Here is a 119,591-nt window from a genome sequence, read left to right as displayed (position 1 = left end):
AATCGCCACTTGCTCTCTGAGCTTAGGAGAACTTCAAAAGTTGGCCAAGGCGTCTGTGTGTTCATCCTAATTCATAACATTTGGGCTCTTCCAGTAACAGCGATAGATGGCAAAGTCTGAACCGCTGCAAAGGAATATCAGTTAACGTAGGGATTGGCTAACCCAGGGCTGGCTGGAGCTGGCATCCGAAATGGAATTCTTAAGGGGAAAAAAAAATAGATTGGCACGAACCGCCTGCTCCAAAGTTTGTGAAAAATCAGCGGAACAAACGGCACGTACATAATTGAAGCCAGTGTGCTGCAGCTGCCAAAAAAGCCAACACAGTGCTAGGCTGCATTAACAGAAGGATAGAATCAAGATCACGTGAAGTGTTAATACCACTTTACAAGGTCTTGGTAAGGCCACACTTGCAGTATGGCATCCAGTTTTGGTCACCACGATGTAAAAAAGATGTTGAGAATCTGGAAAGAGTGCAGAGAAGAGCAACAAAGATGATTAGGGGACTGGAGGTTAAAACATATAAGGAACGGTTGCTAGAATTGGGTATTTCTAGTTTAATGAAGAGAAGGACAAGGGGGGACATGATAGCAGCCTACCAATATCTCAGGGGTTGCCACAAAGAAGAGGGAGTCAAGCTATTCTCCAAAGCACCTGAAGGCAGGACAAGAATCAACGGGTGGAAACTCATCCAGGAGAAAAGCAACCTAGAACTAAGGAGAAATTTCCTGACAGTTAGAACAATTAACCAGTGGAACAAGCTGCCTCCAGAAGCGGTGAATGCTCCAACACTGGAAGTTTTTAAGAAGAGACTGGACAACCATTTGTGTGAAATGATATAGGGTTTCCTGCCTGAGCAGGGGGTTGGACTAGATGACCTCCAAGGTCCCTTCCAACTTTATTATTATTATTATTTTTATTACTGATCATCGCACAGTCAGCCAGATGTTCAGACTGGATTTGGCATTTTGTCTACCTATCGAGTCCTTACCCAGGACCTGGGATAGGCAGATGTGGATGTTTGATGGTATTACAGATATCGTCGCAGGATGGAAGCAGTTCCTAATAAGGCCGCCTTTTGCAATTGACTAATAGCGAATTTGTCACTGCCAATGGTGTTCAAGTGGTGCTCCAGTTGTTTTGGGATTGCACCCAAGGCGCCTATGACTATTGGTACTACCCTTGCTTGCTTTTGCCACAGTCTTTCTATTTCTATTTGTAGGTCTTTGTATTTTGTTATCTTCTCCAGTTCTTTCTCTTCTATTTTGCTGCTGTTGCTGTTGTTGTTGTTATTATTATTTAATAAAGAGCAAAAATCTTGTGAGGAGATCTGAGTCCAGTTCTGACAAGATTCTGGTATGCCTATCTGAAATAGGGGGTGGAAATAGGTCAGAATCTACCGCCTAGAGTTACTTTGGCAATCCAAGTGGCCTGCATACGGATAAATAAATAAGATTTCATAATTGGTCCACTTTAGGAGATTGGGACATACGTCTCTCTCTCTCTCTTATTCTGGCATTCACATCAAAGACAATCTGCACAAGCAACAAGCAGAGCTCGTGACAAACATGCGAAGCGGTCTCCGTTTGGAATAATCTGATCCCAGAAAACGGGATAGGCTGACGCCCTACAGAATGGGAAGGTTAGGACTGAATGCCAGTTTGAATTCTCCTTTCGTTCCAGTTGGTCACATAGAAGGCAAACAGTCGTGCCGAAGTCCAGATTTTTTACAAAAGTCAAATAACCTCATCCGCCTCGCCCGAACGGCCTTGCGGGCCTAAAGATTTCAACCAAACAGTGTGAAACGGATGAATGTAAGACGGATAAGTCCTCGACTTACGACCGCAATTGCTAAGTGTTGCTAAGTGTGACTGTTATGAAGTGAATTTGGTCCCATTTTATGACCCTTCCTTGCCACCGTGGTTATCACTGCAGTTGTTAAGTTAGTGACATGGTTGTTAAATGAATCTTGGCTCCCTCACGGACTTTGCTTGTCAGAAGCTGGAAAAGGGGGAACGTGTGACCTCTGGGATACTGCGATGTCATAGGTATGAGTCAGTTTCCAGGTGTCTGAATTCTGAACACAGGACCCCGGGAGACTGCAACCATCATAAATACGAATCAGTTGCCAAGCGTCCGAATTTTGCTCGTGAATGTGGAGATACTGCAACAGTTGTTAAGTGTGAAAATTGGTCGTAAATCAGTTTATTCGGTACCCTTGTAACTTTGAACGGTCACTAAACGAAAGGTTGAAAGCCAAGGACTGCCTTTATAAGCTTCCAACTGTTGCTGTTGTTCAGTCACTAACTCGTGTTCGACTCTTTATGACCCCATGGACCCACAGCACACCAGGCTCCCCGTTCTCCACTGTCTCCCGGAGGTGGCCCAAATTCATGTTCTTTGTGTCAATTATCTATCTATCTATCTATCTATCTATCCATCTATCAGCTATCTATCCATCTATCTTTCTTTCTATCTATCTATCTATCTATCATCTATTTATCTATCTCTATTATATCTATTTCTACCTAGCTATCATTATCTATCATATCTACAGTATCTACTGATCTATCTATCTATCTATCTATCTATCTATCTATCTATCTATCTATCTATCTATCTATCTATCTATCTATCTATCTATCTATCTACCTGAGCTGGAAGGGACCTTCTAGGTCATCTAGTCCAACCCCCTGCTCATGCAGGAGAACCTATACTATTTCAGACAAGTGACTGTTGTCTCTTCTTAAAAACCTCCAGCGAAGAAGCACCCACAATCTAACCATCTCCCCCTCTGCCGTCCCCTTCTCCTTTTGACTTCCATCTTTCCCAACATCTGGGTCTTTTCCAAAGCGTCTTCTTTTCTCATTAGCTGTCCAAAGTCTTCGAGCTTCACCTTCAGTATCTGTCCTTCAAAAAACAGGGCTGATTTCTTTTAGCAAAGCTCCCAATAGAGTAGAGTAGAGTAGATTATAGAGTAGAGTAGAGTAGAGTAGAATAGAATAGAATAGAATAGAATAGAATAGAATAGAATAGAATAGAATAGAATAGAATAGATATTGGAATATAGAATGGAATGGAATGGAATGTAGAAGAGAAGAGAAGAGAAGAGAAGAGAAGAGAAGAGAAGAGAAGAGAAGAGAGAAGAGAATCTGGAAGGGACCTTGGAGGTCTTCTAGTACAGCCCCCTGCTCAAGCAGGAGAACCTATACCATCTCAGACAGGCGAATGTGCAGTCTCTTCTTAAACACCTCCAGTGTTGGAGCACTGATTTCTGGTGGCAAGCTGTTCCATTAGTTAATTGTCCTCACTGCCAGGAAGTTTCTCCTTAATTCCAGGTCGCTTCTCTCCTTGATCAGTTTCCAACCATTGTTTCTCGTCCTTCCCTCTGTTGCTCTGGTGAACAACCTGCCCCCCCCCTCTGCCTTGTGGCAGCCCCCCCCCCCAGATACTGGAACACTCCTATCATCTCTCCCCTATTTTTTCTTTTCCTCAGACTAGACAGGCCCAAGTCCCACAGCCGTTCTTCGTACGTTTTAGTCTCCAGGCCTTACTTACTAAAACATCGGGGTCCGTGGCCAAAGCTTTCTTGCCCACGTTAACTACCCTCTTTTCAACAATTAGGAGTACGGAAACAATAATGGGAGGTAGATACGAAAGGAACGAAGCGAAAGGAGCAGATACAGCTGACATCCGTTCGCGTCGTTGCTCCTGAACATAGCTTGTCACGTGCTGACAAACTGGAAAAACCGACTCCTCACCACACCTCTTACGACATAGAATAGCTGGATCAGATGGACCAATTCATTATATGCTGGGCTAACTGCCACACCAAAATACACCACATCATTTGGCCACAAGTCCCTGGCTTCGGTCATTCTCTTACGTTTGCACGGAGAGTGTGGTAGTAAGATATTCTCTTATATTTATGGAGTCAGTGAACCTTTGAGAACCTAGCCTGATTAAGCTACACATCTTCAACGGAAGCCGGTCCAAGCTCAGAAACGCGGCATGCGCTTTCGACATTGCCGGCAAGTCCTCAACTTACGACTGCAATTTGGAGTCCTGAATGTCTGTTGCTAAGTGAGACAGTTGCCAAGTGTCCAAATTTTGATCACATGACCACAGGGATGCTGCAACGGTTGTTAAGTGTGAAAAATGGTCAAAAATCCCTTTTTTTCGGCGCCGTTGTTAACTTTGAACTAAACAAATTGTTGTGAGGACTATCCGTCTGGCAATCAAGACTGGGTCCTAAAATACTCAGACGGTGTTTAAAATGCCACATGACATCACTAAATAAAATTAGACATTAGGTTATTCAGTTATCTATCTAGCTACCTACCTATCTCCCTCTATCATCTATCTATCTATCTATCTATCTATCTATCTATCTATCTATCTATCTATCTATCTATCTCTATTATTATCTATCTCCCTCTATCATTATCTATCAGTATCTATCTATCTATCTATCTATCTATCTATCTATCTACCAATCTCTCTATCTATCTCTATCATTATCTATGTCTATCATCATTATCTATCTATCTATCTATCTATCTATCTATCTATCTATCTATCTATATCTATCTATCTCTTTGAACTCCTTTGATTTTTGTGGACCTCAAACTGTTAAAATGGTACGAATTTTTATTTTTTTTAAATAGTTTTTTTTTTATTTTATTCAGAGAGTTAAGGTAAAATGCAAAATGCGAGAGAGAGAAATTTTATAAAAACAAAGCAAAGATAGACAAAGCAATAAAAACAAAACAAACACCACCATCCCCCATGCATTAGATCCTTTGAAGCATTTTTTTTCACCTGTTTCCTAAATATTTTGAAATCATGATGCAGGTAAGTGCAAATGTTTATATTCTCAGGAAAAAAAACTTAGTAACTATGAAACAGGACACTTGTGGGTTTCTTGATACAAGCAAGGCCTTAGCCTCAATAGGATAGCTGGGACCATCATTTCCCACGTCAAAGGTATTCTTTATCCCTCTTCCATATAGGCTACGGTCATTGCGGAACCCCCAAACATCCTTGGACTCGGTCCTGGGTGCAAGGGACCCTCCCCTCTCTTCCCTATAGGCTACGCTCATTGCCGAACCCCTCAAAGACCCTTGGCCTCGGTCCTGGGTGCAAGGGACCCTCCCCCCTCTTCCTTATAGGTTACACTCATTGCCGAACCCCCAAAGACCCTTGGCTTCAGTCCTGGGTGCAAGGGACCTTCTTCCCTGTGGACAGCTCTCATTGCCAACCCCCCCCCACCCTTGGCCTCGGTCCTGGGTGCAAGGGACCCTCCCCCCTCTTCCCTATAGGCTACGCTCATTGCCGAACCCCCAAAGACCCTTGGCCTCAGTCCTGGGTGCAAGGGACCTTCTTCCCTGTGGACAGCTCTCATTGCCAACCCCCCCCCCAGACCCTTGGCCTCGGTCCTGGGTGCAAGGGACCCTCCCCCCCTCTTCCTATAGGCTACGCTCATTGCCGAACCCCCAAAGACCCTTGGCCTCGGTCCTGGGTGCAAGGGACCCTCCCCCCCTCTTCCTATAGGCTACGCTCATTGCCGAACCCCCAAAGACCCTTGGCCTCGGTCCTGGGTGCAAGGGACCCTCTTCCCTGTGGCCAGCTCTCATTGCCAACCCCCCCCCCAAGACCCGTGGCCTCGGTCCTGGGTGCAGGGGACCTACCCCCCTCTTCTCCCCATGGCCGATCCGATCGGGGTGGCTCCGGCTGCTGCCTTGGTGGCGCGGGCTTGGCCCGGGGCCGGCCGCTTCCACCCTACCGGGCCACCCCTCCCTTCCTGCCCCCGGGCCTTTAGCTTGCGGGGGGGGGGGAAGAGGTTGGCAGGGCGGCTGCTGCTGCTGCTGTTTTGCGCCGCTGCAGTTTGCCTTGCAGGGCGGGCGTGTGCTTACCTCTCCTCCCCCCCCTCCACCCCGTCTCTCCGGGTGTGTGTGTGTGTGTTTGTGTGTCTCATTCCGAGGCGGGTGCCAGGTGCTGAGGAGCCGCGGGCGGGGGGAGGCCGGCCGGCCGGCCAGCCAGCCGGGAGGGAGGCGGGGAAGGGAAGGCGGGCGCGCAGCAGCCGCCGCCAAACTCGCCCTTCCAGCTGCTGCTGCTGCTGCAAGGCGGGGGAGAGAGAGACCCAAGCCGCCGGCTGGGGCAGGAGGAGCCGCCCCCGCCGCAGCCGGCCCGGCTCTAGCCCGGCGGGGGAAAAGCGGGGCCGGCTGCAGCGCCCCGCCCGCCCGCCTTTGCCCGCGCGGGAGGCGCCCAGCCCGGGCGGGACTCCAGCCGCGCCCCGAGCCCTGGCGGGGCGCGGAAGCCTCGCCCCGGCCCGGCAGCCCAGCCGAGCCGACGCCCTGCCTGCTCAGCCGGCTGAGTGATCGGCGCGCCCCTCCCTGACCCTGCCCGCCTCTCCCCTCCCTTCCCTTCCCCGCCGGCCCTCCGCCCTGCCCGCCCTCTTAGTTACCCCCGCCGGCCCAGGGAGCCTGGCACAGCCAGCCAGCCAGCCAGCCGCGCCGGCGTCATGTGACAGCGCTGCCTAGTGCCAGGAGCCCCGGCGGGGGGGAAAGCCAGCGCGGGAGGAGGCCAGCCAGCCAGCCAGAGGCGGCCCGGCCCCACCGAGGTGGCCCGCCCGCTCGCTCGCTCCAGTGCAGAGCCGAAGGGAAGGAGGCGGCAGCCCCCCTGCCCAGCCAACCAAGCCGGCCCCGGGGAGGGGGTTGGCCGCTTTGACAAGTCCAAAGTAAGTCCAAAGGAGGAGGAGGAGAAGGAGGAAGAAGAAGAAGAAAAGGGGAGGGGGTCGCTCCGGGTAAGGCGCAACGTGTCTCTTGCGAGGAGAAAGCGGGAGGGGGGAGGCTTGGGAGGAGGAGGAAGAGGAAGGAGAAGAAGGGGGGGGACTGCTGCGAGGAAGGCCGGATCGCAAGGAGAAAGGGGTCTTGGGGTGCTGGGGAGGAAGAGGAAGGAGGAGAAGGGGGGGATCGCTGTGAAGAAGGCCAGATCGCAAGGAGAAAGGGGTCTTGGGGTGCTTGGAAGGAGGAGAAAGGGGGGGACTGCTGCGAGGAAGGCCGGATGGCAAGGAGAAAGGGGTCTTGGGGTGCTTGGAAGGAGAAAGGGGGGGTCGCTGCGAGGAAGGCCGGATCGCAAGTGAGAAAGGGGTTTTGGGGTGCTCCGGAGGAAGAGGAAGGAGAAGAAAGGGGGGGGTCTCTGCGAGGAAGGCCGGATCGCAAGGAGAAAGGGGTCTTGGGGTGCTTGGAAGGAGAAAGGGGGGGGTCGCTGCGAGGAAGGCCGGATCGCAAGTGAGAAAGGGGTCTTGGGGTGCTCTGGAGGGAGAGGAAGGAGAAGAAAAGGGGGTCGCTACGAGTAAGGCCGGATCGCAAGGAGAAAGGGGTCTTGGGGTGCTTGGAAGGAGAAAGGGGGGGTCGCTGCGAGGAAGGCTCAACACGTCTATAGCGAGGAGAAAAGGGGGAGCGCTTAGGAGGAGGAAGACGAAAGGGGGGGGTTGCTGCGAGCAAGGCTCAACCTGCCTATTGCCAGGAGGAAGGGGGAGCGCTTAAGAGGAGGAGGAGGAAGAGGAAGAAAGGCGCGGGGGGGTTTATTGCGAGGAAGGCTCAACGTGTCCATTGCCAGGCGAAAAGGGCTCTTGGAGCGCGCGGGCGGCGCGGCGGAGCAAGCGGAGCGGTCCGAGAAGGGCCCCGTGGTGGCTCCGCGGTGGAGAGAGAGAAAGGGGGGGGGGAAGCGCGCGGCTCTTTTATCGACGTGGCGGGCCGGGACAAAAGTGACTCTCGGTGAAAAATCTTGGCAGTTGCAAAAAAGAGAGAGAGAAATGGGGGGGGGGTTAGCTCAAGGCGGTGATCTCTCTCTTCCCCCCCCCAGCCGGTGGAAACTGGGGGGGGGGGCTTAGTGGGAGGACTGGGGGAGCCAGCAGCCTTGCCCCCCACTTTCCCAGGGATCTCCTAATCTGCGTTTTGCTGGGGGGGGGGAGAAATGTTTTTAGTTGGGTTAGCTGGGGGGGGGGGAGGAAAGGGAAGGCCTTGAAACAAAAGCCCCCCCAGTGGTTGGAGAGAGCTTTTTTGCAACCACAACCACAATCACTGGACTATTCCCCCCCCCATTCTTGGGAAAGAACCTTTGTGAGCCCCCCACATGGGTGACCTGATTTCTTGACCCCCCCCCAATGTGACCCTTTCAATTCCCAATCTGGGAGAAATCCACTTAAATCAGTTCCTGCTTTTTTGTGTCCCTTTAACCATGCTCAGTCCTGTTCTCTGGACTTCGTACATCCGCCAAAAGATGGGAACACCGGTGGTGGGTTGTGATTATTTTGAATTGGCGGAGGGTCGCTCTTAGATCCCTAAATAAACTTGGCTGCCGATAGGGAAGGTGGGTCAATCTGAACGTTGATTTGTTTTTTTATTTACTTAGAAAATGTGTCGGCCGCCCGTCTGACTTGGACAAAATTAACACGCTCTTAAAAAGAGTTTGGTAGAATACGAGTCCGTGTGTTTTCATGCACACACACAAACAAACAAAGATTGGATCTAACTTCAGAACACATACGTTTTGACATGGAGGTACTATATTGCGGTGTGACTATATTGCTCCTGGTTTTTAAAGCGCACACACTATGCGTGTGTGCATACGCACACCTGTATTTATGACATCTGTATTGATTTGTGTTAAAATGGCAGTCACGTTTATATAACACCCCTAGAAATGGCAGAATGATGGGTAAATAGTAGAATATTTAAACCTAATTGGAAAAGACATCAATATTTGACTTCCCCCCACCCCCAAATATTGCTTTGTGGTTGTTTAAGAAAAGTGTAAACTGCTTATTTGGAAGGCTTGTGAGATGCAGAGTTTGTACTTATCCTTCGAATGTGATTCTTGAATAAATTAAAAACTTCTGACATACTTTGAATGTGCTCCCTTTTTGATACAGAAATTGCTGTCAAGAGGGGAAAATTCACCCTCTTCTAAATTATTGTTATCAGTGGGTAATTAATTGTCATTTAAGTTCTTTTTTCATAGTTGCAAATGTCATAGTTTACACCAGGTTCAGGTGGGTTTTTTTTTTTTTTAGTTTCTGGGAAAATGTAAACTTTGACGTGAAGTCAAAGGCAGATAGTTGACGTGAAGTCATTAGCACATAGAGTCACAGTTTTTAACTTATAGACTTTTCTTCTGTTGTCACAAAGATTGCTTTTTGGCATCCCAGGGTAGTTTTCAAGTGTTTGACCAATTGTTCACCACAGACTTGATCAAAACAAGGTTCTGTCAATCTAACATTACCCCTGTATTTAGGCGCAAGGTAGTTTTATGTATTTTGTGTGTGCTTGTGTGGCACTAATGCTTCATCTGACAGCATGAGTGCCACACAGGCATACAGTACACAAAGTGTATAATCACCCTAGCACTTGCCAAAATGAACCAACAAGTCCAGATTTCTAACTTTTGCTTTTTCTGAATTTTATACTGATAAAGAAACTTGACATTGAAAATAAACTCAGAGAATAAGAGTGATTAATAAAGAAAGCTGATTCTTTGAACCTTACGCCTTTCTTCTTTTTTTTTTTTTTTACAAGTAGTCAGAACTAACACTGTGACCTGTTGTGTAGAGAGGAAAGTCTGTTTTCTTTTCCTGTGTAAGATATTCTGCTGCAGATCCCACCCTTCTAGTTATAATAGCTGGGCCTCTGTTGTTCAGGTTAGTATATAGATAGTGCAATCTACAGGGCAACAGGTTAGAAAAAACTGGAATATTTCTTTGAAAAAAAAAGGAGGCAAACATATTAATCAAAGGTTACAGCACTGGGTATATATTTACTTTGGGGGTAAGCTGCCTTTAACTCATTTTTGAGTTCATTCCAAATAAGCCTGGACTGTATGTGAGATTGCTTGATGCACAACATTTCTCTTTATTATTAATTAAGAGTTGGATTCCCCCTAATCCAGGGGTCTTCAAACTTGGCCCTTTGATGACTTGTGGACTTCAACTCCCAGAATTCTTCAGCCAGCCATGTGTGGCTGGCTGAGGAATTCTGGGAGTTGAAGTCCACAAGCCATCAAAGGGCCAAGTTTGAAGACCCCTGCCCTACTAAGATGAGTAACTGAAAAAGTGTGGATTTCACTAGTAGTCTGTGGCAGTGGAGATTGGGGATTGAAAACTTTTGCTTCAGTTGCCTGGGCTAATGCAAAGTGACGAAAGGGTTTATGTGCAGTTCTGCTTAAGGGTGTGATTGTTAAACATCAGCATTATAAAAAAAAACAATGCAAAGTGTAGGCACCACTTTTCAAAAAGAGCTCCAATATCACGGTAGACATGGTGATCTATCGTGAAGCGTACTGAAGGTCAAGTGAATTTAGAAATCGTGTTTGCTCCTAAAGAGTGGTTAATCCTTATTATGCTTTGTTTGAACAGAACCAGCTTCGCAACTGGTACATGTAATCTTCCCTTTACACTAGTTCATTTTAGTGACCATTCAAAGCCTCAACATCGCTGGAAAAAGGGACGACTGTTTTTCACAGTTGCAGAGAAAGGTCGTAAAATGGGGCAAAATTCACTTAGCAAATGTCTCGCTTAACGACATACATTTTGGGCTCAGTTGCAGTCGTAAAGTCAAGGACTAGCTGTGTCTCTGAGTTACGGCATAGTTCAGACAAACAATTTAAGAGGAGGCATCGTTTTATTGCTCAGTCACAAACCTCAGTGAATAAAAACCAGATCACTGTGTAGATATCACTAAATCCTGTGGCTCATTTACGTTCTAAACAAAAGCTTAGCTTAATGTTTCAGGATTTGTTGCTGGTGTGTGTGTGGGTTTTTTTTTTTTTCTTCTAAAAAGTATCTTGGCTAGAGATAGCAATGTAAGTTTCCAGCACTTTGCTGCCTTTGGACTGACCCCCACAAACTAAGCATCATCTCATCTGGTTAATACACCGTAAGATCCCAGATCTATAAAACTAGATCGGAAGTCAGAAAACATCCAGAAGTTGGCAGTGTGGTAAACTGTTGTTGTCTTGCAGCTAAGAAAATTACACGGGCATGTTTTGATAGTCACCGAGCTGAGGGTGGCATTGCCTATTTACTCCATAATACCGTGGCATTCTCAACAGAGATTCTTGTGCGGAACTGATCTGCATGAATAGATGTTACCAAGGTAGACAGAGACAGGACAGCCGTTTGTCTGAAATGATATAGGGTACTCCTATTTGGGCAGGGGGGTTGGGCCGTCGCTTTCTTAGCCTAAAACGGTGCTCTAATTTTATTCTTATTTTTGCAAACGGAATCAAACTCTGCGTTCCAGCATCCTTAGGGTTCTCATTCGTTATTTTAGATCTTACGTTAAAAGTCGTTTCAATAATTTTGAGCAGCTTGGGGTGGAGAAGGACATCGGCGGTGGTGGCGGCATTGCCTTATGGGAGATCCTAACCCGTTTTCTTAGGGATAGAGGCTGTTGTTTTGATTCCTCTGACTGCGTTTGTGGGTTTGTCGGTGGCAGAATCCGTCCGCCCCTTCTCCGTCTGACATGAGCCGGAGGGTCAGGAAAGGTCACTTAGATGTTTCTCTGGCCTTCTTTCTTTCCAGCCAAGAGAGAGAGAGAGAGAGAAAGAAAGAAAGAGAGAGAGAGAGAGAGAACCACCAGCCCTGTTTCCTGTTCTTTGTTTCAAGGCTGGGCTTTGCGTCACACATTCCAAGTAGCGTATGTGTGTTCTTTCCTGTTTCAGGCTGTTTTCTGGTAGATCAGTAGCCCAGACCTGTCCCCTAGTCACTGCCCCAACAACGTGTAGTCTCCACCCAGCGAATTATCATGTCTCTGCACACTCCGGATTGCCTAAAAAAAACCACGCCTGTGTTATGTCACTGCCAAAGAGTCGGTCTTAACCCTTTTAACTCCCTTGGACGGCAGTCTTGCTTATTTAGAGTATCCAACAGAGGAAAGATTCTTTTCTGGGTTGGATTGCATTTTTATTTATTTATTTACTTTAATTTTGGAAGAAAAGACATAGAGGTGGTGCTTTTTTATTTTTTTTAATGGAGTGGTGACGTATTTGGGAAATAAGAAGGAAAGCCCTTTGCTAGTTTATATGAATGCATACGTTCTACAGGAATGTCAGCCCTGAGTCAACGGCACATAATAATAATAATAATAATAATAATAATAATAATAATAATAATAATAATAATAACTGGAGAAGATAACAAAATACAAAGACCTACAAATAGAAATAGAAAGACTGTGGCAAAAGCAAGCAAGGGTAGTACCAATAGTAATAGGCTCCTTGGGTGCAATCCCAAAACAACTGGAGCACCACTTGAACACCATTGGCATTGACAAATTCGCTATTAGTCAATTGCAAAAGGCGGCCTTACTAGGAACTGCTTCCATCCTGCGACGATACCTGTAATACCATCAAACATCCACATCTGCCTATCCCAGGTCCTGGGTAAGGACTCGATAGGTAGACAAAATGCCAAATCCAGTCTGAACATCTGGCTGACTGTGCAATGATCCATAATAAAGTTGGAAGGGACCTTGGAGGTCATCTAATCCAACCCCCTGCTCAGGCAGGAAACCCTACACCACTTCAGACAAATGGCAGTCCAGTCTCTTCTTAAAAACTTCCAGTGTTGGAGCATTCACTACAGCTTTTTATCAGCCCCACCTGTTAAATAATAAAACATAAGTTTGCGCCTCTAAAAATGTAGGAGAAGGTTGTGTTAAGCTTTCACTCACAAATAGTTGCAAATGGTTTTTGTCCTTAGGGGGAGGTTTTTCTGGGGTTCATGTTATTGTTTGTTTGTTTATTGGTCAGTGAGATTGACCAGACCAGGGCTAGGCAACCTTGGCTCTTTTATGACTGGTGGACTTCAACTCCCAGAATTCCTGAGCCAGCCATGCTGAGGGGAAAGGGAGAGGTTTCCAAGCTGAGCCATGCTGGCTCAGGAATTCTGGGAGTTGAAGTCCACAAGTCATAAAAGAGCCAAGGTTGCCTACCCCTGGACTAGACAGACAGACAGAACTTTATTCTTTATTCCTAATAACAGAAAATTATGTTTAGGCTATTTGATCAGAAACATTCCTTGTTGAAACAGCGTGGCCTATCAGATGAGAAACGGGACACAATCAACAATGTGAGCAAGTAGGCACAAAACGCTGACGGGGAAGTTTCAAGTGAGAACTTTAAACATCTCCATTATTCTGCTCGGGTAAATGAGCTAAGGATGCATTTTGCAGACACCACGTCTTCCTGAGGACTCCATGACTATTTATAAATAAGGGAGCCGAGAAAGACACTTTTTGGCTGAGACAACGTCCCCAGTCAGCTGTAATTCCGTACTGTTAAAATATTAATTTCCTCACCCAGCTATGTATGAATTCCCCCCCCCAAAAAAGGCAAAACATAACGAAAATTAAACAGGCCCACTCTGGTGTGTTTGCTTCCAGAAGAAAAGCTTGCAATTCTTTGCATTTTGTCCATATCGAAAAATAACTTATCCAAGGAAACTACATTGTTCCATTATTGGACAAGGAACAGCTGAAAGTATTTCAATAAACAAACAGCTTACATTCTCTCACCTTGCTTTTTTTCTTTCATGTAGTAAAATTTCACTACAGATAGTCCTTGATTTACATTTAGGGACCACTCAAAAGTTAACTGCGCTGAAAAAAGTGATTTATGATCATTTTTCCACACCACCCTTACAGCATCCCCATGGACAGGTGATCAAAATTGGGACATTTGGCAGTGGACTCACATTTATGACTCACATTTATGACTCACAATGTGGACTCACATTTAGTGTCCGACAGTCATGTGATCCGCTTTTGTGACCTTCTGACCAGCTAAGTCCTTGGGGAAGCCATTTTCACTTAATGACTGTGTTCCTAATAATAATAATAATAACAATAACAATAATAATAAAGTTGGAAGGGAGCTTGGAGGTCATCTAGTCCAACCCTCTGCTCAGGCAGGAAACCCTATACCATTTCGGGCAAATGGCTGTCCAGTCTCTTCTTAAAAACATCCAGTGTTGGAGCATTCACAGCTTGTGGAGGCAGGTTGTTCCACTGGTTAATTGTTCTAACTAACTTAACCGCTGCAGTGATTCGCTTAATATGTGTGGACAGAAAGGTCGTAAAATGGGGCAAAAACTCACTTAAATGCCTCACTTAGCAACCGAAATTTGACTCAGTTGCGGTTGTAAGCCGAGGGATTACCTGTATTACCTTTTACGTTGTGCTGTCTCCGTCAAGAGTAAGAAGTTTAGGCGGAGTAGCAGATGTCTATATTTGCAGGACTTTGAGCAGGTTATAAATAATGGGTATGCCACCCAATTGCACCGCCATCTGGATTCTTTTGACACACAAAGAGGTAATATATATATATATATATATTCTGTGTGACATCCTTCTCTTGAGTCACAGCTAAAGGATGCAACTGAAGGCAGATGAAGTTGTGCATGTTGTCTAAGGGAGACTGATTCACACACGTGCCGCCATCTCTGGTAGCTTGCTTTCTGTCACATGAAGTTCTGCCGGTGATCAGAACTGGATGCAACATTGACCACAGTGGAATGTTTGTTAACCTAATTGATTTGGAGCTGGGGATTGCCATATTTTCCTGCTAAAGCTTTGTGGTGCAGTTAGCTGGATTTTTTGGCCATTTACACAATACACGAAACCTGGGGTACCCAACAAAGAAGAGCAACAAAGACGATCAAGGGACTGGAGGCTAAAACATATGAAGAGCGGTGGCAGGAATTGGGTATGTCTAATTTGATGAAAAGATGGACTTGGAGGGATATGATAACTGTGCTCCAGTATCTCAGGGGCTGCCCCAAAGAAGAGGGAGTCAAGTTATTCTCCAAAGTGCCTGAAGGCAGGACAAGAAGCAACGGATGGAAACTAATCAAGGAGAGAAGCAACCTAAAACTAAATTTCTTGACAGTTAGAACAATTAATCGGTGGGACAGCTTGCCTCCAAACGTTGTAGGTGCTCCAACACGGGATGTTTTTAAGAAGAGATTGGACAACCATTTGTCTGAAATGGTATAGGGTTTCCTGCCTAAGCAGGGGGTTGGACTAGAAGACCTCCAAGGTCCCTTCCAACTCTGTTATTCTATTCTATTCTATTCTATTCTATTCTATTCTATTCTATTCTATTCTATTCTATGTTTTCTATTCTATTCCTATTCTATTCTATTCTATTCTATTCTATTCTATTCTATATTTTCTGTTCTATTCTTATTCTATTCTTTTCTAATTTCTATTCTATTCTATATTCTATTCTATTCTTGGCAACGTCAAGACTTGTGGACTTCAATTCCCGGAATTCTGGGAGTTGAAATCCACCCGTCTTAAACATTGCCAAGGTTGGACACTCCCGTGCTAAACCACGATTTGGGGAGCAGAATAAATTTTGCTTCATGTCACGTTAACAGCATTTTGAGTCCTACTGACTGGCGAATTGCAAGCAAATAAACAATATTTAGCTTAAGAGGACTTTGAGCCTAAGCTGGCTTCTTTAATCTAACTCCAGCTAACCATAACTACAGTCCAAAAACGGGATGACACCACATGGAAGTAACCCCCAAAAGAAGCAAAATTATTCTTTTTCTGATCTATATACAAAAGAAAGTCGGGAGCCTACGAGGCTTGTTACAGCTTGTTGCTCTTTGTGCTTGTGTCATTCTAAGCAGGGTTTTGCAGAGGGATAGGCAGAATAAAAATATCTAGAGCTGATCTTGGAGAAAGTAAAAAAGGGAGGGAGGAAGGGAGGAGAGGAATGGATGGAAGGAGGGAAGGAAGGAAGGAAAGAAAGGAAGGCATAGGAGAAAGAAGGAATGAGGGAGTGAAGGAAGGAAGGAAGGCGTAATGGGAAAAGGAGGAATGAGGGAGGGAAGGAAGAAAGGTAGGTTAAGAAGAATTCATGACTAGAAAATGCGACTATATTGTCAACTTAGAACAGCGGTTCTCAACCTATGGGTCGCGACCCCATTTGGGGGTCGATCGACCATTTCTCGGGGGTCGCCAAACAAGGCGATCCGCCATTTTTCCCCCTCAGGGGGCGGCGCCGCGCATGCGCGGCACGTTTGTGTGACGGGGGTCGCCGTCACACAAACGTTGAGAAGCACTGACTTAGAAGGTGAAAAAAACTGAAAATAACTCTTAACTTGATTTTTTTTTTTTTTTTAGTAGAAGATGAGACAGACAAAAACCTAGCCATACAGTCCATATTGCATTAATTTACCTTTCAACAATAAACTAGCATTTCTGGAATCCCTACAATATCCGTTTCTCCCTCTGGGCTACTTTGAAGGGCTGGGGCATCGTGGGAAGACCAAGCCAAACGAGCAGGTTAAGAGGGTGTAGACTTGACCAGCATAACATCCTCTTTCCCCGAACGTGGAATGCTTGCCAATTCCAGTTAACCTGAAGTAGAGCAGAAACCATCTTTCTCTTTCTGTTTACATGGGAGACAGGCGGTCCGGTTCACCAGCCAGAGTTGGACTTTGCCTGTTACGCATGTGCGCTCTTGAAAATGTTGGGCCAGCCCTTTTGCAGAACTGCAGTTAAGTTGCAAAAAGCTTTTTCTCGTGTAAAGGAGTAGGCTTTGCATCTCAAACAGGGTTAGTTTGCCTAATCCTGGTTGATTGAATCGACATTAATTGCCTAGATTTGCAAAACTTAAGCCACACGATTGGGTTTGCAGAAGTGGTCCTCAAGCGGGCCACGTTTCATGACCCATCTGGAGAAAGTCATCAGTGCTAGAAGGCTGAAGCAAACCCCCACTCCCTACTAGCACTGATGATGTTCCCTAGTTGGGTCATGAGAGGTCTGCAAGAAAAACTCGGAGAGCATCAAAAGCCCTTCGGAGAGAAGACAGGCAGACGTTGGCGAACGAGAGAGGACGGGACACAGAATTTCTCCTATTCAAAGCTCAGCTGAGCGGGAGATGGGCAAGGATCCACTGCCCCAAATTGTCTATTCTGAGAAGTCCTTCCTTTCCCAGAGAGGACATTTTGGAACTTATTTTCAAGAATATATTAATATGAATCTGTCCCTCTTGCTCGCTCTCCCCACACCTCTTAAACATCAACCGATCGTTGGGCAGAGAAAGTTTTGGATCCTCTTGCAAACAGGACGGTGGGGTAAATAAAACGTGGAGCCTCCCTTCGTAGGAGTAACATGCACCTGAATAGAAATACATACTATTTCCACAGCAAGGAAGATAAAACAGGAATATATATTTTGAGGATATATTTTGAGTTACTTTTTTCATTTGGATACCGTTTTTGGATTTTGTGCTTGCGACAAAAAAAAAAAAAGACGAAGCTTTGGTTTTGTCGATTAGGTAGATTTGTCATTATAGAAATGGCTAGCTCTACATCAGTGGTTCTCAACCTGTGGGTCGGGACCCCATTTGGGGTCGAGCAACCATTTCACGGGGGTCGCCAAACAACGCAGTCCGCCATTTTTTTCCCCTTTTCCTTAGCTGTGCTACTCCCTTTTATTCTATTGGCTTTTGAAAGCCAATAGAATAGACTCTCTTGAATAGAGTCTAATTCTATTGGCTTTCCAAAGCCAATAGGAATTGTCCAGGCTGTCTCTGCCCTGCTGAGCCCGCCAAAAGTCCCATTCTGCAAACGGTGCTGCACCAGTTGAGTAGTCCTCGACTTACGACCGGTTGAGTAGTCCTCGACTTACGACCGGTTGGGGGTCGCGGCATTAAAAAGGTTGAGAACCACTGCTCTCCATTAATGTGAAAAAAGCAAAAAGTTGAGACTGGAGTGTTGTTATCTTGTACTGAAAAGTGTTGGAAATCAACGCCATTTCCCCCCCCCTTTGCCCCCCCTTGTACCTAGCACCTTCTTTGCCCGTCTCCTTCTTCTTCCCCCATCTCCTATTTCTATTTCTCTTTGTATTTTATATATTAAATAAAATTTAATAATAATTTTAAAAAAGGAGTAACATGGGCTAAGCATTCCTTTTTTCTCCCTCATTATACATTCCAATCAACTTCAGTCAGGATGGCAATACATTTTATTTAATTGCACAGAGGGAAATTGCTTAATTGAGCGCTTAAGCATTGATTGCCCATGTGTGTGTGTGTGTGTGTGTGTGTGTAGGGCACCGTTTTGCCAACTCCATGCTTAACTATGGACAAATCTGACCCAAGCAAGACATTGCTTTGGTGAGTCTTAAGATCATGGCAGACTGTCTTTATAATTTAGTTTGTTTTTTTAAAAACTATGGGTGCAAACTTTCAAAAACGCCTCACTGGAAATTTACACTGCAATAAAATATAATTAAAGAAATACACCGTTGGCAAAAATGTATGGAATTTTACATGGCAATGATTGGGTGATATAAGCTGCCTCTTGAGAGAGAACTGTCAAAGATTCTTTTTTTTTCCCCTTCCTGGCATCAGGATGAGAAGGAAATAGAGACGAAACAGATTTAAAAGCATTATAGAAATATAGTGTCTGCAGTCATCAAAGAACCCAGACCTCATGTTTCTCTGTATCAGAGAATGAAAAGTTTTTTTGAAAGAGGCCTCCAGACCTCTTTGGTTTGAAAATGTGTGTCTTTGACAGTACAGGATCCAGAATTTAACTAAAAAAACTTCAAAAACCTCATTGCATTCATTTTTATGGGTTCTTTGAACTGTGGATGTGTTCCTAAAATTTTTTTTGTCCCCATTCAGGTGGACCTTACTAATCCTTTTCCAATAATGTTACGAAAAGCAGTCCACAAATTAAAAAGGATATGGCAGTTGCATTCTTAAACTTACATATAGTCCTCAACATACAACCGTTCATTTAGTGACTGTTCAAAGTTACAACAGCACTGAAAAAAATTGAATTATGAACCGTTTTTCACCCTTAACGAGCTTTGCAGCATTCCCCAATGGTCACGTGATCAAAATTCAGACGCTTGGCAACTGACTCGTCTTTACAATGGTTGCAGTGTCCCAGGGGGGTCACGCGATTCCCCCTTTTGTGACCTGTTAATGGAGGACGCCAGGTTCACTTCATAACCGTGTTAGTAGCTTAACAGCTGCGGTGATTCATTTAAGAAAGATTGTAAAACAGGGCAAAACTCTCTTAACAATTGTCTCAGTTGTAGCCACAGACATTTTGGGCTGAGTTGTGCTCATAAGTGTAATTTCCGACAGGATGGAGGCTGCCCATCATGTCTGTAAGTCATGATAGTCGTTAATCGGATCACCCAAGTGACGGATCCAATTTTACAACGTTTTTGCAGCGGTCATTAAGCAAACCAATGATTTGCTGTGGCTGGGTTGGGCTAAAAACTGGAAGTAAGTATCAGTTTGTTTATTTATTTATTTTATTTAGGAGACTTATATACCGCTTATCAGTTATCGGCAAAGTCGTCGTAAAAGCCCGTCACATGACCACAGGCCTCTGCAAACGGTCATAAAGCGGATCACATAAGCACAGGGGCAAGTGGCCATCGGACGATCAGAATCAGCTCTTAAGTATCCCCAGGAATGTCTGTTGTAACGTCGGCCTCTAAGCGGCTGGTTATAAATTGAGGCGTGCCCACATGCCAGTATGAAATGTTATTTCTTTGACGCCTCTGAAATTTGTCGTGTCATTGTAGACCCTCCGATGGCTTTTTTTTTTCAAGATCGTGCGGATTTTGTCTGTTTTACTGAGGGTGACCCGTATTTGAAGCTTTCTCGTTTTTCATTAAAAAGATGTATCGTTTTCGCGATTTAAACTAATGTGTGTGTTTAAATTCAAAAATTTGAAATAAGAATAACAGCAACAACAACAATAATAATAAAGTTGGAAGGGATCTTGGAGGTCATCTAGTCCAACCCCCTACTCAGGCAGGAAACCCTATACCATTTCAGACAAATGGGTATCTAGTCTCTTCTTAAAAACCTCCAGTGTTGGAGCATTCACCGCTTCTGGAGGCAGGTTGTTCCACTGGCTAATTGTTCTAACTGTCAGGAAGTTTCTCCTTAGTTCCAAGTTGCTTCTCTCCTAGATTAGCTTCCATCCATTGCTTCTTGTCCTGCCTTCAGGCGCTTTGGAGAATAGCTTGACTCCCTCTTCTTTGGGGCAGCCCCTGAGATACTGGCACACTGCTATCATGTCCCCCCTCATCCTTCTCTTCGTTAAACTAGACATCCCCAATTCCAGCAGCCTTTCCTTATATGTTTTAGCCTCCAGTCCCCTAATCATCTTTGTTGCTCTTCTCTGTACTCTTTCTAGAGTCTCAACATCTTTTTTACATCATGGTGACCAAAACTGGATTGATCATTCAGACTGATCATTATTATATGATTAATCCCCCTCGGCGGACCTCAAGTATAAAGGACAAAAATTTTATTTAGGCTTCCCCCTCAAATAAAACCTAGACGTCTGTGGCTTTGAAAATAGACAAGGCGATTTTCATTAATACATTTAGTAATAGTAATAGTAGTAAAGTTGGAAGGGATCTTGGAGGTCATCTAGTCCAACCCCCTGCTCAGGCAGGAAACCCTACACCATTTCGTACAAATGGCTGTCCAGTCTCTTCTTAAAAACTTCCCGTGTTGGTCCTAGGCTTACGGCTACAATTGAGCCCAACATTTCTGTCGCTAAGTGAGACATTTGTGAAGTGAATTTTACCTCAGTTTATGATCTTTCTTCCCGTCGTTAAGTGAATCCCTGCAGTTGACAATAACACGGTTGTTAAGTGAATCTGGCTTCCCCATTGATCACGTGACCACAGGACATGAGGCAGTTGTCAAGCATCTGAATTTTGAACGCGGGATGCCACCACAGTCGTAAGTGTGAAACACCGTCGTAAGTCACTTTTTTTGGTGCCGTTATAACTTCGAACGGTCACTAAATAAACTCTCGTAAGTCCAGGACGACCTGTATTGTATAAACCTATGTCACATGGATAAATGATGGACGCTACATAAATGTATGTAAAGTAAGTGAATTTTATGACAATTAAGTACATTTGAATTTCACAGAGATTTGGCTACGTCTGATACCTGTTGCCTTCCAGTTGAGGCCGAACAGTGTTTAATCCCAGTGAACGTGAAAAGATTGTGATTTCTGTTAACCATCGTGGTTGGATTTAGCAATAAATCAGTGTTTTATTGTAACTTTAATGCTCTTAGTCATAGGAAGTGCTTTATAACGAGAGAGATTCTCTGCAGCCAACACGGAAGTTTTTTTTTTTTTTTCATTCCAAAGACTAGTTGATTCCAGCCCATAATTTGATATTTGGCAGGAATAGGTTTACATCTTCTTTATGCTAAGGTTTCATCCAGGGCCAGACCTTCCTTATAGGATTTGTAATAGCCATTGTTTATATGATCCAAGAGGATCCAGCGCAACAGGGAGAGGAACAAAACACACAGCTACTGCTAGGGGACTATAAATTCAAACATTAGTCATAAGTAAGGCTTACAAAAACTGATGTTTATTATGAGCAGCTTAATAGTTTAAGCCTTCTAGTCTCTTTTTTTTGGGGGGGGGGAATATCCCGAGTTCATTTCACCATTTTTTTAAAAAAATTCTTCATCTTTTCTAGTCTCTGGTTTTTCTTGTTTTTTTATTGTCGGCCTGTTGCCTCTTTTTGGATTTTCCCATCTTACTCATATCGAGAGCATGAATTTTTTATCTGACTTTAGGGGAACTTTGTTCCATCCATCAGCGCGCATGAATTGGAGCCTCTCTTAAACCCCCCCCCCCTCTGCTTAGCAGTCGTGTGGAGCTTTAGCAAGACCCGCGGTCGGCATAAATCGGGAATTAACGAAATCCCCAGGAATGTAGCCGCCTTTCAGCCACCGTTGCCTGATCAACTTTGAAGGTGGCTAGCATAAAAACGAAACTGCATTGGAAGGATGCGGCTGGCCGCAAGGAAGCAAAAAGGAGTCGGTCTCACTTCTGTCCCTTGTCATCAACCCCCCCCTCTTTTGTGTAAGTGTGTTTCATGCACAACCCACCTAACAGAAGGACAGGCTTCAGTGTGGCACAAATGGCAGCTGCCATCTTGGGTTGTTGTTGCTGTTGGCCTCCCCTCCCCGGATGTCTCTGCTCCTGGCATTTTCTGCAGTGGTCTATTTACATTAGCTTCAAATGTGTATATTTTAATTAAAGTGACGGATTAATGTGAATGATTGCCCTTCTAACACAGAGCACCAGGGACGGGTTCCGTGGAAAGAGGTTTTTCCGCGGACCGGAGGGTGCGTGGTTTTGTGTGTTGCCTGCATCCCATAGATGGGGCTTTGCTGGTTTGTGCGGACCGGTTGCTGGCATGCCGTGGCCCGTTACTGGTCCACAGACCGGTGGTTGGGGACCCCTGATCTAAGAAATACAAATGTGTAATTTTGTAATACTTCTTGGACGATTGCCGTTTTATCGTTCAGCTTGCATTTGAACTACTCGGTTCTGCTGAAGTTATATTACCCTAAAATGTGAATACAGCGGTTCATTTAATTGAAAGTTACAATGGCACTGAAAAAAATGGACTTGGGGCTGTTTTTCCCACTTACGTAGCATTCCCCAGGGTCACCTGATCAGAGTTCAGAGGCTTGGCAACTGACTTGTACCTATGACGGTTGTAGTGTCCCAGAGCCACGTAATCCCCTTTTGCGAGCTTCTAAGACCAGCAAAATCAATGAGGAATCCAGATTCACTTAACAACCTCGACGTACGACCACAGTCCAGCCCAAACTTTCCGTGGCTAAGTGAGACATGTGATAAGTGAATTTTGCCCCGTTTTTACGACCTTTCTCGCCCCAAGCGTGTTAAGTGAATCGTCGCAGCTATTAAGTTAATCCACTTCACAACATAAAAGAGGGCAAAATTGACTTGAATACCTCACTTAGCCACAGAAAGTTTGGGCTCAGCTGTGGTCGTAAGTCAAAGACTCTTTGTACGTCTCATATTGACATTTCAGGATCCTGTTCAAATATTGGCAGGATTTTATGAGAGGGAGCCTCTGCGCCCTTCCTCAGCTCTGCGTGTTGAAAAGTCTGCAAATATGAGGTGTGGCTTCCATGTAGGGCAGTGGTTCTCAACCTTTTTAATGCCGCGACCCCCAACCGGTCGTAAGTCGAGGACTACTCAACCGGTCGTAAGTTGAGGACTACTCAACTGGTGCAGCACCGTTTGCAGAAGGGGACTTTTGGTGGGCTCAGCAGGGCAGAGACAGCCTGGACAATTCTTATTGGCTTTTGAAAGCCAATAGAATTAGACTCTATTCAAGAGAGTCTATTCTATTGGCTTTCAAAAGCCAAGAAAATAAAAGGGAGTAGCACAGCTAAGGAAAAGGGGGAAAAAATGGCGGACTGCGTTGTTTGGCGACCCCCGTGAAATGGCCGTTCGACCCCAAATGGGGTCCCGACCCACAGGTTGAGAACCACTGATGTAGGGAGTCTTAACAGAAGCCATGAAGGTGTCATGTGCACCATGACATCATCACATGAGTGATGCCACTTTTGTGATTGGCGTGGGTCACATTGGGACAATTGATGATGACGATAATTCCCACAGTCCCACTTCTCCCACTCCCCTCACAGTGGACAGCCGGGTCCTTCTAAGTTCTCTCCATTTGAGCAGCTAACTCTCTAATTACTCCAGACTTGGGACTTTATTTCCCCCCAAATGCTAGGCTCGTACATCAGTAATTTATTCCGATGTTCGAAGACGGCCATGTTTTTGTTTTTATTTATTTATTTATTTATTTTTTGCGTTGCTGTGGTAGAAAAACCACTGATAAGATCCCATGAATCTTATTCCAACTTGGAAAAACTCTACACAGAGATTGCAGTTTTATGCAAGGTACGCAGAGGAGAGAAATTTTTTGTTTGGGTTCAAATATCTCCAATTCAGCCTGGGTGAAAAGATAAAGATAAAGGTATCTTAGTAGGAAGATAAGAGCTGGTAAGACTTTCCTCAGAAAAAAACTGAGGAATTTTGAGTTTTATTGGGTTCAGTGCCAGAGTTAACAAGATCCTTTAACAGGGAATTGTGTTGCTTGGCAGAATTTGTCCCTTCCAGCTTCTGTTCTGTTCTGTTCTGTTCTATTCTATTCTGTTCTATTTATTCCATATTCTATTCTATTTATTCCATATTCTATTTTGTATTTCTATTCTATTCTATTTATTCCATATTCTCTTCTGTATTTCTATTCTATTCTATTCTATTCTATTTATTCCATATTCTATTTTGTATTTCTATTCTATTCATTCCATATTCTATTCTGTATTTCTATTCTATTCATTCCATATTCTATTCTGTATTTCTATTCTATTCTATTTATTCTATATTCTCTTCTGTATTTCTATTCTATTATATTCAATTCTATTTATTCCATATTCTATTTTGTATTTCTATTCTATTCATTTCACATTTTATTATATATTTCTATTCTATTCTATTCTATTTATTCCATATTCTAATCTGTATTTCTGTTCTATTCTATTCTATTGCTAGGAACGTTGGGGTTTTTTTCCTAAAGGGTTTATTTTTACCTTAATTGTACAGAGTGGTATTTCTTTTCCATTTTTTCTTTTAACAAAAGTATTGGCTACCACATCTGTCTTCAGCCTTCCAGCTGTTTCACATGACTCCCAGAGACAAAATACCTGTAAAACGGGGGTCTTCAAACCTGGCCCTTTTATGACTTGTGGATTTCAATTCCCCAAATTCCTCAGCCAGGCATGAAGTCCACAAGTCATAAAAGGGCCAGGTTTGAAGACCCCTGCTCTAAAACATAATGCTGAATGTTAGCTACATCTCCAGGGATGCGGTCTTCCCTAACACAACAGGATCACCTCTTGAAATTGGAATGAGTTTTATTGTTTATAAATATATGAGGTGTGAGGTATTTCGAGCCCAAAATGTTGTTGTTAAGCGACACGTTTCTTAAGTGAATTTTGACCCGTTTTACGACCTTTCCTGCCGCAGTTGTTAAGTGAATTGCTGCAGTTCTTAAGTTAGTAATACGGTTGTTAAGTGAATCTGTCTTCCCCCCCCCCCCGTTGACCTTGCTTGTCGGAAGGGGAATACGTGACTCCAGGACACTGCAACCGTCATAAATATGAGTCAGTTGCCAAGCGTCTGAACTTTGACCCTGGGGGAATGTTGCGAAGGTTGTAAGTGTGAAAAATGGTCCTCAGTCACATTTTTTCACTGCCATTGTAACTCCAGATGGTCATTAAATGAACTGTTGTAAGTTGAGGACTAGTTGCACTTCACTTGCTTTTAAATGTCTGCTTTGTTATCTTCTTCTGTTTTGTGGCTGTGTTTTTCTCTCTCTGGAAGCTGAAGCTTAACACAGGAAGCCCAATAACTTTTTGTTCCGATAAGGAATTCATTGTCTCTCGGAACTGGCTAGACGATTTTAAACTCGGAAGATCTTTGTTTGCTTACTTAGTAACTTGATTTATGAGCTGTTCTAGGCTAAAATGACTCCGAGAGGCTTAGATCCCCATCTTTCGGTGGGAAAGTTAAAAGAGGAAAAAGGGGGAACAATATTAACCACATTAAGAGCTACTGTTGGAATAATACAGTGTTTGTGTATTTTATACAACTACAGCGGTATTCAGTAGAGAGATTCTTCAACCAGTAGATGGCAGTGTTTATAAGTTTGTAGTTGCTATGGCTTCTCTCTGACTAAAGTTTCCTGCTTCCTTCTGGCAGTTAAGCAGGAAATCACATGTGGACTGTGCACTGTCTATTCTGTAGGGCTATATACATTATTCCAGGGATAGGCAACCTTGGCTCTTTTATGACTCGTGGACTTCAACTCCCAGAATTCCTGAGGCAGCCATGCTGAGGGAAAAGGGAGAGGTTTCCAGGCTGAGCCAAGCTGGCTCAGGAATTCTGGGAGTTGAAGTCCACGAGTCATAAAAGAGCCAAGGTTGCCTACCCCTGCATTAGTCAAATAGATAATCAGAGAGGCACATAGATACTAGCACATTGTTGTTGCTGTTGTTAATTGCGAAGTCGTGTCCGACCCATCGCGACCCCATGGACAACGTTCCTCCAGATTTTCCTGTCCTCTACCATCTTCTGGAGTCCATTTAAGTTCACACCTACTGCTTCAGTGACTCCATCCAGCCATCACATACCAAACCAAAATACTACCTAATATCAATCATAGAGAAGGTTTTTCATGGAAATTGCAAAATCAGGTAACAATATGTTTCCCATGAAAGAAAGATAAGGCCAGTTTTCTGTAATGGTATGTGAGAATGTCTAGGAAGCCTGTCAAATAAGCTGGATCACAGGTAAAGCAAAGAGGTTCACCAAAGACTCAAATTTCTTGGGTTGTGAAGAGAATTCATCTTTCGGACTTGCAAAATTTTGTTTAATGTAACCTTACAATCAAGTAGAATTAGTTCATCTGGGCAGTTTCCTGTCTCGTCTGCTTTGTAAGGCCAACACTTTTTCCTAGCTACTAATAGGTATATATCAGTAGAAACATTATATTTATAATTCATTAACCTGCTTTAAGTTGAAACTTAATGACATTAATCCGAAGAGCAGTCTTGTTGCTATCTTCAATGAACATTTCTTCGACTTGTCAGAAATAGCTTTATTGTTTTATTTCCCCAGAATATAGAAAAAAAAAACTCTTTTCTGCTAACTCCTAAGCCCCCTGGATTCATCCATAATTTATATGATTGTTCCATTTATATAACATGTTATTTTAAATGATCATTTATACAATATTTCAGTGTTGAGTGGCCATTTGTTATTTATTCACAGGTTATCTTTTTACTTTTCATGCAGCTAAAAAAATGATATATATTGACGTTTCAATAAAGGACAAATACAGTTAAACTGAGTTTAGTGACCACTGGAGAGAGAGAGAGAAAAAAAATGTTCATTCCTAATGTCAATTAAATCAGAAATTTTATGATTTGTATCCGTTTGCATCAGAATAAGGTCAAGGGAAATTGACATCCAAATGTCAATTGCATTGTATTGTTTTTAGAATAGAAATAGAGAGTAGAATAGAATAGAATAGAATAGAATAGAATAGAATAGAATAGAATAGAATAGAATAGAATAGAATAGAATAGAATAACAGAGTTGGAAGGGACCTTGGAGGTCATCTAGTCCAACTCCCTGCTCAGGCAGGAAACCCTATACCATTTCAGACAAATGGCTGTCCAGTCTCTTCTTAAAAACTTCCAGTGTTGGGGCATTCGCAGTTTCTGGAGGCAGGTTGTTCCACTGATTAATTGTTCTAACTGTCAAGAAATTTCTCCTTAGTTCTAGGTTGCTTCTCTCCTTGATTAGTTTCCATCCGTTGCTTCTTGTCCTGCCTTCAGGTGCTTTGGAGAATAGCTTGACTCCCTCTTCTTTGTGGCACCCCCTCAGATATTGGAAGACTGCTATCCTGTCCCCCCTCGTCCTTCTCTCCATTAAACTAGACAGACCCAATTCCAGCAACGGTTCCTTATATATTTTAGTCTCCAGTCCCCTGATCATCTTTGTTGCTCTTCTCTGCACTCTTTCTAGAGTCTCAACATCTTTTTTACATTATGGTGACTAAAACTGGATGCAGGATTCCAAGTGTGGCCTTACCAAGGCAGTATAAAATGGCAATAATAGCATCAACAACAACCACAATAATAATAATGTTAATAATAATAATAATAGTAGTAGTAGTAGTAGTAGTAGTAGTAGTAGTAGTAGTAATAGAGGTGGAAGGGACCTTGGAGGTCTTCTAGTCCAACCCCCCGCTCCAGTATTAGCACGTGATCTTGATTCTACCCCTCTGTTAATTTTATTTTCCTCAATTTCTTCATGCTGATTCAGAGTTCCCCAATCTTTTTGGCTTTGTGGACTGGCGAGGAGGGGATGGTTCCATTCCCCTGTGCTAATAGATCTTTTCTTCTCACAAAACTAATAGTACAAATGGGAAGGATCTACTTAGATCACAAAGCCACAATGGAAGCATAGCATGCACAAACAAGTGCATCCTTTGTTTCATTTGTTCAGCTGCACTCGAGATCTGTTGAGGAATTTTGACTCCAATCCCTAACTGTGTAATTTCTCAGGTTAAAGAATGTTTTCGTTCTTCCGAAATAAGACGTGCATGGAATAGATAGCTTAGTGGATGGACTAGTTCTTCTTTAAAGTTAACTTATATTGCTTGCTCTGGGTGGTAAGAGTTTAAAAAATGTCAAATCTGTGATTTTTTAACACAATTCATTGTTACAGTAATTCCATTATGTTTAACACAGGCAGAACATCAAAAAGTTGACTCAGAAAGAGAGACTTAAAATATTAACTCAGTCTCTTCACAGTAGACCAAGCATTGAATTGTAGAGTTTGGAACAAGCCAACATCTTTCTTTGAATTTTTAGGCACCATGTTTCAGATTTTCAAGTTGGGATTGCATCCTGGCTAAGGGTTTAAAGAGAAGCCGGGATCTTTTCTTTGATGAACATCAGCTATCCCAAAAAAATACATTTTTCAGCTGGTCATTCTTTTTCTCCTTAAAAACTTGGGGGGGGGGGTTCCCCTTAAAACAAAGCAAAAACAGAACAAATTGTGGGGAAATAAAGAAGGTTACCATTGCAATATGGCAACAGCTGTATCCTTCATATACAGTATATTGTAAAATAAACAGTGTGATCAAAGCTTTATCTGAAGGTGTGTTCAGTTCATTCACTTAAATCATTCGTCTACTTCCAGCAATTTTCTCTCCCTCCAGATAAATACGATTGGATTTCTTTTATGGGTCTGAACAATAGAATTATCTTAAGACTTTTAGAAAAGGCATAGTTTTAATATGTGCCGTTCACTTGTTGGCAAAAAAGCAACTGGTTTTTGTTTTCATTTTAGTAGCATGTTTTTAAAACTATTTTCTCTTAAGTTGCACAAACCTGTGTCCTTGCTTCTATTTTAGGCTCCATTTAAAGATTGGTGCCAAAACACTTAAAGGGCACTTTGTTAAAACTAAGGGAACTTTGTTAAAAGTATTTTGTTGGACTAATGAAAGAAAAGTAAATCTTTTCTTTTGATGGCAGCCAAAATTCCTAAGCTTTAGGGAATTTTGAGAGCAATAAATGAGTGAATTTCACAACGCCATTAGAAGGAGTTCCTTCTTCCTTCCTTCCTCATGTGAAAATGGGAATTAAGGAAAATGTATTTACAGGAACATACGGGATCTATAGAAGCAAGCAAGAGAGTGATTGAGATTGTGGCCTGGATGGTAAACAACAAAATGAAATTCAGTGATGTTGCTCGCTCCTTTCCCCTTTCACTGTATCCACATTCCTTCTTCTCTACCTTCTTTCTCCCTTTCTTCTCTTCCCTACTTCCCTCTTCTTCCTCTCCTCTTCTCTTTCCTTCACCACTTCTCCCCTCCTTTATTCTTTTCTCTCTCCTCTCCTTTCTTCCCTTTCATCCCTCTTCAGATATAGTTCAGGGGTAACGTCCCAGCAACTCCTCTCTCCAAATTTCCCTAGCTGTATTATATACAATAAGATTAATTTTCTCTTACATTAATACTTCTATTTATCTAACCTTCTTGGTATATACTTCTATAAATATTTATACAACCTCCAGTTATTCAATACTGTGTCACCTGGATCTCCCTCCTTATCTGCTCCTCCTTCTTCCATCTAACCCAGTGTTTCTCAACCTTGACAATTTTAAGGCATGTGGACTTCAACTCCCAGAATTCCACAGCCTTAAAATTGTCAAGGTTGAGAAACACGGATCTAAATTGATGTTAACTATCTTTTAACCGTATTCTCTTTCCAGTAAAAAGTTCCCCAGATTTCATAGTAGTCTGACTCTGTCTTATCTTTAATTGTCATTGTTAGTCTATTCATTTCTGCACATTCCAGTATTTTCCCAATCACCTCTCCCTCTGGGGGGGGGGCTTTCAGTGCTTTCCAATATTTCTGATAAATATCACAGTATATGTATGGGGGGGAGTCTGGAAAAATAAAAAAATATTTTAAAAAAATGAAATTCAGTGGTGAGAAAAGGAAGGTTCTACATTTAGGCAAGAAAAATCAAATATGCAGGTGCATTATAGGTGGTACCTGGCTTAATAGTAGTAACTATTGAGAGAGGGTAAATATGTAGTAGTAGTAGTAAATATGAGCTAGCAGCTGCTAAAAAAGCCAATACAATCTAGGCTGCATTAACAGAGGGATAGAATCAAGATCATGTGAAGTGTTGGTACCGCTTTATAATATCTTGGTAAGTCCACACTTGGAATATTGCACGCAGTTTTGGTCACCACAATGTAAAAACGATACAGAGACTCTAGAAAAAGTGCAGAGAAGAGCAACAAAGATGACTGGAAACTAAAACATATGAAGAATGGTTGCAGGAACTGGGAATGTTTAGGGGGGGGAAAGGAGTAGGGGGGACATGATGCAGTGTTCCAATATCTCAGGGGCTGCCCCAAAGAAGAGGGAGTCAAGCCATTCTCCAAAGCGCCTGAAGGCAGGACAAGAAGCAACGGATGGAAACTAACCAAAGAGAGAAGCAACTTGGAACTAAGGAGAAAGTTCCTGACAGTTAGAACAAATAACCAGTGGAACAGCTTGCCACCAGAAATCATGGGCATTCCGTCACTGGAAGTTTTTAAGAAGAGATTGGACAGCCACTAGTCTGAAATGATATAGGATCTCCAGCTTGAAGAGGGGGGTGGACTAGACGATCTTCAAGGTCCCTTCCAATTCTATTTTGATTGACTTATTTATCAAATCTGCCAATCTCACCGAAAGTGACTGGACTTGTGTCAGGTCCTCCCTTTTATGACCAATGCAGCGTCCCCACTGTCAAGTAATCCGAGTTCGGGCACTGTACTGTGTTTGTGTGTTTATGACAGTTGCAGTGTCCCGGGGCCACGCAATCACCATTTTGTAACCTCTCCTCCAGCTTCCCACAAACCAGAGAGAATACGTCCATTCCATTCACTTGCCACACATAAATTCGCTTTGTGACCATATGGTTCAGTTAACACACACCCCTATGATTCATCGAACCACTGTGGCAAAAGTAAAATGGAGTGCAACTCCCTCAACCACGGCCTTGCTGAGCGGCGGCTCAATTGTGGTCGTAAGTTGAAGACTCCCTGTAGATAGGATACATCTACAAAGAAACCAAATAAATTCTCTTTCCTCTCGTCTTGCTTCCCCTGGTTGTGGTTCTCTCTCTCTTTCGGCAGAGAAATTGTAGAACAGAAAAGAAATTGAATTTGTGCATTCTTCTGGTTATCAGACCTATGGCTTACATCTTGTTCGCTTCTCACCTTTATACCTGGCCTTATTTGCATACAAACCCCCATTTCTTCACTTAGCACAAGGCGTGAGCGAAATCTTATCAAAACCGTGTCCTGTTTGGACAAGTTGCCTTGCCTTGGCACCGATCCCTAGGGTGGAGCAACAGGGAGGAGACGGGAAAAACTACACTGTGCAGGGGTTTGTGTGTGTGTGTGTGTGTGTGTGTGTGTTTAACACAAGGGACAAGACTGTTTTTTTTCTTAAGGGAACAGAAGAGTTTGTTCTTCGATTTCTTTTGAATACTGCCTACAATTCTACGTTTATAAAATGTAGGATACCCAGGACTTCATCTTTGAACTCGGCCTACTTATTTAACTTTTAAGAAAGCTGCCAAGTCTTCACGTCACTGAGTCGGTTTGGGGGGGCTGAAAAAACATAACTCCCGATTGCCCCCCCCAAAAAAATTGGAATTAGAAATTTTTAAAAATCCATTGAGGGAAAAGTGAGTTTTGGAAAACGCAGGAGAGGCAAGCTGTTCAGTTTTTACCTTTTTGAAAAAAATTCTTCCATTCTCAAAGGTTTTCTGGATTAGTCCTTACGGTTTACTCAGCGAGTTTTTTTTTTTTTCAGAAGTGGTTTGCCACCGTCTCCTTCATAAGGCTGCGAAAAAGGGATTGTGCTTCGTGCACAAAGCAGGACTAGAACTCACAGCCGCCTGTTGTTTAAAAAGCTCTCCTTTTGTCTTAAAATTTGGCAAAACTCTGAAACGCACCAAGTGATTGGCTTGTGGATCAGCAAGTGTGAATTTGAAAGTATTTCACTCTATCAATTCCAGGTTTTTCTAATCAGGGAGTATTTAATTTGAGGTTTGAATTATTCTTGCCTGATTCTTCGCCTATTGTGAAAATAATAAATATTTGTGAAAAATCGTGCGTAAAAATATTGAAAGCGATCTCCTTCATTTGTTAGGCATTATGGACAAAGTAAGTTTATAAAGCCAGATGGGAACATATAATGAGCCAGAATTCGGAAGATCATTGGCATAAATTCAGTTTTCCATTCGTCTTCCACAGCTTGAATTAATCTAGCAAAGTCAAATCGATTCCAGGTCCGCTTGTTGTATAAAAGGCACGTGCCTTGCGATTAATCCTTTGTGTTATACTTAGGAACTTCTGAACTTGCAGTTTTAATACCAAAAATACCCAGTTGGAAATGATTCTCCTTAGTCTGTTGGTTAACATCCCAAAGAGTTGTTCAAAAATTGGTATCCAATTTGTACCAATAGGATTGGTTTTTATGCATTTCTAGCGCCACCTATGGATGCAAATAGAGTATTTCGTGTTAACAGTTGAATATCGTTCATTTAGTTCAGTGGTTCTTAACCTTTTTGAACGAATTGCCCCCTTGAGCCAATGAGGAAGTTGTCATCGCCCCCCTCCCCCAACATAACCTCTCAATCACAACATAGGAAATAATTATTCAATTTATGCAAACACTTTTTTTGTTTTCTTTAAAATTGTCATCAGGACATTGATGCAAATAATTTATTTCCAGTCTTTTTCCCATATCTCCCATATTCTGGCCAATGGCGCGCCACTGTATGAGTAGAGGCTGCTGTGCAACGTGCATAACGATAAGCGATGCGTATTCACATATGTACGGCATTCTGTACTGAAGCTAGCTGGAGGAACATTTGAAAACACAATTCAATCCACTAATAGCGAGCGATCTGATGTTTTTGGATGACAGATAGACAGCCATTCAATGTACAAAAAAGTCTCAAAAGTGTCCCCAAAACTTCTCGCTCCATCGCCCCCATATCTCCCCCTTTTCGTTTCTTCGCCCCCACGTCGCCCCTTTTCGCTCCATCGCCCCCCTGAAAAATGAAATCGCCCCCAGGGGGGCAATATCGCCCAGGTTAAGAACCACTGATTTAGTTCATTCATCGCTCAAAGTTACACCAGGACTGGAAAAAAGTGACTTGAGACCGTTTTTCCACACTTAAATGACCGCTGCAGCATCTTCGTGGTCACGTGATCGAATTTCAGATGCTTAGCAACTGACTCGTACTTTTGACGGTTGCAGTGTCCCTGGATCATGTGATATTAACTGAATGACTGTGTTATTAACTTAACAACTGTTGCAGGAAAGGTCATAAAATGGGGCCACATTCACTTAACAAATGTTCCACGTAGCAACAGAAATTTTGGGTTCAACTGTGGCCATAAACTGGTACTGAATAACAGTGTGATATATTGCAAAATACAATCTCAGCTAGGGCTCCAGGTTAATTGATGCACTTTTTTACCTTGTAAAATTTCTGCCAACTCTTGAAATCTTCCATCCTTTACCATGTTTTCTAAGGCTCCTGACTCTTCAAAACATTGTCTTAAAATGTGCGTCCTTATTCCAAAATGTCGTGTTGAAATCATGCTGCTTTTAAAGGATCTTGAGAGTTTGGAATTTGAACAGGTTGTACATGGTAAACGCAGAAAATACAAAGAAAACTTTTTAGATTTTGAAAATGCCTTTAATCTGATTTTTTTTTTTTTTTTTTTTGGTAATGGTTTGTGGATTGCTGTAATCCACAATTGAAATACGCTTTGTTAATGCTAAGTTCCGTACTTAAGTGGTGTAAAATAAAAATTACAGCTGTCCTGCTTTTTTTTCCCCCCTGTTTTTTTAGAATCCCGGGTATTTATCTCAAGAAAAAATGCTAATGTTTGACCCAGTCCCTATCAAACAGGAAGCCATGGAGCCCATTCCAGTGGTCAGTATTTAAAAATAGCATATATGTTAATATTTATTCTCGTTGCATGGTAATAAGGCTGTTTGTAATAACCATCCACAATTTTTTTCGGTTCTGAAAGATGCAAGATGACAAAATAGGGCACAGGTGGGTGAAAGACTCATTCTGAGCCTTTGTAACAAATAAACTGATTTACATAAAAACTTACTGCAGGTATCAAAAAGCGTTACCTGTTTGCAGACACGGTTGCTTCAGCAGAGACATAGATTTGAAATGTAGTATTTGGATCGAGAGACACCGACCAATGGAAAACGTCTCTGGATGTGGCCAAGAACAGAAGCCAGTTTGGTGTAGGGATTAAGGTGCTGCTGGCCTAGAAACAGGAGACTTTGGGAGTTCCAGTTCCGCCTTAGGCATGAAACCTGGCTAGTTGACTCTGAGCCAATCACCAGGAAACTGGGAGTTCTAGTTCCACCTTACACATGAAAGCCAGCTGGGTGATTTTGGGCCAATCACCAGGAGATGGTGAGTTCTAGTCCCACCTTAGGCATGAAACCTGGCTAGTTGACTCTGAGCCAATCACCAGGAAACTGGGAGTTCTAGTTCCATCTTAGGCATAAAAGCTAGCTGGGTGATTTTGAGTCAATCACCAGGAGATGGTGAGTTCTAGTCCTGCCTTAGGCATAAAAGCTGGCTAGTTCACTCTGAGCCAATCACCAGGAAACTGGGAGTTCTAGTTCCATCTTAGGCATAAAAGCTAGCTGGGTGATTTTGAGTCAATCACCAGGAGATGGTGAGTTCTAGTCCTGCCTTAGGCATAAAAGCTGGCTAGTTGACTCTGAGCCAATCACCAGGAAACTGGGAGTTCTAGTTCCATCTTAGGCATAAGAGTCAATCACCAGGAGATGGTGAGTTCTAGTCCTGCCTTAGCCTTAGGCACGAAAGCCAGCTGGGTGATTTTGGGCCACTCTCTCTCTCTCTCTCTCTCTCTCTCTCTCTCTCTCTCTCTCTCTCTCTCTCTCTCTCTCTCTCTCTCTCCCTCTCTCTCTGCGTAGCATTGTCATTTGTAGTGTGGTTTTCAACAAAGGTTTCTCTATATTCAGTGAACTTTAATTTGAAGTCTAGCAGAACTCAAGTCAGAGCATGACAGAAACGAGCCACAAGTAGAGCCTATTCTCCAATACGTATTTTTTTTTCTCTCTTTCTCTTTTCTGCCACCCGTTTTCATTCATTCATTCATTCCTTTCTTCCCTCTTCTCTTCGGTAGTCCTTCAACTCGACGTACATGGACCACATGAAGTCCAACAAGTACGGCGTCATCTACTCTACACCCAATATGATGTCCAATAAGTTCTACCAGATTCCAGACGGACTGTGCAACGGGGTTCAAATGGAGCCAGTCGACCTTACGGTCAATAAACGGAGCTCACCCCCATCAGCTGGACACTGTCCTTCTCCTTTAAAATTCCAGACTCTATCCCAAAGAGCTTCCCCTGGGTTAAATCTTCCTTCACCCAGCCCTCCCATGAAGAAACTGGGTCCACCAGGAATGCAACCTTTTACTATGCCCTTAACTATCCCTCCAGTGATGGCGGCACTTTCACGCCATGGACTCAGGAGCCCCGGAATACTTCCTGTCATTCAGCCCCTCGTCGTTCAGCCTGTCCCTTTTATGTACGCCCCACACCTTCAACAGCCTATCATGGTGTCCACCGTTCTTTCGGAAGAGTTGGAAAACCCCAGCAGCGTGCCAGGTAAACATCTGTCTTCCTGTTTGTTTTTGTTTCTTTATGGACTTGGTTTTTTTTATGAAGTCAGCCTAAAGAATCCATTCATCTTTTACTTTAAATTAAGCAATAGCCCTTAGACTTATATACCACTTCACAGTCCTTTACAGCACTCTCTAAGGCAGGGGTAGGCCACCTTGGCTCTTTTATGACTCCTGGACTTCAACTCCCAGAATTCCTGAGCCAGCATGGCTCAGCTTGGAAACCTCTCCCATTCCCCTCAGTGTGGCTGGCTCAGGAATTCTAGGAGTTGAAGTCCACGAATCGTCAAAGAGCCAAGTTTGCCTACCCCTGCTCTAAACTAATAAAGTCTACATTAATTACATTAATTATGCTTTCATATGTTCCTCTAGGACAGGGGTAGGCAACCTTGGCTTTTTTATGACTCCTGGACTTCAATTCCCAGAATTCCTGAGCCAGCATGGCTCAGCTTGGAAACCTCTCCCTTTCCCCTCAGCATGGCTAGCTCAGGAATTCTGGGAGTTGAAGTCCACGAGTCATCAAAGAGCCAAGGTTGCCTACCCTTGCTCTAAACTAATAAAGTCTACATTAATTAACATTAATTATGCTTTCATATGTTCCTCTAGGTCGGGGGTAGGCAACCTTGGCTCTTTTATGACTTGTGGACTTCAACTCCCAGAATTCCTGAGCCAGCCTGGCTCAGCTTGGAAACCTCTCCCTTTCCCCTCAGCATGGCTGGCTCAGGAATTCTGGGAGTTGAAGTCCACGAGTCATAAAAGAGCCAAGGTGGCCTACCCCTAGTTTAAGCTATCCCATTGTCGTAGTTGCTGTTGTGATAAATGGAAGGGCAGAAAGAAACTTGCAGACTGACTTTCCATTTCTTGGAGGAATGCAATTTCTAAAACATAGCTAAAGTGTTTCAAATATACTTGCTGAACGTGCTAAATTGTGATTGCTACTATTCTATTAAGCACTGAGTGTTCCTAGAGGAAGCAAAGCAATATAATGGAAGCCACTGTAGATTTGTCTATAAGGTTAAAAGGTTCATTACAGAACAGCATTTTTGTTCAAGTTATGTAGATTAATTCAAACGGAAGAGTCTAGTCGCATTTGCAGTCTACATTTTTAAGAACGATGTAGTAAGAACGCAGCGACAGAAGACCCAAATGCAAGCTTCTCTCTTGGTTTACTATTCCCCGTCTCTTCTTCCTCCGAATAGTATCTGTCATCGAATCTTACGAAAAGCCAGCACTAAAGAAATCTATTAAGGTGGAGCCAGGCATGGAATCACCGAGGAATGACTACTACCCTGAGCAAATCTCACCTCCTCTGGTGACCTCATTGTCACCCCACATGCTACAAGAGTAAGTGGCTTAGAGTTTTCGAATCTCGCCAAGGGAAGATTGGGAAGGGAAGTGAATTGTGATTGAAAAGCTACATTACTCGGCTTTGACTTAGCAAATTTGGACTCCTTGCACACTTAACCTAACTCAGAAATCTCAGGGTTTCCATCGCTTTTGTTTGCATAGAGATGGGCTCCGTTCAAATGTTGAGATTTTTTTTTAAAAAAAAAAAAAGAGCGCAGAGAAGAGCCATGAAGATAATTAGGAGACTGGAGGCTGAAACGTATGAAGGTTGCAGGAACTGGGTATTTCTAGTCTAGTGAAAAGAAGGATGAGGGGGGACATGATAGCAGTGTTCCAATATCTCAGGGGCTGCCCCAAAGAAGAGGGAGTCAAGCTGTTCTCCAAAGCACCTGAAGGCAGGACAAGAAGCAATGGATGGAAACTAATCAAGGAGAGAAGCAACCTAGAACTAAGGAGAAACTTCCTGATAGTTAGAACAATTAACCAGTGGAACAACCTGCCTCCAGAAGTGGTGAATGCTCCAACACTGGAAGTTTTTAAGAAGAGACTGGACAGCCATTTGTATAGGGTTTCCTGCCTGAGCAGGGGGTTGGACTAGATGACCTCTAAGGTCCCTTCCAATTCTGCTGTTCTGTTAAATCTCAGGGGGAACGTCATTTGTTTTGTTCAATTGAGATTATTCTTTACCGCTGGCCAGAATAAAATATTACCTGTTCTATGTCCTCAGTACCACGATCAGGTTTTCATCAATATCTGGAACTATGGTCTGTGTGAACTTCAAATAGACTACTACACTGTGCATCTCACGTGAATTATAGTATTCAGAAGGAACGCTACAAATGTCATTTATGGAAGCCAGAGACATTGTTTGAGAAGCACAAAGAGTGCATTTGCGTGTAATCATAAATCTTAGCTCTACTTTTAGGAAACTCTTTGACGGCCAAGACGTTTGCGCCCTTGTGGTGGCACCAACCCAGAATTTCGTAATTGGGCTCTCAAGAAATAGATGAAGATAATATCTGTTGAGTTTTAATCTGTAGAGCAAAGAAAATGGAGAGTTGCATGGAGGGAAAAAAAATATCTGTTATCATTTAAAAAAAAAATCAACTTTGCTAAGAGATTTAGAAATGCGTGTAAACAAATAGAAACACTTGAGGTTTCTGAATTCTGCTGGCCCGGAAAACAAGATGGCGGCTTAAAATATTCAGTCAAATCTGACGGTTCTGAAGAAAAATAAATAAATGGAAAAAAGAAATTAGGGGAGGAGGGGGAATGACTGGTTCATTCCAGAGAATAAATGAAACTAAATCTCTATCCGGAAAGTCAGCCAAACTATTACCACAGAAGTCCATGACATTTGCTAAGCTTGCTTGAATTTTTTCCGCATGTATGTAATGTTGTGGACACTGCCAGGAAGACAAACGGGGTATTGAAGATGTGAATTCTGGGGTAGGCCCTTTAAAAGAGAGAGGGGGGGAGGGAAGGAGAGAGGGAGAGGGAGGGAGAGAAGGAGGGAGGGAGAGAGGGAGGGAGGGAGAGGGAGGGAGGGAGAGACAGAGGGAGAGAAAGAGAGGGAGGCAGGGAGAGAGAGAGAGAGAGAGAGAGAGAGAGAAAGAGAGATTTAATTCAAAAGGTTGTAGTTTTTAACATATGATTCAACTTAACGCAGGAATCACCCTTCAGTTATAGTCCAGCCCGGGAAGAGGCCTCTACCTGTGGAATCTCCAGACACACAAAGGAAGAGACGGATACACCGGTGTGATTACGAAGGTTGCAACAAGGTGTACACTAAGAGCTCTCATTTAAAAGCCCATAGAAGAACACACACAGGTAAGAAGCAAATGTGATTTTTTTTTTTTTGATCGGGGCATTTGTTGTTAGTTGCGAAGTCGTGTCCAACCCATTGCGACCCCGTGGACAACGTTCCTCCAGGCCTTCCTGTCCTCTACCATCTTCTGGAGTCCATTTAAGCTCACGCCTCCTGCTTCAGTGACTCCATCCACCCACCTCATTCTCTGTCGTCCCCTTCTTCTCTTGCCTCCATCTTTCCCAGCATTAGGCCCTTCTCCAGTGAGTCCTTCCTTCTCATTAGGAGGCCAAAGTCCTTGAGTTTCAACTTCAGGATCTGGCCTTCTAAAGAGCAGTCAGGGTTGATCTCTTCTAGGACTGACCGGTTTGATCACCTTGCAGTCCAAGGGACTCGCAGGAGTCTTCTCCAGCACCAGAGTTCAAAGGCCTCAATTCTTTGGCGCTCGGCCTTTCTTGTGGTCCAACTTTCACAACCGTACCTTGCAACTGGGAGAACCATGGCCTTGACTATACGCACTTTTGTTGGCAGGGTGATGTCTCTGCTTTTTAGTATGCTGTCTAGATTGGCCATAGCTTTCCTCCCCAGGAGCAAGCGTCTTCTAATTTCTTGGCATTAGAAACCTTAATGAAATGGTAAAAAACAAAAAACAAAAAAAACAGCTCCTACTACAGCTAGTCCTTGACTTACAACAGCTGGCTTAGTGACCGTCTGAAGTTACAACAGCACTGATCAAAGTGACTTATGACCGTTTTTTACACTTACGACCGTTGCAGCAATAATCCCTACGGTCACGTGATAAAAATTTCAGACGCTTGGCAACGGACTCGTATTTATGACGGTCTCAGTGTCCCAGGGTCACGTGATCCCCTTTTGCCTCAACTGTGCTCGTAAATCAAGGACTTCCTGTAAATCCTTATATCCTTTGAAAATAGGATTTCGTGGGTTTAGTGCTTTATTCCCTCAGAGGTAGATACAGTACCAAATTTAAGAGGCTGATATTTATTTTCTCCTTGGTCTCTCTGCCTGGTAGCCAAGTTTATTTTGTTGGCCTTCTAACTATGACTCAGTGGAATATTCAACAACACACACCCTACTATATTGGCAGTAAACGCCTTCCCCCTAAACACTGAATTGTATTTAAAAGTTTCTGGTGAGGTCTTTTTTAAAAAGCAAATAAAGGCTTCTTGGGGAGAGAATTATGAATATTTTTCTTCTTCTTCTTCTTTCCATCTTTCCAGTTTTTTTCCATTTAATGTAGTAGCGCTGGAAGCAACTAGCAACGTTGCTGTGACGTTTCTCAGATTTAGAAAGATTGGATATTGGGGTTTAAATAATCATCGGCTGTAATCTATATATATATATAGATTGGACTGTGCAAATTATCCATAGCTGGCAAGCTCACTTTTTGTGGCATATTTTGAACGTAGAAGGACCTATTTTAAAATCAAAGCATCGGTTGGAAAAATAGATGTAGGGGAAGAAGTGGCAGAAGTTGGGGGCGGAGTTAAAAGAGGCATCAGCTTAGAATCCCTATGTAGTCACAAGCAAAATAAATCATTGGATTCTATTGTCCCTCCACTAACTCTTAGCTGATGCTAACCAAGCTGAGAAGATGTTTGTGCGTAGGCCGCTTAGCAATAGATCAGCTTAATTGGACCTTCCCGTGTGGATTTCACACCCGACATTAGGCATGTTCAATGCAATTACTGGTGGCGAAGAAATATTGCTCTTCTCGTACGTTTTTTTATGCATCGTTGAAATAATTTCCTAAAAAAGTATTCTCCTTTTTTTTTTTAATAGGTGAAAAGCCTTACAAATGCACTTGGGAAGGCTGCACATGGAAGTTTGCTCGATCGGATGAACTGACACGGCACTTCCGGAAACATACCGGAGTCAAACCGTTCCAGTGTCCGGACTGTGATCGCAGTTTCTCTCGTTCGGATCATCTTGCCCTCCATCGGAAACGCCACATGCTCGTCTGAACTTCTGCTCTTTTCCGGGTTTTTTTCCTTTCCTTTTTTTTTTTTTTTTTTGACCTGAACGTTTTAATTCAGATTCAGCTGGACTGGATCTTTGGATTTTTCGCAAGCTTCCTGATGGTCAGTAAAAACAAACACACACAAAAATGTTTGCTTGGCCCTTCTTGATTCTTGCCGTCAGCCAGACCGAAAGAATGTGAACAATTTTTTTTGTTGTTGTTGTTTCCCGGGGATGCTCAGCACGTTCCTAATTTGCCAGCAAATAGATTCTATTTTCCTTCGCACTAAGAAATCTTATAATCAAGCTGATTAGTTTTGCCATTTAATCAGCCGGTATATATATGATACAGTTACTGTTTTTCAAAAATCCAGTTTGCAAATCCTTGCCAGAGATTTTGTGTACCTACAATTAAAGGGTGCACGTCTCCTTTTTATGCCCAGCAATGCAACGAATGGATTTTTTTTTTTTTTTTTTTGAATACAGTTGGTTAGAGAAGCATGTTCCAGAAGACACTTCTTTTTTATTTTTATTTTTTTGAGGGCGGGGGAATGGAAAAAATGAAATCCTCAACCCTGGGAGTGAATGAAAAAAAATAATAATTCTCCACTTATCACCAGAAAGTGGACGTCCGCGCAGATGTCGTACATCCTGATCAATGTTGCCTCTCTTTTTTTGGTGTGTGTGTGGGGTTGTGTAAGTTGTTCTTCTGTTTTGCCTGGGATCGAGTGTCTTGGTAGATCCACTGGGCAAACACTTCTCAGTGGGATGCAGTGATCTGGGTTTTTTTGTCATGCAACTGTATGAATGGGACACACAAGGTACCGGTGTGACATTCATGGATAAAATTGATCAAAATCTACCTCGCTGAGGAGTGCAGCAGACATAGAAATTTTTCCCACTCCCTCAGCATCTCCTGCCATCAGAAAATCCCTCCAGCTGCCTTAGCTGAGAAAAGCCACAATTCCAGCCAAATAAATTCAGCTCTTCCTTGTTAGAAATGAATTTCCATCCGAGACCCTTCCATATTCATACGATACTTAAGAAAAAGATTGGTTTTAAGTGAAGCGCTTCCAGAGAGCATGGATTCGGTCGCAGATGGTCACAGATGAAGAAAGGACACTTTTAAAAAAAAAAAACGTCCAAACATTTTTGGCCAGCTTGTATGACAACTTCAGCAGACCAAATATTTTTTGCAATACTTTCTCAGTATCGATAATTTTCCCCAAAACAAAATAATAATAATAATAATAATTGAAAGACTGGATGGTTTCATGCTCTACATCTTCCATAGCTTCAAAGATGCAATTTTATTTTTGTATTAAGGAAACGAGACTCGTTATAATCCACCAGCATTTTGTCCATGGTTAAAGCCGTGGGAACCATGTATGTAGAAAAAAAAAAAGAAAAAAAGGAAAGAAAAGGTTTAAAAAAAATGGAAGCCAACGATGACGACGACAGCCCAGAGGAATGAGCAGGAGGGGAAGGGATTGCAAAATATAAACCTAAACACTTTATAAACTAAAATCACATACATTTCGAGTAAATAATTGCTCAGGGGCAAGTTGACTTACTCAAAACTGCTTTGTTGTATTGTTCCATAAATTGTATTTAGCTTCAGTTTGTTCTGGTATAAACTTTTCTAGCACTTTCATCATCCTCTTACTTTTTAAAAGTTGTATTACCTAACTCTCATTAAACCAGTGTAATTTAGAACACTTTGGCTGGACCACGTCCATTGTTTCTGGTACAAAGGTTTTTCATGCCTTAGTCAAATCTTGTTCAGTTCTTCCAAAAAATGCTATTTAAATTCCAGATTAGTTGGTCAAGACCAGGGGTAGGCAACCTTGGCTGTTTTATGACTCGTGGACTTCAACTCCCAGAATTCCTGAGCCAGCCACTCTGAGGGGAAAGGGAGAGGTTTCCAAGCTGAGCCATGCTGGCTCAGGAATTCTGGGAGTTGAAGTCCACGAGTCATGAAAGAGCCATGGTTGCCTACCCCTGACCTAAGGAACATATGAAAGCATAATTAATATTAATTAATGTAGACTTTATTAGTTTAGGGCAGGGGTAGGCAACCTTGGCTCTTTTATGACTCATGGACTTCAACTCCCAGAATTCCTGAGCCAGCATGACTCAGCATGGAAACCTCTCCCTTTCCCCTCAGCATGGCTGGCTCAGGAATTCTGGGAGTTGAAGTCCACCAGTCATAAAAGAGCCAAGGTTGCCTACCCCTGGCCTAGCCTCCTCTTCCCCATCTCCATATATTTTTTTTGGTATTTCTGAAATAAGATTCTCACAAAAAAATACAGGTCGTGCTCAACTTAGGACCACCGCTGAGCCCAAAATCTATGTGGTTAGGTGAGAAATTCGTTAAGCGATTCCCCCTCATTTTTACGACTTTCCTTCGCTGGTTAAGCAAATCACAGCGGTTCTTCAACGTCACACGGTCGTTAACCAAATCTGGCTTTTCCCCGCCAACTTGGCCTGTCAGAAGTTCGCAAAAGGGAATCGCGTGAGCCCGGGACACTACGCAACCGTCATAAACACGAGACAGTTGCCAAGCTTCCAGATTTTGATCAGGTGAACCACGGGGACGCTTCCACGGTTGAAAATGTGGAAAAAAAATGATCGTATGTCAATTCAGTGTTGTTGTTAAGTTTGAATGGCCAATAAATGAATACTTGTAGATTGTGATCTGCTTGTGTGTGCTTCAAATTGTCCTTGTCCCAAGAGAAAGGAACCGTTGTTCATTTCAGTTGATGAAAGCTAAACAGCAGGATTGCCCAACACAGGTAGTCCTCGACTTACAGCAGTTCATTTAATGACTGTTTGAAGTTACAATGACTCTGGAAGAAGTGATTTACGACCACGTTTTGCTCTTACAGCCATCGCAGCGTCCCCACGGTCACATGATCAAAATTTAGGCGCTTGGCAACTGGTTCATATTTGTGAGGGTCGCGGGGTCCTGGGCAGGGTCACGTGCTCCCTTTTTGCGACCCTTCTGACGAGCAGAGTCAAGGATTCACTTAACAACCATGTTACTAATTAAGAAACTGCAGTGATTCATTTAACAACCGTAGCGAGAAAAATCGTAAAAGGGGGCAAAATTCACTTCGCAACTTTTTCCCTTAATGACATAAGATTTTTGGGCTCTGTCGCGGTCGTAAGCCGAGGACTCAGCTATATAGACTCTGCCATGTTGCCAACATCAGTAATGTGTCTCCCAGCATGTTCAAGGTATTGGAGAAGTGCCCAATGGAAACAAGCTTATCTCTGTGTGTTCAAAACAGGGTTGTCCTGAATTCAAAATGTGTGGAAGTTTGCAGAACAGCAACATCATTTTTGCCGTCATTTGGAAGAAGGAAGAAAAAAGACAGAACGCTTAGTGACCAGCTCACTTTAGATTGGATAAGCAGGTAATCCTCGACTTAACGACCAGAACTGGGCTCAAAATTTCTGTTGCTAAGCCAAATACGTGTGAAACGGGTTTTGCCCCATTTTGCGACTTTGCTTGCTGTGGTTGTTAAAGTGAATCGTTGTAGCTCTTGAGTTAGTAACACGGTTGTTCAGTGGAATTTGGCTTCCCCGTGAACTTTGCTTGTCACTAAAAGAGGATTTCGTGACACACACACACGGGGACACCGCAACCGTCGTAAATATGAATCAGCTGCCAAGCGTCTGAATTTTGATTAGTGACCAGGGGAATGCTGCAGTGGTCATAAATGTGAAAAATTGCCTGAAGTTGCTTCTGTCAGTGCCGTTGTAACTTTGGTCACTAAATGAACTGTTACAATCTGAGGACTATCTGAAGCCTGTTCCCAATTTGATGTCAAAGCTTAAGACAGCTGTGCTGTACATGTACGTTTGAATAAGGCACATTTATGCTGCTTTTCGAATGTCAGCTTATACCGGGAGGAATTGTATGGTTATTGGAATATCGATTAAGATTATCTGCATTGCAAAAATCCAGACGATTGTTAATTGATAAGCAAACGACGGAGGAATCATTTAACACTGCAATCTAGAAACTGTGGTTGTAATGGAACAAAAATCTCTTGTATTTTTCTGCTGTATTGTCAAGCCAAATTGATCACTAGACTTTTAACACTATCTGGTTCCAGGAGAGAGAAAAAAACAACAAGAAAATTAATTTGTTTTAAGCGTCAGGAACTGGACCCCGAGACGTTAAAGTGGAGAGAATCACAACTATCAGCTGATCTTTTGCATCCCCTCTAAAAATAATCAAGATTTTTAAATAAACACTAGAAGGCGGTGAGGGCTGTGCCTTGGAAGCACACACGGAGAGCTGAAATGAACGTGATTTACCAAGTTGTGCCTTTGCCTATAACAGACAAATATTTTTCAAGCTCCGTGGCTAGATTTAAAAAAATGTGCAGTGCAGTAACCCTTGGTTTTTCGTAAACTTATTTCCCACAAAGCATTTTCAATTTTTTCCCCACCTGACTTAAATGGAGGTTGATGCCATCAAATATTGACCATAAAATAAAATGGAAGAAGAAATAATTGATCTCCTCCCCCTAATTCTTATTTTCTAATAAAGCTTCACAACCTCTTCCTCTATTTCCCTATTTTAGATGTGTCGGGAGTATTTTTTTCTTTTCCTTAATTCTGAGCAAAAAAAAAAAAGGGGGGGGGAAGGATATCATCGAACTGCCTTGCAAATCTGTATAACTAGCTAATTAATTTGAGGCCGATGCTATTAAAAGTTTCTTTGTATTGATGTGGACGAATATGTGGCAGGATTGGAAAAAAAAAAACCCACACCAGATTTATATACCATTTGCAGTTTGGTCAAGACAGTTTGGTCCAGACTGCAGGAAAACTAAGGATGCAAATTACTACATAAAGTCCTCAATATACGACGGCAACTGACCCCAAACTTTATGTTGCTAAGTGAGACAGTTCTTGAGTTTGGCCCCTGTTTTATGACCTTTCTTGAAACAGTTGTTGAGCTGTTTAAGCGAAAGTGGATTCCCCATTTTTGGGCCACTAAAGACGAGCGTTATTTTGACGCAGGTTGTCCTTGACTTTGCGACCACAATGGAGCGCAACATTTACGTTGCTAAGCGAGCCATTTATTGAATTTGTCCCCTTTTTACGACCTTTCTTGCCACAGTTGTCAAGTGAATCACACCAATTAAGTTAGTAACACGGTCATTAAGTGAATCTGGGCTTCCCCCATCGGCTTTGCTTCTCCGAAGGTCGCAAAAGGGGATCGCGTGACCCCTGGAGACACGGCGAGCGTCGTAAATATGAGTCGGTGCCAAGCATCTGAATTTTGATCACGGGGATGCGGCAACAGTTGTAAAGTGTGAAAAGTGGTCATAAGACACTTTTTTCGGTGCTGTTCTAAACAATGGATGTAAGTCAAGGACGACCTGTAGAAGTAAACCCCGTATTCTGGAATCTGTAGACCTAAATCCATGTCTAGGAAAAGATCCCTTTCACTAAGTTCTTTAAATCACCCAGTTAGCAAAGGTTCCCACAAAAGCTTTAGGGATGCAGAAAGGGGAACTACTAACCAACTGAATACGGTGGTCCTCAAGATCTTGACTACCAATGAGATTTGGACCCAGAGTAACAGAGTTGGAAGATACCTTGGAGGTCATCTAGTCCAACCCCCTGCTCAAGCAGGAAACCCTATACCATTTCAGACAAAAGGCTGTCCAGTCTCTTCTTAAAGACTTCCAGGGTTGGAGCATTCACAACTTCTAGTGGCAAGTTGTCCCACTGGTTAATTGTCCTCATTGTTAAGAACTTTCCCCTTAGTTCTAGGTTGCTTCTCTCTTTGGTTAGTTTCCATCCATTGCTTCTTGTCCTGCCTTCAGGCGCTTTGGAGAACAGCTTGACTCCCTTTTTGGGGCAGCCCCTGAGATATTGGAAAGCTGCTATCCTGTCATCCATCCCTGGTCCTTCTAAGTCCATCTAAGCTGTGACTAGGACCTAGCCAGCGCTTAGATGAGAGCCAAAGACTAGAACGGGCAAAAACATTCTAGAAAATAAGGAATTGGAAATTGCTTGCAATATTTCTGTCTTTTTAGTTATGACAACACTGCGAGCGTCATTAATTGGAGTCAGTTGCCAAGCATTCTGGATTTTGATTGTGTGACCATGGAGATACTGTGACAGTGTGAAAAACCATCATAGCTCACTTTTTTGTCCAGTGCCCGTTGTAACTTTGAACGGTCACGAAACGATCTGTTTTAAGTCGAGGACTATCTGTGCCAAAGAAATCGGAAAACATCCATTTCTCCGGCCCCTCCGTCCACTAGTAGAATTGCACTGCGTAGGATACGTCTTTTAGGATGCCTTTTTTAGTCGCATCTTATGAAGCACGATGAAAAAGGGATTCTCCCCCAGTTGGGGCTATTAAGATTTCCACAATTTTGTTTTCAGTTACGCCTGTCATTCTGTTAAACACACATGCATATAACACTTTCGCGATAGCACCGTGTTTGTATTTTGACTTCCGGCTTTGCAACGTATATCTTTTCCAACAGGACTGCGGAAAAAAGTATTTTAAAGGGCTACAATAATTCCCATTACGTTTTACAAATATTAGCACTTTCTTAACTATTTATATATTTTTAAAATGTTACACAGGCAAAATAATCGTCCTGCTTAAGCGTCTTTTCAAATCCCCACCTGCAAGTGTAGCAAGAACAATTACATTTATCCTACTTCTCGTCTAAAAACTATGCAGATGTTTTTAAAAAATAAAATAAAATGTAATATATTTTACAAGCTAATGATAATTGGGTAAATAAAGGTTTTTTAGCATGTCTTCCTAGCATTTGCGGATACTGAAAAATTTTGGTAATCTTTCTTCACTAAAGATGTGAATGTTTCAATATTCCTTTATTGTTTCTACTTTTTTGGTAATCTGATGGGGGGAATTCAGTATATGACATTTTGTCATGTCAAACTGTGAATATATATTTGTACTGTACAGTCCTCCTATGTCATATATATAGTATGGAAAAATGTATAATACTTGTTAATGAAACAAGACGCATAGTAAATGTCCATATGTAAATAACACTCCCGGCAAAGTCGTATTCTTTTTTAAAAAAAAGAAAGAAAGAAAATGAAAGTAATTGGAAAAAAAAGAAGCTGGCTCTAGCACAGAAGGGATATTTAGAGCAGATCCATTAAATCTAGGCCCGCTTAATTACAGATAGCCCTCGACTTACAACGATAATTGAGTCCAAAATTTACGTTGTTAAGGGAGACATTGGTTAAGTGAGTTTTGTAATTAGTTCGTAACTAGTGGAACAAGAGTTCCTTGACCCATTTAATGGAAGGGGAAACTGCCACTCAAGTTTCTAGTCTAATGCTTAAATGCTGTTCTGTCCCAGCCTACGTGAGTCCTTGTTGAGCTCACAAGGAGAAATCCCTCTTCCAACAAGCAGGCTGGAACCGCAGGAAAAAACCAATCCTCTTTTATTATTCACAGACCTGAGTCCATGTCCAAGGCAAACAAAACACAGTCCACAGAAACTCGATCCTCAACACGGTTGCTTTGGCAACCAGCACCTCCCACACCTTCCCTTTTATTATGCAGCCAAGGCGTGGCTCCCTAATGCCTTCTCCTTTGCCTTTGGAGCCGCCCCATTGCATCCCTCTTTCCTACTCTCTTTTCTTGTCAGCGTTTACATGCATCCTGGATTTGTCCCAGCTGTTCTTCATCATTGTCCAACTCAGGCTCCCAGTACAGCTGTGTCTCAGTCTCAGGAGTAGAGGGGCCAGGCTCCTCGTCCGACTGTAACTCTTGGAGCTCCTCAGAGCCTTCCTCTGACTCTGATGTCACTCCAGGCCCCTCCTCTTCCTCCTCTGATTCCTCAGACTCAGCTGCCAGGTCCACTGGCTGCCAAGGAATCACAACAAATGCCTTCATGTTGTATTCCATGAAAATCTACCCTACTCCTTAAGTGAAGGTGGCAAAAAGTTTCTCAACCAGACTTCTCAAATATCTTTCACCTGGTTCTGCTCAGTCCACCAGATTGCTCTTCTGCAGTACAAGACAGACAGGGTAGAACAAGCCTGGCTGGCCATTGGCACACCGTGTTGCTACTTCCTTCACGTGGCCCAACTAATTGGGACAATTAATTAGCCAAATCCGGAAAGGTTATTATCTCTGCTCATTATCCAGCAGAAGAATCTTGCAAAGCAACGTGAAAAAGGCGTTGTTGTTGTATGATTTGGTAAATGCAGTTGTGACTTGCAAGAGGTAGCTGTCCCATGAAGCACACCTGCACACTTGTTTGTGTTGATGTGTGGGAGAGTGAAGCAACTTCCACCTTCACACACAACTGTTCCCTGTTCCTGCAATTACAGGAACACTTAGTGACCGTTCGGAAGTTACAACAGCACTGAAAAAAGCGACTTGTGACCGTTTTTCACACGACCGTTGCAGCGTCCCTGTGGTCATGTGATATACATCCAGATGCTGCACAACGGACTCGTATTTATGACGGTTGTAGTGTCCTGGAGTCACGTGATCCCCTTTTGTGACCGTCTGATGAGAAACGTTAATGGGGAAGTCAGGTTCACTTAACAGCTAATTGAGTAAGTGCAGTGATTCACTTAACAACTCGTAAAATGGGGCAAAATTCACCTAACAAATATCCTCACTTAGCCACAAAAAAACTTGGGCTCAATTGTGGTCATAACCTCAGGACTAACCTGTATACCAGCAAACCTGTCTGCTGACTCAAGGACAAGAAGCCGAGCCAGAAAGGAGAGCAGTAAACGGTGACATAATTTATATATTGTGTTGACCCTACGTGTTGCCCGTGTTTGCAGAACTTGTGAATCTGCCTCCACACAGAACTCAGGAATAGAGCTATACAATAACTCTAGAGCAGGGGTTCTCAACCTTGGCAACTTTAAGACTTGTGGACTTCAACTCCCAGCAAAGCTGGCTGAGGAATTCTGGGAGTTGAAGTCCACAAGTCTTGAAGTTGCCAAGGTTGAGAACCCCTGCTCTAGAGTTGGGGAAGAAGAGAAGAGACTATCTGTAGCTCAGGGCTGAAAAGAGGGGTCCTTAAGTGTGCTTGTTTTCCTTTCATTACCAAACTAGGTAACATCATCAATGCTAGAAGGGAGTGAGGTTTGCAGAGTGGAGGAAGGAGAGGATTGTAGGGTCCTTGATGCTCTCTGAGCTTAGTTGCTTTCTTGCAGACGTTTCATCACCCATCTAGGTAACATCATCAGTGCTAGAAGGGGATGGAGTTTGAGGAGGAGGAGGAGAAGTTTGAGCAGGATGATAATAATAATAATAATAGTAGTAAAGTTGGAAGGGACCTTGGAGGTCATCTAGTCCAACCCCCTGCTCAGGCAAGAAACCCGACACCATTTTGGACAAATGACTGTCCAGTCTCTTCTTAAAAACTTCCAGTGTTGGAGCATTTACTGTTTCTGGAGGCAGGCTGTTCCACTGATTAATTGTTCTCACTGTCAGGAAGTTTCTCCTTAGTTCTAGGTTGCTTCTCTCTTTTGTTAGTTTCCATCCTTTGCTTCTTGTTCTGCCTTCAGGTGCTTTGGAGAATAGCTTGACTCCCTCTTCTTTATGGCAGCCCCTGAGATATTGGAATACTGCTATCATGTCCCCCCTTGTCCTTCTCTTCGTTAAACTGAGTTGGAGTTGGATGAGTTGGAGGAGGAAGAGGAGGAGGAGAAGGAGGAAGAGAATGACGACAACTGTGGGGTCTTTGGTGCTCTCTGAGCTGGGTTGTTTTCTCGCAGACGTTTCATGACCAAATGTGGTAACATCACCACTGCTGATGATGTTGCCTGGTTTGGGTAATGAAACATCTCTAAGAAAACAAGCTCAGAGAACACCAAGGACCCCTCAAGTGCAAGCAGAGCTGGTGGAATTAAATGCACCATCAGTTTAGAGTCTTTGCGTCGTAGTGAAATTTAAATCTAGCCTCCTTGAATTCCATGCAGCTTTACCTCACACTAATTTAGTGCTGACCATTAGCTCAGGGGTCCCCAATCCCCAGTCCATGGACCGGTACCGGATCACAACTTGCCAGCAACCGGTCCGCACAAACAAGCAAAGCCCCATCCATGGGATGTAGGCAGCACCCAAAACTAGGCACTCTCCGGTCCGTGGAAAAATCTTTCTCCATGGAACCGTCTCTGGTGACCAAAAGGTTGGAGACCTCTGCATCAGTTGACTAGATTCTTGTCTATAAGGTAGGGCAATAAATCTTTCTGGACTACAACTCAATCTGTGATCCTAAGCCTTTGACAAAACTATTGTATGGCCCTTTGTATTTTAGATACTTACCCAAGGAGGTTAGCTAGTCTTCAGATGAAGGATCTTATCTGATGCTTTCAGAAGAATGGACCTAGTATTACTTATTTTTTCCTGCAACGAAGATCATTTTGTAGCCACAGCTTTTCATCATAAAAAATGCCCCGTATGAGTAAATCCGACGTGTTTCTTCTTATTCCTTCCACTAATAATAGGCAACATGAATCTCTCCTTTTTGAGGAATATCTAACACCACTAGATGTCACCAATGTTCCATGAAGATTTTACACATTACTGTATACATTTAGAATAGAATAGAATAGAATAGAATAGAATAGAATAGAATAGAATAGAATAGAATAGAATAGAATAGAAAATCTGGAATAGAATAGAATAGAATAGAATAGAATAGAATAGAATAGAATAGAATAGAATAGAATAGAATAGAATAGAATAGAATAGAATAGAAAATCTGGAATAGAATAGAATAGAATAGAATAGAATAGAATAGAATAGAATAGAATAGAATAGAATAGAATAGAATAGAAAATCTGGAATAGAATAGAATAGAATAGAATGATTTTTTTCCCTCCGTGTTTTTTCTTTTTGAGGGGAAATTTCCCCCCCTTTTTTTATCCAGAAGATACCTCTGTGAGATGGGGTTGCACAACGAATCACAAAAGAGCAGTTGCTACACACTACAATCAAACCACCTGCTCTATTTTACAATCCAAGCAACAGAGATTCTTTCAAAAAATTCTTTGCCAGGATATTGGAGGACAATTGCTTGCAAATGTCTTTTGACTACAATCCGATGGTCAATTTTTCTTGGAATAACTCCCATGCAATTAACCCGGATTTACACTGGGGAAGATGTTGTTTTTTTTATATAAAGTTGTATTGATTTTTTTTCCACAGAGTTCAATAGTAATCGTTCAGCAAAAACGTGTTATCCGAGTATCTTATTCACTAATGCAAATTAAATTCCTAATCCCTAAATCTTTTCTTAAGCTGGGGAAGATGTTTATACTTTGCAAGAAGACCGATATAATTCATCTGATCGTCAATGTGCAAAGAACAACTGAGGAGATTTTTTTTCATGATTTTTTTTTTTAATTTTTGGAACACCGACCTAGATAATTTTTAAACAAATGCAAGGTGACTCTAGCCAAAATCAAACACAATACAAAAACTAGGAAGGAGAAAAGTCAGGGAAATTATACCAAATAAAAAAAGCCACTTTTAAAAGGTCTTCAAATATATACACATCAGGATGCTGGCAACATTTGTTTTCTTTATACAGTAGTTGTTAGATGTTTTCATATCCGATATGGATTTTGTGTCGTTCCGTGTCAGAATGCAAGAACTAGAAAAGGGAAAATTATTAATTTAATATTTTTAAAAATATATAAAACCGGTACGGATAAAGTTGAGTTAGACATCCCTCTTCTTTATAAGTCACGATCCAAAAGAGAATTTGGTTTTGGTAACTACGCTACCAAAAACCATTTGTCTGTCATGAAAAAAATGATGGACACCACTGTCTTTGGTGGTTAGCCTCCTTACCTAGAGCTCATTCATTTCTTCAGGGTTTGGCAGTTTAATCTGGAGAGCTGCACGGAGATTAGTCCAGAAAAAGGCATGCTTTCTCTTGTCTTTTGGCCATTCCAAGTAGGTCCTCTTGGCCATGAGAGCTTTGAGTTTGTAGTACTTGGCGGGAATGAGGTAGGCCGGTATGGGCTCCAACAAAATCAGAATTAAACCGTCGGCGTTCTCGCTGAATAACTTGTGATGAGCAAAATACAGCTCGTAATGGCACCACTCGCTCTGCACGAAATTGGGAGACAGCACGAAGATGGACTTGTAGCTCTTCTCTATGGAGTCTATGATGTTCTCCACAATGCTCTTCCCGGCGATGAAGTCCCTCTCGTGTTGACAGATCTTTAAGGATCCGTCTTCCTTCTCCAGATTGGAAATTAGCTCAGTTTTGACCCAGTGAGCGTCATGCTCGCTGTAGGACACAAACGCATGATACTGGATGTTCTCAGAGATATCTTCCGATTTATTCTTCCATATCCGGCGTTTCACTTGGCTCCAGCCCCAGATCATCTTGAAATACCAAGGAATGTCAAAGCGGATGCAGAGGAAGGCTACAACGGCTATTATCAACAGAGTAACCACGAGAACAACTATAATCAAGAGAGTCACGTTGCACTCAAGTTCAGAAATATGGAAATCTTTTAAAAGAGTTTCTCTTATGCCGCTGGGAGAGTCACACCTATAAGCATCAGGCCAACCAACTAACGCCACGGATTCTTCTTTCTGAAGATGAATCAACTGCCTTAATTCACAGTTGCAGTGGAAGGGATTATGTCCTCCGTTTATTCTTTGGATATTCTGACAGGTCTGGAAGAATTCAGAAAACTGGTCCAGGACAAAATTATTTTCTACGTTGAGCACGTGAAGGTTGCTAAAATGGCCGCATCCTGGAAAGGCATCGAGTCTGTTAGAAGCCAAGTTTAACTCCTTTAAAGCAGTCAGGTTAGTGATCTCTTTAGGCACAGCTGAAATATGATTACTTTGTAAGTCCAAAATTTGGATATTGTTCGGCAAACATCTAAAAACCGAGTCGGTTAACTTGTTGAATGACAAATTCAGTTTCGTTATATTTTCGCCCCAGTTGCATTCGTTTCCGCTGTCTTTGTAGTACAAATTATTCTGGCTTATATCCATATAATTCAGGGACGTCATGCTGCTTGTCATTAAACTCACCCTGGTAAGATCTTCAAGTCTATTCTTTTGTAAAAGGAGCGTTTGCAGCATAGCTAAGTGTTCGCAGCCTCTTAGCATTGTGTCAGTCAATGTGTTGTTTTCAAAACATAAGTACTTAAACCGACTGGGCTTTTCAGGACAAATCACATATAATATACCAGAATCAGAAATAGTCAAACTGTCAATGTTCAAGTTTGAAAAAGTTGAGTACACGATGTCCTGGTTAAATGTTCCTGTGTCAAGGAGTGTATATTTGATGGTTAAACTCTTTAATGAGAGATCCGCATTTTTCAAAGCTCCAGCGTTGAACGTAGTAATGGTTGGATATAAGAAGGTTAGATGATTAATGCTGGATTTCCCCGCTACCTTAAAAACATCAATGAGCTCTTTCCAACTGAATTTCGTGTCAGTTATGGTCAGATTTAGCAACAGGCTTTTTTCAGTTAGCTTCGACAGAAATGTTCTTAAGTCTTCAACTTGCCCCAGTGGGATCTTAGAAAGTTCTAAACTTTCTGTACCGATGAACCCCAGATTCAAGAGGAGGCGAAATTTTGCGCTTTGAGGGAGCACAATCTGAACCCTCTTTGCAATGAACACTAGAGGGTTTCCTGGCCCATCTTCGTTAAGATCTTCTAAGCCAAGAAACAGGGTCTTCGCTTGTAAGCGCACAAGAGCGTCGACACTTGGAAGCTTTCTAGTACTAATTCCAAAATAGTCCAGCTTTGTGACTTTGATGAATTCGGTGGACAACGGCATGGTGACAAAGTCATTGTAAGCCAGATCTAGATGCTTGAGGCTTTTCATAGGGAAACTAGACATATTCCATAGATGGTTGTGAGATAGATCGAGGTGCTCTAAGATTTTGTTGTGCTGGAAAACCCCTAGATCAATGTCTTGGATAAAATTATGAGACAGAATTAGCACTTTTAAATTGGGAAGGGAGCGAAAATTAGAGACTTCTAGTTTAGATAGATTATTATCCGACAGATCCAGAACGGATGTTTGGGTTGATAAATCTTTGGGAATCGTAAAGAGGGAATTCTTTGAATAGTTCGCTATAAGTTCATGTTCCGTGGCCGAGTGGGTGAAATTCCATAAGGTTATCACAAATATACAAACGGAGAGAAAGTGGTTGGTAGCTGACATTTTCCTTCCAGCCATAAGGACGGTAGGGTTGAGGCTTCTCTCAGCTGGGCATCGTTCTGCAAAAAAATAATTCGCACTACAATATTACATCAGCCTTTAATAGTTCATCGTTCGGCATCCTTTATTCTTTTGAATGATAATAAATGAAACTTTAACAGCATAACAGAAATGTCTGTTAATAATATATTATCATGAAAGTTCATATTGATCTTCTAAGATACTAGAAACATGATTATATTATTATTATTATTATTATTGTTGTTGTTGTTGTTGTTGTTATAGATCATCGCACAGTCAGCCAGATGTTCAGACTGGATTTGGCATTTTGTCTACCTATCGAGTCCTTATCCAGGACCTGGGATAGGCAGATGTGGATGTTTGATGATATTACAGATATCGTCGCAGGATGGTTATTATTATTATTATTATTATTATTATTATTATTGATCATCACACAGTCAGTCAGATGCTCAGACTGTATTTGGCATTTTTGTCCACCTATCGAGTCCTTCCCAAGGACCTGGGATAGGCAGATGTGGATGTTTGATGGTATTACAGATATCGTCGCAGGATGGAAGCAATTCCTAGTAAGGCCGCCTTTTGCAATTGACTAATGGCGAATTTGTCAATGCCAATGATGTTCATTGACAAATTTGCCATTATTACTATTATTATTATTATGGATCATCGCACAGTCAGCCAGATGTTCAGACTGGATTTGCCATTTTTGTCTACCTATCGAGTCCTTACCCAGGACTGGGATAGGCAGATGTGGATGTTTGATGGTATTACAGATATTGTCGCAAGATGGAAGCAGTTCCTAATAAGGGCGCCTTTTGCAATTGACTAATGGCAAATTTGTCAATGCCAATGATGTTCATTGACAAATTTGCCATTATTACTATTATTATTATTATTATTAATCATCGCACAGTCAGCCAGATGTTCAGACTGGATTTGGCATTTTGTCTACCTTTCGAGTCCTTACCAAGGACCTGGGATAGGCAGATGTGGATATTTGATGGTATTACAGATATCGTGGCAGGATGGAAGCAGTTCCTAGTAAGGCTGCCTTTTGCAATTGACTATGGCGAATTTGTCAATGCCGATGATGGTGTTCAAATGGTGCTCCAGTTGTTTGGGATTGCACCCAAGGCGCCTATTACTATTGGTACTACCCTTGCTTGCCTTTGCCACAGTCTTTTTATTTCTGTTTATAGGTCTTTGTATTTTGTTATCTTCTCCAGTTCTTTATTATTATTATTATTATTATTATCATCATCATCATTATCATCATCATCATTATTATCTTTCTTTTTCTGTCTCTCTTTTCCTCTCTCTCTCTCTCTCTCTCTCTCTCTTTTTTTTTTTTTAAAAGGCTCATGGCGCACCTTCAAAAGAGGAAGTCAGGCTGAAACAGCCCAGGGGAGAGAAATGCTCTGAAAATCAGCAAAAAGCGAAAGCAAAGGGACGTTTTGATGGCCAGGGCTCCTTCCAAACCTACTTTTTGATGCGTTGGGGGGGGGAGGAGGAAGGAGTGTTGGGGGGGCTGTTGTGACCACTTTGCAGTTGCAAAGGCGGGGGGGGGGGGCAGGAAGGGAGGGATCTTCCAGTGACGCCCCTGGTTAGAAGAGAAGGAAGCTCTAGTGGAGAAGACGCAACCCAAAAGGACTGATGTGATTGTTATTGTGATTGATTATGACTATGATTACGATTATGTTTGTTTATGACTATGGCTATGACTATGATTATGGCTATGCCTACGATTACGTTTATGGTTATGTTTACGATTGACTACAACTATGATGATATTATGGTGATATTATGATTATGATTATGCTTGATTATGACTTATTGGTAAAACGAGGACCCAGGTGGTTGGGGGCAAAAATGCTGATTCCGTAAAACCCCTCAGAGAGAGCTGTCCAGCACCGTGAAGTAGCATATAAGTATAAGGAAGGGGTTCTCAACCTTGGCAACTTTAAGATTTGTGGACTTCAACTCCGGCTGAGGAATTCTGGGAGTTGAAGTCCACAAGTCTTAAAGTTGCCAAGGTTGAGAATCCTTGGTATAAGGGCTGTTGCTGTTCTGATTGTGATTTCTCTGGACAGCTGCAGCCCCGGGACAGCTTCGCCTGAAGCCCCCCCCCCCAGTTGCGTCTGGACCCCAGCCCTCTTTCCTCCCCACCTCGGGGCTGCTTCCCACGTCCCACCTACCTTGGAAGGATGAAACGACCTGCCCGAGTTTTTGTTTTGGATACGGCGGTTCCACGAGGGTTTGAAAAAGGCAGCGCGCGCCTGCCTGCCTGCCTGCCTTCAGACGTGCGGAGACGCGTGTCGCTCCGCTCGGGACTCGCCTGCTTTTCTGAACAGAAGGAGGTGGCCCGTTTCTCCTTCTCCTTGCCGGGAAGACTGCCTCCCCCCCCCCGCTCCTCCCCGTCGCCCCCGGACTCTTTCCGACCGGCGGGGGGAAATCCGGGCTGAGCAAAAGTGAAAGTGGAAAGAGGAACTTTCCCTCTCCGCTAGACCAAGCCGCCGGCCCCCCTCCCAGGCAGCGAAGATGGGGAGAAAAGGGGCTTTCCCCCCCCTTCCCCTCCCCAAAAAACATTTAAATTGCATTCTTGGCTAGAGCAGGCCGCCGGACCCCCTCCCAGGCAGGGAGAAGGAGAGAAAAGGAGGGAGGGAGGGAAGGAGGGAGGGGAGCATGGAAGATGTGAGAAAGGAAGGGAGGGAAGGAGGGAGGGAAGGAGGGAGAGAGGAAGGGAGGGAGAGAGGGAAGGAGGGGCATGGAGAGAGGGAGAGAGGAAGGGAAGGAAGGAGAGGGAAGGAGGGGGGCATGGAAGGAGGGAAAGAGGGAGGGAGGGAGAGAAGGAAAGAGGGGGCATGGAGGGAGGGAGAGAGGAAGGGAGGGAAGGAGGGAGAGAGGGAAGGAGGAGGCATGGAGGAAGGGAGGGAGAGAGGAAGGGAGGGAAGGAGGGGGGGAATGGAAGGAGAGAAAGAGGAAGGGAGGGAAGGAGGGAGAGAGAGAAGGGCATGGAGGGAGGGAGAGAGGAAGGGAAGAAAGGAGAGAGGAAAGGAGGGGGCATGGAAGGAGGGAGAGAGGAGGGAGAGAAGGAAGGAGGGGGCATGGAGAGAGGAAGAGGAAGGGAGGGAAAGAGGGAGAGAGGGAAGGGCATGGAGGGAGTGAGAAAGGAAGGGAAGAAAGGAGAGAGGAAAGGAGTGGGGCATGGAGGGAGGGAGAGAGGAGGGAGAGAAGGAAGGAGGGGGCATGGAGGGAGGAAGAGAGGAAGGGAGGGAAAGAGGGAGAGAGGAAAGGAGGGGGGCATGGAAGGAGGGAAAGAGGAAGGGAGGGAAGGAGGGGGGCATGGAAGGAGGGAGAGAGGGAGGGAGAGAAGGAAAGAGGGAGGGAGCAGGTGATGAGAAAAAGAATCCACTGGCTTGAGCCAGAGGTTGGGTGACATAATGGACCCTATCAATCGAAGAGACAAGAGAGTAGGTGACAACGTGTAGGAGAGAGTGGTGGAGATCAGGGGTGGAGTTAAAAGAGGCATCAGCTTAGAGCAGCTGTTCTCAACCTGTGGGTCGGGACCCCATTTGGGGTCGAACGACCATTTCACGGGGGTCACCAAACAACGCAGTCCGCCATTTTTTTCCCCCTTTTCCTTAGCTGTGCTCCTCCCTTTTATTCTATTGGCTTTTGAAAGCCAATAGAATAGACTCTCTTGAATAGAGTCTAATTCTATTGGCTTTCAAAAGCCAATAGGAATTGTCCAGGCTGTCTCTGCCCTGCTGAGCCCGCCAAAAGTCCCCTTCTGCAAATGGTGCTGCACCCGTTGAGTAGTCCTCGACTTACGACCGGTTGAGTAGTCCTCGACTTACGACCGGTTGGGGGGTCGCGGCATTAAAAAGGTTGAGAACCACTGGCTTAGAGACTTTCTTAGCCTCAAAGGAACAAAGGCCGACCACCTCAAAGGGTGGTGCAACTTCTGAGGAGGTTCTCACGCATGGGCTTTACTAATAACCCAGGCAATTGTCCTTGAGGCCACTTGGAGCTTTGTCCATGTCCTCAGGGTCCAAATGGCCTCAAGGAGACAAAGGACCAGCTGTCTGCAAGGAATATCAATCCTTCCATTCCTCCACCATCCAGTCAGAGCAGAAGAAGCTTCTGGGAGGAGAAGCGAAACGTCTTCAAAGGAAAAACAAGATTAAGTCCAGTGGCCTCCTGGGGAAAAAAAAAAAAAAAAAAGCACCTTTGGGACACCCAGGACCTGCATGGCTCAGGATCTTCTTCTGGGTTGTTGTTTTTTTTTTCTGCCTTCTGGTCTAGCCTGCCGCTCTGCCTTTGGCGGCTGCGGCCCCCTCCAAGGCCCAGCCGAGCCCAGCCCTGCTTAGCTTTTTTCCCAGGCAGCCGGATCGGGAAAAGTTGCTTGGTGTCTCTCTTCCCTCGGAAGCGCCAGCCTCCGCCGCCCCCCGCGCAGCGAACGGCCGGCCCTTCGCTCGGCCCGCCCCGGCCCCGCTCGCGCCGGGCTTCTGCCGACGTGGCCGGGAGGGGAAAGGCAGGGCGCAGGCAGGGCGCGCCGCAGCCAGCAGCCCCAGCAGCTCGGCGGTGGTAAGAAGGCGGAATGGCTACCTGCAGCTTCCTCCTCCTTCCCCCCCCCCTTTCCTTTCTTTTCCACTTTTCCTGTCCTTTCCATTTGTTACCGTTTGTATCCTTTCCCTTCCCTTCCTTTTTCCTTTCCTTCCCTTCCTCTCCTCTCCCCTCTGCTATCCTGTCCTCTCCCCTTTCTCCTTTCCTTTCCTTTCCTTCCCTTCTTTCCTTTCCTTCCTTTCCTTCTTTCCTTTCCTTTCCTTTCCTTCTTCCCTTCCTTTCCTTCTTTCCTTTCCTTTCCTTTCCTTCTTCCCTTCCCTTCCCTTCCTTTCCTTCTTTCCTTCTTCCCTTCCCTTCCCTTCCCTTCCCTTCCTTTCCCTTCCCTTCCTTTCTTTTCCTTTCCTTTCCTTTCCTTTCCATTTGTTACCGTTTGTATCTCTAGAAGTGGGGGGTAGATATCTCCTCCTCATTCTGGAAGAGCTTCCCCTCAAAGTCAAGCTGGCTCCTTCCTTATATAGCGACACTTAATTACGTATTAAATTAAGGTGACTTCTTTGTAGAAAACATATACCAGATAGCTGAGGTTTCTGATATGTCGTTGGCAGCATATTTAGTTTTGTATAAATAATAAAAAATAGAATTATTTGAAGGATAATCTTGCCCTAAAGTATTTTTTCTTCCATTAACATCATGCAATTTAGCAAGTATTTTCTCCAAGAAGACAGTTGGCCAACCTCACTTAGGAGGGAAGATGAAGTGCTATCAGTTGGCGTGCTACCACTGAGAGGGTCCTGCTCTTACTCCTCTGCTGTGGGCAGGGGGTTGGACTAGAAGACCTCCAAGATCCCTTCCATCTTCTATTCTATTCTATTCTATTCTATTCTATTCTATTCTATTCTATTCTATTCTATTCTATTCTATTCTTCATCTCTTCTCTTCTCTTCTCTTCTCTTCCCTTCCCTTCCCTTCCATTCCATTCTATTCTTCATCTCTCCTTTCCTCTCCTCTTCCCTTCCCTTCCCTTCCCTTCCCTTCCCTTCCCTTCCCTTCCCTTCCCTTCCCTTCCATTCCATTCCATTCCATATATTCTATTCTATTCTATTCTATTCTATTCTATTCTATTCTATTCTTCCCTTCCCTTCCATTCCATTCCATTCTATTCTTCATCTCTTCTCTCCTCTCCTCTCCTTTCCTCTCCTCTTCCCTTCCCTTCCCTTCCCTTCCCTTCCATTCCATTCCATTCCATATATTCTATTCTATTCTATTCTATTCTATTCTATTCTATTCTATTCTATTCTATTCTATTCTATTCTATTCTATTCTATTCCATTCTATATTTCCTATCCTATCCTACCCTACCCTATCCTATCCTTTTCCATATTTCCTATTCTATTCTATTCTATTCTATTCTATTCTATTCTATTCTATTCTATTCCATATTTCCTTTCCTTTCCTATCCTTTCCTATCCTATTCCATATTTTCTACTCTATTCTATTCTGTTCTGTTCTGTTCTGTTCTAAAATTACTGCTGCAGAAAACTGTAAAAATGTTCTAGTTTTCTTTGCTTTGAAAGTCTATTTTAACCAATCAGAAATATGTCACTACTTTTCTCCTCTTTTAGGACCCAAAAAATGTCAGATAACAGAGGTGAGACGTTAACTCAAGAGAAAAGTGAATGCACATTGACATCTGAGCAAAACGTCTCAGCATCCAACAGAGCTGTGCATGATGAAAAGATAATGGAGATATCACCGCAAGTTGGGGAATCTTCTGAAAGCCCCAACAAGGACTTGGAAGAGCAACAGGCATCACATTTGGAAGGTCCTTCAAACGGGCAACATTCCAGTGGAGAAACAGTTAAGAACGATGTGATTGAATGCAGCGATTCTATAAGCCTTGAACCAGAAGTTGGAGCTGAAGGACTGAACAAAGAAAGCGATTTGGTAAGAAACAATCTTGCCAGAATTCTTTGGGGCATTGACAAATAAACTTTGTTTACTCATTTATTTGCTCTCTATCCACCTTTTTCTTTAGAAAGTCAAGTTAGCATGTATAATATTCCTCCTCCATTTTTTCTCCACAGCACCAACTCAACTCTTTATCATAGTAGAGGGGGAAAGACTTGCCGTAAAGTTGCCAATTTCAATTAGAGGATTTGCTTAGTTTGCTCAGACTCTCTTTCCATCCCCCCCCCCCCACACAAAAAAAGATCTTCCTGAAGAAAATCACACACAAAAAAAACCCCTCTCTTTCACATAGCACTGGAGTCATGCTAGACAAGTTGATGCTATGAGTAAGAATATTAGCAAACTAGTAAACAAACCAACAGACAAAAAGAGTCAAATCTTAGGGTTTCAATCATTCTGGGTCTTCAACAGATGACAACATTCGAAATATTGTGTGGAATGGATGGGTGGATGGATGGATTGGCGGGAGGGTGGATAGATAGCTGGAAGGTGGATGGATGGATGGATGGATGGATGGGTGGGTGGGTGGATGGACAGTGGATGGGTGGAGGGGTGGCAGGCTGGATAGATAGACAGTAGACAGGCGGATGGATGGATTAATGATAGATGGACGGATGGATGGGTAGGTGAGTGAGTGGATGGGTGGGTGGATGAATGGATAGGTGGATAGATAGATGGACAGTGGATGGGCAGATGGATAGATGGAAAGTGGATGGATGGGTGGGTGAGTGGATGGATGGATGGATGAGTGAATAGATAGAAGGAAGGGTGGATGGATGGGTGGGTAGATAGATAGATGGACAGTGGACAGATGGATGGATAGATGATAGATGGACAGTGGACGGACGGATGGATGGGTAGGTGAGTGAATGAGTGAGTGGATGGATGGATGGGTGGGTGAATAGATAGATGGAAGGGTGGGTGGGTGGGTGGATGAATGGATGGATGGATAGATGGATGGGTGGGTGAATAGATAGATGGAAGGGTGGGTGGGTGGGTGGATAAATGGATGGATGGATAGATGGATAGTGGATGGACAGATGGATGGATGGATAGAGGGACAGTGGACGGATGGATAGATGGATGGGTGGGTGAGTGGATGGATGGATGGATGAATGGATGGGTGGATAGATAGATGGATAGTGGATGGACGGATGGATGGATAGAGGGACAGTGGACGGATGGATAGATGGATGGGTGGGTGGGTAAGTGGATGGATGGATGGATGAGTGAATAGATAGAAGAAAGGGTGGGTGGATGGGGGTAGGTAGATAAATAGATGGACAGTGGACAGATGGATGGGTGGATGGGTGGATAGATAGACAGTGGATGGATGGATGGGTTTTGATTCCTAATGTCCACATAGATAGTTGTTCTCCATGATGATCTACCCCTAACCTTCTAAAGGTGCACCTGTTGCCATTCTAACTGAGCACTCTATGGGACTTGGAAAATACTTTGTTTAAAATGTTGATTGCATACTTTCTAACTGAAAAAGTTATTACAGTTTGAATAGAATATATGTAGCTCAGGGCTGAACTGGGATGTGCAATCTGAGCTTGGCCGAAAGACCAAAATTTTACGTGCTTCGTGCTGCATATGCTTTTATTATTTGTTTCTTCCAATGTACATAGCAATATTTAACAAATACAAATGGTTTTCTGTTTCTGTAACTTTTTTTTTTTTGGGTAGGCTTCAGTATCCAAAGGAAAAGGATGGACCACTTGGGGGTCCTGGAGCAAGTCCCTTCTTTCAACTGCATCTGCCACAGTTGTTAAGTATATAACAACATTCTTATTTGGCCATTTGTTCTTACTGAATGACGTTCAAAAAGCAGCTCGGTCCAATTAATAAAACATGATGGATGGCTGACAGGGGTCTTCAAACTTGGCCCTTTTATGACTTGTGGACTTCAACTCCCAGAATTCCTCAGCCAGCCTCCATTTTGTTTGTAAGATTTAAGACAAGGGTCTTCAAACTTGGCCCTTTTATGACTTGTGGACTTCAACTCCTAGAATTCCTCAGCCAGCATGCCTGGCTGAGGAATTCTGGGAGCTGAAGTCCACAAGTCATAAAAGGGCCAAGTTTGAAGACCTCTGATCTGAAGGAACTAACATCTCTGATGACTTTGACCCAAGTTGGCTGAAGAAGTAGTTACTGGCGTCACATTATTTGTAGATCCATTCAAGATGATGAAAATCAGATTTCCTTAATAGTAGAAGCAACAACAAAAAGTGGAATGTAAGGTTTGGGTCCCAATTAAATTAAACACAAATGAGCCGAGATTAGAAGAATATGCTGCGACAGGATTGAAATCCAGTTTCATTTGATGGGAATGTACTAGGGTTTAACAGTTCATCAAATGTTGGGATGAGAAGCACCAGGGATGAAAGGCCAGGTTTAAATCAAATCACTCAGTAAAGACTTCATATTGGAATGCTCAAAATGCATTCACTATTGGAATACTCAAAATATTTCGCCAGGGTGCAATCTCCATGAAATGCTGTAAATTTAAGCCAATGTTATCTTTTATGGCAGATGGGCTGGTAGTGGCTGAGGCTGAAAAAAAAATCCATCCAAAATGGTCTCAGCAGCTTTCCCCAATAACATTGGCCCTTCAGTGGCTCTCTTACTGACTGAATTTTCCATAGAGTTTCAGGATCGAATTGTCAATGCTGCTAACATTGGATGTTTTTGCTTTGACAATGTATGGAGAGGCCACCATTTTCCTTCTTATGCTTTACTCTTAGAATATAGAGTTAGAATTAGATGATACTGGGGGGAGGAGGAGGAATGTGCATGGGAGTTTAGTTAGACATAACAATACTGTAACTAGGGTGAGAACCAAGGTTTTCAAAATAAGAGATGATAAGAAATGGCGGATTGGAGAACTGGAGGGAAAGCCTGCATTTCAAGCTAATTTGAGAATGTGATTTATGACTGTTAATTGAAGGAGGGAATTATGCTTTGTTACTATGTGCTCAGGGGAGGGGAATCCAGATTTTGGCTTGGCCTATGTATGTGCCCATGCTATGCTTCTCGAATAAAGATTCTTTAAGGTAAACAATGCCTCAAAGTTCTTTGAAGAGTTCCACTTATCAGAACCATGACACAAATACACTGCATGTAAAATATGCAGGTCGTCCTCAATTTAGGACCACAATGGACCCCAACATCTCTGTTGTTAAGTAAGCTTTGCCCCATTTTCTTGCCCCACTTGGTGAGTGATTCACTGCTGTTGTTAAGTTAGTCACACAGTTGTTAAGGGAATCTGGCTTCCCCCGTTGACTTTGCTCGTCAGAAGGTCGCACAAGGGGATCATGTGACACACATGCCCGGGACACAGCAACGGTCATAAATATGAACCGGTTGCCAAGCGTCTGAATTTTGAACACGTGATCCTGGGGATGCGGCAAAGGCCGTAACTCTGAAAAATAAAGTCATAAATCACTTTCTCCAGTGCCGTTGTTAACTTTGAACGGTCAGTAAGTGAACTGTTGTAAGTCAAGGGCTACCTGTACTTGTTCCATGTCAGGTCAAGGATTAACAGCAGTGAAAGAAAAAGCTGGCATTCTACGCATTCGTACCTCTTCGTCGGCATCTTCAGAGGGTGGACGTCCAGAAACATCAGAAAACAGCATCGCAGGTTCCGTCTTTCCCAAGGGATCGGTCCAAAAACTCTTTGTTTTCCTCTGAAATTGGTGAGCATATTCTTACTGGATTTTTAATCAATTGGTGTCTCCCTTTAAGATGTGGAAGAGGATCCTCAGCAGAATCTGGAAGAGAACGTGACGTTATCCTCCTCTCCTTCAGGATCCCGTGGAGTGCTGTCCACCATCACTACTGCTGTGCAGAATACCGTAAGGATTTCTGGTGATAAAATAAGAGGAAGGAAGGCCAATACTAGTAACTGTCAGAGGGATCTCGGAGTCCTAGTGGATCATCACTTAAACATGAGCCAGCTGTGTTTCTGGTACACTCCAGAAGACAGGCTTAAGATACAGAAGGATCTGGACAGACTTGAACACTGGGCACTAACTAACAAAATGAAATTCAGTGGTGAAAAAAGCAAGGTTCTACATTTAGGCAAGAAAAACCAAATGCACAAGGACAGCATAGATGGCACCATGCTCAATAGTAGTAACTGTGAGAGGGACCTCGGAGTCCTAGTAGACAATCACCTAAATATGAGCCAGCAGTGTGCTGCAGCTGCCAAAATAGCCAACACAGTGCTAAGCTGCATTAACAGAGGGATAGAATCAAGATCACGTGGAGTGTTAATACCACTTTACAAAGCCTTGGTAAGGCCACACTTGGACCACGATATAAAAAAGATGTTGAGATTCTAGAAAGAGTGCAGAGAAAAGCAACGAAGATGATTAGGGGACTGGAGGCTAAAACATATAAGGAACGGTTGCTGGAATTGGGGATGTCTAGTCTAATGAAGAGAAGGACAAGGGGGGACATGATAGCAGTGTTCCAGTATCTCAGGGGCTGCCCCAAAGAAGAGGGAGTCAAGCTATTCTCCAGAGCACCTGAAGATAGGACAAGAAGCAATGGATGGAAACTAATCAAGGAGAGAAAAATACGTTCATAAATTGCAAATTCAGTGTTCCTGTACCAGTCTCCCAAATAGGGCATTTTCCAAAGATGTTCCACTCAAGTTTCCATAATTCCCAGCCATTCACAACTAGAAATTATGGATGGGAATTCATGCTACTGGGAAAGCATTCATGAGAAGATAAGTGCTATCTAGCTTTGTAACTGCCTAATACAGGGGTCTTCAAACTTGCCCCTTTTATGACTTATGGACTTCAACTCCCAGAATTCTTCAGCCAGGCATGCTGGCTGAGGAATTCTGGGAGTTGAAGTCCACAAATCATAAAAGGGACAAGTTTGAAGACCTCTGGCCTAATATAACAGAACCCAAGGCAAACAACATGAGTGTTCTGCTCTATTTTATGCAGGGTAAAAGTGTCTTAACTGGCGGACTTGATGCTCTGGAGTTTATCGGCAAGAAAACCATGAATGTTCTAGCAGAAGGTGATCCTGGATTCAAGAAAACCAAAATTCTGATGGAACGGACTGTTTCTTTATCTCAGGTAAAACATGCACACAGTGATTATCATCATAAACAGTGATTTAGCAAGGTTTTTCTAATTTAGTCCTGTCTAGATGAGTTGGAACTACTTCATCCTGATTGGGCAGGATGCTGGTGGGAGATCCTAGACCAGGAATCTTCAAACTTGGCTCTTTTATGACTTGTGGACTTCAGCTCCCAGAATTCCTCAGTCAGCCTCCATTTTGTTTGTTAGATTTAAGACAGGGGTCTTCAAATTTGGCCCTTTTATGATTTATGGACTTCAATTCCCAGAGTTCCTCGGCCAGCCTCCATTTTGTTTGTTAGATTTAAGACAGGGGTCTTCAAACTTGGCCCTTTTATGATTTATGGACTTCAATTCCCAGAGTTCCTTGGCCAGCCTCCATTTTGTTTGTTAGATTTAAGACAGGGGGTTTCAAACTTGGCCCTTTTATGACGTGGACTTCAGCTCCCAGAATTCCTCGGCCAGCCTCCATTTTGTTTGTTAGATTTAAGACAGGGGTCTTCAAACGTGGCCCTTTTATGACTTGTGGACTTCAACTCCCAGAAGTCCTCAGCCAGGCATAGATGGCCTCTTTGACCCCTTTTTCAAACCAGCAGTCCTCTCTATCCAAAACGTAGACTTTGCTGTCTTTGAAAGAGCGGTCTTGGTTTTTCAAATGCAAATGGGCTGCTGAATCTTGCCCTGGTGCAGGGGTAGGCAACCTCGGCTCTTTTATGACTCCTGGACTTCAACTCCCAGAATTCCTGAGTCAGCTCAGGAATTCTGGGAGTGGAAGTCCAGGAGTCATAAAAGAGCCGAGGTTGCCTACTCCTGTGTGGGTTTGTTCTCCTGTGTTGTGCCAGGCATTTGTGAAGGCATTGCCCCAGTGTACAGATCTTACATTTCCCTTATGTTACACAGCCCATTAATCAGAGACCCCCCCCAACTCTATATTTCCACAGCTGCTGCGGGAAGCCAAAGAGAAAGAAAAGCAAAGACTTGCCCAGCACGTCACGATGGAGCCCACGGCACATTATGGGGTGCTTTTCGATGAATTTCAGGGTTTGTCTCACCTAGAAGCTTTGGAGATCCTGTCCAATGAAAGCGAAGCCAAGGTGAGGTTCACGAGGTGCACCAATCGAGAGAAAGAGAAGGGCGATTGGGAGATATTTGTCGAAAAATGCTTTCCAGCCAGATTTTCTAAGGAAAATCCCTTCCGGTTCTAAGATCTATCCGATCCTTTCATTATTTTGCCGTTTCCCTTCGCAACTTGCAGGCTCAGAATGGCTTCCATTCCATTTACGGCCACAGCTCAGCCCCAAATTTCTGTCGTTAAGGGAGGCGTTTGTTAAGCGGGTTTGGCCCCGTTTGACGACCAACCCCGCGGCGGTTGATAAGCTCGTCACCCGGTCGTTAAGGGAACCCATCTTCCCCCGTTCTAACTTGGCTTGTCAGAACATCGTCAAAGGGGGTTACGTGACACGGCAACGGTCGTAAATATGAACCAGTTGCCAAGCATCTGGATTTTGATCACGTGTTTTGGGGGATGCTGCAAACCGTCGTAAGCGTGAAAAATGACAAGTCACTTCTTTCGGGGCTGTTGTAGCTTTGATGGGTCGCTAAATAAATTGTTGTAAGTTGAGGATTATCTTCTATATTCTAGTGTTTATCATCATCATTGCTATGAAATGAATCTCCTTATTTTGCTTTTTTTGCTCTTCTCCCTTCCTTCCTTCCTTCCTTCCTTCCTTCCTTCCTTCCTTCCTTCCTTCCTTCCTTCCTTCCTTCCTTCCTGGAACTTTCTCTGAACTTTCTCTTCCTTCCAATATTGACAGAGCAAGTCACTAGAATATAAAATAAGAACAATCCCCCGTCCCTTCTAGCACTGATGATGTTACCTAGTTGGGTAATGAAACATCTACAAGAAAACAACCAAGCTCAGAGAGCACCAAGGACCCCACAGTCTTCCTCCTCCTCCTCTTCCTCCTCTTCTTCTTCTTCCTCCTCCTCCTCCTCCTTTCTGCAAATCTCATTTTCTTCTAGCACTGATGATGTTACCTAGTTGGGTCATGAAACATCTGCAAGGAAACAACCAAGCTCAGAAAGCACCAAGGACCACACAGTCTTCTTCTTCTTCCTCCTCCTCCTCTTCCTCCTCTTCCCCCCCCCTTTCTGCAAATCTCACTTTCTTCTAGCACTGATGACGTTACCTAGTTGGGTCATGAAACATCTGCAAGGAAACCACCCAGTTCAGAGAGCATCAAGGACCCTGCAAATAGGCTCATATCCTTTTAGCACAGAACAGATGTTACTAAGTCTGATAATCCGTATTCTTGATAGAAGGGAATATGTGTAGCTTTGGGTTGAAATGAGGGTTTCTGGGTGCTCTCTGAGCTTGGTTATTTTCTTGCAGACGTTTCATGACCCTACTAGGGAACCTCATCAGTGCTTATTATAAATCTAATGCAAACAGACCTCCTATTCCCCCCCCCCAAACATGCTATACCACAACTATGATGAAATAGTCTGCCCAAAATATAATATCTGGTATTGTAATTTTTTTTTCCAGGTACAATCATATTTGGCATCTCTTGAAGGAGAGGAACTAGAAGCAGCCAAAAATGTGTTAATTGCTATTAAGGCAGTCTTCCTTTCTCAAGACACAGAAAATCAAGACCAAGAAATAAAAAAAGGTAGTTGTCAAATGACTTATTAAAGCAAGGGTGGGGAACTATGGCCCTTATATGACTTGTGGACTCCAACTCCCAGAATCCCTGAGCCAGCTGGCTCAGGAATTCTGGGAGTTGAAGTCCACAAGCCTTAAAAGGCCATAGTTCCCCACCTCTGTATTAAAGGATCTACTTATTGATTCGAAACTATAGAGCAGGGGTCTTCAAACTTGGCCCTTTTATGACTTGTGGACTTCAACTCCCAGAATTCCTCAGCCAGCCTCCATTTTGTTTGTTAGATTTAAGACAGGGGTCTTCAAACTTGGCCCTTTTATGACTTGTGGATTTCAACTCCCAGAATTCCTCAGCCAGGTGAGGAATTCTGGGAGTTGAAGTCCTCAAGTCATAAAAGAGCCAGGTTTGAAGACCCCCTACTATGGAGCATATGCTGTGTAAGATACTAGCAGTTGGATCCCAAAAATAATTCTGCTGAAGCACTTTCTATTGAAAATACTACTTTTTAAAATTTAATAGTGCTTTCCTAGTGCTTTCTGTGTTTCTCCTTCTCAATGTCGTAAAATTAGTGGATGCTTTTTATTTGTTAAGTTTTCTTCTCATTAGGAAATGAAACATCAGCATAAGCTAGCCTTAGCTTACTTGCTGAGTGAGAAAGATGTATTTTAATTTTCTTTCCGCATGCAACGGAATCGAACACCCCCTCCAAGGTGGAAAGTAAAATCGGAAATTATAAGTGATCCTGTTCAGTTAGGACACAGAGGAGAACAGTGCCCAGTAAATTGGAATACAGAATAACAGAATTGGAAGGGACCTTGAAGGTCTTCTAGTCCATCCACCCCTGCTGCTCAAGCAGGAGACCCTACACCAAGGGTAGGCAACCTTGGCTCTTTTATGACTCGTGGACTTCAACTCCCAGAATTCCTGAGCCAGCATGGCTCAGCTTGGAAACCTCTCCCTTTTCCCTCAGCATGGCTGCCTAAGGAATTCTGGGAGTTGAAGTCCACGAGTCATAAAAGAGCCATGGTTGCCTATCCCTGCCCTACCCCATTTCAGACAAGTGACTGTCCAATCTCTTCTTAAAACCCTCCAGTGATGGAGCACCCACAACTCATGGAGGCAGGTAATTCCACTGATTAGTGAATATAATACAGTTGGAAGGGACCTTGGAGGTCATCTAGTCCAACCCCCCACCCAAGCAGGAGACCCTACACCATTTCTGGCAAATGGCTGCCCAGTCTCTTCTTTTAAAAGCTTCCAGTGATAAAGCACCCACAATTTCCATTCCACTGGTTCACTGTTCTTATTTGTCCTTGTGGGAAAGAGTAAAATTGCTTCTAAGTCAGAAGTAGAAAAAAAGAAAAAAGAAAGAAAAATGGATACAGGACAGAAATGCTATTTGTTTGCTAACGTATGAGCGAGGAAGAAGGAGAGAGAGAAAAAAAATGATGCCTAATTAGAATCCCTTCCCTTAGGAAGAAAAAGAATGTTTTTTTCTCTGAGTTTAACGCTTTTGCCTTGATTATTGCCGCAGATGCAGGAGATGTGTTCATTACCACGCTAACAGAATTGCTATTTGAACTACACGTCGCTGCTACGCCTGACAAACTTAACAAGGTGGGGAATGCTGTTTATTGTATTTTTTTTTTTTTGAAGATATGGCTTATTGGCTAGCTCAGGGCAACGATCCTTCATAGCACATTAATTTTTTAAAAAATCAAGAAATGGGGCAAGAGGAGGCAGCATCAGTATCCTTACTACTTTGGGTAAAATAGCAACTCTGAACACATAGGAGAAAGAGACAGAGACGGAAATGCCTCTGTAAATTCTTCAGAGCCAGGAAATCACAGGAAACCAGGAAGAGGAACTGTTCTTCACCATGTTGTCAGAGGCCAATTCTGATGCGCCAAAAGTCCGTGGAATAATTCGGCCTATAATTTTGGAATATAAAAGCCGGACGTTTATGTTCCAAATTAGGCAGAGCCAAAGGAGTGATGACAAATGGCAAGATTAGGAAGGCAAATCTGTACGGGGATGATAGTCCATTAGAAATTCTGCCAACGCAATGGTGTAATGGCTTGGAAATACAGTGCCTTGGATGGGTGGTTGAGCGGTTGAGTTGTCGGCTGGGTGATTGGGTGGTTGAGATCATGAACCTGTCAACGCTGCTAACATCGGATGTTTTTGCATTGACCACAGATGGAGATGCAGCCATTTTCTTCTTTTTGCTTTTAGAGTTAGATGATGCACGGGAATCTAGCTAGATTCACACTGGACCTAGTGTGAGAACCAAGGTTGTTGAAAGAAGAGATGATAAAGAATTGGCGGCTGAAGAGCTGGAGGGGAAGCCCACGTTTCAAGCTAATTCGGGAATGTGATTTATGACTGTTAATTGGAGGAGGGAATTGTGTTTTGATACTATGTGCTCAGGGGAGGGGAATTCAGTGTTTGGCTTCAATTATGTTAGTGCCGATGCTATGCTTCTTGGATAAAGATTCTTTAAGATAAACAATGCCTTGAAGTTCTTTGAAGAGTTTCATCTGTCAGAACTATGACAGAACCAATGAATCAATGAATGTAGCCAACCATCTTATATGTGACTCGGCGGTATTTTCTGCCAGGAAATTAAGAGTGGCTTTATGTTGGAATCCACATGTGCCATTCTGAAGTGGTGCATTTCCACACTACAATAATAACTCTCTGCCATTTTTGATGGTGGATATATAGAGAGTAGAGCTGGAAGGGACCTTGGAGGTCTTCTAGTCCAGCCCCCCCCCCCGCTTAAGCAGGAGAACCTACACCATCTCAGACCGGTGAATGTCTATTTTTTTCTTAAAGATCTCCAGTGATGGGGCGCCCACGATTTCTGAAGCTGTTCCACCGGTTGATTGTCCTCACTGTCAGGAATTTTCTCCTTAAATCCAGGTTGCTTCTCTCCTTGATCAGTTTCCAACCCTTATGTTGCAGGCCAGAAAGAAGGCCTTAGAAGCAGCAAGTCTCTCCACATATGGAGACCTGGAAGAGAACCCACCAGGCCAAACTAAAGAAGTGGATGAAGAAATTGTAGAAATGCAAGTCACCGAAGAAAAATCTCAGGTGGGAGAATCTGAAAAGACAGAAACAAAAAGAACCAAAACTGTAGAGGTAAGTGGTGACCAGGTCTTTCTTTGACTACTGTCAATTGAGCATGGTGTAGGACAGGGGTAGGCAACCTTGGCCCTTTTATGACTCGTGGACTCGTGCTGGCTCAGGAATTCTGGGAGTTGAAGTCCACGAGTCATAAAAGAGCCAAGGTTGCCTCCCCTGACCTAGAGGAACATATGAAAGCATAATTAATGTTAATTAATGTAGACTTTATTAGTTTAGAGCAGGGGTAGGCAACCTTGGCTCTCTTATGACTCGTGGACTTCAACTCCCAGAATTCCTGAGCCAGCCACGCTGAGGGGAAAGGGAGAGGTTTCCAAGCTGAGCCAGGCTGGCTCAGGAATTCTGGGAGTTGAAGTCCATGAGTCATAAAAGAGCCAAGATTGCCCACCCCTGGCTTAGAGAAATTGAGGACTCTGGTAAAGCCTGTACCAGGATAGGGCCAAGGTTTTCCACTGACGATCTTCAAACTCTGAGCCTAACAGCTTTTATTTGTTTTCCACTGGACTCCCTGATATGGCAGTCTAAGTTTCAGGAGTTGGGGAGGAGAAAGGAGATATCCCACCCCTGGCTTAGAGAAATTGAGGACTCTGGTAAAGAGAGGTATTAAGGACAGACTGTACCAGATTATGATAGGGCCAAGGTTTTCCACTGACGATCTTCTTGGTTTTCCAAACTCTGATATTATTTCACAAGCCTACGGTACAGCTTTTATTTGTTTTCCACTGGAAATAATAAGGAACTCCCTCTTTTATTTTTGATATGGCAGTCTAAGTTTCAGGAATTGGGGAGGAGAAAGGGATATCAAAATATCCACCTTCACGACATTAAAAGAGAATGTCAAAAAAATCAAGATGGTATCCATGTGCTCCCTCTTTTGTAACAAGCATCACAATATATTTAGAAAAACCAGGTTGATCCCATGGTCATGGACACCATCTTGATTTTTGATGCCCTCTTCAGATACCATGAAAAACGGAATGTTTGAGGTCCTTTTTTTTTTTTTTTTTTTTTGCACCCCATGAAATTCTGTTCGTCATATCAAAAATGTCTACCAGCCCACCAGGCTTTTAACTCTTATTTCCTGGTCCTATAATGCCTTGGAAACTTTTCAAACTTTATTTTTCAGTATCAAGATCTAATAAAATCCATTGCTCATGTTTTGCATTGGGGGTATAATACTTTGTAATGTTATCAACTAGCGATTCCATCAGTGGAAAACCTCTGAGTTCCTCATCCAAAGCCATCTAAATCTGACTTCTGAAGTTTTCATTTAATAGGTTAGGCTTAGAATATAAATAGTTGAAGCCAGTGATTTAGTAATAATAGGAACAGAATTTTCTCTTGTTACCGACAAAGTCAAATACTTCCTATTACAAGGAACCAGGGTTCTGCTTATTTTAACCTCTGTAACTAATGATATTTTCTGGATATTTCTCTCCTACAGGGTACAACATGTAGCATCTGTGCTAATTAGTAAAATTTACTGCCTTGGAATGTGCTCAGCATCTGTGCTAATCAGTAAAAATGTCCTGCTTTCTAGGAACTCTACATGTTGTCCATTGAAAGCCTGGCCGAAGTAACAGCCCGTTGCATTGAACAACTTCATAAATTAGCAGAATTAATTCTCCATGGACAAGAAATTGAAAAGCCTGCCTTGGATCAAGCTCGAGGTCTAACAAAGTGAATATATTTTCATTTGCTGTTCTTTCTGTTCAAGGGCTACTGCTCGTTCATCCATCCATCCATCCATCCATCCATTCATCCATTCATTCATTCATCATAATATTTTCATTTTCCTTGGGGGTGCAGTGTCATATGGTCACACACGTTTCGCCTAGTGGTGAGGCTTTATAACAGGGGTCTTCAAACTTGGCAACTTTAAGACTTGTGGACTTCAACGCCCAGAATTCCTCTTGAAATATTCAAGAATATGCTGATCAGGATGGATAAATACTCTATTTCCATTATGTTTTCAACAGTTTAACGAATACGATGTGTAACGAAGTGTCATCCCTATCAAAACAATTCTCTGATGTTTTGACTTTGGTGGCGGTAAGTTATTACACAATTTCATTTATTTATTACTTCATGTGTTATTCTCTAACTAAGTGAGAGAATGAGTGAACAAATAGGGACATTTAAATGGTATCTATAATCAGCATCTAATACACATATAGGGTTAGGGTTACGTCACCATGAACTTGGAGAGCAAAATGGACATCGCCAACAAATTTGGAGTGTTTGGGTATGGTTAGAAAGGCATTGACTTTTCTAGCCTGCCCTGTCTATCTTTCCTGGTAAAATACATGGGAAAATCCCATTGGAGGAAAATTCCACTTAGGGTTAGGGTTAGGTCACCATGAACTCGTAGAGCAAAATGGACATCGCCAACAAATTCGGAGTGCTTGGGTATGGTTAGGGGGGCACTTACTTTTCTAAGCTGCCCTATCTATATTTCCTGGTAAAATACATGGGAAAATCCCATTGGAGGATAATACCACTTAGGATTAGGGTTAGGTCACCATGAACTCATAGAGCAAAATGGACATCGCCAACAAATTCGGAGTGCTTGGGTATGGTTAGGGGGGCACTGACTTTTCTAGGCTGCCCTATCTATGTTTCCTGGGGAAATACATGGGAAAATCCCATTGGAGGATAATACCACTTAGGATTAGGGTTAGGTCACTATGAACTCATAGAGCAAAATGGACATCGCCAACAAATTCGGAGTGCTTTGGTATGGTTAGGGGGGCACTGACTTTTCTAGGCTGCCCTATCTATGTTTCCTGGTAAAATACATGGGAAAATCCCATAGGAGGAAAATACCACTTAGGATTAGGGTTAGGTCACCATGAACTCATAGAACAAAATGGACATCGCCAACAAATTCGGAGTGCTTTGGTATGGTTAGGGGGGCACTTACTTTTCTAGGCTGCCCTATCTATGTTTCCTAGTAAAATACATGGGAAAATCCCATTGGAGGAAAATTCCACTTAGGGTTAGGGTTAGGTCACCATGAACTCGTAGAGCAAAATGGACATCGCCAACAAATTCGGCGTGCTTGGGTATGGTTAGGGGGGCACTGACTTTTCTAAGCTGCCCTATCTATGTTTCCTGGTAAAATACATGGGAAAATCCCATTGGAGGATAATACCATTTAGGATTAGGGTTAGGTCACCATGAACTCGTAGAGCAAAATGGACATCGCCAACAAATTCGGAGTGCTTTGGTATGGTTAGGGGGGCACTTACTTTTCTAGGCTGCCCTATCTATGTTTCCTCGTAAAATACATGGGAAAATCCCATTGGAGGAAAATTCCACTTAGGGTTAGGGCTAGGTCACCATGAACTCATAGAACAAAATGGACACCGCCAACAAATTCGGAGTGCTTGGGTATGGTTAGGGGGGCACTGACTTTTCTAAACTGCCCTATCTATGTTTCCTGGTAAAATACATGGGAAAATCCCATTGGAGGAAAATTCCACTTAGGGTTAGGGTTAGGTCACCATGAACTCATAGAGCAAAATGGACATCGCCAACAAATTCGGAGTGCTTTGGTATGGTTAGGGGGGGGGGCACTTACTTTTCTAGGCTGCCCTATCTATGTTTCCTAGTAAAATAGATGGGAAAATCCCATTGGAGGAAAATTCCACTTAGGGTTAGGGTTAGGTCACCATGAACTCGTAGAGCAAAATGGACATCGCCAACAAATTCGGAGTGCTTGGGTATGGTTAGGGGGGCACTTACTTTTCTAAGCTGCCCTATCTATATTTCCTGGTAAAATACATGGGAAAATCCCATTGGAGGATAATACCACTTAGGATTAGGGTTAGGTCACCATGAACTCATAGAGCAAAATGGACATCGCCAACAAATTCGGAGTGCTTTGGTATGGTTAGGGGGGCACTTACTTTTCTAGGCTGCCCTATCTATGTTTCCTGGTAAAATACATGGGAAAATCCCATTGGAGGAAAATTCCACTTAGGGTTAGGGTTAGGTCACCATGAACTCATAGAGCAAAATGGACATCGCCAACAAATTCGGAGTGCTTTGGTATGGTTAGGGGGGGGGCACTTACTTTTCTAGGCTGCCCTATCTATGTTTCCTAGTAAAATAGATGGGAAAATCCCATTGGAGGAAAATTCCACTTAGGATTAGGGTTAGGTCAGCATGAACTCATAGAGCAAAATGGACATCGCCAACAAATTCGGAGTGCTTTGGTATGGTTAGGGGGGCACTTACTTTTCTAGGCTGCCCTATCTATGTTTCCTAGTAAAATACATGGGAAAATCCCATTAGAGGAAAATTCCACTTAGGGTTAGGGTTAGGTCACCATGAACTCGTAGAGCAAAATGGACATCGCCAACAAATTCGGCGTGCTTGGGTATGGTTAGGGGGGCACTGACTTTTCTAAGCTGCCCTATCTATGTTTCCTGGTAAAATACATGGGAAAATCCCATTGGAGGATAATACCATTTAGGATTAGGGTTAGGTCACCATGAACTCGTAGAGCAAAATGGACATCGCCAACAAATTCGGAGTGCTTTGGTATGGTTAGGGGGGCACTTACTTTTCTAGGCTGCCCTATCTATGTTTCCTCGTAAAATACATGGGAAAATCCCATTGGAGGAAAATTCCACTTAGGGTTAGGGCTAGGTCACCATGAACTCATAGAACAAAATGGACACCGCCAACAAATTCGGAGTGCTTGGGTATGGTTAGGGGGGCACTGACTTTTCTAAACTGCCCTATCTATGTTTCCTGGTAAAATACATGGGAAAATCCCATTGGAGGAAAATTCCACTTAGGGTTAGGGTTAGGTCACCATGAACTCATAGAGCAAAATGGACATCGCCAACAAATTCGGAGTGCTTGGGTATGGTTAGGGGGGCACTGACCTTTCTAGGCTGCCCTATCTATGTTTCCTGGCAAAATACATGGGAAAATCCCATTGGAGGAAAATTCCACTTAGGCAATCTGGGTCCTCATTTTACAGACCTGGGAAGGATGGGAAGCTGAGTCAAAGTTGAGCTGGTGAGAATCGAACTGCCGAATTGCTAGCAGCTGGCAGTCAGCAGGATTAGCCTGCAGTACTGCATTCTGACCACTGTGCCACCATGGCGGAAGGAAGGAAGGAAAGAAGGAAGGAAGGAAGGAAGGAAGGAAGGAAGGAAGGAAGGAAGGAAGGAAGGAAAAAGAGGGGTGGGAGGAAGGAAGAGAGAAAGAAAGGAAGGAAGGAAGGAAGCAGGGAGGGGTAAGGAACGAATGAATAGCAATAGCACTTAGACTTGTATGCTGCTTCACAGGACTTTGTCACCCTCTCTAGTCAGAAGTGGTCCATCTCTGCAAATAAAGGGAGAAAGTCTATATAGAATGGCAGATATTATGAACTTTCCGGAAAAGCAGTGGGTGCACTGTGTGATATGTATGACGTGATGTCAGTTTGCTTGGCCGTTTGCAATTCATTGTATGGATTTTAATGAAATGAACAGACACATCAAAATCACGTATATTCTGTGGGGTCCTTGGTGCTCTCTGAGGCTCTCAGATGAACTGGTTTCCTAGCAGATGTTTCATGGCCCAACTAGGGAACATCATCAATGTAGAAGGGAATGGGGTGTGTGTTTGCTGCTTATATACTAGTGCAGGGATCTTCAAACGTGGCCCTTTGATGACTTGTGGACTTCAACTCCCAGAATTCCCCAGCCAGGCACACTGGCTGAGGAATTCTGGGAGTTGAAGCCCACAAGTCATCAAAGGGCCAAGTTTGAAGACCCCTGCACTGGTGGCTTGCCCTGACAGTGTTGGTGGGAATGGTCTGGACAGTCCCTTGATTAGGCTGTTGTTCACTGTTAGCTTGTTTGTCTAGTTCAGGGGTAGGCAACCCAAAACACTCAAAGAGCCACTTGGACCCGTTTCCCACCAAAAACAAAACACTGGGAGCCGCAAAACCCTTTTGATATCTAAAATGAAGATAACACTGCATATATCCTTTTTTACCTTTATTATAGGTGTGTGTATGTGTATGTGTGTGTGTGTGTATGTGTATACACACACACACACACACACACACACACACACACATATACACATTAAAAATAAAAGTAAAAATATGACTCTTGGGAATACCCATACTATTAAAACAATGATCACCAAGAGAATGCTTTAAGAGAATAAAATTACATACACACACAGGTAAAAAAAGGATATATGCAGTGCTATCTTCATTTTAGATGTCAAAAGGGTCTCTCTCTCCCTCCCTCTCTATCTGCCCTTGGTCTGCCACTCCTCTTCCCCCACTCTCTCTCTCTCCCTCTCTCTCTCTTTCTCCCCCCCCCTCCTATCTGCTGCTCACCTGGCAAGCTTCAAGCTGTTGTCCAACAACCTCCGGGGTAGGCAACCTCGTCTCTTTTATGACTCATGGACTTCAACTCCCAGAATTCCTGAGTCAGCCTAGCTGGGCTAGCTAGCTCTCTCCTGCCCTTCCTGCTTCCTGCAGAGACGCAGCAAAGGGAGGAGCTCCGCCCAGTAAGCTTTTCAGCTCCTCGGAGAACACTGTGAGTGCACTCTCTTTTACACATACACACAAACACACAAAACACACACACACACACACACAAAACACACACACACACACACACCTAGACACACACACACAGAGAGAGAGAGAGAGAGAGAGAAGGAAGCAGGGAAGCGCAATTTCCTCTCTCTGTCTCTGTCTCTCTCTGCAAAGGCAGAGGAGGCTGGGAGCCACAGGGGAAGGCTCAAAGAGCCGCATGCGGCTCCGGAGCCGCAGGTTGCCGACCTGTGGTCTAGTTAGTACTTCCTTGATTGGAACATTGTTTACATCTTGATTGTTGGTGTGGTATTAATCTTATTAATTTCTGCTTATCTGGGTGTTTTGGGTTCTTCGCTTCGTTTCTGGCAAGGAAACTCCCACTAACCCTGACACTGTTCATTGGCAGTGACTATTTCACTCTGTGAGTTGGAAGTGTGTGGGTTTTTTTTTTTTTAATTCCCATATGCAATTAAACTGTCCACACTTACTAGACTCCAGTTCTTCGGAAAAATTTCTAACTACTTTTTAGTTTTAAAATCGGTGCGTTAGCTCAAATTCTGTCAGATTATCAGGGTTAATGAAAAGTTACCTTGGATAGCTGGTAAATGAACGCAAAGCGTGTTTCCATGTAAGAGTAAATCAATATTTTCCATTGATCAGAAGAATTTCATATTGGTGATGTTTTCTCGCTGCTGCTGCGAAGAGCATTCGTAACTTTCTCCGTGCTTTCCTTTAAACAGAGCGACAAAAAAGCTGAAATCCTTAACCCAATGGTTAATAGTGTGCTGTCAGAGGTAAGTAAGGCCAATATTTACTTTACATAAGACTGCCAGTTTCTTTCTTTTTTTATATAATATTTTATTAATTTTCCAATTTTATATTTGAGGATTTAAAAAGCAACGTGGTGACTGGGTTAATCAATAGTTCAATAACAAAATCTTTAGTGCAAATCTCAGGTTACAACATCAGATATTTTTTCTCTTTTTCCCCTTAACATTTACTGTCTCGTATTCAAGCCAGTACATTTCTAATTATATCAACTCAACAAAAACGTCATTATTACATTTATCAATAAATTTTTAGCTTGTATTTATCTTAATTACATTCAGTCTTCATAAATAATCCATATCTTGTTATTAAGTTTTACATAATTTTTAATTTCTCATCAATATTCCAATTTAAACCTTTGATATCCATAATTTTCAGACTTTGGGTAACCAAGATTTACCTTATCTCACTTTCTAACGAACTATAATATCCAAAATGCACCGTTTCTGATCTGTCAGCTTCTTATCTGCCTTGTGGTAATAGCACCACAAAGCAAGACAAGAAACAAGGATGGAAACTAATCAAGGAGAGAAGCAACCTGGAATTAAGGAGAAACTTCCTATCAGTGAGAACAATTAACCCGTGGAACTACCTGCCTCCAGAAGTTGTGGATGCTCCATCACTGGAGGTTTTTAAGGAAAGACTGGATAGCCATTTATCAGAAATAGTATAAGTTTCCTGTGAGAGCAAGGGGTGGGACTAGAAGACCTCCAAGGTCCCTTTTCCAGCTCTATTCTGATTAGTATTATCATCGTGACGCCTCAATTTCATTCAATTGTATAGAATAGAACATAGAATAATAGAGTTGGAAGGGACATTGGAGGTCTTCTAGTCCAACCCCGTACTCAAGCAGGAGACCTTATATCGTTTCAGATAAATGGTTGTCCACTCTGTTTTTGAAAGCCTCCAGTGAGGGAGCGCCGACAACTTCTGGAGGCAAGCTGTTCCACTGATTAATTGTTCTCATCATTAGAAAATTCCTCCTTAGTTCCAGGTTGCTTCTCTCCTTGGTTAGTTTCCACCCGCCATTTCTCGTCTTGCCTTTTGGTGCTTTGGAAAATAAGTTGATCCCCCTCTTCTTTGTAGCAGCCCCTCAAATATTGGAACAGTGCTCTCTGTAAAGACCCACCCCACTTTACATCTTAAGAAGACAGAACTCTTGGAATATCTCTTCCAACAGGCATCTTAATATATTAAGAGAAGATGGTTGCAGGCGTTCGAGACAGGATCTGAGGGGCCAACCCCTACCATTCAAGGTTTTAAGTGTCCCCAAGCAGCCCCCACCCCACCGTCCTTCCAGCGACAATCCTAGGCGTTACATTTCCACCCCCTTTTCCTCACGTCCGGCAGAAGGGAGACTTCAGAGAGGAGTAGATGAAAGGTGATGGCCATATTGTTATGGTCAGTCCTCTTGGTGAGATCCACATTCAGTCCCTTTGAAGTTTTAATGAAGGAAGTGAGAGCCATAAAACTCTTTTGCTCATCCCCCTTCCCCTTCGTAGTATGACAGAATCCAGAGAGGGCAGAAATGGGGGTTTCCATAGCCGATAACTAGAAATGAAATATAATAATCATTTAAACGAATCACTGCAGCTGTCCAAATAGTAACCCGGTTGTTAAGTGACTCTGGCTCCCCCCCTCCGTTGACTTTGCTCTCAGAAGGTCGCAGAAAGGGACACTGCAGAGGTCAAAAATACATGTTTGTTGTCAAGAGTCTGAATTTTGATCACGTGACCAGGGGGACAGTGCGACAGTTGTAAGGGTGAAAAAGGGTAAAAACTAAACTGACTTGTAAGGATTCTCTGGCAAGTATTGTGGTTTTCACTCATCGAACACAGAGGTGTCCAAACTTGGCAACTTCAAGATTTGTGGAGTTCAACTCCCAGAAAAACGGTCGTAAGTTACTTTTTTCAGTGCTATTGTAACTTTGAACAATCACTAAACAAAAGATTGTAAGTCAGCAACTACCTGTACACACCACTTACAGTTTCCATCTTGGAAAGTAAGGTTGTGTTTTCAGCAAGTGTGATCATTTGTGATGCTAGCTTTATTGATCCCCTGACTTCTGTGTAAGAGCTCACAAAACACGCTACGCTTTGCTAATAATATCTATATATTTCTTTCTCTCGTTAGGGTTGCAACAGCACCGGATATATTCAAGACGCTTTCCAGTTGCTGCTTCCGGTTCTTCAGATCTCACATATCCAAATCCATTGTTTGAAAACACAGCAGGGACCGCCTCTCAACTAGCCGTCAATTTAATTTCTGAGGGGTACAAATATCAATATCCAAATGCAGCGTAAGCCATTCAGGAGCCTTTCAAAGGACACTAAATGCTACGTTTGCACAGAAAGTTCTAGAACAGTGGTTCTCAACCTTTTTAATGTCGCGACCCCCAACCGGTCGGAAGTCGAGGACTACTCAACTGGTGCAGCATCGTTTGCAGAATGGGACTTTTGGCGGGCTCAGCAGGGCAGAGACAGCCTGGACAATTCCTATTGGCTTTTGAAAGCCAATAGAATTAGACTCTATTCAAGAGAGTCTATTCTATTGGCTTTCAAAAGCCAATAGAATAAAAGGGAGTAGCACAGCTAAGGAAAAGGGGGAAAAAAATGGTGGACTGCGTTGTTTGGCGACCCCCGTGAAATGGTCGTTCGACCCCAAATGGGGTCCCGACCCACAGGTTGAGAACCACTGCTCTAGAATAACATTTTCGACCCAAATGAACTATTTAAGTGTGTTCATATCAGCAAGGGGAAAAGCAACTTCTTGTTTCTTGTAGTAATTTAAGGTTTATTCTGGTTTTATTGGTGTATATTCACCTTGGATATATTACTAAATATTTTAGATTTTGTTTTGGAAAAAAAAATTGCCCTTTGTTTTTTTTTTGATCCTTAAGAGTTTACTCAAGTAAATTGAGGCAGCCAGAAAAACAAAATTATTGACTGATCTTGCTGTGATCCTAGTATGAAGGAAGAAGTTACTAAATGAGACACAAAGCAGAATATCCCATGGGAGATTTTTCCTTTAAGATCAATACACTTGGCAGTTTAAGAATGAACACCAACCGGCTCATTTAAAGGAACCAGATGAGTACAAGGTTGGGTGGGAAAACAACTTCTCTCATAAATAAAACGGATGGCGAAACTAAATAATCCAGACTGCCTTCCTATAGATCAATGTTTCCCAAACTTGACAATTTTAAGGCATGTGGACTTCAACTCCCAAAATTCCACAGCCAGCAATGCTGGCTGTGGAATTCTGGGACTTGAAGTCCACATGCCTTAAAATTGTCAAGTTTGGGAAACACTGCTATAGATGGTTCATATTTTTTTATTTATATCCCACCTTTATTATTTTTATAAATAACTCAGGTGGGCAAACACATCTAACATTCCAACTGGGAATGCTTTAATGGGAATGGGACGACTCAGTGTGGCCGGCTCGGCGTGACCAGCTTGCCACCACCAAGTTGCCTCTGTCAACTCACCCCCACCAAGACGTGTAGGACAACTCAACATGGCTGCCACTCTGCGTTCACTCAGCTCTCCCTCCTTTTGGGAAGTCCCTGGCTACCCTCTGTGCTCTGCCCATCGTTCACCCACCCAGTTCTCCTTCTGGCTGCCCGCAGTGAATTGTCCCTGGGGAAAGTTGGAGGTGTGCAGTTATTCTAGGGATCTTCAAACGTGGCCCTTTTATGACTTGTGGATTTCAGCTCCCAGAATTCCTCAGCCAGGCACGCTTGCTGAGTTGACGTCCACAAGTCATAAAAAGGCCAAGTTTGAAGACCCCTGCTTGTGGACGTCAACTCCCAGAATTCCTCAGCCAGGCATGCTGGCTGAGGAATTCTGAGAGCTGAAATCCACAAGTCATAAAAGGGCCAAGTTTGAAGACCCCAGCTTGTGGACTTCAACTCCGAGAATTCCTCAGCCAGGCACGCTGGCTGAGTTGACGTCCACAAGTCATAAAAAGGCCAAGTTTGAAGACCCCTGCTTGTGGACGTCAACTCCCAGAATTCCTCAGCCAGACATACTGGCTGAGGAATTCTGGGAGTTGACGTCCACAAGTCATAAAAGGGCCAAGTTTGAAGACCCCAGCTTGTGGACTTCAACTCCCAGAATTCCTCAGCCAGACATGCTGGCTGAGGAATTCTGGGAGTTGACGTCCACAAGTCATAAAAGGATCAAGTTTGAAGATCCCTGAGTTATCCTGTGATGATTTATTGATGGTGAGTTGGCAGAGTCAACTTGGTGGTGGCGAGCTCACTGTGCCAAACTGGCTAGGCTCAGTTATCCCATTCTGCATCTAGTCCAGCCCCCTGCTCAAGCAAGAGACCCTATACCAGTGGTGCCAAACCTATGGCACGCGTGCCAGAGGCGGCACTCAGAACCCTCTCTGTGGGCACATGTGCCATGCCCTGGCAACCGTCCCTCTTCAACCAGCCACCCGCTAACTCGCCGAAGTCCCACATGGCCGAATGCATCCCAGCACCCATGCGCTCGCTGGTATCTTTGTGCGGTGACCGATGGTGTCAGGCGGCAGTTGCCCTGGCCCCTGCCTCGCCTGGATCTCCCCCAACCCTGTCCAGCCCCCACAGGCATCCCTCCCCAGGAGCAACTTCGAGGTGATCACGCCCACCTTGGCCACACGCACCCAGTCTGCCATGACCACCACAGCCACGTCCACTCAGTGGGCCACCTGGCACCCAGCGATAAACAAGTGAGTTTTGGGTTGCAGTTTGGGCACTCGGTCTCTAAAAGGTTCGCCATCACTGCCCTATACCATTTCAGACAAATGGGTAGTCTAGTCTCTTCTTAAAAGCCTCCAGGGATGGAGCGCCCACAACTTCTGGAGGCAAGTTGTTCCACTGGTTAATTGTTCTCACTGTCAGGAAATTTCTCCTTTTGTATATATCGGTTCTCTTCTTCATTAGTTTCCATCTCTTGCTCCTTGTCCTGCCTTTGGAGAATAGGTTGACCTCCTCTTCTACGTGACCCTCCCACTGATATTGAAAGACTGCTGTCATGTCACCCCTACTCCTTCTCTTCATTAGACTAGACCTGCTCAATTTGCAACTGTTCTTCATACGTATGTTTTAGCCTCAGTTCCCTCCAGGCATATTGTAGGAGATGACCAGGCTGAGCTCAGTAAATCTGTTGACCACACTTTTTCAAGTAGCAATTCTAAAATAGTGAATGGGAATTAAGAGACTTGGAATAGTGTTTGCCACTGAGATGGCAGTTTTTCATCAAATCCAACCTAAAACATTGACCCAACCTGAGATGATAGATTGATCCTTTGTTTGCTAACAGAGACCCCTGTCAGCTCCTCTTTTCCAGCTGTCCTGCCATTCTGGTGGAAGTGGGGAGGAGTCCCTCTTTGCTTCTGATCAGAAATAAAGTGATAAATTTCAACTTTCCTCAAATCTGGGGGTGATGTAATAGAATAGAATAGAATAGAATAGATATTGGAATATAGAATAGAATAGAATAGAATAGAATAGATATTGGAATATAGAATAGAATAGAATAGAATAGATATTAGAATATAGAATAGAATAGAATATATATTGGAATATAGAATAGAATAGAATAGAATAGAATAGAATAGAATAGAATAGAATAGAATAGATATTGGAATATAGAATAGAATAGAATAGAATAGAATAGAATAGAATAGATATTGGAATATAGAATAGAATAGAATAGAATAGAATAGATATTGGAATATAGAATAGATATTGCAATATAGAATAGAATAGATATTGCAATATAGAATAGAATAGAATAGAATAGTATAGAATAGAATAGAATAGAATATGGAAATGAAAATAGAATAGAATAGAATAGAATAGAATAGAACAGAATAGATATTGGAATATAGAATAGAATAGAATAGAATAGAATAGAATAGATATTGGAATATAGAATAGAATAGAATAGAATAGAATAGAATGGCCAGGTTAAAACCCGTAGACTTCGCTTCCTAGAATTCTGGGAGCTGAAGTTCATAGGTCTTACAGTGGACACTCCAGCTTTGAAACGCTCATGCGCAAAAGCAGCCGGCTTTTTTTTCCCCCCAAACAGCGTAGCCCCGCCTCCATCTCCGCCTCCGGAGCAAGCGCCCCGCCTCCGCTCGGAAAAGCCCCGCCAGAGGTTCCACTTTACCTTTGGGAAGAGCCTGCGCCTGCGCGCGCAGACGTTCAATGTGGCCGGGAGGTGGGGCGGGCAAAGAGAGAGACGGGAGGGGAAAGGGGCGTGGCCAGACTTCCTCCTGGCGCTCGCTGGGCCGCCCTGCCTCCGTGGGCGGGCCGAGAGAAAGGGGGCGTAGCCGAGCAGCCGGGAAGGTGTGGGGGGGGCAGCGAGGAGTGAGGAGGGGGCGCTTTTCCGCCCGTCGTCTGAATCCGGGTTTATTCGCGGGTCGGGCCTGGGGTCCCTTCCTCTTCTTCCCCCGCAGGTCAGGTGAGAAACAGGGCTGGGATGGGCGGTCAGCATCCGTGGCAGAGGGGGGCTGAGGGCGGGGGGGGGCAGGCTGGCCTCCCTTGCCTTTTTTTCCTCAGTGGGGGGTCCTCTGAGGGGAGGGGGGGCTTCCTTTGAAGGTACCCCACTTTGGGGGTCAGTTCCCAAAGCCACGTCCCTGCCCTGGGGGCGGGGGAGAAAGTTGGTGTGAAGAAGCTGACCCCTGAACCAGAGGTCTCCTGAGCATGGGCAGAGTGCCTTTTCCAACCTGGACCTGGACTTGCAAAGTGTGTTGGGGTGGCATTAAAGGCTTGTCTTTGCCGTTTGTCACAGATGTGGACCCTGAAAGGAAGGGTTTCCTTTATATTTTATTTTATATATATATATATATATATGTTTTATTTTATCCTATTTTATTTATTTTTATCATTTTATTTTACGTTTTTATTTTATTTATTTTATTTTACCTTATTTTATTCATTATTTTATTTTATCCTATTTTATTCATTTTTTAATTTTATTTTATCCTTTTTTATTTATTTTTATTATTTTATTTTATATTTTTTAATTTAATTTTATCTTATTTATTATTTTATTTTAATAATAATAGTAATAGTAGTAGTAGTAGTAGTAAAGTTGGAAGGGATCTTGGAGGTCATCTAGTCCAACCCCCTGCTCAGGCAGGAAACCCTATACCAGGGGTAGGCAACCTTGGCTCTTTCATGACTCGTGGACTTCAACTCCCAGAATTCCTGAGCCAGCCATGCTGAGAGGAAAGGGAGAGGTTTCCAAGCTGAGCCATGCTGGCTCAGGAATTCTGGAAGTTGAAGTCCACCAGTCATAAACGAGCCAAGGTTACCTACCCCTGCTATACCATTTTGGACAAATGGCTGTCCAGTCTCTTCTTAAAAACTTCCAGTGTTGGAGCATTTACTGCTTCTGGAGGCAGCTTGTTCCACTGGTTAATTGTTCTAACTGTCAGGAAGTTTCTCCTTAGTTCTAGGTTATCCTATTTTATTTTATATTTTTTTATTTTATCTTATCTTATTTATTTTTATTTTATTTTATTTTATCTTATTTATGTTTATTTTATTTTATTTATTTTTATTATTTTATTTATTTTATTTTATATATTTTATCCTATTTTATATTTTTTATTTTATTTATTTTTATTTTATTTTATCCTATTTTATTTATTTTTATTATTTTATTTTATTTATTTTATCCTATTTTATATTTTTTATTTTTATTATTTTATTTTATATTTTATATTTTTATTTTATTTTATATTTTTTGTTTTATTTTATCTGTTTTATTTTATATTTTTAATTTTATTTTATCCTATTTTATTTTATTTTAACCTATTTTATTTTATTTTTATTTTATTTTATTTATTTTCTATTTATTGGCTGCCCATTTTGCCACAGGGTAACTCTGAGTGGCTTACAACATTTTTTAAAAAAACCAACTATAGAAATAACATAGTACAAAAAAGTATACAGCCAAAAGAGGGTTGTAATGCTACGAAAGAGGGTTGGTCAAGAAGGAAGTCTCTCCAAACTGAGATAATCACTTTATAAACCTCACATTCTCAGGTCGAAGCGTCTGGGCATCCTGGAGTGCCCGTCTTCCAGGAAAAGCTGAACCAGGATGCCATCCGGTTTTCCAGCATTTTGATACCAGTTATTACCATTATAAGGTGCTTCTGGTGAGTGTTGACTTAAGAGGGTGCTTAACCTATGCACAGTTAAGGGAATAAAAGAATAACATGGAATAAAATAAAATAAATTTGTGGGTACCGAATAAAGGCTAGAACAGGAGCAAACTGGGCTAGACTTTTCCCTAGCTGGCATCGCTTTGGGCTTTAAGGTTTCATGACAACAATTTCCTGTGGTCTGGACCCACAGTCAGTATACGCTGAACTCCACCGCTGCTCCCTTGAATAGAAAACTCTCCAAAATGAATATAGAAAGGAGGAAATAAAGCATTGGGGTAAGCAGCTATCCCTGTAGTTCTTCCTTTCATAACTGCAGCATTTAAGTTTTTTTTTCCTTTGGTAGAGATGCATCTGATAAGCAAAAGTTGTCTATTCCTCAATGGATATGAGTCATTAGTGCTTACACACACACACACACACACACACACACACACACACACACACACACACACACAAAATGCCTCAGTCAAGGTTGGACTGTGATTTGTGGATGGTTAAATCAATGTGGAATCTGTAAGTATTAGGAGCATTGTAATATTGTAAGCCGTCCAGAGTTATCTCGTGGTAGGATGGAAAGGAAAGGAAGAAAGAAAAGAAAGGAAGGAAGGAAAGAAGGAAAGAGAAAGAAAGAAAAAGAAAAAGGAAAGAAGGAAGGAAGGGAAAGAGAAAGAAAGAAAAAGAAAGAAAGGAGGGAAAGAGAAAGAAAGAAAGAAAGAAAGAAAGAAAGAAAGAAAGAAAGAAAGAAAGAAAGAAAGAAAGAAAGAAAGAAAGAAAGAAAGAAAAAGGTTTATACCCAGACCAGTTCTCATATTGATTTGGAGAAGTGATATAATTGCAGCGTGGAAAGTAATTAAAAAAATTAATGAACCAGGGGATCCTCATGCAGGATCTGGGCAAAACGGTTCGATGGAGATCCTTTTGCTGCTGCTGCTGCTGCTTTATTTTACTCTGTCAGGAATCCTGGGTTCAGATTCTACCAGGCTGAAAGGCAGGGAAGAGGTGTGTGTGTCTGTGGGACATTTATACTTTTAGATTTGAACTGTCTTTTTTTCAGGTAGAGCAGTGGTTCTCAACCTGTGGGTCGGGACCCCATTTGGGGTCGAACGACCATTTCACGGGGGTCGCCAAACAACACAGTCCGCCATTTTTCCCCCCTTTTCCTTAGCTGTGCTCCTCCCTTTTATTCTATTGGCTTTTGAAAGCCAATAGAATAGACTCTCTTGAATAGAGTCTAATTTTATTGGCTTTCAAAAGCCAATAGGAATTGTCCAGGCTGTCTCTGCCCTGCTGAGCCCACCAAAAGTCCCATTCTGCAAACGGTGCTGAACCAGTTGAGTAGTCCTCGACTTACGACCGGTTGGGGGTCGCGGCATTAAAAAGGTTGAGAACCACTGAGGCAGGGGGTTTGGTTAAGAATGCACAGAGGATTGTTGACTATTGGAGTAACAAGGCAATCCTTCACACTCTATTCAACAGTAAATCCTATGGAGTTTATTGGAGCTTTGCTCCCACGTAAGTGAATGTTGCAATCCAAAAATGATTTACATCTCTGATTTAAAACACAGACCTCAAAAAAAAAAGGAAGTTGCAGTCCTTTTAAATTCAGAGATCTTCTACTAAGGTGGAACAGAAGCAGTTTTTGTGATGTGTTGAGTATTCCATACCAATCCTGCATTTTGTCCCAGTAGTTACTATTAAGAAGACTCAGCTCTTAATAATCAATCAGAATAGAGCTAGAAGGGACCTTGGAGGTCATCTAGTCCAACCCCCTGCTGAAGCAGGAGACCCTGACCCATTTCAGACAAGTGTCTGTCCAGCCTCTTCTTCTGAAGGCAACTTCTGTTCCACTGGTTAATTGTCCTCCCTGTCAGGAAGTTTCTCCTTAATTCCAGGTTGCTTCTCCCCTTGATTAGTTTCCATCCGTTGTTTCTTCTCCTGCCTTCTGGTATTTTGGAAAATAAATTCACTTCTTTTTGGCAGCCCCTCAAATACTGGAATATTGCTATCTTACTCAAATTCATATTTTGGTTTTGTTCCGGTTCTGTAGATTATTTTCAGGTTTATCAGTTTTTATCTGGAACTTAGCAACAACGTATAATTCTTCATCGGATGTTATTCTTGTCGTGAATAGGAAGCTGGGGGTTAAAAACACCAGTCTAGAAACCAGGAAGTGGTGAGATTACGAAGCCGGTGTTGGATTCTCATCTGTCGCTTTCTCTCAACTGTAAGAAGGCAATAAAAAAAAATGCTACTAAAAACGTTGTCCAAACCATAAGAAAGATTCTATGAAGACTTTAATGTCAGTGTCTGGGTTGCAATGATTGATGGTAAACTAAACTAAACATCTAAAGATGTGTAATAATGTCATGTTTTTCCATGTTTCTGCTAGCGTGTCATAAATCTGAGGATGAAAATACATTTTACGGCCTCTGGTTATATCCTAATTCATAGTTATACCCTAATTTGTTTAGCAATATGGAACAATATACGACACAGTTGGCTTGATTTACGGTAAATGGAACACATAATTGCTCGATTTAAATACGTTTAATTGCATCTAACTTGTACTTGTAGGGTTGGGGGGGGGGTTGGAATTTGTAGTCAAGTAAATATGTTTTTGATCACAAAGTCTGAAATAAATTACCTTGAATGAACTGAGAAAGTTCCTTATGGCAGCTACGTGCGATGGCATACAGACAAGGCCGGTCTTGATCCCCCCCCCCCAAAACCCGCTATTGTACGAAATGGTGCAATCTTAGTAAAACATGATGCGTAATCCAAAATATATCTGCACTTATGAAATGAAAACACATGGAAGATATTAATGCGTTTGAAATTTGCCTCAAGGGCTTTTAGAAGTGTTTATGAAGGACGGATTTGTTAACGGAAAATGTTTGGGTAGAAAAATTGTTTAGACTAAAAGGGCAGATTTTAATTGCTATTTGAATGTTACTTTGCAATGGGCAGTGCCAATCTGAAAAAAAAAAAAACCCCAGTCTTGTGATAGACCAATGTCTCAACCTTGACAATTTTAAGGCATGTGGACTTCAACTCCCAGAATTCCACAGCCAGCAATGCTGGCTGTGGAGTTCTGGGAGTTGAAGTCCACATGCCTTAAAATTGTCAAGGTTGAGAAACACTGTGATAGACTCTCAAAGGAAATAAATCATAATATTTTCACATAAACTTGTATCCTCTTTGGCATTAAAGAGCAAGTATTATTTCGAGACGTATTTCGCTCATTTGATTTTTTATTCAAGGTCATTTTGATGAAGCTATACTTAGCTTTTTTTTAGTCTATCGTGGCTTATGGTTTACTTAGCTTATATTTTATTTAGCTTAAATAATAGCTTAGTTTATCTTCTATTCGTTTGCAAACACCGGGCTCAGAGAGTGCTCAGGTTCAGCTCTGAATTTTGTATATTCTCTTCTATGGATAATGGTTAGCTTACATCTCAGTTCTATCCATTTTTGGCAACCTGGACCTAGAAGGATTCTGTCCCCTTGGTTTAAAGTAGCAGTGATATAGTTGGATGTTTGCTGGGTTGGGCATAAAATATTTGGATACTGTGAAGCTTTGAAGATCTGTTTTGCTTCAAGAAAAACTTTGGACTCTCTTGAAGCTGGTTAGTGATGCAAAAATCAGAGTCCGTTGTCCAGATTGCCTCACTGCAGTCTTCTCCAAACTCTTCTCAGACTGATCCTTCAGAGCTTGGGTTGTAGGGAGAAGATTGACAGGAATGTTCTTTGCAGAAAATTTCAGAAGAAAGCTAACGGGTTTCCCAGGCCCACTATTCCACATAAAACACCCTAGGCCCACCAGAGAGGTTAGTAAATAGATTTGTTGGCAAGAAGTCAGCCAAACTGACCACAAGCAATGGGTGGAAACTAAGCAAGGAGAGAACTAAGGAGAAACTTCCTGACAGTGAGAACAATTAACCAGTGGAACAACCTGCCTCCAGAAGCGGTGAATGCTCCAACACTGGAAGTTTTTAAGAAGAGACTGGACAGGCGTTTGTCTGAAATGGTCTAGGGCAGGGATAGGCAACCTTGGCTCTTTTATGGCTCGTGGACTTCAACTCCCAGAATTCCTGAGCCAGCCATGATGAGGGGAAAGGGAGAAGTTTGCAAGCTGAGCCGTGCTGACTCAGGAATTCTGGGAGTTGAAGTCCACGAGTCATGAAGGGGCCATAGTTCCCCCATGCTGGCTGAGGAATTCTGGGAGTTGAAGTCCACAAGTCATAAAAGAGCCAAGATTGCCTACCCCTGGTATAGGGTTTCCTGCCTGAGCAGGGGGTTGGACTAGAAGACCTCCAAGGTCCCGTCCAACTGTGTGATTTCTATTCTATTCTATTCTATTCTATTCTATTCTATTCTATTCTATTCTATGTCCTGCCTATTCTATTCTATTCTATTCTATTCTATTCTATTCTATTCTATTCTATTCTATTCTATTCTGTGACTGTTCTGTTCTGTGACTGTTCTGTGTCTGTTCTGTTCTGTTCTTATTCCATTCCACATTCTATTCTATTCTGTTCTATTCTATTCTGTTACTGTTACTGTTCTGTTCTGTTCTGTTCTTATTCCATTCCACATTCTATTCTATTCTGTTCTATTCTATTCTGTTACTGTTACTGTTACTGTTCTGTTCTTATTCATTCCACATTCTATTCTATTCTATTCTATTCTATTCTATTCTATTCTATTCTATTCTATTCTGTGACTGTTCTGTGACTGTTCTGTGACTGTTCTGTTCTTATTCCATTCCACATTCTATTCTATTCTATTCTGTTCTATTCTATTTTGTTACTGTTACTGTTCTGTTCTTATTCCATTCCACATTCTATTCTATTCTATTCTATTCTATTCTATTCAGATAAGAGGATTTCCTGACTTTGATGCCACATATCTAGATGCAGTCATATGAGGGAGGGAGGGGGGAGGGAGGGAAGGAAGGAAGGAAGGAGGAAAAAGAGAAAGGAAAAAAGGAAGGAAGGAAGACAGAAAAAGAAAGAAAGAAAAAGAGAAAGAAAGAAAGATGTATACAGGCAGACCATGTGTTTCTCTCCTCCTGATTGCTTGCACTAATCTTCATGCGCAGTGCTGGCTAGGGAAGGAAGGAAGGAAAAAAGAAAAGAAAGAAAAAGAGCTGTCTACAGGCAGGCCATGTGTTTCTCTCCTCCTGATTGCTTGCACAAATACTGAGGTGCACTGCCGGTGGTGCCCGTTGCCTAGACAATCCCTTGCTCTCGCCCAAGGATGTCAGGCTCGCGCAGAGAATTTGACGTGAAGCGGATTCTAAGGCTCCGGTGGAGGGGCCTTGGTCACCAGCAGCCCCCTCCTAATCCCGATGCCGGGGGCGAAGGAGACCTCTGGGGCAGGAGACGTAACGCAGCAGCTGCCGGAGGGATAAAGTTCCTCAGTGCAAGCAGCCTACCGCCCTCCTTCGCATCCCTGGGTTTCCGGAGGTCCAAGCCCCAGGGCTCGCTGGACTCCTTGGCTCGGCCAATGGCCTCCAAAGCAGGGGTGCCTTCCCTGGACTTCAGCTTGCTTGAGGACCCAGATGCTGAGGGTGGAGCCGGGGAAGAAGAAGAAGAAGAAGCAGAAGAAGCAAAAGTACCAAACCTCATTGCATGCAGGTCCTTGCTTTCTCATTGTTCAGAATGAGCTGCGCCGTGTGTGTGTGGGGGGGGGGGGCGCGGTTTGCAAAAATAAAAATAAAAAAAAATTCTCCATTGAAAAGCTGCAAAAAAAAAAAAAAAAAATTCTGGCCAGCCAACACTCTTGTGTTGATCGCCGGCATTTTTAAAAAATGTATTATTATTATTATTATTTTTTACATTTTAACAAGTGATCTGCGGGAGTAAACAGAGATGAGTAATTGCTGATGTGTATCCAAAATATTTTGAAAAGGGATTAAGATGAATGAGTAGGATTTTTTTAAAGAAGGCAGCCAGGTATTTCCACACACACACACCACACACACACCCCCGTAGGTCTTCTTTTGTTGTTTTAATTTAATCCAGATCGGTATTTATGAGGGTGGCTTTTTTGGGGTCCTTGCTGGGTTTTAGAATAGGAGCGTAATATAGGATTTATTTCAGACTGGTGAAGCAGGTGAGCTAAATCCAGATTAGACATCGTATTGTAGAGAGATATATAGCTGGAGTTCTCTTTGTCACTTATTTTAAAAAATAATAACGTCACTTTATCTGCCTGTAGTATGTACATTTACCTGGGAGTCAGTCTCATTGGGCTAAGCTTTCTTTCTGAACACCTGTGTAAAGAACTGCATTTGAAGTTCATTATCCTGGTATGTTTGCCTCCTAGTACTGTACATGATTTTAATTCTATTTTCATAGAGAAAAAATGTACATTTTTAATTTTATTTTTTGTTCCTTGTATGTGATACAGATCTAGGAGAGTTGGTACATTTTATATTTTGATTTGCCTTTAAAACTTAGCTAATAAATGGACAGCGTCTTTAGGATGCAATTCCAGTGTTGAACACCAATCAGATGAATTAATGATGCCTCAGTACAAGAACTAAAAAACATTAATATTATACAGGGACCGTTGGTTTAGAACAGTGGTTCTCAACCTTTTTAATGCCGCGACCCCCCAACCGGTCGTAAGTCGAGGACTACTCAACTGGTCGTAAGTCGAGGACTACTCAACTGGTGCAGCACCGTTTGCAGACTGGGACTTTTGGCGGGCTCAGCAGGGCAGAGACAGCCTGTACAATTCCTATTGGCTTTTGAAAGCCAATAGAATTAGACTCTATTCAAGAGAGTCTATTCTATTGGCTTTCAAAAGCCAATAGAATAAAAGGGAGTAGCACAGCTAAGGAAAAGGAGGAAAAAATGGCGGGCTGCGTTGTTTGGCGACCCCCGTGAAATGGTCGTTCGACCCCAAATAGGGTCCCGACCCACAGGTTGAGAACCACTGGTTTAGAAAGAGGGCAAAGCCATTACCATAACATGTTTGACCTCTTTAAATTTTGCGATTAAAAACATTGTCGGAAATTACAATATGCAAATCCTAAACATTTCGCTGGAGTAAAAAGTTAATTTTCTTTTGAACGTCAACAAATGACTGATTTTTCTGATCACATCAGCGTTTAATGCTAAGGGCAGGCATAAATCGATTGCGTTGAATTTACTAGAGATTTTAGTGCGCTCTTAACTATATATCCGTTTAAGGTTGCTATGGAAAGATATTCTATTTCTACCCCAATGTAATGTCAAGATCTCAAAATTAATGTTTTAAAGAAAAAAATCGGTGTCCTGCAGAGAAGTTCTTCTGGGGTGCCCAATAATTAAGTTAAGTGCAGTTACTTTGGTTTTTATGGAGATCGCTGTTAAGAGTGCTAATTCCTCAAAAACTAAATGACAGGTTTTTTAAAATAAATAGGGAATAAAATTATTACAAACATTGTTCTCCTCTCTGGAGATGAGTAGAACGTGAAGTAGCTTTCATCTTGTTGCTGTTATTGTTAATTGCGAAGTCGTGTCTGACCCATCGCGACCCCATAGACAACGTTCCTCCAGGCCTTCCTATCTTCTACCATCTTCTGGAGTCCATTTAAGCTCATGCCTACTGCTTCAGGGACTCCATCCAGCCATCTCATTCTCTGTCGTCCCGTTCTTCTATTGCCCTCAATCTTTCCCAGCATCAGGCTCTTCTCCAGTGAGTCCTTCCTTCTCATGAGGTGGCCAAAGTATTTGAGTTTCAACTTCAGGATCTGGCCTTCTAAAGAGCAGTCAGGGTTGATCTCCTCTAGGACTGACCGGTTGGATCACCTTGCAGTCCAGGGGACTCGCAGGAGTCTTCTCTAGCACCAGAGTTCAAAGGCTTCCATTCTTTGGCGCTCAGCCCTTCTTATGGTCCAACTTTCACAGCCATATATTGCAACTGGGGAAACCATGGCCTTGACTATACGCGCTGTTGTTGGCAGGGTGATGTCTCTGCTTTTTAGTATGCTGTCTAGATTGGCCATAGCTTTCCTCCCCAGGAGCAAGCGTCTTTTAATTTCTTAGCTGCAGTCCCCATCTGAGGTGATCTTGGAGCCCAGGAAAATAAAATCTGTCACTACCTCCATTTCTTCCCCATCTATTTGCCAGGAATTGAGAGGGCCGGATGCCATGATTTTGGTTTTAGCTTTCATCTTACACCATGCAAAAATAGGCGGCAGGAAAGTCTAGCACGGTTATGCTCCAGTCTTATTTTTGCGTGCAACAAAAGAGGTAGCACAAACTCACTTGCTGTATGTGTCATTAGGAATTCATTCACTCCTCCTGTGGCTGTGTAAAGCTAATAAGACCATCCTGCTGTAAATTCCCATGCCCCCTTGAGAGAGTGTGCACGTGAGCAATTTAGATAAGGTGCAATTAAGTGCTGGAATACAAAAGGTTAATCAATTCTACTTTTGCTCATGCTCTATAATTGAGAGGGAGCAGGAAGGATGACTGAATTATGCCTCGCTGGCTGAGAAGCAGCCCAGATTTCTCTTTCTGTGTGCTGCCCCTTTTGTGAAATATAAGCATTAGTATGTACATTACATACTTACACCGGTAGTCCTCAATTTACGACAGGTCAGAGTTACAACGGCATGAAAAAAAGGGACTTGCCTGCAATACTGTGTTCTAACCACTTGGCCACCATGGTGGAAGGAAGGAAGGAAGGAAGGGAGGGAGGGAGGGAAAGGGAAGGAAGGAAGGAAGGAAGGAAGGAAGGAAGGAAGGAAGGAAGGAAGGAAGGAAGGAAGGAAGGAAGGCTCCAACACTGGAAGTTTTTAAGAAGAGACTGGACAGTCATTTGTCCAAAATGGTATAGGGTTTCCTGCCTGAGCAGGGGGTTGGACTAGATGACCTCCAAGGTCCCTTCCAACTTTATTATTATTATTATGGATCATCGCACAGTCAGCCAGATGTTCAGACTGGATTTGGCATTTTGTCTACCTATCGAGTCCTTACCCAGGACCTGGGATAGGCAGATGTGGATGTTTGATGGTATTACAGATATCGTCGCAGGATGGAAGCAGTTCCTAGTAAGGCCGCCTTTTGCAATTGACTAATAGCGAATTTGTCAATGCCAATGGTGTTCAAGTGGTGCTCCAGTTGTTTTGGGATTGCACCCAAGGAGCCTATTACTATTGGTACTACCCTTGCTTGCTTTTGCCACAGTCTTTCTATTTCTATTTGTAGGTCTTTGTATTTTGTTATCTTCTCCAGTTCTTTCTCTTCTATTCTGCTGTCTCCAGGCACTGCCACGTCCACTATCCAGACTTTTTTGTCCTTTCTTATCGACAATTGTTAAGTCTGGGGTGTTATGTTGCAGGTGCTTGTCTGTTTGAATTCTGAAGTCCAAGAGCAGTTTAATTTTATCATTTTCTATGACTTTCTCTATTTTATGAGCCCACCAGTTTTTGCTTACAGGCAAGTGATATTTTTTGCAGATCTTCCAATGCACCATTGTTGCTACTTTGTCATGCCGCTGCTTGTATTATTATTATTATTATTATTATTATTATTATTATTATTATTATTATTATTAATCATCACACAGTCAGCCAGATGTTCAGACTGGATTTGGCATTTTGTACTGTTGTTGTTGCTATTATTATAGCAATAGCAATAGCATGTAGACTTATATACTGCTTCACAGTGCTTTACAGTCCTCACTAAGCGGTTTACAGAATCCAAATTTTGTTCCCCATCAATCTGAGTCCTCATTTTACCAATCTCGGAAGGATGGAAGGCTGAATCAACCATTGACCAGGTCAGGATTGAACTCCTGGGCAGAGTTTGACTGCAATGTTGCACTCTAACTGCTGCGCCACCAGGGCTCATCCTGGTTAATTGCCTATTAATTTTGAATGCAAAGTTACGATCTTTCTTAGTCTAAGCTTAAATTGCTTTTAGTATGAGCCCAGTTTTCGATTATAACATAGGGCTGGTTTGATTTTTTTTTTTTTTAACTACAAATGTCATTTTTTTTTCATTTGTGGTAGTAAATTTGTTAAAGCTTATAATTACAATAAAAAAACCAATATAAATTTTAAAAACTAGAAGAAAAAAAAATAAAAAGGTGAGATTCTTCATAATTATTTCCAAAACCGTATTACAAATTTAACTGGCGATTAAATTTAGCCCGTTTGTAATGCTCTAAAAATCTTCGGCTGTTTCTTCAATTTTTTTTTAAAAAAACCCCTTAAATTTGTACTTAAAACAGCCCCATCAAGACCACTCCCACCAGCACCAACAGGTAAGCTAGTACCGTATAAAATGAGAGCAAACCCCACTCCCTTCTAGCACTGATGGTGTTACCTAGTTGGGTAATTAAATGTCTGCAAGAAAACCACCAAGCTCAGAGAGAACCAAGGACCTCACAGTGTTTAGGTACTTCCAAACTGCAGTCTTCTCAAATACTTATGTATCAGTTTAAGAAATACTCATGAAATAAATAAGATGGTGTTAAATGTGTATTGAAAAAGATTAATAAAATCTTCCTCTAATGAATTCCAATCAGGAAAGTACTTTTTTAGGTGGATATACAGAAGCCTTAGCGTTACAGAAATCCTGGTTGGGTCATTGCTAATAACTCAACCACGTTCTGTTTTCCTCCTGGCTGATGTGAGAACATAAAATTAGAAACTATCCGCCTATAGATCTTCTTAATAGCCTGCTAATTTTGAAACTGTAATTATGATCCTATAAACGCCAGCACCATTAATTGCAACTTTGCTGAGCGGTTAATCTCTTTCCTGGGAATAAAATGCCCATTTTAGTGCTTCTCCAGTCAACTTGAGGGAAAGGTTTGGAGCTGAGAAAATGTTTCTCGGCGTTTGGAGATGCGTGCAATCGAACGGCTGGCATTTTGCCTAACCCCATCCACGAGCCTCAGTCTAAATGTATTTCAGTGCAAAAAAAAAAAAGAGCCTTGCGCTTAATCTCCTGACATAATTTTTATAGTCACTTTAGATGGTATTTTCAGCCCTTTTCACGTACGCGCAGCACATTGATGAGTGGGAAGGCAAAAATGCATATCATAAAGATTGTGAATCTGGAAAGCTTTTCCTGTCATCAAACGCAGCCTTTTGACAAAGCGTCAGTAGCTTGCAGCTTTTTGAGACTCTGCATTTTGTCCATGTTGTCCATTTTTGTCTAAAATCCGCACCGTCCATTTCTTTTCTAACCCATTTGCGTACGCCTTGCCTTTCCAGACCCTCCCACATCAGAGAGACTCACCTACCATCTCATCCAATGGAGCCTTGTACGTCTGATGAATTTTTCCAAGCGCTCAACCATGCGGAGCAAACGTTTAAAAAAATGGAAAATTACCTGAGACACAAGCAGCTGTGCGACGTGGTGTTAGTGGCCGGCGAGCGACGGATTCCAGCACACAGGTAAGGTGTGCGTTCGATCCCTTAAGCCCACTCTCCGAAGAAAAAATATATTTCCATACACATACACGCGCACACAGACGCGTACTTGACACAAAGGTGGTATCCTAAAAACCATCCGATTTTTAATTGCACCGAGTGCTTCATTTATATTGATGGTTATTTAAAATGCTTTTTATAAACGGGCTACCCAATTAATGCAGGCACCCATTGCCTTCTCCTTTGTTCCCCTTCTGTTTCACGCGGGCCCAGGTTGGTGCTGTCCTCCGTGTCCGATTACTTTGCAGCCATGTTTACTAACGACGTCCGAGAAGCAAGACAGGAGGAAATCAAAATGGAAGGCGTGGAACCAAATGCATTATGGGCGTTAGTGCAGTACGCATACACAGGTAAAAGCCAAGTGATCGTAAAGCCACGCAAATGCTAATCTCCATGGTTTATGGAGCAAAGCTAAAGATTCACCACGTTGCATGCAGTGTGAATTAATAATAGTATAGCTATAAACACTGATCTAGAGATAGCAAGGCCTAGGTTTTTTTTCTTTTTTTATATATAAAAAAAAGCCTAAATTCAGAGGGATAAAAGGATGCTTTTACTCAAACTACTTGAAAGCGTTTCCCCCCACCCCAAAGAAATGTCACTTGGCGATTTATTTATTTATTAAATGACTTTTCTTCGGATGCTTTTAGCTTTTCATACAAAATTGCTAAAGGGTGCTGAACTTTCTGAAATGCCACACTTCTTTAGGAAAAAAAAAACCTTAACACTGTTTCGGGGATTAAAAAACCCAAGACAACGTAGTACTTAAACTTGAAAAAAAAAATCAGAATTATAATAGAATAAATACGAGGTGCAAAAAAAAATTGCTCGAGTCCAGTTTCACTCATCATACGATTTTTCTCGCTAAGGATTTGCCCCTTTTTTCCAGAAGTTTCTTTGCTTTTCCTGCCTGTTTTACATCTGAGGCATTTCCTGGCGCTCTCTATCCAAATCCTTTCTTTCAGTCCCATCAACTTTTTGTAGAACTGTCTCAAGAACCAACTTTATAGAATTATAAACTACAGGCAGTCCTCAACTTACGACCACAATGGAGCCCAAAATTTCTGTTGTTAACAGAGACAGTGAGTTAAGTGAGTTTTGCTCCATTTTACGACCAAAAGTGTAAGGCTTTCTGGTAGTGTCAGGCGGTCCTTGATTTACAGCCACCATTTTTTTTATAAAAATGTTTATTAATTTTTTTTTTCATCAACATATGTTAATTTTTCCAATCAACAAGTTGTCTGGAATTGCTGTGCTAATATATGTTCAATTCCTAATGCTTCATTCTCTTCTCTAACCAAGAATAAAATAAATTCCAAATTTGATAGTAGTCTGTATCTTCTTTATCTTTCAACCTCATAGTTAATCTTTACAGCCACAATGGAGCCCGTTGTTAAGCAAGGCAGCTGTTAAGTGAATTTTGCCCCATTTTACCACTTTTCTCGCCACTGTGGTGAAGTGAATCACTTGCAGTTGTTAAGTGAGTAACCTGGTTGTTAAGTGAATCTGGGCTTCTCCGTTGATTTTGCTTGCCAGAAGGTCGCAAAGGGGATCTGCAACCGTCGTAAATACATGCCAGTTACCAAGCCTCTGAATTTTGATCACATGACCGTATGGATGCTGCCTGGAGCGTTACTGTGAAAAACCGTCCTAAATCACTTTTTTTCAGGGTGGTTGTTGTAAGTTGAGGACTACCTGTATAGCAAGGCCCTCATTCCCACCTAGTGAGTTTTCCATAAAAGCCTCTTAGGGCAGATTTCCAAAGTATACGGAATTAAATTAAATCTGCGTGTGTGTTTTCCTTATTTTTATCCCTATCTAAATCACAACTAGTTGTTTGATTGAATAAGCGGCCTCTCCACACGTCGTAGTAACTCTGCTTTCAACCCTTCTAGGTCGCCTTGAGTTAAAAGAAGAGAACATTGAGTGTCTGTTATCTACCGCTTGTATCCTTCAGCTGTCTCAGGTGGTGGAAGCCTGTTGCAAGTTTTTAATGAAGCAGCTTCACCCTTCAAATTGCCTTGGGATCCGCTCTTTTGCCGACGCGCAGGGCTGCACCGATTTGCACAAAGTGGCCCACAACTACACCATGGTGTGCAATTCTCAGGCTTTCATTTTGTTTATGGGAAAAGCATTCCATAATGTCATTGTCATCATGCTAGATACGTTGACTAGGATTTCTGTTTTATTTTCAACGGAGGTGGAACAGAATCTCTCGTGTTCCTCCGTCTATCTTAAAAAAATAAAAAAAAACCACTTTATTTTGAATAGTTGGTGTTAGGTTGTGAACCTGGAAGCCAGCAATTAGATCTGTTGTCTTTGACTTACATTGATAAGATAAGATAAGATAAGATAAGATAAGATAAGATAAGATAAGATAACCGCAGTAGGTGTGAACTTAAATGGACTCCAGAAGATGGTAGAGGACAGGAAGACCTGGAGGAACATTGTCCATGGGGTCGCGATGGGTCGGACACGACTTCGCAATTAACAACAACAACCTTTATTGTCATTTTTTATTGTCATTGGGCAAGCTACTGTTTTTTTGTTTTTGTTTTTACCTCAGCTCATTTTCCTCCAGACACAACACGAAGGCTCTTCCACTTTATGGCTGAAACAATTATTACTAAGATGATGTGTCTGAGGTACTTTGAACTCTTAGGAAGAGCACTTAAATCTTACAAATTCCAAAAAAAAGTTAAACGTGAGGAAATATTCAGTAGCATTTGGGACAAACTCAGAGCTCTATTATAACGCCAAACAGTCACTAAACCAGTGGTTCTCAACCTGTGGGTCGGGACTCCATTTGGGGTCGAACGACCATTTCACGGGGGTCGCCAAACAATGCAGTCCGCCACTTTTTTCCCCTTTTCCTTAGCTGTGCTACTCCCTTTTATTCTGTTGGCTTTTGAAAGCCAATAGAATAGACTCTCTTGAATAGAGTCTAATTCTGTTGGCTTTCAAAAGCCAATAGGAATTGTCCAGGCTGTCTCTGCCCTGCTGAGCCTGCCAAAAGTCCCATTCTGCAAACGGTGCTGCACCAGTTGAGTAGTCCTCGACTTACGACCGGTTGGGGGTCACGGCATTAAAAAGGTTGAGAACCACTGCACTAACACTAATGATTTTAAGCTGAGGACTACCTGTATATTACTAAAAAAAATATACCTTAAGAATTTTGACACCTGGGTTACACCTTCCCAGCGATTTCCGATAAGTTATTTTGCTATTCCTTTGTATTATGGATATATTCTCTTATCCTTTATTAGTTTATTGAGATATATTATAGCACTTCCCCTAAAGCTAAAGCCCTGGAAATGACTATTTCAAGACTATTGGCATTGAAAAAGACAACCAAAAAAAGCCTGAGACACTTTTCTAGCCTTTAATAGTTTGACTTGAATCAAATTTAAATTAAGATGGTTTTTAAAAAGTGATTTTTTCAGAGTAATTAGTTGCACTACATCAATTCTTCCCAGGGCCTTTTTAAAAAATATTGTTTCATTCCAACGGAGACACGAAATTGAATTTTAGTAATAATGAGCACCACGGAGGCACTTTGGCTGGAAGTATATGTTGCCATGGAAACGGTACAGAAATGTGTAGGCCAATTGAATCTTCAATTAGAGTAAAAGTCCTACTAATTTCATTTGCTTAAAAAGCTACTTGAAATCAAAAATTTCAAAGGAGCAGCCATTTTGCGCTTGTTTCTGCAATGTGAGATTGATGGATCTATACCACTGTTAACGCTACTGCTTATTAAAAAACATGAATTATGCATTTGCACTTCAAATGGAAATTAAATTGCAGAAAAGGAAAGGGTGGGAAGCATTTGCATCTATTGTATTTTCAAAGTGCACTGCTTACCTTTAAAAGTTTTCTAAATGGGAATGAAACGACTGTTAAATAGAGGTAGCCCCGCCTTACGGGATTGCGTGATGAAAATTCGGATGCTCGGCAACCAGTTCATATTTAGGACCGTTGCAAAGTCCTGGGGTCATGTGATTCCCCCTTTGTGACCACTTAACTTAACAACCATGTTACTAACTTAACAACTTCGGTGATTTACTTAAAAGAAATCTAGTGATTTCGTTTATTTACCAATAGTTGGTTTTCTTTTTTTTTCTTTTTTTTTTAAACCAAACCTAAATATTTCATCTAGAAAATGTACAGCCTTCAAAATATTTATTTACAGCAGAGAATGCAACCACGTAACTTGTTTACAGATTGTTTTTTTTTTCCCCTGTGAATTTTATTTCACCCGGTAACTGAGCGCTAATTGGAATTTCCTTTGTAATACCAGCGAATGAAAAAAGGCTGCAAAATCAAATGGACAATAATACGTGGATTGGTGCCCAGGTCTTTCCTCCGTTTCGTATACATGTGGTTTTATTTATGCTTCTTATCGTTTTTAGGAGCATTTCATGGAAGTAATTAGAAACCAAGAATTCCTCCTGCTACCAGCCACAGAAATTGCAAAGCTTTTAGCTAGCGATGATATGAATATTCCTAGTGAAGAGACTATTCTCAGTGCGTTGCTTACTTGGGTGCAACACGATTTGGAACAACGAAAGAAAGACCTCAGTAAACTCTTAGCATACATTAGACTCCCTTTACTGGCTCCACAGGTAAGTGAGTGACATTCCCTACAGCCAAACATCTGTCTTCAGATCTCTCAGTAACTGAAGGTTTCGCGACCATTTACATGGAGAATATATACAATATATATATATGTATGTATGCATGTAGGTCTTTGGTTGTTCGGGTTTTCTCCCGCGTAAAATTGGAAGTGTCTTGGCAACGTTTCGATGAAGTCCCATTCGTCATCTTCAGGCTGGTGTTTTCAGCTTCGTGCATGTATGTATTCGGGAGAAAACCCGAATAACCATACGTATGTACGTATGTAGGTCTTTGGTTATTCGGGTTTTCTCCCGCGTAAAATTGGAAGCACTAAAACATCAAGAGACATGGAAATGAGTATTTTGTAGTCTATTCCCATTATGCATAAATATGGCTGTGTTTAGTCACCTACGGAGATAAGAGCTGATTTTTTTTCCAGTAAGCTATCATGTAGATTTATTCTGTGGCCCAATAGATTGAAACGGACTTCCAAAGAGCCAGTAACTGATACTTATAATTTTATATAAATTGCTCCAGACTGTAGAATCTTAAAATGCCAAACTGTGCTACTGACTTTGATTGATGGGTAATATCATCAAATCCTACTGATGTGAAGGCTTTGTATATACTACCAGTCTGTAAGAGAGGAGCAGGCAGAGCCTGGGGTGGGGGAGGAGTCAAGAGAGGAATCAAACTAGAGTCTTTACATTCCCACAAATTCTAAGTCCAAATTCTCTTGAATTCATTATGTTGACTCTTTATTTGGCGCCAATGCTGGCTGTTAGTTGGTTAGATTCTTTTGTATAGGCTCAAGCAGTGGATCATCCTAACTGGAAGTTAATGTGCGGTCCCAGTTCTTTGTGTCAGACACAGTCTCGCACACTCAAAATCTGCACCATTATCTGTTTCATGTATGTTCACTTTGGAGGACAATATTGTGAAAATCTTGGGCTTCTGTCATCTAGAGCAATGGTTCTCAACCTGTGGGTCGGGACCCCATTTGGGGTCGAATGACCATTTCACGGAGGTCGCCAAACAACGCAGTCCGCCATTTTTTCCCCCTTTTCCTTAGCTGTGCTACTCCCTTTTATTCTATTGGCTTTTGAAAGCCAATAGAATAGACTCTGTTGAATAGAGTCTAATTCTATTGGATTTCAAAAGCCAATAGGAATTGTCCAGGCTGTCTCTGCCCTGCTGAGCCCGCCAAAAGTCCCATTCTGCAAACAGTGCTGCACCAGTTGAGTAGTCCTCGACTTACGACCGGTTGGGGGTCACGGCATTAAAAAGGTTGAGAACCACTGATCTAGAGCATGATAAGGACAACAGTTATGTTTGTGCCCTTGGTTCAAAGGACTAAAATCCATGGCTCCCTTTTCTGTGTCAGCCTTAAAATTAATTCATTAATTAATTACAAACCAGCTACCATCTTGCATGCAAAAGGGATTTCCTTGTTTAATATGGTACACTCAAAGTGCAAAAGAGCTATCGATACTTTATTAATCAGTCCGATCCAATTAACTTTTTGTCTTGCTCCGCGTGAACCGCCTTTAATGCTCATGGTCTTGAGCGTTAACATCAAAAATCGAGTTCTAAACTTTGGATAGGCTCCGTGTGTGGTGATGTAGTTAGAATTTGAATTGAAAAGGAAAAAAAATATCAGCTATGACCCCTTACTGGGTGATATTTTGTCTGTTTTGTTCCTTATCTAACATACCTTGCAGAATGATCATGACTATTAAAATAGAGTAAAAGAATGTCCAAAACACACATATATGGATTTAAAGTTCCAGTAAGAAAAGGAAGAATAAAAAAAAAGTAATCTTTTTTACAATTCCACCAAATATGAAAGTAAAAAAGTAAAGGCTTTTTGGATTATGATTTGGTGGAACATTCAAAAGATTTTTAGAAGAAAGATAAAGTTTACTCCTCAACTATTTTTACTTGGTATTTTCGTTGACTTAAATGAAAAAGAAACTACTTTGATGTTGAATTTATTAACTGCAGCAAGGTTACTAGTAGGTTTATATTGGAAGAAAGATTCTTTGCCTACTTTAGAAGAATGGATATTTAAAGTATCTAGTCTTGCAGAAATGGCAAAAATTTCTGCTTATTTAAAGGATCATACACAAGAAAGATATATTATTGTATGGGGAAGGTGGATAGATTATATTCAGAAAAAGTATGGAATTAAAAAGTTTCATTTATTTTATGAATGAATATTAAATATTATAGAGAATTGTTTTATAGGTTATGGAGTTAAAGGTTAATTATGACAATTTTTTTCTCTTTTCTTTTTTCTTTTCTTTTTTTCTTTTTTTTTTCTTATTATAAATTTTGTTATTATTAACCCTGTATTCTGCTCTGGGAAGTGAAGGGAGGGGGGTTGGGGGTGGGAGGGAGGGTAAGGGGGGGGTAAAGATAGTATAGACAATGATTGCTTATGAATTTTTTTTCTTACTTTAAAATTTTATTGTATTTTTATAAATGTTTGTATGTTAAAAAATAAAAAAATTTCAATAAAAAAAAAGTAATCAGAAATGTTTCCCGCTTCTGATTACTATCCAGAAATTTTAATTTGTTATATTAAAATAAGGGTCACTAAATTGTAGATCAGTATTTGTTGCTGATGCTACTTCACTAGATCAGTTAAACAGTTATTAGAGTTGCGACATTTTAAAGACTAACCTAGGTTGATTTGGAGAGAAGGCACCAAATCTGGATAATTTAGAGCAAACCAATTGCTTTCTGGTGAGGATTAACACTGTAAAACTTGATTTTGATGTTCATTAATGTGTGTTACGCTGCTCTGTCCATTAGGACTTACGTCATACAGAAAACCTTGATGCTTGCATTCCCCAAAGCTCACGATATTAATGAAATTTGCAGAGGTTACAAGCACCTAAAGCGTAGAACTAGATATCAGTAATGCGTAATATAATTTCTATATTCTACATGTTTAAGTTACTGCTGTATTAATCTTGCTGCCGCACAATATTTTGTGTGAAAGTTTCATCCAACAGATTAATTACCACTTTGGGCAAATGGATTTTTATCCTAGGGAAAATAGTTAAAGCCTGCTTTGATGTACAGAAACTGAAATTTCTAGTAATAGGGCTTGTTCTTTTTATAACCTGATTATTGCAGATCATTTATTAAGTGTGCATACTGATGATAGGTTAGATCAGGGGTCCCCAACCCCCGATCTATGGACCAGTACCGGGCCACAGCATGCCAGCAACCGGTCCAGCGCAAACAAGCAAAGCCCCATCCGCGGGATGCAGGCAGCACACAAAACTACGCCTCCTCCGGTCTGCGGAAAAATCTCTCTCCACGGAACCGGTCCCTGGTGCCTAAAAGGTTGGGGACCTCTGCTCTAAATCAAGGGTCCCCCACCTCCGGTCCGTGGGCCACTACCGGGCCACAGCTTGCCAGCAACCGGTCCGCGCAAACAAGCAAAGCCCCATCCACGGGATGCAAGCAGCACACAAAACCACGCACTCTCTGGTCCGTGGAAAAACCTCTCTCCAAGGAACTGGCCCTGGTCACCAAAAGGTTGGGGATCTCTGGATTAGATGACATCCACAGTGCTAATTAATTTGCATTTTGTGCTGGCTTATTCCTGATCCACTCTTATCGTTTAGCAATTCAGCACATTTTATCTCCCCTTTCACCTAGTTTTTAGCGGACATGGAAAACAACCTACTCTTCAGAGATGACATTGACTGTCAAAAACTCATCATGGAAGCAATGAAGTACCATCTGTTGCCAGAGAGAAGGCCCATGTTGCAAAGCCCTCGTACAAAGCCTAGGAAATCTACCGTTGGTGTCCTGTTTGCAGTCGGAGGCATGGATGCAACTAAAGGTATCGGTTTATAATAACGATTAAAAACTACTCCATCATTGACTTCCTGTTTGCCATCGCGACATCGGCGGACGCAGGAAGGTGAGTTCCGCCTTCCACGTCCAAATTCATCCCGCTGGGGGACCCTGGAAAGGGTCAAAAGTCGCCCTGTAGCCGTGACGAGCAAGGAGGGGACCCCCACTTGATCGCGGGAGGGCGGCACCTCTTTCGCTTGATCCAGGGCAGCTGACCAACAGATCCAGTCAAATCAGAAATGGCAACTGGACTTCAACTCCCAGAATTTCTGAGCCAGCCACGCTGAGGGGAAAGGGAGAGGTTTCCATGCTGAGCCATGCTGGCTCAGGAATTCTGGGAGTTGAAGTCCACGAGTCATCAAAGAGCCATGGTTGCCTACCCCTGAACTAGTAAGACTATCACTAACCTTCTACATGGAGTCCTACCTGTTTCATTTTCATAGAACTGCGATTATCATTCCACGTATTCTTTTTTTTTTAATGTATATTCTACTATTATTAAGGAGCAACGAGCATTGAAAAATATGACCTCCGTACCAATATGTGGACTCCTGTTGCAAATATGAATGGGAGAAGATTACAGTTTGGAGTGGCCGTGTTAGACGATAAATTATATGTCGTCGGAGGTAGAGACGGACTAAAAACGTTGAACACTGTGGAGTGTTACAATCCCAAAACAAAAACTTGGAGCGTGATGCCACCCATGTCAACTCATCGGCATGGGCTTGGTATGTATAAATATTTACATTTTTTAAAAAAGGGTTATTATGCGTTGAGCTTTTACCAGATTAACTCAAGTAAGTGATTCTAGTTTTTTTATTTGTGATTTGTTGTCGTGTGGGGGGATATTAACTTTAAAACTATGAAATAATTTTAGTTCTATTGAGGGTTCTAAATTTAGAGCCCATACATTTGTACTGGGAGGAGCAAACTTTCCCACTTGTAGTAAGAATCTGCTCACATCCAACTATCTTTGGCTAATTTCTCTTTCTTTCAAATATCTTAGTCTTAAATTATTAACTTTAACAGGAGGTGGCGCAGAATGCAATATTGCAGATTAACTCTGCCCACTGCCAGGAGTTCGATTCTGACCGGCCCAAGGTTGACTCAGCCTTCCGTCCTTCCGAGGCCGGTAAAATGAAAAGACCCAGATTGTCGGGGACAATAGGCTGACTCTGTTAAACCGCTTAGAGAGGGCTGTAAAACACTGTGGGGTGGTATATGTCTTAAGTGCTACTGCTGTCAAGTGTTTCAAGTCATAGTCAACATTATGAATGCCAAAATTATTTGATTTTGCATGTTATTTATATCCCGCTTGAGAGCTAAGTTGTGGACACGATATTCCTTGCAGGCCTGAGGGATTTTATGTTATTCTGAAACCTTCTATGAAAATAATGAGATCTGGGTTTGCTTCAAGAGTGGGAGAAGCCAATATTAGGACCTAATTATAATAAAGAGAATGATTATTTAATACTACATGTTTTAATGGCCGCAAGAATAGTATTTGCCCAATTCTGGAAAAATGAAAATCTACCATCTGATCAGATTATAATTACCAAAATTTTAGAATGTGCAGAAATGGATAGATTAACCTTGGAGATGAAAGAGAAAGAAGATTCAATTTATTTTAAAACCTGGGAAAATTTTTTATCAATGGTTAGAAATACGACAGAATGAGAAAAGAGCTTGAAATTTAATAGAATATATGGTTTTAGGTTTTTTCACTAAGCTCTATCCTCTAGGTTAATAATAGCGTTACTATTAGTGACTTTAAATACTAGTGGAGACAGTTAGAATTAGTTTATATTTTATTATTTAAGGTTATTTACTTAAAGGAATTGTATTTACTTATTAATTCTTTATTAGATGATTATAGTTAACTCTATTATAACTGTTTAGTATTATATAAACTATGTTTATTCAGTATGTATATCTGGACGGTAGTTTGCTTGTTAAAGCATGAGATTATTGTTGGGGGTTATCCCACTATTGTACCTTCCCCTAACTCCAATCCTACCCTATCCTTAATTCCTTATTCCTACCCTTTCCCATATCCGTATTTACCTTATCCTTTCCCTACCCTATAAAATCTAATAAAATATTTATTAAAAAAAAAGAGTGGGAGAAGCCCAGCACTGTGCAATTTGTGATGTTTGCTTTCTTTCGAAGGAGTGGCGGTCTTGGAAGGCCCTATGTATGCTGTGGGAGGACACGATGGCTGGAGCTACTTGAATACGGTAGAAAGGTGGGATCCGCAGGCCCGGCAGTGGAACTTTGTGGCTAGCATGTCAACTCCAAGGAGCACAGTGGGCGTAGCAGTACTAAGTGGAAAGTAAGTACAGAGAACCAAAAGTGTAAGGCTTTCTGGTAGACCCATCACAAGACCCATCAAAGACCTCACTTGACACACCCACACCTGACCCATCACAAGACCCACACTTGACACACCCACACCTGACCCATCACAAGACCCACACTTGACACACCCGCACCTGACCACTCACAAGACCCATCAAAGACCTTACTTGACACACCCACACCTAACCCATCAAAGACCTCACTTGACACACCCACACCTGACCCATCACAAGACCCACACTTGACACACCCACACCTGACACCTCACAAGACCCATCAAAGACCTCACTTGACACATCCACACCTGACCCATCAAAGACCTTACTTGACACACCCATACCTGACCCTTCACAAGACCCACACTTGACACACCCACACCTGACCCATCACAAGATCCATCAAAGAACTCACTTGACACACCCACACCTGATCCATCACAAGACCCACATTTGACACACCCAGACCTGACCCATCACAAGACCCATCAAAGACCCTCCCTTGACACACCCACACCTGACTATCACAACACCCATCAAAGACCTCACTTGACACAACTACACCTGACCCATCACAAGACCCTCTCTTGACACACCCACACCTGAACCCCTTATCAACAGAAGAACATTGACCTCCCCTCAAGTCCGCTGAAGATGTTACCCAGCCTGGTGACGAAACGTTCGGAAACCAACCCACACCCTGGGAGAACGAACCTTCACACCTTCATCCTACACCCAAGCTAAAAATATTCACCGCTGTTGCAAACCCAACATTACCTCTCTTAACATGTCTGTCTACATTTGCAGGCTCTACGCGATAGGCGGCCGAGACGGAAGCTCATGTTTGAAGTCCGTCGAATGTTTCGACCCGCACACTAACAAGTGGACGCTCTGCGCTCAAATGTCAAAACGAAGAGGGGGCGTGGGAGTAACGACCTGGAACGGCTTCCTGTATGCTATCGGGGGTCACGATGCACCCGCTTCTAATCTGACATCGAGGCTGTCCGATTGTGTAGAAAGGTACTGCCCCAATCAATGGTTCACTTCGCTTAAACTTGAAGGCCTGACACAGTCGTGATGAGGGTGAACTTAACAGTTGTTGTTTTAACCACTGAGTTGTGTCGTACTCTCGGTGAAGGGTCTAGGTGTGTTTTCCTTATTTTTATCCTTATCTAAATCATAGGACCCTGCAACCGTCCTAAATATGAATCAGCGGTCAAGCCTCTGAATATTTATGATGTGACCGCAGGGATGCTGAACGGTCGTTGAGTGTGAAAAACAGTCATAAGTTCAGTGCCGTTGTAATTTCAAACGGTCACTAAATGAACTGTTGTAAATTGAGGAACTATTTGTACTCAAAGATTTATCTGCCTTGAAAACAACCCACATTTAAAATTTATAGCAGAGGTAAACCTCAAGAATCGACCACACGAAATGCTTTAGGGTATTTTGTGTTAGGTCATTAAATGTGCTACATCATTAAACTTCTTGTACTCAAAAATTTATCTGCCTTGAAAATAACCCACATTTAAAATTTATAGCAGAGGGAAACCTCAGGAATCGACCACACGAAATGCTTTAGGATATTTTGTGTTATGTCATTAAATGTGCTATGTCAGTGAGGACGAACCTTTTAGAGACCGAGTGTCCAAACTGCAACCCAAAACCCACTTATGTATTGTCAGGTGCCGGGTGGGTGTGTCCCATTGGATGGGCGCGGCCCATTGGGTGGGTGTGGCTTTGGTGGTAACGGCAGACTGGGTGGGATTAAAAAGTTCAATCAATCAATTCCAATTTTGCGAGATTTTTTTTTCCCACGAGAAGTTGAAATTGATTGATTGATTGAACTTTTTTTTTTTTTTTTTGCACACAGCAGAGGCCTAAAGCGAAAAGGTTTTATAAAACCCAACTGAAGGCCTAGGCCTGGGGCGACGGTGCGCGTGCCCACAGAGAGGACTCTGCGTGCCACCTGTGGCATGCGTACCATAGGTTCGCCACCATGGTGCTATGTCATTAAACTACTTGTACTCAAAGATTTATCTGCCTTGAAAATAACCTACATTAAAATTTATAGCAGAGGTAAACCTTAGGAACTGACCACACGAAATGCTTTAGGACAGTGGTTCTCAACCTTTTTAATGCCGTGACCCCCAACCGGTTGTAAGTCGAGGACTACTCAACCGGTCGTAAGTCGAGGACTACTCAACTGGTGCAGCACCGTTTGCAGAATGGGACTTTTGGCAGGCTCAGCAGGGCAGAGACAGCCTGGACAATTCCTATTGGCTTTTGAAAGCCAATAGAATGAGACTCTATTCAAGAGAGTCTATTCGATTGGCTTTCAAAAGCCAATAGAATAAAAGGGAGTAGCACAGCTAAGGAAAAGGGGGGAAAAAATGGCGGACTGCGTTGTTTGGCAACCCCCGTGAAATGGTCGTTCCACCCCAAATGGGGTCCCGACCCACAGGTTGAGAACCGCTGCTTTAGGATATTTTGCGTTATGTCATGAAACATTTTATAGTAATTTTTATGCAATAGAATAATTTTATAAAATTCACCCAATTTCAATTCCAGAAGATTCCTGCATATTGGACACGTTCCGTAAGTTAGGCCATTTGAGATACCTTGGTTCAAACGTTTTTGCCTTACGAGTCACCATTTTCACCTTATTTAAAGGTTACACACGGACAACAAGAGTTTTAGTACCAAAAAAAAAACTTCCCAGGGAAACCAATGGGGTTTCAAGACCTTACCGTTCGCAGAAAATCAAAACGGGTTCCGGGGGAATAATGTGCAAACACGTACACCTATTTTCGTGGCGGTTCTTCGGTGAAATAAAATGGAAACTTATTTTTTTTTTTTTAATCAGATACGATCCCAAAACAGATATGTGGACTGCTGTGGCGTCAATGAGCATCAGTAGGGATGCGGTGGGAGTCTGCCTTCTTGGAGATAAGCTGTATGCTGTTGGAGGATATGATGGACAAGCCTACCTTAATACAGTAGAATCATATGACCCTCAGATAAATGAGTGGACACAGGTAATGTTCAGGTTAAGAGGGCTGACTAGCACAGTGGTTCTCAACCTTTTTAATGCCGCGACCCCCAACCGGTCGTACGTCGAAGACTACTCAACTGGTCATAAGTCGAGGACTACTCAACTGGCGCAGCACCGTTTGCAGAATGGGGCTTTTGGCGGGCTCAGCAGGGCAGAGACAGCCTGGACAATTCCTATTGGCTTTTGAAAGCCAATAGAATTAGACTCTATTGAAGAGAATCTCTTCTATTGGCTTTCAAAAGCCAATAGAATAAAAGGGAGGAGCACAGCTAAGGAAAAGGGGAAAAAGTGGTGGACTGTGTTGTTTGGCGACCCCCGTGAAATGGTCATTCGACCCCAAATGGGGTCCCAACCCACAGGTTGAGAACCACTGGACTAGCACATCTGAGATTGTGGGGTCCTTGGTACTGTTTGAGCCTGGTTCTTTCCTTGCAGACATTTCATTAACATTTAGGCAAGAAAAACCAAATGTACAGGTATAGTATAGGGGGTACCTTGCTCAATAGTAGTAACTGTGAGAGGGATCTCGGAGTCCTAATGGACAATCGCTTAAATAGGAGACAGCCGTGTGCTGCAGCTGTCAAAAAAGCCAACACAGTGCTGGGCTGCATGAACAGAGGGATAGAATCCAGATCGCGTGAAGTGTTAATACCACTTTACAAGGCCTTGGTAAGGCCACACTTGGAATCCTGCATCCAGTTTTGGTCACCACAATGTAAAAATGATGCTGAGACTCTAGAAAGAGCACAGAGAAGAGCAACAAAGATGATCAGGGGACTGGAAGCTAAAACATATAAGGAACGGTTGCTGGAATTGGGTATGTCTAGTTTAATGAAGAGAAGGATGAGGGGGGACATGATAGCAGTCTTCCAATATCTCAGGGGCTGCCCACAAAGAAGAGGGAGTCAAGCTATTTTCCAAAGCGCCAGAGGGCAGGACGAGAAGCAACCGATGGAAACTAACCAAAGAGAGAAGCAACTTGGAACTAAGGAGAAACTTCCTGACAGTTAGAACAATTAACCAGTGGAACCACCTGCCTCCAGAAGCGGTGAATGCTCCAACACTGGAAGTTTTTAAGAAGAGACTGGATAGTCATTTGTCTGAAATGGTCTAGGGTTTCCTGCCTGAGCAGGGGGTTGGACTCGATGACCTCCAAGGTCCCTTCCAACTTTATTATTATTATTATTATTATTATTATTATTATTATTATTGGTAACGTCATCAGTGCTGGAAGGGAGTGGGCAGAGTTTGAACTTGGCCTTTTGCTCCTTTTAATTTAAGAATCTTATTTTTAATTATCTTTGCTTCTTTTTAAAATTTGTGGTGTCCTGTTACTGTACCTGGTTCTAGATTTTTTGGGGTCTTTGATCATAAATATTTTCTTTAACTGTGGGATCAAGCTTCCTGCTTGTTTTTTTTTTTTTTTCAAATGTATGAGAAAGGACATGGTATTAATAGAAGGCAAAAAATGGTTTCCACACAAGAGCCAGCTGTAATTTAAATTTGAAATATTTCCTGTTATTATTCCGACTGTGTAAATTCTGGACTATGTTAATCTGACTCAGAAATCGAATGTAAATTTATCAAGGATTTTAGTCTAGCCTAGCAGGATAGATTTAATAAGAGGAGAGGAAAAAAAACATGTTGTATTAAGAAAAACATTTCTGTAGAGTTGCTGTGAATTTGAAAATCGTATACATTCGATAGATGGTAGTGATCATGATTGTAATGATTAACCCTGATCCAATTTAACAATTTCGGGAACTGAGGTTTGATGCCAGATGAAAGTTTGAAAGGTTGAGCCTAGGTGAGTTCTAGATTCGAATTGGGCTTTCATTGAACAAGGACGGTCTTGCTTCTCATCTTTTCCAAAACATTTGTGAAATCTTACGGATCATTTTGTCTTTGATTATTATTATTTTTTATTCTTTTGCTGTTTCAGGTTGCGCCATTGTGCCTTGGAAGAGCTGGGGCTTGTGTGGTGACTGTCAAACTCTAGGCGTGAAATAAATTGTCTCTTCTGTAGACTGGGAATTTCACATCCAATTATGAAAGCATATAAACACGCAAGGTACCGTGTATCTTCGCAAGGCAAAGAGACTGACCTGAAATCTATTTGTCTAAAAGACGTTTTTTAAAGGACCAATATTGTGCACTTTCAAAAAAAAAAAAAAATATGAGTAATGCAGTTTATGTACACGTCTCTTATGTATCGGCAATGGAACACATTACAAATAGGAAGCATGTGTGAGGTACAGAAATCAGAAAAGAAAGGCAATTGTTTTGATTGTTCTGGAGCAGGGGGGTCTTCAAACTTGGCCCTTTTATGACTTGTGGACTTCAACTCCCAGAATTCCTCAGGCAGCGTGCCTGGCTGAGGAATTCTGGGAGTTGAAGTCCACCAGTCATGAAAGGGCCAAGTTTGAAGACCCCTGTCTTAAATCTAACAAACAAAATGGAGGCTGGTTGAGGAATTCTGGGAGTTGAAGTCCACAAGTCATAAAAGGGCCAGGTTTGAAGACCCTTGCTCTAGAACAGTGGTTCTCAATCTTTTTAATGCCGCGACCCCCAACCGGTCGTAAGTCGAGGACTACTCAACCGGTCGTAAGTCGAGGACTACTCAACTGGTGCAGCACCGTTTGCAGAATGGGACTTTTGGCGGGCTCAGCAGGGCAGAGACAGCCTGGACAATTCCTATTGGCTTTTGAAAGCCAATAGAATTAGACTCTATTCAAGAGAGTCTATTCTATTGGCTTTCAAAAGCCAATAGAATAAAAGGGAGTAGCACAGCTAAGGAAAAGGGGGGGAAAATGGCGGACTGCGTTGTTTGGCGACCCCCGTGAAATGGTCGTTCGACCCCAAATGGGGTCCCGACCCAAAGGTTGAGAACCATTGCTCTAGAAGCATGAAAGGAACTTTTGTTGTTGTGTGGCCTGTAGCCGCAGATCTGCAATTTCCTCTTGTGTCCTTTTGCAAGATGCAAGAGCCGGTCTTGTTTTGTTCCAAATGCTCTTTTTTTTAATTGTTTGCTTTGTTTGTTCGTTTGTTTTGACATGGTACAACAAACCAAACGTGAAGGAAATAGCAAGTGTACTTCTTATTTGAACAGCGCTGTACCTCTGATGCCTATACAGGAAGTCCTCGGCTTAACGACCATTATTGAGCCCAATTTTTTTTGTTGCTAAGGGAGACGTTTGTTCAGTTCAGTTTGGCCCCACTTTACGACTTTTCTCGTCACCGTTGCCAAGCGAATCAGTGCCCTTGGTAAGTGGGTAACACAGTAGTTAAGTGAATCTGACTTCCACCGTTGACTTTCTTTGTCCGACGGTCGCAAAAGGGGACCATGTGACCATCATAAATGTGAGTCAGTTGCCAAACATCTCCATTTTGATCCCATGACTGTGGGGAGGCGGCAACGGTCATAAGTGTGAAAAATGGCCGTAAGTCACTTTTTCAGTGCCATTGTAACTTTCCGCAGTCACTAAATGAGCTGTTGTAAATCCAGGACAACCTGTAGTTTTTCAGAGAGCTTTTGCATACGTTTCTCTTTAAACCGAAGCCTTATTTTAATTATTGTCTTACGTTTGGAAATAGGTTACGGAGTATATTTTTCAAGAACTTTCCAACACGGAGTACCCGGTGTCTTGTTAGGAAATTTTATGTACCATAGAAAATAATCCTGCATATCTTTCCAAACTGGGATTGTATTGTCACTTGATGGATCACTTCCTCAAAAAAGCTACAATGAAAGAGAGGTTGATGAGCTGATTAAAAATGAGTCAGATTATTATCTTTATGTTATTCCAAAACATTCCAGGATTGTGGCTAACTTCAGCTGAGACTAAATGAGACATTGCCAGAGAGATTACATAGGCATTTATAGTGTGTTATGCCAACAAAAAAAAAAAAAAAAAATGGGTTTGGCCTAGATACATTTCAGAGCTTCAATTACATTCCAAATCAAAGACTGTTCAAGTTCCCTACGATCAAATTCTTGTGGCTCAATTATTTCATATTGTAGCAGTTCTTCTGTGGAATTTTCTTCAGGTTTACATGTTTACACAACCTGCTTTCAGCTTTTTATATTTTGTGCCTTTTTTTTAAACGCGACAGATGGTCCTCGACTTAACGACGGCAACTGAGACTGACATTTCCATGGCTCAGCAAGATAATTGTTAATTGAGCGGCGTGCCATTTTATGACTCTTTTTGCCACAGTTGTCATATGAATTACACTTATTTATTTATTTATTTATTTATGAGATTTATATACCGCTTTAAGCGCAAGCACTCTCTAAGCGGTGTACACCAGTAAGCAATGTATATATATATATATATTTACATTGCCCCCAACAATCTGGGTCCTCATTTTACCTACCCCGGGAGGATGGAAGGCTGAGTCAACCTTGAGCCAGTGAGATTTGAACCGCTGACCTGCTGAACACAGTCAGCTAAAGTGGCCTGCAGTACTGCACCCTAACTGCTGCGCCACCTCGGCTCTTATTATTATTCTTATTATTCAATTCTTAAGTGAATCTGGCTTCCCCCCATTTGACTCTGCTTTCTCCATTTGACCCTGGGACGTGTAAATACATGCCAGTCGCCCAGCCCTCCAATTTTGATCACGTGATCGTGACGATGTTGCCACTGATCTTTGGTCATTTTTTTCACTGCCGTTGTAAGTTCAAAGAGGCAGGCTGGGTTACCCTGAAGCAGTTTCTGCATGTGGCTCAGTTACTCACAAGTAGTTCCCTTTCATCTCTTTTGATGACAAGGCCACTATTACTGCATTCTGCAAAAAGACAAGCAGTTGGAGGTCAAACGAAGCCAACACTAGTCCTCAAGGCAAAGGCGAGGCCAATCCAGTAGGCCAAAGCAAGTTCCCAAGACCAGGCAAATCCACAGGCAAAGGAAACAGCTGAAGAGACACACAGTCCAAAGTTCAAGGCAAGAACACACATAGTTCCCAGTATTGTCCCCATCTGTTTGCTGTGCTAAATAGCCAACTTCTGGTGCAGCCCATCAAGAAGGGTGAGGCTGCCTCCTCACAAGTAATCTGGCTGGCCTTCTCTGCTCCTGCCTTTTCTCTGCTCTACCTGTTCTTGGATCAGCTGCAGAAGGCAGTTCCTCTTCCTCCTTGCTGACTGGCTGCAGCCGCGTGCCTTCCCCATCTGAAGCCTCAGGGCTGTCCTGCTGCAGCTGTGCTTCGGCCAAATCCCTCCCAGCTGGCTGCTCGGAGCCATTGACCAATTCCCCTCCTGACATGCCTGGAACTGGTTCATCCTCTTCCGAGCTGTCATCTGGAGAGGTATCTGGGAAAGCATTGGGGGGGGGGGAGTCGTCACACGCGGTCCTCTTGATACAACTGGTCTATCTGGCACAACTACATGCTGGCTGATATTGTCTGGGTCCTTTCGCGACTTGGCGCCAGCCAAGCACCGCCGTCGTAAAGGAGGACCCCAGAGGGGCTTCAGATCACAGGAGAAGCTTCGGTCCAAGAAAAAGACTCTCTGTTGCAACATACAGTAGTGGCCAAAATTGTGGAAGCCTTTTGGGGAAAGTGTACAGTAGAAATGCCACCTTTGGTTAAGTTTCCACCCATTTTTCTTCCCATTTCTTTATAACTGTAGCCTTGTTCACTTAATAATACTATTTTACATCACTTTCTGGGCGACCAGTCAACTCTTTGCGCCATGACTTTAATTTTATTACGTTTTACAAGCTCACTCAATGAAAGGACACAAAAACCCCCAACTGACTTGATAGCGATCACATAACACACTGACAAATGTCCTCCTCTCAGCTTCAATACAGGAAATCAATAACCGAATCCTACTGTGATCTGATTGGCTCATTGGCAAAACAAGATGGCACCTGATTGGCTCTCTAAGCACTCATGCTCAGCATGGCTGGCTCGGGAATTCTGGGAGTTGAAGTCCACGAGTCATAAAAGAGCCAAAGTTGCCTACCCCTGACCTAAAAGAACATAGGAAAGCATAATTAATGTTAATTAATGCAGACTTTATTAGTTTAGAGCAGGGATAGGCCACCTTGGCTCTTTTATGACTCATGGACTTCAACTCCCAGAATTCCTGAGCCAGTCATGCTGAGGG

General features: G+C 42.5%; 4 protein-coding genes across 10 annotated transcripts; 3 read left to right on the top strand and 1 right to left on the bottom strand.

Annotated features, from left to right (window-relative positions):
* The first annotated feature begins 6,422 nt into the window (after window positions 1-6,422).
* On the top strand, window positions 6,423-42,614 carry KLF3 (Kruppel like factor 3). 3 transcript variants are annotated; one of them, XM_039347467.1, is made up of 6 exons: window positions 6,423-6,802; window positions 33,932-34,015; window positions 35,262-35,748; window positions 36,962-37,106; window positions 38,779-38,939; window positions 40,720-42,614. In XM_039347467.1, the coding sequence occupies exons 2-6, from the start codon at window positions 33,959-33,961 to the stop codon at window positions 40,899-40,901; spliced, it is 1,032 nt and encodes a 343-aa protein (XP_039203401.1). In that variant the 5' UTR covers window positions 6,423-6,802; window positions 33,932-33,958; the 3' UTR covers window positions 40,902-42,614. The 3 variants fall into 3 exon arrangements, with proteins under 3 accessions (XP_039203401.1, XP_039203399.1, XP_039203391.1); XM_039347465.1 differs by having other exon boundaries at window positions 6,426-6,736; XM_039347457.1 differs by lacking the exon at window positions 6,423-6,802 and adding an exon at window positions 8,134-8,564.
* A 9,660-nt stretch (window positions 42,615-52,274) lies between these two features.
* LOC120309812 (toll-like receptor 6) lies at window positions 52,275-59,488 on the bottom strand. 2 transcript variants are annotated; one of them, XM_039347428.1, is made up of 2 exons: window positions 59,352-59,488; window positions 52,275-55,158 (listed from the first exon to the last, which is right to left on the bottom strand). In XM_039347428.1, exon 2 carries the CDS (start codon window positions 55,115-55,117, stop codon window positions 52,751-52,753), a length of 2,367 nt encoding a protein of 788 aa, XP_039203362.1. In that variant the 5' UTR covers window positions 55,118-55,158; window positions 59,352-59,488; the 3' UTR covers window positions 52,275-52,750. The 2 variants fall into 2 exon arrangements, with proteins under 2 accessions (XP_039203362.1, XP_039203355.1); XM_039347421.1 differs by lacking the exon at window positions 59,352-59,488 and adding an exon at window positions 57,319-57,814.
* A 66-nt stretch (window positions 59,489-59,554) lies between these two features.
* FAM114A1 (family with sequence similarity 114 member A1) lies at window positions 59,555-82,373 on the top strand. Of its 2 annotated transcripts, XM_039347440.1 has the most exons (14): window positions 59,555-59,710; window positions 61,312-61,633; window positions 63,350-63,431; window positions 65,193-65,303; window positions 65,408-65,517; window positions 66,625-66,759; window positions 67,704-67,856; window positions 69,311-69,434; window positions 70,960-71,042; window positions 72,393-72,569; window positions 74,113-74,252; window positions 74,552-74,624; window positions 79,872-79,925; window positions 82,093-82,373. In XM_039347440.1, the coding sequence occupies exons 2-14, from the start codon at window positions 61,322-61,324 to the stop codon at window positions 82,207-82,209; spliced, it is 1,671 nt and encodes a 556-aa protein (XP_039203374.1). In that variant the 5' UTR covers window positions 59,555-59,710; window positions 61,312-61,321; the 3' UTR covers window positions 82,210-82,373. The 2 variants fall into 2 exon arrangements, with proteins under 2 accessions (XP_039203374.1, XP_039203382.1); XM_039347448.1 differs by lacking the exon at window positions 65,193-65,303 and having other exon boundaries at window positions 59,580-59,710.
* A 3,765-nt stretch (window positions 82,374-86,138) lies between these two features.
* Window positions 86,139-115,672, top strand: KLHL5 (kelch like family member 5). Of its 3 annotated transcripts, none has more exons than XM_039347412.1 (12): window positions 86,139-86,415; window positions 88,013-88,125; window positions 99,359-99,541; window positions 99,791-99,927; window positions 101,473-101,669; window positions 103,990-104,202; window positions 107,870-108,056; window positions 108,574-108,798; window positions 110,240-110,402; window positions 111,232-111,444; window positions 113,291-113,462; window positions 115,422-115,672. In XM_039347412.1, the coding sequence occupies exons 3-12, from the start codon at window positions 99,399-99,401 to the stop codon at window positions 115,476-115,478; spliced, it is 1,707 nt and encodes a 568-aa protein (XP_039203346.1). In that variant the 5' UTR covers window positions 86,139-86,415; window positions 88,013-88,125; window positions 99,359-99,398; the 3' UTR covers window positions 115,479-115,672. The 3 variants fall into 3 exon arrangements, with proteins under 3 accessions (XP_039203346.1, XP_039203335.1, XP_039203326.1); XM_039347401.1 differs by having other exon boundaries at window positions 86,139-86,420; XM_039347392.1 differs by lacking the exons at window positions 86,139-86,415; window positions 88,013-88,125 and adding an exon at window positions 93,147-93,773.
* Window positions 115,673-119,591: the final 3,919 nt, after the last annotated feature.

Source organism: Crotalus tigris, unplaced genomic scaffold, assembly GCF_016545835.1.
Source record: "Crotalus tigris isolate CLP2741 ecotype Arizona unplaced genomic scaffold, ASM1654583v1 scf7180000017559.9942113025:1136094, whole genome shotgun sequence".
Lineage (NCBI taxonomy): Eukaryota > Metazoa > Chordata > Lepidosauria > Squamata > Viperidae > Crotalus > Crotalus tigris.
The sequence above is the reverse complement of the archived record's forward strand: the minus strand, read 5'-3'. Positions and strand labels throughout refer to the sequence as shown.

Excerpts from the sequence above, each read along its gene's own strand:
- FAM114A1 (XM_039347440.1), top strand. The coding sequence starts at position 61,322 with ATGTCAGATAACAGAGGTGAGACGTTAACTCAAGAGAAAAGTGAATGC. Across the intron at positions 72,570-74,112 it reads AAAGAACCAAAACTGTAGAG|GAACTCTACATGTTGTCCAT; the intron begins GTAAGTGGTGAC and ends CCTGCTTTCTAG. Across the intron at positions 79,926-82,092 it reads TTAATAGTGTGCTGTCAGAG|GGTTGCAACAGCACCGGATA; the intron begins GTAAGTAAGGCC and ends TTCTCTCGTTAG.
- KLHL5 (XM_039347392.1), top strand. The coding sequence starts at position 93,394 with ATGTCAGGCTCGCGCAGAGAATTTGACGTGAAGCGGATTCTAAGGCTC. Across the intron at positions 93,774-99,358 it reads CCAAACCTCATTGCATGCAG|ACCCTCCCACATCAGAGAGA; the intron begins GTCCTTGCTTTC and ends TTGCCTTTCCAG. Across the intron at positions 108,799-110,239 it reads AACTCATCGGCATGGGCTTG|GAGTGGCGGTCTTGGAAGGC; the intron begins GTATGTATAAAT and ends TTTCTTTCGAAG.
- KLF3 (XM_039347457.1), top strand. Across the intron at positions 34,016-35,261 it reads CCATGGAGCCCATTCCAGTG|TCCTTCAACTCGACGTACAT; the intron begins GTCAGTATTTAA and ends TCTCTTCGGTAG. Across the intron at positions 35,749-36,961 it reads AAACCCCAGCAGCGTGCCAG|TATCTGTCATCGAATCTTAC; the intron begins GTAAACATCTGT and ends TCCTCCGAATAG.
- LOC120309812 (XM_039347421.1), bottom strand. The coding sequence starts at position 57,709 with ATGTTTTTTGGGGAGGGGAAGGGGGGGGAAAGCCCCTTTTCTCCCCAT. Across the intron at positions 55,159-57,318 it reads GGTCGTTTCATCCTTCCAAG|AACGATGCCCAGCTGAGAGA; the intron begins GTAGGTGGGACG and ends ATTTTTTTGCAG.